The 144,179-nt window shown below is 35.5% G+C and overlaps 1 long non-coding RNA gene across 2 annotated transcripts; it reads right to left on the reverse strand.

Moving 5' to 3' along the window:
• Positions 1-34,564: 34,564 nt before the first annotated feature.
• On the reverse strand, positions 34,565-102,500 carry LOC116998351. Of its 2 annotated transcripts, XR_004418360.1 has the most exons (5): positions 102,408-102,500; positions 48,176-48,240; positions 36,931-36,999; positions 36,549-36,694; positions 34,565-34,770 (listed from the first exon to the last, which is right to left on the reverse strand). It is a non-coding gene; the product is annotated as an uncharacterized LOC116998351 (long non-coding RNA). The 2 variants fall into 2 exon arrangements; XR_004418359.1 differs by lacking the exon at positions 36,931-36,999.
• Between the last annotated feature and the right edge of the window lie 41,679 nt (positions 102,501-144,179).

Genomic DNA, 144,179 nt, shown 5'->3' on the forward strand with positions numbered 1-144,179 from the left:
CTAAGTGTCATAGCAATGAAACAGCAAAAAAAAATCAGTATAAAAAATCATAAAGTGATACCAAAAGAAATCAGCTAATCTGTAAAGTAGAAGGATCTGAATTCAAAACAAAATACATAAAATCTTAGGATTATGATGCATATTTACAGGACAATAAAGTCTCAGTACTTGGTAGTGGACCAAAAATGTACTCAAATACTTAAAAGTATTAGGAAATAAAAGGAGACAAAGAAAAATGGTAAAATCGCTGTGTAAATCTGTGCTTTTCCCAAACATTGAATACAATGTGCAGAACTGATCTTATCCCCAAAATGTAATCAATAGAACTGAGAAAGATACAGAGAAAGAAAAAAGTGTTTAAAAGCATAAAAGATCCTGCATATAATAGTTGAGAAAACATTCTCTGCAGCCTGGATGGGACATCACATAAAGAAAATGCCTAAAAAATTGTCATGGAGAGTATGAATAGGAAATTGATGTCACTGTCACCTCTATAATAAAAATAAGAGATTATTGCATGGAGATTATTACTATTTTACACAGTGAAAGTCAAGCTCAAACTAAATCAAATCATTTAGTTATTAATAGAAAAAATAACAAATCTTTTGAATTTCTGACCATCAGTTATTGTGCATGTAAAAATATCTGTGACCATGAAAAGAAAGAGACATACAAAGAAGTTAAAGAAGTCATAATAAGTTTAGGAAATCCACAAAGCACAATATAATTGATGAAAGGAGAGTGACAGGGGGAGCAATAATTTGATTTATTCTTCCCTTGATATAGCTTACTGCTTAAGACAAAATCCTTGGCCTGAGCCCATATGGTTTTCTTATGGAAATCCTGCAGACCCACACCTACCTACCAAGTTTATGCACTTACCACAGACCTGTTTTAGTCACTTTGGTCCATCATCTACAGATGTAATTCTTCCCATTGGACATTCCACATAAACTTGTTTTATTAGTATAGGGAATGGAAGCTGTGTACAACAAAGAACACTCAAGGCCGAAGTCTGAGTCTGAGTAAAGTTTTCATTTTAATTGTTTCTCAGTGTAGAATCCTACTCCCCAGTTGCATCAGCAGGCAATAAATACAGCCAGCATTAAATACAATGTAATAAAAATTAACTGGAAAATCTCAGGATCTCTAGCTGTCAACTTCATGCTGGACCTCTGAATTCTGGACTATAGATCTCCCACACATTTAAGACTTTTTATCTAATTTAACTACTGTTACTCTATGCAGTTTTTCAGCAGTTTCCTAGCACTGAATTTTCTTAGGATTAAAAATCTATGTGATTATCCTGCTTTCAGGGATTCGCCGTCTGCATTTACATCTTGTCACCAGCCATCTACAACATTTCATCAAACTCACAGTTTCTCATCTTCCCTTCACTGCTGGTTTGCGAGACAGCCATCTCTCAGTCCTTTTGGTTTCTTTCCACAGGCTTGTTCTTCTATCCTGAGTGAATGGTAGGAAAGACAATTTTGCTGTGTTTACAAGACTTTCCACTACACCTCATAATTTTTTAACTGGTGGTCAAAAGCACATGCCATCAAAATATGCACGGTATATTCTCTGATATGCACTGGTCAACTGAAAGGATTTTTTTTTTTAATGTAAGCATATAAAGGAGAATATTTTCTATTTAAAATGAATAAATAAATGGATTTTGATAAATTTGTCCATGTATACCCATGGGAAATATGGCTGTATGAATATTATTGAAGGATAAACTACTCTGCATACTTGTGACTATTTGCCCTGCAGGTTCTTCAGACTGACATCCTCATCAATGATGATGATTGATATTGCAGACAAAAAGAGTGGATGTTTTCAATATGCCTTGTATCTTTCTCCTAAATAAAAGATTTTTGAGAGCTTCAGCTTTCTAGAAATTTGAAACTTGTCCCAGAAACTTGTCACAGAAACTTGTCTGGAATACTACATGTACAGGTGGATTTCTGCAAGCTATTTTCCTTAAAAAGTACATGGATGGGAATTGAATGGAGTACTGAGCATCCATCTCAAAATTATCCATAGCAAGTTTTAAATTACAGTGTACTTAAACCTGAGTCTTTTCTATGACACTGTTTGTATACTTGCACAAAAGAAGTTGTTAATTTCGAAGTGAATAGGCAAGTGCTTTTTTGGACTGACAATGTTGCTCATCATGTTGCTCATCATGAGCTGTAACGCCCTTCTGAAGCTGTTCATCAGCAAATTTGCAGTAAAATATATGTACCTATGCTCATTCCTTTCAGAGTCCTCAGAACTGAGAAAAGAATTGGGACTCATTCCACAACAGAGAAAAATTACCTGATTTTACACATTTTCCACGTTTATTCATTTCACATGGCATATTAAAATTATCTTTTTTGAATAATTATTCAGTAGAAGGGGACAATTTTCATATTGAAAATCACACACAATCTTATGCAATTTATTTTTAACAGAGCAAACTAAGACGAAACCTGAAACTCTACAAGGAGTTCTATGTGAATGAAAGATCAATCTGCTTCTAAGAGGAGAAAGATAATTGCTATGTGTTTTTCTACTATTTTTTTTTTAATTTCCCCTTCAGTTCTATATAACATGAGGAGATTCTTAAAGCCTTCTGAGAGAGTTTTCTTTCCAGACCCAGGGACTTTATACAGAGAAGGAAATCTGTATTTTCTTTTCCTGTGGATTATGAGATGTCAACAGTCCTGGTCAAAACTCTTTATTCCCTCTTGAATTCTAATTGCATTAGAATTACCAAATGTTTTTAATGTTTAATTATTATGGCATATGTTAAAAAACCAATACATTAGAAATTATTTCTGTTAACAAATTTTTGTGAGGAAAAATTATTGAAATTCTGAAAAACACACCTGAGATTTATTCCATTTGGTGTGGAAAATTCTATGCAGACATAAACATTCCAGTGTCACATACAGTCAGTGCTAATGATGAAAAGAAATCTTCTGGAAGAATGTTGTGATCTAATATAAGAGAAATACTGTAGGAGAAAATTACTTGCTGAGGTTATGTCTAGCAGCAATAAAACTGAATGTTTAAACACAAGAATATTTTTTAAATGGCTGATATTAGGAACGGATGCCAGACTAAACAAATAACCTAGGCAAACTAGAAAAACAATTACCTTTTAATAAAATGAAGTGAGATTTTTTTTTCTTCGATTTTACACTAGTTTTAAAGACAGAACTAATTAGAAATATGGCTTCATAGCTTATGTTTCTTAGGGCAAATCCCACCCTCTACAAATATAAAATACTGACGAGTAGGATGGAGGTGGGTGAAAGCATAAATTAACTAAGAAGGTAGCAATAACTATTTTCCCAGAGTCCAGATTAGGTGTTTTATTCTGTGTTCATGATGTTGATTACCTCTTCTTTTCCTTTCATTTGTAGACAAATAATAGCTAACAATTTGAAACAGTCTTCTAGCATAACAATATGAAGTCCTTTCCACAGCTTCATTTTTATGGTTTTGTCAGGATTTTTAACCAAAATAGTTTTAAAATAATATTTAAGAAGATTCCCCACAGTTAAATGCATCAACAAACTTGTGTACCTCTTTAAATTTAAGCCAAATGTCTCAACAGATGCTGCTCTTCCAGTCTCAATAGGGAGCAGATTCCACAATCAGGGAGTATAATTACAGAGAGCTCTAGCTCCTGCTGTCTCAAAGTTACACTTAGGGCACGCTGAATTGCCTGCCAGTTTCAGCCTTCAATGGCTGGCTGAGGCCTTTGGTAATGAAAGATCAGTCAAGAGTACATTATGATACTTCACAAAATACTAACAGCTTTGTAGAATTTATAATATGGAGAGACATATGCCAGCTTTGTGCACTGTTGAACAGTTAAAACCAAATCCAACAAGAGTAGAAAATAAATATAATATGAGTTTGTAACAGGAAAAGTGTGTATTTGTCATCACACCAGTAAGGTAGTACATATGCTATAAAGCATAAATTGGCAAGCAATGGAAAGCAAGATTTTAATTCAACAGTTTTTGTCAGACCCTGATAATAACTACGGAGAATCCTCAGTTACAAATGGGATGCTAAGGAATACTTTTCTTCCATGAGTGATATGATATTAAAAACAAACTAAAAAAGAAAATACAAAATCCTGTAGTAAGAGTTTCTTCTTATGTATTAGCTTTCTTCAGAAAAATGTAATTTTTTAACTGAATGAGAAATTAAAGTAGGTGAGGAAGAATGAGTCTAAAAGGAATCAAAGAAATGAATAACCCTTTCCAGTTAAAGAACAGCTGATGTGCTTGTCTTTTCCTGCCCACAGACATTCTGCAACAATTCAGAAGAATCATTCATATGTTGAAGTAATACAAAATGAAGGAAGCAGCGCAATTTTGAATTAGAATCACTAGAAATTAGAAATTTTGAACTTTTTTTTTTTTTGTGTACGAACCTTCTGTTTATAACCTCAAATGTTTAATTCTTTTTCCAAAACAAAATTTACAACTATAAATGTAGAGAACACCTAATTTGTCTGGTAACTTGTGGAATTAAGAGAATACATACTTACTTCACAAACACCAGATGACAGGAAACCAAATTATAGCTATGAGGGTCATTAACAATAAAAACATTTTCAAATTTCAGTACACTTCAGCTAAAACTGACCAATTATTTTTATCTTTTGTATTCACCTTCTTAGCTAAATTATAAAATTTTATCTCATTTTCTTCAGAGACAGACCAAATCATTGAATAACATCTAAAACGTTTCCTCCAGACATTATTTACAGTATGAATTAAATTTTTTACTAATATGGGAATAATTTGAATAAGGATAATTCATATGGGATTAATAATTATATTTCATTTGGATCCACTTTTTCCATTCTTCAACTAATTCACTTTATCTCTTTTCACTTCTTTCCCTGTAAAGAAGGTTTTGTGATTTAAAACACATTAGACAATGTCTTGGGTCCCAAAGAGCTCTCAGCCCTGGTAAACAAACTTATATAATAAACTCTTAAAGAAGCCTCCACAGGTGTTGCAAGTGGATGCAGCAGCTAGAAAGGTGGGAAAAGACAAAAAAGAAATAATGTAAGAAACAAGCACTAAGCCCAGAAGCTACAAACAATAACATTTCAGGATCCATTTGGCTCTATTTATAGCCAATTAATATTATATCTCCAGATGTGTACCATGTTTATGAATACCACCAGACTTATTGCACTCTATAAATAAGAGAAAAATTGTTCAGAGCACTCTGCTGACCTTACCCCACCGATAGAAGAGACACCTGCCTGCAGGTTTGCATAATCTCCCAAAGGCAGGGTTTAGAGCACAGAGAAGCTGCACACAGTATATATAACTAAAAAAAAAAAAATAACACATTGATTCTCTCAGAGAAAATTGGATGGTAGCATTGAACAGAGCCAGTAAAAGGCAGAGGTATGTTTGCTAAGTACATAATCACCTTTTGCTTTAAAGCTTTCCTCAGGATTTACCACTCATCTTCAAATTCTTCTCTGACATAAAAATTTCTTCTCGCTCATTTTCACTGTTGGAGTAGGTGAAACAATTGTTTTCCAAGATGTATTGGCCAGGGCTATGTAGTTAGATCCTTGCAGTGCATATAAAGTTCCCATACAAGGATCCTGAAGCAACAAAATGCAGAACAATTCCACTGTGAAGATTTGTCCTGTCCTTGCAAATCCCTCTGAATTTTCAGAAATAAATAAATGATTTACCAAAATTTTAGATTCTTCTCAAAATTCTCCCTGGTGTAAAATGCATAGAAAATTGGGGCTGGCTGTTCACTTGAGGGCACAAAGCTGTCACAGTAGTAAATTTTCTGGGGCCATTCCCTAGGTGCATTCACAGATGGTGACTATCACAGACACCTGCTGCAAAGTAGGCTGTTGCAACAAATAAACATCACTGCAAGAGAAAAAAAGCATGGTATAATTGCTAGTTTTACTATCCTTGCATTACTACATTAAACAAAAAAACAAGTCTTCCAGGTTATTCAGTTTCATGGGCTGTGCAGCCAGTCACAAGAAGAAAAATTATTCTTCCAATTATTCAAGTGTTACATTTTAGCTATGTAAGTTGCATACTTGTGAATAAAGTAAAATACATTTTAAATTCACTGATTTTGCAGTTTTAAAAATTCCCAGAACTATAACATTATCCTGCATTTTTCAAAGCCCTGAATATTTAGGAATTAATCTCCTGGGTATTTGATTTTGTTCTTTGTTTTTGTTTTGTTTGTTTTGTTATATGCATTGGGTTTTCTCTGAATTTTTTAATCAATTAATCCAGAGTGGAAAACAGGAATCTAGGTGGATTGTAACATCTTCCAACCAATGCCATGTTACACATTGTCAGTTCTTTTTATCAATACTATGTGTAAGTACACAAGCAATCAAATGATTTTTTTATCTTTTCCTATAATCAGTAATGTAAATAACCTCTTATGTCTTTAATGCTTTTAAGAACGGCAATTCCTGTTTTAGTGTATGAAGGTTCTGAACTCATTTGCATGTGTGTGCGTATTAGTGTATATCATTCCATACAGAACCTCAGTAAATACAAAATTCTAAGTGGTTTTCTGTCTACCCTTACACAATAGCAATTCAAATTTTTTCAGCTCTTCTAGATGGAAAAAAGATTGTACCAGCCAGCTTCAGCTGGTTAAATGCAGTATAAACATGTATATGCCAGATCAGTTGAGCAGAAATGATGCCATTTATCCCTTCCTCATAAAGTCTTTCTCTTGAGGAATGTAAAAGCAAATTTGAAGTAGGAATTTGAATTTATGTCTGAGAAAACTGCTTTAGGTGACTCTGCTTGGAGCAGTGGGGTTGGAATAGGTGGTCTCTGGAGGTCTCTTCAAACCTCAGCTATCCTGTGTATCTGTGATACAGTGTGTTCAGAGCAGAGGTCTGATTGCTTGGATAGTCCTGGGACTCCAGGTGAGACCTCATCAATGCCGAGGAACGGGCAAGGATCACCTCTCTTGGTCTGCTAGCAACACTCTTGCTCACACAACTAGGATGTTGTTGGCCTTTTTTGCTGTGAAGGTGTATTGATGACTCATGTTAAGATAGTTTACCAGTACACCAAGACCTTTTCCTGCAAAACTGATTCCCAGGTCGTTGTCCCCCATTGTTCAGAGGATCCTGAGGTTATTCTTTCTGAGAGGCAGGACTTTGCCTTTCCCTTTGTTGAGCTTCAAGAGGTTTCTGTCTGCCTCTTTCTCTAGTCTGTCAAGGTCTCTCTGAATAGGAGTGCAACCATCTGGCATATCACACTTTGTGACTCTATATAAACACTCATTATATTGAAAAATCTTTATGGCTCATGAAAACAGAATATAGAGAATAATTCCAGAAACAGACTGTTAATTACACTAGAATCTAAATTTATCTCATTTACATAGTCATGTATGAAAAGGGCTTGAACTGAAGTCAATGGTATATTCACATATTCACATCTGCATAATCAAAGATTTAGTTACACCAGACAAAGAAAAAAATTGAGATTTTAAATACACTCCATAATGTCTGATTTTCTAATGAACCCTGCATGATCATTCATTCACGGACCCACTTTCAAGGGATGGCTGCACTGCATTAACTTCCTTTCACTGGCAAGGAAGTGTTCATGTAAAACATGTATTTAATAGACATATTGTGTAAACAAACCCAGCTAACTAATCCATGCAAGCCAAAGATGTTCAGTCTGTAAGTTGCTATCAGTATTCTAGACAATCTAAACAGAGATATTTGAGTTGAACTACATGAGCACTACAGGCTCTGCCAAAGAGGGAGTAAGGTTCAGCTTCACTTGTGAGCTCTTCAGGATGGACACATGTTTCCCAGCACATGGAAGTCTCTCTTCCATAGCAACCACACAGTTCTGTTTCTCATCTACACAAGTAAATAAAGCTAAAGATCCATTCCTACTGAGATGAGGATTCTTCTTTCTCTGTCTCTGAAATTACTGTACACATACTCTTTGCTTATAAAATCAGAATCTTCCAACTAACCATTATTATTTCCTCCTCATACACAATTGCAAACTATACTATTAACCTTAACCTAGGTGTCTTTTAGTTTCCTTTTTTGAGGAAATATATTAAACAAAGTGCCTTTTACTTGTGTGGTATTTTAAATGATTTGTTGTTTACTGCCCGCTGTCTTTTGCCCTTCTCAGAGTCAGTAAAAGCAGATTAAAAATTCTCATGAGCATTTGTTTATAATAGCTAGTTTTACCTTGTCTCCTTGCAAAAGAAGCTCTTAGAAATCAGAGGTGAAACTCATCACTGAAAAATCATCCTTGATGTGAGTTTTACACCTGTTTTTCTATGTTTTCCAATTAGATTTAGGACTATCTTCACTGAGCTTAGCTTTTGTCAGTTAACTTTGCGCTTCCAAACATAAAATTGTCACACCATTCTTCTTCACCAGCTCACTCCCTCACCTCCTAAAACTGTTTCATGTGAGCATTCACCTTTTTGGTGTCCATATGCATCCATGAGAAACTTATGCTGTTTTTACTACTGGCAGATATTTTCTACCTAAACCTACTTGCAATTCACATAACCCTTCAAATCTCTAAACCAGTCAGGAGTAAGAAAAATGAGACGTACTGTGACAGACAAATATATTGAAAGCAAGGCACTTTAACTTAGCTATTTGAAGTTCTAAACCATGACTGAGAAAGATGGTATGAGAACAGCAGAGCTCAAAAATTTTGTGCACATCAAGATGTGCAAAACCTCATGAAGGCTTTGAAGCATCCAGTCTGACAGACGAGATCCTGCTGGGTGTGGCGTTGTAGCCTAAAGGCATCAGAAGTCAAGGTCTTTGTGCAAACCGCAGACCAACCAGAGATATTTTCATGAACTCGAACCAGCACTGACCTGTGGAAGAGGACTGTGAGCCAAACAAAGAACTCTGACATTAAGTATGCAAAAATATTTGTCCTGTGAAAGTAACAAGGAGTGACAAAAATATAGCAGCTTTTGTAAGGAAAAGATAAGGTTTTAATTTATTTCCCTTTTACATGGGAACAGCAGGAAACATTTTAAAAAAATTTTTTTTTTGTTTCCAGTAATCTGCTTTCGCATTGTGAATGTACCAGCCATGGCTACCTTGGAACTTAGAGGTCCTTCTAGGTCAGCTATTCTAAAATATTTTTGTTGATTTGAGCTGGCCAAACTAATGGCCAGAATGATCCAGTTTCTTCACCTAAAGTGTGTGAAATTATGCTATTTCACCACTGGAGACACTCTGCCTTAGTCTACCAAATTGCAGCTAATTATTTTTCCTAACTGTAGATTTTAAAATGAAACCAGAAAATATTTTTTCCATTGCCTATGAAAAGAAATCTGGCATATTACCTTGATAGGAAAAAAAATTCCCAATAAGATGGAATATATACTTTAAAAGGAAGAATATTTCATTTAGCTACAGAAATGTAGATCTAACCTCTGGGTCTGTAGCCTTCCTGGCTTTTACACTGCTTGTGTAGCCTTTTGGTCATTATTGCTTCTGTGTTACCTAATATGTTGCTGAATGAAATTTACATATTACGGTAAGAAATGCTATTTTTTATTTTTTACTGAATTCCACTTTCTCTAATAATTAAAAAAGTTTCCTATTTCTTCCCTTTAAAACATCGCTCAAAGGTACAGTTCTTGGTGAACTACTGTGGCCAAAATAAAAGGCCGAAACTTCATGTGTTTCACATAGAAATTTCATTAGGAGTTTTAACAAAACCTCCTGAAAGACGGTCCACACACAAAATTTGGGTTTTGCTATAATCTAAAAGATGCAGTGTGACTCCAGAAGTTGTCTAAATTGATGAGCTATTTTTAAATACCTTTGTAGTATGCACAGAAAACATATTTCTAACACAACCATAATGGATTTTACCTCTTCAAGAAGCAAGACTTGATGCTGGTTTCCTGAAAAATCATTTCTGTGTAGCAGGACAATAATACTGAGGAAATTATCCATCTTCAGGGATGTCTACCATGAAGATGGATAATTTTCATTTTTCAGAAAATTCCCAAATACCAAATGAATATTTTATAGTGATGTTTAGCATTGAGCACCCAACCCAACCTTATAAATGACTCTTCTGCATAATTATCACATTAGTTACTCTGTAAGATTGAGTCTGATGAATTATTCAAACACAGTTCTGCAGAGAAGCTGGTTGAGGGTCCTCTATTAAGGGCACATCGAAACTATCCTGTTAAACTTTGAAGTAGTAGGGAGGGAGAGAAGTGCAGTTGAAAGAGGACAGAGACACTGAATTTATTGCTGTATGAAGAGCATTTAGAAGTGCAAGGGAAGATACATGCAGGAAAGGGAAAGGTATGTTAAAAAAACAAAAAAAATATTTCTTTAAGTCCTCAATTAAAAAATCTTTATGAGGACACAGAGCAACTTTCTTTGTAGTCTCCAGTGGAGTCCAATAAAGGCGGTTTGAAAAGAGCAGTTGGATGAAGAAGTATTATGTAGCCAAATGGGTGAATTATGTTATTAATTTATTTTGCGCATTTCTGTCTCTCTCTTCACAGTCTGTTTCTGAGGTTACTTTACCTTTTGAGAAATTGAGATGTTTTGGAATAAATTTTAGCTTGTGAGTTGCTTGCAATCTTTTGTTTGATACTTCTGCCTGTGTTTAGTTTCCATTATCATTTTAAGAAATTGTCTGAGACCTTAAATTATGTTGTTTGTTTGCTTCATGAACATTAGTAACTGGTAAAGTGTTACATAAGGGCACCATAATTTTCATTTATTTAGGGAGAGTGGCACATGCCTATTTCATAAGGAAATGTAAGGACATTCTAAAATACTTCTTGTTTTAACAGTTTCACTTTGCCTTCCTTTCAGAACTGTTTTGACAGACATTTTGCTACTAGAAAATCAGTGTTATTGAAGCAGGTTTAGGAAAAACACAATATTCACTTCGAGTGAATACTCATTACCAATATACAACTCAAATTTATTAGTTGCATTTATATGATGGCCCTACTTGGTTTCTTTTAAAGTCCTTCTCTTCTAGTTTACCCTTAAAGCTATTTTAAAAGCAAGGCATCACCTCAAATTCTTTAAGCATGCCCATAGGCACCCGCATGGGACCAGACAAGGACAGGAGTACAGTCAGCAGCCATTTCAAGACAAAGGCGAGAGGATATCTTGCAGCTCTCAGCCCTAACAAGTACAAATGATACTGAAGCCAAACAATAGGAAAGAACCTAGCTCAGATAAGAACACATCTTGGTTACAATGAAGCTCTCAAACTAGAAGTTTTCTTATAAAAGTAATATTATATATTGGTGACAAATAGCTATGATTTTACTTGGAGTTGTTTCCAGAATTTAGGAAAAAATCCAGTCTACTCCTTCAAAATACAAAAAAAAACCATTTTGGATTTTGGTGACAGTGTGTTCTCATTGCATCTGTTGCCACATATCAGGTTTCTGATTCTGGTTTCATTAAAAATACACATCCTGTGTATGTCTCTGAAACATTGTGAATGACACTGGCGAGGCCATACCTATAGTGCTGTGTCCAGTTCTGACCTCCCCAGTGCAGGAGATACATTAATGTCCTGGAGACACTCCAGTGGAAGACCAAGAAGGTGACTGAGGGACCGGATCATCTCCCCTGTGAGGAAAGGTTGAGGGAGATGGGACTGTTTAACCTGGAGACAAGAAGGCTCAAGGGGCCTTGTTGATGCACATACCTGGAGGCAGTGTGTAAACAAGACTGAGACAGGCTCTTTTTGGTGGTGTCCAGTGACAGGACAAGAGGAAAAGGGCTGAAAACTGAGAGGAGATTCTGCCTAAACATGATAAGAATATTTCACTAAGGGGTTGACTGAGCACTGGCACAGGTTGTCCACAGAGGATCCTTGAAACACACTGAGTTGCTCCCAGAAATTTCTTTGAGTTACTTAGGAAATTTGTTTCAAAAAGTTGTCTTTGTCCCTTTCTCCAACAAACAAACAAACAAACAAACAAACAAACAAAAAAACAAACCAAACAAACCAAACAAAAACCAAACAAAAAAACAACAAACAACAAACAAAAAAAAACCAAAAAAGGAAAAAAAAAACCCAAACCAAACCCAAAAAATCTCCCATTTTTCCACAGGTGACTGTTGTGTAATATGGCAGAGATTTCCTACTCTGGGCCCAGACTTCTGCTCAGTAGTGTTTATGAAACACACCCATCTGGTTTGTGTGGTCGTGACTCCCTCTAGTGATGCCTGTACAGTCTACCATATTTCTCATACCAAATGGACTCTTGAATTAAGAGTTCCAAAATGACTGTTTAGTCATGCTGCATTCATGTATAGGATTTATCAGCCTTAATTCACTGTGAGTCAGATTTGATGACATTTATATATGCTAGAAAATTTGAAAATAAACTGTGGAAAAAAAATGCAGAAATAAGGAAATAACATCAAAATAACATCTGTAAATTTCAGTGCTTTTAATGTAAAAGTTAATTGAAAATTACTGTTGTGGTGGAAGTAAAATTTAAATACCAGAAGATACAGCATATGCCTTAGAGATCTCAATTTAACTGAGCACTAATGTTATGCTCAATCACTTAAAATTTCTGTAAATATTTGTTCTGCTCATAAATGTCCTGTGTTTTTTACAGACAAGGGTTTCCTGTGAATCTGATTTTCTGCTGCCTAGTGGAGTGTGACTGCAACTGCTTTGTTTATTGTCAAGGTTGTGGAGTGTTATAGTCAATAGTAACCTACAAACCAATTTCTACGCCTGGGGAAGGAAAAGTAAGAAATTAATTCATTTATCCTTTACTTCTAATAACAGATGTGGGACCCTTGATTCCAATCACAGGATCTTATTCAGAATTAACATATAAATAATTAAACCACAGATGTGCCAATGGAATAATACAACATTGAAAGAGTTGTTGTTGAAATGGAATACAGTTGCATTTATCCTTTTGCCAAATGATTATGTAGGAGACTAAGGTCACTTTGTCAATCTAACTTCAATTTCAGACTTGTAGGAAACAGTAAAAATGCTTTCTGTAACCTCAGTTTTAAAACTTTATTAATTTTTACCAAATTCAAGTAGGAGTTTAAAGCAACCAAATAGTCTTCAGTGAATTACAATAAAACACCCCTGAGTTCAGGACAAAAGAAAATGTCCCCTGAGAGAAATGTTCCAAATACAGGCAGGAGATAAGTGATTAAGATTAGAATATTAAGTAGTCTTATTGTTCCCGTGTTGCATATCACCTTATATCCACCTTGAGGATGGTATGCCATGCACTAAATTTGCTTAATGAATGATCAATATTCTTTCATTTCTAAAGCAGAATGAGTCACAGGACTTTTTACAGGCGACAGACATTGCATGTTCTTTAGAGGCTAAGCTTATGAAATGAGATCACTAGGAAATAATGTATTCAGCACCCAAAAATAGTGTAAAATGCCTTAGAGAAATAAATCTGTAAGTCCTCATACAATAGGAAAACTCATCCTTTAGAAAATGCTTAGCAGTTTTCTTTGGAAAGATGCAAACATGTTTCTAAAAATAGAACTCGGTGGGTTAAAGTTTACCAGAAGCAATTTGCCTGGTATACTAAACCTGAATAAACTGAATCTGTAGTTCTCAAATTGATCCAAACATACAGAACTGAAATGAAAATAGGTAGAATTTTATTGTGCTGGATAAAATATGTGATGCTTTATGCTCTACCTATCAGTGTTTGTTTCCTCCTGTCCTTTACACAAAGTAGGAAATGTATTGCATTTTTCAAGCCAAAAAAATCTGTGTTTATGAATTCGTGTCATGAGAAGTCACCTAAGAAAGGAGGACAGAACAGGATAATTTTTTTACTACTTATTCTGGTTTTGATTTCTCATGTTTACTGTAGCTCTTAATTTCAATTTTTGAGATAAAATGGGTAATGTTCAAACAGGTGGTAGGTTCAATGCAAATGATCAAGTTTGTAATTCTTCAGATGTATTTCTTCATAAATGAGTGAGTGAAGATGCTTTAGTATTTAAATATGTAAATTCATCGAGTAAAGATGAGAAGAAACACTTGTACTACAGCTTTGTCTGAGAAAGTAACAAAACAGTCATTCAAAGTTTTGAAATAATCACAAGTTCTCCTGTCATCATCTTTTCATTAAAACCATGCCCTAAATCCCCTCTCTTTTCATTAATTTTTAATTTTTATTTTAAATGTTGATTTAAAGTAGATGATAATGTTGTTGTCATTTGATTTATATTTATTTGCCCAAATTTTTTAGATTAATCATGATATGTTTTTGGGTAGTAGAAATACCTGTGACATTAGCATAAGTCAACAAAAAAAAGTCACTTTTCAAAAATTTATATATGTATATGTGAAATAATTTTTCCATTAAAACAGAACTTCATCCAATGATGTCATGAACGCTTCCAGGCATGGGTTCTTTGGGCAACCTATTGCAGTACCTCACCACACTCACAGTAAAGAATTTCTTCCTAATAACTAATCTAAAGCTGTGCTCTTTTGATTTAAAGTCAACCTCTTGTACTACTAGATGCCAATGTACATAATACCTCTCCATCTTTCTTGTAGGCCCACTTTAGTTCATGGAAAGACATTTTAAAGTCTTCCTGGAACCATCTCTTCTCCAGGCTGAGCAGACCTGACTCTCAGCCTTTCTTCATAGGAAAGGTGTTCCAGATCTTCTTGTGCTGGGGCCACAGAGTTGGATGCAGCACTCAAGGTGGCGTGCCACGACAGGGGACTGGAGGGGAAGAATAACCTCTAGTGTCCTGCTGGCCACCCTACGTTTGGTACAGCCTAGGATAGGGTTGGCTTTCTGGGCTGCACACTGTTGCATTGTGATGAGCTTCACATCAACCAACACTCCCCCAAGTCCTTCTCCCCAGGGTTCTTCCCATCTGTTCTGTGCATAGCCTGTATCCATTTTTTGGATTACCCTGACCTGGTTGCAGGACCTTGCACTTGACCTTGTTGAACTTTAAGAGGGTTTCATGGGCCCATCTCTCAAACTTGTCAAGATCTCTCAGGACAGCATCCCTTCACTCCAGCATGTCAACCCCAGCAAACCGCTTGGTGTCATTCTGCACTCAGTCCCTGCCTTTGCTTTCTGTGATTTGACTTGTGTGCCTGGAGCACTTGTCATTGAAGACTGAGGCAAAAAATTTTTTTTTTTTAACCTCAGCCTTCTCCATATCCCAATTACCCAGATTTCTCATTTCCTTCCACAGTTAGTCCACGTTTTTCTTAGTCTTCATTTTATAAGCCATGTACTTACAGAAGATTTTCTTATAGTCCTTGACATCCCTGGTCAGGTTTAATTCTATCAGCTTTACCAACCTGATCTCTGGCTGCTCAGGCAATCTCTTTGTGCTCTTCCCAGACTACCTGTCCCTACTTCCACCCTCTCTAGGCTTCCTTCTTCTGCTTGTGTTTTCCAGGAGCTCCAGCCTCAACCATGCAGACCTCACAGCATTTTTGCTAAATTCCCCTTTGCTCAGAGACATCATTTGTGAGCCTTGAAGAGGTAATCCTTGAATATCAACTGATTTTCTTGGACTCCTCTGTTCTCCCAGGTTTTTCCTGTGAACTAAGCAGATCCCAGAAGAGGACAAAGCCTGCTCTCCTGAACTCCAGGATTCATTTGCTGTGCACCCTCCTTACTGCCCTAAAGGTCTTGAAATTAAGCATTTCATGGTCACTGCAGCCAAAGCTGTCTTTATGTTTCACATTCCCCACCCAGTCCTTTCTTGGGAACAAGGCCTGGCATCCACCTCTCCTTGTTTTCTCCTCTATCACTTGAAGGAGGGAGTTATCACCAACACAGTCCAGGAACCTCCTGAATGGTTTATTCTGTGCTCTGTTGTCCCTCCAGGAGATAATAGTATATAATAATTTCTATAAGTGAGTTAATGCTTTAGGCTGTTCTATGCTCTTGATTAGATCAGTGGCATCACCTTTCTTTTTTTATTAGTATATCATATTTCTACCACTCTCAAGGTTGTCCTAAATCTATCCTCAGAGCACTTCATTTCCACATATTATCTCGTGACCGGTCATTTTTTAGTGACAGAGGGTTAAACACTTTGTTGTCACTGTAATCTACTGTAGAAAATTTTCAGCAATATCCGAAGTGCTCATTCCTTCAAATCATTCCTAAGCAACAAGTTTTAACTTCTGAAATTGTATGGTTGATATTTTCTAAATTTTTCCATTGTAAGAAAGATATTTTTTGTTGCTTCTGTTGGCCAAGTTGGTCATGTGTCCATAAAAGACCATGTTGCTTCTTCAGTCTGTTGTGTACTTTCTGCCTTAGCAGTGGCTGCCTTCTTAATGTCTAGTAGGAATTGTGATTGTTTCCATTACATGGTCAAGGGCATCCTGTAATTCACTGGTAACTTTCATTCAATACAGTGTGCAACTTTTCTGTGTAAACTATTCATTCCCTAGCAAGTGCAATGATGCCAGAACTCAGTAGCAAAAAAGCATTTTAAATACTGTTTCTAGTGTCTCATTTTGGAGTCAATGGGATTCTGCAGAACAATGCAGAACATTCTGCAATATATTGTTCTGAGCTTATACTTGCCATTTTTGATATTTTGCTTTAAAGGAAGCTATCAGAATCACTATTAAACTGAATTTTCTTAGAGGTGCACTGTGTGGAAAGTTTTGAACTTTTTCTAAGAGGCTTACTAGTCTCATTATTTTTCGATGAAAGAAAATCTCCTACAATATGGAACTGAAGAAAAGATATTTTTATTTCACTTAGAAACATCTCAGAGCAGAGACAATACAGTGATAATCTGATTCAGTTTAAGTATAAGTTTTGTTTTGGGCAGTGGTGCATGTCAGCTGCATAGGTACGTACTACTTATGCTGAGGAGGATTATTTGGTTTCTGGTAATGATGTTACAAAACATACACACAGGTGCCCTCTTTATGGAGGTCTATTTCACTGTCTCTGCCATCAGCTGGATTATTGAACAATTCACTGAAAAAATATTGATTATTCTCACAGAGGCTGTGTCAGCCTTACCACAGTTTGGTCTTGCTATGTCTTATGGCTAGCAGCCACAAGTGCTTTATTATGCCAAATACTGGGGAGGATCTGCAAACATGATATCCTCTCCACCATCAAGAAGCTGTGTGATGGTTAACATCAGATCAATATTCAGCTTTTGTATCCAAATGCAATAGGGTGTTTCATGGTGATAGGTGTTTAAAATTGTCGCTAAAATTTATATAGAAAACAGAAAAAATGAGAGCCTGATCATTTCTTCCACGAGGAAAAAGCATCTGATTACATTTCATATACTGTTCTGCACTTAGGTTGTAGTGTAAGATTGACCTTGCAGTTTTTAATGAATGCTTCTGAGGGCATGGTAACTGCTTTTCTCTTGTGAAGCTGCAGATATCAGTGAAGGAGAGTAGTGGGAAGAACAAGAAGCAAGACAAGATACAGTGTTCAAATCAAGAGCTATTTAAGGTGAACAAGATACAATCAGCTCAAGAGAGTTTTAGCTGAGCAAAACCTCTGTATTTCTGCTTTGCTAACAGAGGAAAAATAACAGATCCATATGGGTTTTTAATGTATTTTATGGAGGGCATATAAAGCAGCTGATTGACATCTGTGAACAGCTGAGGCCAGGGAGGGAGATGGTTTGGTGAAGACAGTTTTCGACTGTTTGATTTATAGATTTCATTGCAATTTTTTAAAAAAGGCTTCATTTTAATTTTATTTCTTTACAATTTCTATTATCAAAGGCTTCTGTGGGTAAGTTTATGATATCAGTACCTTCTTCAGTTACACAATAGATACCTTTTACTTACATACACAATTTCTGTTTTATTTCTTTCTCTAGTTCATTCATTAGTTTTCTGTAATTCCACTGATCCTATCAAAGTAATTCAGTTCTCTGATCAAGTGATTGAGTTCCATTCCCCTTCCTGTATCATTGTTTTTGCTGTACATTGTCACTGCAAGTGCACATTCTTTCTCATTCTGTTTTGGTGCAACTCCACAAAGGTATTGATTTTATTTTATATTTCCTGTTATTCAATTCCTGCTAACTGACTGAATTACAAATGTTTGTTTTATTTTGTTTTGTTTTGTTTTGTTTTGTTTTGTTTTTAACAGATCTCATCTGTTAGCAAGAATGATTATTGTCAACCTGCTGATTACTTATGTTGCTTGCTAAATATTCATTAACTACTTTTCAAAGAAAGTGATGAGTTTTTCAAACCCCATCTATACAGAAATGTGGGAATTACAACTCTGCTTTTTGTATTAAATTGGATCACTTTCTGGTTTAAATAAGATTCATTTGAAGATTGTCCAAGCTTCCAAAACTGTTGTAAATGGCCTCTCTACACCACTGCAGAGATGCAAAACTGTAAGGCCAGAAGAGCTCCAGGTCACATATCTTCCTCTCTGTGGTCCAGTCCTAGAATACAATGATAACAATGTCCTTGTTAAAGCAGATCAAATGTATTTGTATTCTGAATCTTGATGCTGATAATTTCTCCTACTTTTACACCAAGGGTTTGCTACTAGAAGTAATTGTTTTTTGTTCACACATACAAACTGAGAGATGGAGAGCAATGTTAGACTCTCAAAGTCACCCAACTGTCTTAAAATTCACTGATTAATTACAAGATAACATAATTGGCTACATTTGCAACTTTAAATACTAATCTTTTAATCTTTAATTCTGTCATCTTAGTTGCTGGCAGCAGTGATACATGGAGTTCATTGAGGAGGTCGGGACAATATACTTTTTCTGTTGATAATTAATTGAATTTTACATAAACAATGTAAAACTCTATTTGCTTGTGTGATATTTTCTCAACATTCTTTTCACTGCAAAGACTGTCTGAAAGATGGAATCAGTTCAGTAATCTGGAAAATGAGTCCCTAGGAGAAAGAATGCAGAAAGGAAGCTGCATAATAATTTGAAGTTTTCTGTGATGTATCAAGCATGAGATTAGTAGGGAACAAATCAGGTAACATCCAATATTATTTTAGAAGATCTGATGTCTGCTCTTCAGTTGACTTTCCAGAAGGGAGCAAGACTGATTTGTGTCAGTGCCATATTTTCACAATCCAAAGTGATTGAATACATTAAGGCTTCTGAAGTGCTACTAGATATCTATTTTTTGACACTAAATAACTCTACGATCAATTCTATGTTTTTCAAGAAGAAATTTTATTTCCTTGATTTGCCAACCTCTTGTGATAAAAAGAAGCAGCATTGCTTTACACATTATGATGAAAATTCTAAATGGAAACACATACTTAGTGATAATTTTAAAATATTTAACCCTTTTTATACTCTTGACTTTCATTTAGAACTGTACAAAGAATGTTGCTGGGAAGTTTTACTTGAGATTTTTGATTTCCCAAAATCAGGACAGTCAAGACAAGGAATTAGAGGGATTCCATTCCTCTTATTTCTGAAGCTTCGAATTCAACAAGTCCAGATCTTGTTCAGGATTTTTTTCTTAGTGAATAATTGACAATATTCTACATTTTTTCCTTTATGTTAATTGTAATGGTTTTGCTCAAAGATCTCTTCTGAATCAGTGGTATTTTCTGCAACACATACAAAAAGACAGAAAAAATAAGTAAAGAAACAAAAAAAACCCTGACAGACTTTGACATTTGTATAAAAATGTTTATTAATATATTCTGATAATCACCTTTTCAAGAGAGAAACATACATTGTACTACACAAATTTAATTTCTAGTTCCAGCAAAATGGAATAAGGACTGAGTTTCATATTCTTATATGCTTCCTGTATACCTATATCTTTTTCATACAGAATAAAAGGATGCAAAAGTTTTTTTCACAACTTTTTGGGTAGTCACTGAGAATTGCAAAAATATTTATACTTCATCTTCCTTTAATGGGTGAGTTCTATCTATCTCTATGTATCTGTTTGGCTATTTTTCAACTTGGTTTGTAAAGCAACATATTCTGCTCTGAGATGACTATATTAAAATGTGTCCCACTAGAGCAATATATGTTGCTGACACAGCTGGTTATTTGGTAACCCAGGGAGCTGAAAGATGATGTTTGCTTGAAATTAATGTTTGTCTGGTTTTATAGCACTACTCCATAAAATGTGTAATTCAGCACACGAAATTTTGGGAGAAATGTGTTTGGTTGCAAAAAAATAAAGGGAACAAATAATTTCAGAGTGAAGCTCTTTCTTAGGTAGACATTTTACTATCTCTGTTTTGCCCTTCTTTGACTTTTCTTCCATCCTACACAAGTAAAAGTAATCTTGGCTCTTCCAATATATACTTGGGGAACAGCAGAAAAAAGTCAAGTCTCACACAACCTGTCACACGTCCCTGAGACAAAAATGGGACAAAATTGCGTTGCTTTAAAAAATTGAAAGTTCCCTCAGTAACAAGTGATAAAACAATAGCAAATGTCCTCAAGTTGTGCTGGGACAGAGTTAGAGTGTGTATTAGAAAAAATGTCTTCACTGAAAGGGCTGTCAAGTTTTGGAACAGGGTACCCAGGGATGTGGTTCATCCCTCCCTGTAAGCATTCAAAAGACATATAGATAGGGCACTTAGGGACATAATTTAGTGGTGAATTTGGCAGTGTTAGGTTAGTGGTTGCACTTGATGATCTTAAAGATCATTTCCAACTTCTACACTTCTATGATACTGTGATCCTGGTGCTAAAGGTTGCTGAAATCTGCAGTATCCATAACCAAACTATGTAGTCTAAGTATATCTTAAATCAAAGCTATTCTGTGCTGATATTTCCTTCTCTTCAGTTCATGAGCCTATCGACCAAAATGTCCAGAAACTGATTTTTGAGATGGTATTCATTTCAGTGCGCAATGATGAATCAAATGCTGATATTTTCAAGGTTCTGCAAAGGTTTACTCATGTAAGTGACACTTCTAGTATTGAAGAGGCAAATTACATGAAGGTATTTCTGAAGTATTAAATTCAAGGAAAATTCTCTTCTCCTGTGTGCTTTGTTCTTTCAGAAACTATGAGTTTCTGAGAAATTCTAAATATCTTTAAAATTCTGCAACAGTTTCTGAGCAGACTTGGTAGATTCCCTCCCCCAATGTGTGACACTACAAAGCATAATTGGATTAGTCTACATCAAGTGGCTATCAATGGTAAAAACAATACATTAAAAAAATCACCTAAAAATAATGTTTTTCAACCAGCTGTTAAATCAAGTAATTTATTTGTTTTATTGCACATTTGCATAATAGGGCAAACCAGAAACTCTCTGTAACAGATGTGCTAGTGGCAGGGAGATTTGATTACTGGCATCTATTATTAATCACTGCACAAATCTTAAATGATTTGTTTCAACAGTTTGATCAATTTACATCCAAGTACTTGCATTTATGCACAAAATGTGGAGATAAAACATCTGTTCACACCTTTACTAGCAGCCCTGATTTTTTAATAAGGTTGAAGTTTGTGTTGAGGAAGACACAAGAGACTGACAACTTTTGAGAAGATTTCACTGTTTCCGAGAATAACTCATAACTGAAAAGCATTTCATGTTGGCAATAATATCTACATGGTGCCTTCTTTTGACTTGAAAAACTAGGAAAACAATTTTCCAGCATTATCAAAACTTTCACAAATTCAATTAAAGACAATTTTATTATGTTTTGGGATCTATGTACAAATTGTTGAGACTCATGTAAATCTTCAACATTAACTATTTTAAATTTTGTGACAAGTTTCTTCTAGCTTAGAAATTTACTTGTAAGTTAGAAAAACAAATACCTTATTTTATTTATTTTTCATTATTTTAATAGTTCCAAAGGAGCTATGCAGCGCAGCTGAAGAACAGACTACAAATGGATCTTTGTACTTCAATACATTTTAGACAAGATGTGTAATCTTTCTGTCTAAGGATCAGAACTTAAAATTGTTTATATTTGTCTCATTAATGCATCTGAGTTACTGGATTGATTATCATTGATAGCTATTTTCTTGGTGAAAGTGATGTTCTAGATGGTATAAAGCCCTAAGATGACACGAAAGCCACATTACCAACCATATAATATGTCATTTCTACCACCACAGAATACAGTTCATGTTCATGTTCAGACACAAAAGTGGATGAGGCATAGTGCTGTCATATAATTTATGGAAGATAAAATCACAGGGCAGATAGGTTTCTAACTCTGTAGTCCTTTTAAGATCAAAAGAAAGACATGCAGATATTCCCTCATGGTTTTGTGTCCTGCAGGAAATCAGGAATCACACTGGATCTGTTGCTGTCTGTCTGTATAGGTGCTGTGCTGTGTCTCTTTCCACTGAGTTCAGGTGCCTTCTGAAGGCAAATTGCCTCATAACCAGCACAGATGATGTACTGCTGCCTAAGGGTTAAATTATTTTTTACCAGTTGACAACATAAGAAGAATAAGTTTATAAGTATACCAGCAAGGAAAAGTTAAAGTGCTCCAGATGTGATGGCTGCAAATATGAAAATATGTCTTATATGCCATATAGATGATTCTCATACACTGAGGGGTTCTGCCTGAGGTACATGTAATTTTTTCTCCAGAAAATAAACGTATCCAATCAGTGTTTCTAGGTTTTATACATCACATACATCAATCTGTTATAAGATAGAGTTATAAAATGGTTTTTTTTTATTATTGGTATTTTAGTAGATCAGATTTTAATAGATTTCATTATAGGCCTTGAAAAACATAAACAAAAACAGAAAACCAGAAGACAAAGAAACTATGTTTTCTTCATCAAATTGGCAACTATTTTGACCTGATAGCATGATATCATTAATGAATATTTCAACTCCAAGTTAGAAATACTGCATGCTATCATTCCCCGTATACTTTCATACACATTCATCTTGTAAGAAATATTTATTTTTGTTTGCTTTTTAAATTTTATTATTAGAATTATTTTTTTTTCCAATTGATAAAATGTTCCTTTAGAAATTTTTTCAAGGTATGGTCACACCTTCCTGAGGGGCAAAAACTCCAAACAAAAAAATCCCAACACAACAGTAACAGATAAAAAGGCTTATAAATCAGGATTATGAGTGGTTCAGTAATTCTAGTATGAGCTGTAGGACAAAATATCTAAGGGAGTAAGAGGGTAATACAACCCAGACAACAAACTTAACGCTATTACAGATACACAGCCATCTCCAAAGCTATTACTACAGTTGCCTGAGGTGTCTGTCGAGAAGCCAGATGTCACTCCTCCATAACTTAGTGTCTTATGATTGTCATTTAGTCTGAAGAAGGAAACATCGTGTTTAGATACAGCAAATATAAACCCTAACTTCCACTGCATTCCCCGTTTGTTTTATAAAGTCATGAAATGTGAATTTCAAGGCCACCTTAAATGCTCAGGCTATCTAGCTTAATTGTATTCAACAGTTAGCCTTATTTTTTCTGGAATATTTATATTAGTTTTGATTCTCTTGGATCTGTCAACTTGTATCCATTGAAACTCTCTTATATTTTTGTACTACATCCCAAAAGCATGAAACATATACTCTTGAGATCATGCTGCAACACCAAACTGACAGGCTGTGGCAAAGCCTTCATATTATTAAGTTAGTAAGAAAGGGTTTAGGTCATTGATATCTCAGGTTTCCAGGCCTCTTCAAAATTTTACAGGTCTTGGGAACACTGAAAGGAAATAGTGATCTTAACACTCTAGTTTCTAAAACTGAAAGTCAACCTCCAAATAAACCCTAACCTTAATCCAACAGAAGAAACCTACTCCAATTAGAAAAAAGAAGAACAAAGTTGTCTGAATTGTCATCAGCTTTTTCTCAGGGTTGCAAGCTCTGGAATAAGCTACTCTTACAACATTTTCCATTTCCATTTCAAAAGATATTTTGTTTGCCCTACCTTCGAAGTCATGGAGTATCCAGAATAAACTGGTCATTTGAAGTGCTGGAATTCCAATCCATAACTGTAACACCAAACCTAATCCTAACACATAGATAAAATTAAAACCCCATCTACACAAAATAAATGACAAAAGATATTGGCTTATAAGAAAAAGAATGTTCTTGTCAGCTGAAGCCAAGGTCTTACATTCTCTATTGTTTCTACTGATGAGTTTTCTAACCATAAAGCAAGGCTAGGGTTTGAGATTAGGGTTTGGAATGTATATATATCTGCCTAGTTTATTGCTTTATGCTATATACCCCCAAATACAGGAAGAGAACGGGTATTGATTGGCACCAAGAACTTCTGTTACTATTTTTAATGGTGTAATATTTCTTCTAGTTATAGCTAAAGTTGAGACAAGGGCAGGCAGACAGGAGTGTGTGCATATTGCTTAAAGCCAAGGATTTCTTTTCTTCTTCCTCTTTCAGTTGGTTTTTCTGGGGGGAAAAAAAAGGCCCTTTTCAAAAAATACAGTGATTATGAGTTTTAAGTAGAATATAGTTTTCATCATAGAATGGTTTGGTTTGGAAAGGATCTTAAAAAACACCTTGTTCCAATGCCCTGCCATGGCCAAGCACATCAGCTAGACAGGATTCCTTGAAGCCCCATCCAACCTGGCCTTGAGTGCCTGCACAGACAATATCCTTAACTTTACTGGGAAATCTGTTCCACTCTCCCCACACCCTCAGAGTAAAAAATATCTTCTTAATATCTGACCAGAATCTACCCTCCATCAATTTAAAACCATTATCCCTTGTCCTATCACTATACTCCCTGATAAATAGTCCGTCTCCTGTGCTCTTGTAGGCTCCCTTAAAATACTGCAAGGTCACTAAACTTACATTCCTTTTGCTCAAATGCAATTGATCAGTTTTCATTCAGAGAAAAGAAAGAAGAACCCAAATTCTATTGACATACAATGGTTCTTGGATGGCGGAAATATTTGATGGCTTTTAAAATCCCACTCAATATCATAACTATAGAGTAACTCTAATTTACTAATTTTTTGATATCTGAAACTGTTTAATCAAAATATGGCAATAGATTTGCTTTCTTCCTCTGAAAATTGATTAAAAAATTATTGTAACCCTTCAAATTAGTTTTTTTATTTTTTCCTTTTTTTTCTGAAGCAGTTATTCCTCAAGCTGGAAGCATCCATTCTTGTAATGGCACAGAAGTAATTGTTTTAGGTTTGGAAACTGAAATATGTGGCTAGCTGTTAAAGAATATAATTTGGTGAGAACAGAGAGGAATAGGGAGATGAGTTAATCCCAGTTTTCCATTTCAAAATAAGAAATGTATTGCCGTTTTCTTACATAGACCCATGTTTAAAGGAACAGGTGTGTCATTCAAACTTTATAGGTTCACAGTCTGTGGATGGACTGATCTCTGCAAACATTAAGTCCTCTTCAATGTATTCTTCTTGTGTCTCAATTTAGGAATAGTGTACAAGGTAGGGCCTCTTTCTAAGCTAAAAACAGTATCTCTACCTGTGGAGAGTGCTGTCATGCTTGTTGAGCTCAACACCTATTACATTCCCTAGACCTTTTTTTTTTCACTAACCTGGTGTTTGAGACAGGCACAGAGAATCTGACTAGCCCATGAATGCTGAATTATGTAGAAGCTGCACAAGTTGGTGTCTCCCTACAGTCTGGATGCTACAAACCATATGGACTCCCCATGTGTGTTTTGTAGCTCAAGACTGTCCCATAGTCTTAGCCACGAGCAGGGTAGGTGGGGACAAATTAGGACAGACAGATTGTTGAGAAACATCCATAGAGATGAGATCTGCCTGAGGAAAAGCTGAGAAATTCAGACAGTGGGTCCAGGTTAGAACCAGTCCTGGAGACCATAATGAGGGTCAGACATACCACCAGAATTTCTGGGCAAGCCATAGGCACATCCAAGCTCAAACTGGGGAGTTCATTATCTGGGTCAAGATCAGGGTCCAGATCAACAGGGACCATGACTTTGGCATAATTTGAACTGCATTTCAGGCACATTTCAGAGGGAGACCTCTGGCTTTTCCACATCTATTATGTGGAAGGAGTCAGAATAAAAGCAGCATAATTTCCACTATAAGAGAAGTTGTATATGACAATTTTTGTTGAAATGGGTCTGATATGACTTCTTTGGCATTTCTCATTTTGCAATATAAAATTGCAACACTTGAATTTTTAAGAATCTGCAATTATTATAACTGGACTGTAGTTGTTCTTTTTAATAATATTGTATAGTGAAAATAGCATCATAACATATTTTAAATATTTTATTTGTTACCCCATCACATCTTGTGCTTTTCTTTCATATATTTTCCTTGAAAATACTGAAAGTCTAATGTGTAAAGAAGATGGAAGTGCATGTTTTGTGAAAGTGAGAATTGTTATTGAAAAAAAAGAGATTGAGTAGTGTAGAATGCACTGAACCTTAAGGTTTGTTGAAGCTGTTTTTCTTGACAGATAAGTATTTACTGATATGATATAGCTACTGGATGCAAAAGGATCATGAACCTATATTCTATTCTGAATGAACAAAGCAGGGTTTAAACATGCACACAAATCATAATGACTAAATATCGTTGACTAAACTATGCCAGTGAAATATATGCACATATGTAAAAAGGCAATTGTGCTGAAGCCATGCATATGCATGAACAAGATGAATAATTGCATGTGCAGGCTACCACCAGTGCGTGAAATTACCTGTTTTGCAAGTGTAAATTAGTGTTTTGCATGCCCATTTACCTGTTTGCTGTCCTTATATTTGTTGTGTTCAAGTTAACTGACTGTCTGATAATTTGCATCTTAAGGTACAAACAAAAGAATGAAAGGAAAAAAAAAAGCAATATCAATTTTGAGGAGTAAAAATGAAAATACTTTTCGTTCCTATACTAGAGATGTGATATCCATGTTATTAAATATCTGCAAAACATATTTGTAACATATATTAAAATCATAGTGTTAGTGCTAACCTCCAGAACAGCCAATGCTTCAGAACATATGCACGAAGATTGATGCAGTCCATTGCACAGTTAAAATACCTAATTGCAACAAGAACATGACTGTCATTTTAATGCTAAAAGTTAAAATATTTCATTTAGAGTAAAGAGAAAAAAATAATTAAGATACTTGAGATTAAAAAACTTCATGAAACTAAAAAGTCAGATATAAAACCCATTTGTCTTCAAAATGTACAATTGCAAAATATTTTATAATCCCTAAATCTACTTTATATTGACGCCACAATTTACCTATGACATGTAAGTCACTTATAGCAATCATGCAGTTAAATTCCATTTGCCACAGCATTACAGGAGCTGGCATTTCCACACCAGAACAAAATAGTAATTTTTAGTTTTATTCTTGGTGAGATAGCAATGCAGCAATGCTACCACCTGATCTTCAAGGAACTCTACATTACTATTCTTAGGATCACAGCACTACCATTTCAAGTTTTCCTGGTATTCTTTGAAACTACTACTGTGTAACTAATTTCCTTTATGTGCTACTGTTATAGTCCTCAAAAGAAAGTGCAAACTAATGGAAGCTACAAAGACAAATAATAAGTTGGAAATCAATAGTGTTCATATTTTGTTCATCCTATTGAAGTACATGGCAGTATTATTACCTGTGAATCTTCATTCTACACATTTAGGACACTGAATTAATTGAAGTTGAGACAGTCTCTCTTTCACTTCTCTTAAAGTCTCATGAAGCACTCCAGCTGAAAATACTGCCAGATTTATGTCAAGTGGTCTTTTACATCCTCTCTAAAGATTCAGACACAAAATACCTGACACAGGTCTTCTCTCTCCCCACAAAACTGACTTAACTGGCATCATGAACAATGCTTAGTTACCAGTACCAAACAATAAAATAAAGTTTTAATTTGCTCACTTTCTACAAGAATAGACCCTTGAGCAAAGTGTTATGGACTTATCTCTTAAAGAATGTAATACGCTGGAAAAAAATTTCCCTGAGCCTAAAAGTCTTGCCAGTGCTTTGCAAATTTCCCCATCACTTTTTGCAGAATTCTGTATTTTTCCTTAACGTATGTAAAAGCCAGTTTGGAGAAAATTTAGCAGAGACTCTCTGTGAGAATATCAGTGCTGAATACAAAATTACCTTGGGCGCACCTTAACCCTTTTGCATGAAACTCATTTGAGGTAGAAGTATTCAGCCCTGAAACTTTCTGTACGCCAAGGGCTCATACTCCATGTGCGGAAGATGAATTTTAGGTGGATGAAGGTAAGAGGTTTCTTTTTTTAGTAAAGGGAAGCTGGACCCGGGCCGGCTTCCTACAAATCTATTAATGGTGTCTAAAATACTGGTAGTGGTTGGTAAACTGTTGCCTTGGCTCACAACTTCTCCAGTAGTTAATGTGTATCTGACATATAATTAATTGTAAGAATGTCAAAGATAATCCAGGCAAGCTACAGGAAAGGACAGACATAGAAAGCTACATGAAAAGCCCTGGGGATGGCATGTTCATGTTTTGTTTCATTGAGACCAACCTTTAACCTAGCCTGGAACTGATTGAGTCTTCCTTCTATGTCCTTAAATAATCCAAGTATTCCTGCTTGCTTCCTAAAACCATAAGTGGTTCTTATGAAACCCCTTATCTCCTCACTTTATTAGCTTAGAAAAATACACTATAGAATATCTTTACCTTTACAAGCCTCAGGTGGGTATCGCAAAATTTATCCATGGAAAATCCAGAGCATGGATGGTCCAGCTGGCAAAATTCAGACATTCAGTGTTGATGTAAGGGAAAGTATTTCCATTTGAGATAATGAACAAGTCTATCTTCCCTCTCCTTCCTTCAAACTGTCAGTTGCTAATTTTCTGGACCCACACAATACTCTGTCATACTTTCTTACTGCTTTACTCTCTGTTTAATAATAAAGTAAAATTGACCATAGTCAACCTATAAAATAAGAGATACAGTAAATCTCTGCTTCAATAGTGTGACATTAAAGATTTAGTTTGCTTATGGTTTATTTTTATCATGCTTTTGATTTGTTGGCCTAGAAAATAATTAATTGATAACAGTATCTTGTTTACTGAAACACATAGAGTAAAGAAGCCCACACAAATGATGATAGCCTCTTATTACCATTCTATTTAGTTTAATGAAAGGCCTGCATCAAAGGGTTGAACCCCAAAGGATTTTCTAAAGTAAGATTTATGCTTTTCTACTTTAGTCTCCTTTTTTTTCCCTGAAGCAGAAAAGGTTTTAGATGGTTTGGGCTCTGATGTTGTTTCACTTGTATAATGTATATTATACCTTTGAATGACCTCAGCATTGTCAAGGTTTCACAAATCTTGATTTGAGCTAACTCAGCCACGAAAGTATCTGAAACAATAAGTTTTTAAGGTTGTTAACAAACATTAAGTTTAATGAGTACAGTGTGCAAGTAATGATGCACTGAATCAGTATGAAGCCTCAAAAAATGATTTCTGTTGGCACTATAAAAGGAATGCAATTTTTCTTGTTGAAATACCATTTTTCAGTTACTGCATGACTGATGTGGTAATTATCCCCTACACCTGGGATTTAAATCCAATCCTACAAGCCCATTTTCTGTTTGCAAGCTGTCAGACTGATGCATAGTCTTTGTTCTTATCTGGCAATAGTCAGGGAATCAGTAATTCAGAAACAACAAAGCCACTGATGGGTCATCATGTAATCTGCACTGAAAATTGCAATCTGTAATGAGATTGGAAACACAGATGAGGAGACTAAAACTGATTACCTACCATACCTAAAATTTTCTATTTTATTGCACAAATATGATCAAACTAGCTCATAAATTTAGGTATTAGTTGAGAAAGAGTAAAGATTACTTTTAAATTAGGTGAAAAAGAGATGTTATTTAAATGTAAATTATTTGTTTTACAGCAATTTAATTCATCTCCAAGGTGATTCACATCTTGACATTATTTTATCTTCCATTTCAGAATATGGTGCATCTTGTTGATTAGTCAGGACTGGTGTAAGATACTTTGTTCCCTTAAAACAAATGTAAGTTCAATGATGAAAAAAATCAAATAATGGTCAGTCAAATTCTATATTATAGGCTGGGAAGACATGTGCTGCCTCTCAGCAAACTAGCCAAAAATAGACTTCACATAAATTAAAAATATAAGTTTTATTGATGTTCCTAACTTCTTTAATGCCCTGACAGCAATTTACAGATAGATGCTGCACTGTTGTTCTCAACTCAAAACCATAAATCACTGTTTTCTGCACTAATGAGATTATGACTTGTATGATGAACAGAAGTAAATTGCCATAGATCTTTCCAATAGGTTTTTGACCAAGCACTATGCTGAAAAAGGGAAAAAAATTCCAATTATTCAGGACATTGACTGATATATTCTTTTCTTCAAACTTTCTTGAAGAAGTTTAGTTTCTTCCTACTATATTTTCCTTTTTTCTAAATGTAGTATTTGGCTCCAAATGAACTAAATTCTCCGCTAGTGTCCAACATGTAAAATTCTAGAAAGTCTAGAAAAGATAGACCTCTCCAAGAAAAGAGAAACAAATGTACTATTTTTTTAACAGTGTTGGTTAATCCATCCAGAAAAGAGTTTAGAGGCGCAAGAGCCATTTAGAATGCCTATTTACTGACTATATGGCATGCATTGGTCCATAGCAACTATTTAAGTTACCTTCTCATGTAACCATATTCAATTATGGTCTGAAACTAATTTCATTTTTATTTTATTTTATTTTATTTTATTTTATTTTATTTTATTTTATTTTATTTTATTTTATTTATTTTATTTTATTTTATTACTTTGTTTCTTTATTACCCTTTGTCTTTCTTGCATTAAGTTTATAGCCAGAAATTGCCTTTGGAATATATTTGCCAGTAGCCAGAGTTGTTTAATGGAGGTCTGCATGTCTTTGCATGAATGTGATTGTGGATGGTAGCCTATTTCTTGCCCATAGTAACATGCTCCAAACATATCTAGTGAATAAAGTCCTCAGAGCATTTAGCTACAAAGACATTTCACTCACAAGTCTCTAACTACTTTAGAAGCTCCAAAGTTGACCAGTCCAGCTGCAGTGGCTGAATATTCTATCAGGGAATCAGGTTTCAATTCATTGAACAGGTTTCAATTTTCTTCCATTTTTCTTATAAGAAAGTTGTCTTCTCCATCTGTAAAATAAGTCCAAGCAGATGTGGTATATAGAAATCATGTGAGAAATAAATTATTATAATAAATAATCAAAGTGTTGGAAAAATATATCCAGGATATTTGCTTGCATGCTTCCTGCCAAGTGGGAAGTTGGGAGTCAGTTATTTTTACCTGCTTTTATGTCAAGGACTGAAAAGACATACTACCCTTAATCATTCCTGTTCTTCAAATTAATCCAGAAAAACTTACTGTAATAGAAAATATGGTAGCAGGTGGTAGATCCAAATGTTACAATACGTAGCCACCTTTACTCCTTTAATTCTGGACACCTGATATTCACTGCCAGAAGATACATAACTGTGGTCATTCTGGAAGTGCAGAATTAATAAGCTTTAACTTATAAAGTCATTATTCCTGTTATCTTCATGCTATCCAGAGGCTCATTTCAGGAGTGCAGCCCTTGGCTGATGTGTGTAGTATTACCAGAAATGCATTTACACAAATGTTCCAACAATTGCCAATTCATACTAAAAGCAATGTAATAAATTAATCTGAACAGGTAGATTGTATGGGATAGATTAGAGATTTGAGGTAAATATCAGATAGCTTTTATGATGAGATATATTGACCTTATGTTAGTCCATTCAAAATGCCAAAGGAGCAGGTTAAGATTGTAATATGTTCTGCAGATTCTTTGTTTGAGACTGATGAAGTGCCCAGTGGACAGAACTGTCATAATTGCAAAATAAGACAAAAACCGTAAATTTTATTTACAAGCTAAATCAATCAACCAAATAAAATACCATTAGAAAACACAAACACAATTAAAATAAATGTGTAGTTCATGCAGGTAAAACAAAGAATTGAAAAATCACATTAACGTTATCAGCTGTTACTTTATAATTTTAATGTTTGTAATTAATTCATTACTGTTCTTGTTAAGAGTGATAACAGGATCTTCTGAGTGACTGTGTTCTAAATAATATTTTTTTATCTTTAAGCTACAATCCTAAATATTAAGCATTATTCTTTTCAGTAACCATGTGCATTTTTAGCTGAAAATGGCTGAAAAAAGAAGAAAATTTGATTTTAAAAGAGTGAAAAATTTTGAGACAAACTAACAGTGATCTAAAAAATTATGCTATGTAAAGACAAAATATTTTATATTTTATGGACATTGGACACCAACTGACAGCACAATGAAAAATCAGTGACAGTAAAACAAATAAAATAAATTAAAAATATTTCTATTTACTAAATGCTGCAAGCATATAAATGAAATATAGAAATGGATACCAGAGTAGCCTGTACACTTTCGAATGTTTCAGAAAATCAAGGCGATTTTGTTTTATTCCCTTCATATATAACAGAATTTTCTTTCAAGTTTCTGAACTTGAGCCATCAAGTTTTGAAACTGATTTTTGTTATCCACAGACTTCCTTTAGGTGTTCATCTGCATCATTACTTATGAACAGTTACATTGGACATGATACATGTCAATCATTTTCTATGTAGTTATTAGTGGTAGAGATGGCAGTGTTACGTTTATTGTTGGTCTTAATCCTAAAGATCTTTTTTCAACCTAAATGATTCTATAAAACTGATAAGTTTTATAATCATTTGCTTTGCTGTCTGGAAATTCCACAACAAATATTGTCCTGAAATATGAGCCGAGTCCTTTCAGGTTCCTGTATTCACTGACATTGCTCTCAGAACTGCTTTTGTTTTCCTTCACCACAGACAAACATACTGAGCAGACTGAGTAGCTTGTTTTATCTCACAGTATTTTGTTTCATATATCCCATGCCCAGTATTTTCATTACCCATTCAAATAGTTCATATGCTTGCCAAAATTCTCAGCACATCTCTGGTATGGCAAAACAATTCAAATTCTTCTACCCATCTGCTGTTTGCAGATCTTATAATTGCCATTTAAGCCTAAAGAAAAAATACAGTCAGTATGCAATCAGATTTGATGTTTAAGATTGTCTGTCATTAATGTAAAGAATGCCAAAATTAAAGACGCAACAAATATGAGGGGGAAATTGTATTTATCTGCACTTATAATTCAGAAAGATAAGGAATGAGATGAAAAGAAATGCAAATGTTTCCATACAAAGAAAATTAATTGTAGATCAAGAGAGAAAATTATCTGACTTGCAAGGAAGGGAAAAATCTTAGATGATAATGTCAAGAATAGAGAAAAAGGTCTTAAAGTATTATTTCTTTTCAGGTATTATGTCAATTGTCAAAAAAATGTTCAAGTCCTATAGGTTTTAAAGGTTACTAAAGGATGGATGCCCCCACACTCTTCTATTTTGAAAATATGTGGTATCAAACAAAATATGTGTTTGATGCCAAATAAAAAGTAATTTTACTTTTGTACCTCTTCCACTAGATGTCCAGTCTCTCACAGTCGCTAAAATGGCTAATTTGGTAATGGTGTTGAAAATAATAGACAGATTTATGTATAAACTCATGCCAAATTATTTTTTATATTGGGAGGAAAAAAAGATTAAGTTTCAGTGATCACTGATTATAATTCAGCATCCAATAACACATATTTTCCTGTCCAATCAGATTTTATAAGTGGTTCAAGATTTATCCATCAAATCTCCCACATATCAGAATTAGTCTTTCTGCTATGAAATATTATGTCTTGCAATGTTTCAGGTGTTGTGAATAACCACTGGCTAACATCTAATGTTGTTTTTCTCCTGAAGAAATGTGAATAATCCCAAACAAAATTTTATAATTTAATGTCTTGCTGCAGAAACAACAAAAGTTAACAGTGGTCTCAATGTTGTCTAGTAGTTTCAATTGTGTTTTCAATTCTTTATTCCAGAATATCTGTTATTGAAAATATGGCCCAGACCAAAACATCAATAATATTTTTGCTTTGTCTAGAATATTTGACAAGCCTTTGTAAGTTTATGTTTTTTAATATAATCTTGTTACAAAGCAACAACTCTTAATTCTTTACAGACAGATCTGTTTTGATAAAATTTGTCAGAGAATGACTGTGGCTTGAAGGACAAGAGACAGCGACTTGTCAGTATTGCATTGAAAAACTTTGGAGAGGAAGGGAAAAATCAGGGTTCAGAAGGGACCTTCTAATTATTTATTTTACAGACACAAAGAAGCATTTTGCCATCCAAAAACACATTGTAGAAATAGGGAAGGGAGTTGATTACTTTGCCATTCAGTAATGTCATGGTATAATTTTATTTTTCATTATTACAACAGAAAGTTATGCTTTTGGAGTTCATTAGTGAATCTAGCCTTCATTTGGAAGAAAGAAAAAAATTCACGTACATAACAATAGAAATGAGAAGAACCTGTCAGTTTCCTTAAACTAAGAATACCTTTAAATAACTTATTGAGAATTTTTATTAAGAAATACACACTTCTTACAATTTGTCACAGAAATGTTACCTACAATGACAACAAGACATACCCCTCTCCACAGCAAGCTTCATTTCACTATCAAAAAATAACAATGCCTGCAAGGTATGAACAGAACATTCCTTCCATTTTTCAGCTCTGTCACACTCTTTTATGTTTTGTTCATAATGGCAACTGTCTTGCTTGATGTATCATATAGATGTTCTCACCTGCTTGTTGTCATTCAGCTGCTAAATGAAAAGAATGAATATGTATAATTCTTCCAAAATTGCATTATAATGACACAGTCTGGCATATTTTATTATACACCCGCTAGACCCTGATTGTTTTGTGCAGTTGGCTTTCAAGTTACACTACTTGGGTTTTGAAAGCTCTTGCCAACTTACTCAATGCAAATGTTAAAAAGTTAAAATAATGGGAAAAGTTTTTAAGTATAAACTTGATAGAATGGTAACATTTCATTCTTCATCACTCATTAAAACACCATATAAATTTGCTTTAACATATGAGAATTTTTCTAAATACGGTAAATTCACGAATACAAGCCTCACTGAGTATAAGCCGCATCTCTGGGTGTTGGCAAATATTTCGGTTTTTGTCCATAGATAAGCCGCACACGAATATAAGCCGCTCTGTCGTTCGCAGCGAGGACCCGCGTGCAATTAGTAACAGAACCGCGGGAGGGTGGGGTTTACTGGCTGAGCTAAGGCTGTGCAGGCTCGGCCCGCTAGGGGCCACCGACGGGGCCAGGTGGCCCAGCCCGGTGCTGCCGCTCGGGGCCGGCCGCCGCTGCCACTGGGCTCGGTCACCCCGGGTCGGTGCTGCTCCGTGGTGGCAGGCAGGGACGGAGCTTCCCCCGCTCCTACAGCAGTGGCGGAGGGCGGGGACGGAGCTTTCCCACACCCGTGGCGCTGGCGGCAGGCGCGGACAAAGCACCCCGCCTCCTCCCCGGGCCGCGGCAATGGCTGCGCGGGGCTCCCGTCGGCTCCCCGAGACGCGGCAATGGCGGCGCGCACTTCCCCCTTCCTCCCCGGGCCGTGGCAATGGCGGCGCGCACTACCCCCCCCCACCCCGGGCCGCGGCAATGGCGGCGTGCACTTCCCCCCCCCTCCCCGGGCCACGTCAATGGCTGCGTAGGGCTCCCGTCGGCTCCCGGAGCCGCGGCAATGGCGGTGCCCCCGCCACGTCCTCCCCGGGCCGCGGCAACGGCGGTGCCCCCCCCCCCACCCTCCTCCCCTGGGCTGCGGCAGAGGAGGGAAGAGAGCTCTCCCGCCTCTCTCCCCGTCCCCCGTGCTGCCTGCAGGGAGCCAGGGCAACACGGTAACACTGTAACAATTGCGAAATGCCGGTTTTTACTGGCAGGTGCTTGGCTCGGCACTCTGGCTGGCACGTCTGGGGTTGTAAATGTCAGAAAATTATTCACATATTAGCCACCCCCGACTATTAGCCGCACTTCCGGGTTTCCACCAAAATTTTTGTCAAATTGCTGCAGCTTGTATTCGTGAAATTACTGTAGATTTTTTTTTGTGCCTGAGTAAATGGCAGGAATAGTCTCTTTTACATCTGTGGGCAAATAAACAGGTTTTATTTACTCACAGGGATTTCTTCTGCTTTCCAGTAATTATTTGTCTACTTTAGTGACATGAAAATATATTGTGTTAGTAACTCTGTTTTTTGATGTGGTTTTACCCCAGACAGCAACCAAGCACTGTGCAGCTGCTCACTCAGTCGCCCACCAGTGGGATTAGAGAGAAAGGAAATCTTAAATCTAGAAAATTTATGGGTTGAGATAAATACAGTTTAATAAATAAAAATAAAAAAGCTGCCCATGTAAGCAAAGTAAAACATTGTACTTCGTTAAAATTCAAGATCTAATTTTCATAAACACAAGTTTCCTTTTTTTTTGTTTAATCCATGACATACATGTCAACTACCAATTTCATTCCATCTCTCCACCTTCTTTTGAACCCGGTTGATATAATCACCATAAATACAACCATAGCTTCACCTTTTCAGCTTATTGTTGAATCAGCATCATCCCGAAGTGCCACAGGTATGCTCATACTCTGTCTACTTCCCTAGGCTACTCCCCTCCGCTCTTCTGAGGCAAACCATCTTCAACTTCATCACATCACAGCCCTGAGTCATCCATTCCTTGAAAAGAAGGTTATCTATTAGCTGACTTATATCTGAAACAAATTCATATTTAAAATACTACACATGAATGGAACGATGCACCAGCTTTTTCTGTCAGTTGAAACCAACTAGGCATAACCACATATGCCTATCATATCAAATAATGTTTTTCCTGTAATCTTTGGTTGACATTTTTTTACCCACAGGCATGAGCCCTAAGATATGTAGATCAAGCAAGGAGTTAGCTGGCTTACTTGTGTTTACTTTTACTGTCAGGGCAGCAGATTCATTCTGGTAATCTCAGGTTCAAACCACATCCTTGCCTGAAATTTAATTGCACAAAATTAGCCACAAAAAGGCATCTTGTCAAAGTGCCTATCATAAATGCACACATATCTCTCCTCTCTAAAAGTATGCATTGTTTCTAACAAGCAGAAAATTGTTCTGTGGTTGAAACAGTGCACCTTTTTCCAGCCTTATGACTACCTGACAGATTACTGTAGCATAATCATAGCATGCTGATATTTTCTGAACTCTGTTTCCATCAGAAATCCTGTCATATAAGGAGTAATTGAGAGCAAATGTTACACTACTGTTGAGGTTTTTTAGGACTGAACGTCTTTCAGTTCCTTTGTACCCAGAAGAGGCCATTGGCTCACTGATAATTGAAATACCAGTGATCCTCATCTGTTTGCCAGTCTGCAAACTAAACAGAAGCTTAACCTACTTCTGTTATGCCAGTCTGTTGATGTTTTTCCAGCAATGTAAGCCATGATGTGAACTGGCTGTGATTCACCCATTGAAAAGAGGTTGAGCCAAACGTCACTTTTGGCTTCTGGCAGCAAAGTAGGTTTTTAATATGCTTAGCTTCAGAACAGGCTAGAAAAATATAAAAAAAATTCTTAGGTCTCAGCAGCATGTTACCAAAATACAGTGTACCTTTAATAAAAATTTAAATGTGTTTGTCCATCAGTGCATATGATTCAACAAAACCCTCCCCGGGTTAGAACCAACATCCTAAAATTTTGGGATGAGTATATGCTTTCTGTTATCCCTCCAGGATGCGTTATCACCCTTTAAAGGACACAGTTTTCTCTCCTAATGATGCCAGACCATTATCATTATCAGAAAACCAAACAAAAAGACTTCCTCTAGGCAATGATTCTGGAGACAGTTTTCCAGGGCTGAAGGAAAAGGCACTTGTTTTGAAAACTGATGGCAAGCCAATGTTGCATATTCTTACTTCTGAATAACCACAGTTTCTGAAAGCAGCTCTTGACTCAAGTTCAGTTACTTCGCACTGATGATAATATTGTTTTGTCATCCGTGTGGCCATGTTATGAATACATATGTTCCACATACTGTGAATGTTCCAACATATATGTTCAGTTTCTTTTATTGGTAATTATGATCAGTCTGCTTATCTTCTTAGACCATAAAGAATAAATTTTAAAAGATTGTTTGTTCTCATTTTGTTATGTATTAAAAACTACTAAAAAAAAAAAAAAAAAGAAGAAAAGGTAAGGGGGATTTCAAGTGCTCTCCCTAGTGTTACTCTGGGTAACACTAGTGTTTGATTTTAGGCAAGCTACTTCTATGCTTCAGATGTCCATCTGTAAACTTGTAATTGTATCACACTTCAGCTGTGGGAGATGAGCTGCATTACACCATTTAGGGATTAGTCTCTATGGAAAAAATACCAGTATAAAGTCATTTACCCTAAAGGGTGGGCCAAAACACATTTGAATCAATGCCCTACCTTTAGATACAGGTACTGTAAAATAGTTGTCTGCATGTCAACAAACTCTGCTGAGACAGAAAAGCAAGCTTATCCACTCACAGACATCATTCCATGATCCTTTTGAGAGTCATCTCTCCACAGCGCAAACCTTGCTAAATCAGTCCCTCAACAACAAATTTCATCACAGTTACAAAATTAGATATCATTTATTATAGCATTATTAATTCTATTTTAAGCTGTAGTGTGGACAACTCCCCAGATCCACTAGTTGATCGTGTTGATCAGGTATTGACTGAAACAGCTTAGAGTAGATTGGCTCAGCACAGGGTTGAAGAATAATATTAAAACTGGAAATCTGGCATGGGTTAATATATACCTGTGATAAAAGTTGTGATTAATCTGGCCATAATGGAGAAGAAATATTGACTTGCATAACCATCACTTTAGAGGGATTTTTCCAAACATGTTTAGTCACTGCCCTTTTAAAAATTTTGTTAATGGACAGATGGATTGAGTTAGTCTTGAGTATAGACACTGTATTAACATAGAAGTGGGATAAGGGGTTGTGATAAATATACAGTGACAGAGAGGTATGTTGCTCTTGAAGTAGGTAATAAATAAATGTCAATAATTTTGTCCTTAGATCAAATCTACCATTTTATATATATATATATATATATATGTTATGCATTTACAAGTACTACAGGAGATAGACTCCTTTCCATGAAAAACAGGGGAAAACGGAAATATTTTGCAGACTGCCAGTTAACCAGCTTCTCCAAAACACTCTGAAACATAAACACTGTACATTTTGAATTAAATTTCACTACATCCAAATATCTTCTTTATCCAAATATTCAATCCTTTCATAAAACAGGTGGTGTTTTTATTAGCTTTTATTTTCATAATTATAATCATATACACTTTAGAATTTCATAATTAATAAACACTTTTTATTATATATTTATAATTCATTTTAACATAACCTGAAGTCAAATTAATATATATTGAGATTATATATTTTGGAAATCTTTAAAATATTTAGTGGATTTGAATTGAGCAGTTATCTGGGTTGGTAGTTAAATTTTTCCCAAATAGCTTATGTTTTCTAGGAGCTCAACTTATTCTTGAAATATCTTAAATCTCACTATTTATTCACTAGCCAAGAAGTGAATGAAAAATCCATTAAAAATCATGTTACCTATCTTAAAAAAAAAAAAAAAATCCAATCCTTTCAGCAAAATTTGGCATCTGTATTATCCTAAACAGAAAGAAATTAATTTTTACTTACAGTCTACAAATATTATGTTAACTGGAATTAAACTTTCTGAGCTATGCCTGTACTAGTATAAACTACATTTTCAAATAGACCTAGTCAAAATTTCTTTTACCGGGAAGGAAATTAGACAGGTAAGGAACAACAAATGAGCTGAACTTTGTCCTCAAAGAAAATTGGTTTTTCCTTTTCAATTTCATTTCAAAGAGATCTTACAACTGTCGCTTTGAACAAACTTTAACAGCACAATATCCTTTGTGCAAGTTTCCCCCTGTCAGCTTTTCCATTCCAGCAGGAACTTAGAACAAAGTGTACACTGCCCTTTGAGTTGAGAACTTCATCAGTTGAATGAACACTGGTATAGTGCTGTGAAATTGAGGGCATACTCTCTCTGTGAATCTGAACAGTGTACTCTCTCAATAAATATAACTTCTCTATCTTTTACAAGAATAAACTAAACATCCGTCCCTTCTCACATTTTCTCTGCTCTCCAGTGTTTACTGAAAATGAAAAGCCATTTGAAAATCTACTTGTTTAAGACTAGGTGGGTTAGCAAACAGTCTTTCTTTTTCAGAATGAATATGAACTTACTCACTGTCAATGTTTCTGAAATCTGAAATGGTCCAATTTTTAAAATTTTATTTTACTTGCTTGAGAAAATGAAAAATAAAATTTAACCAATTTAATTTTAAAAAATTGTAGAAAATCCAGAATTCTCTTAGAAGTGATTAAAAATAATCAATTAAAGAGTTGAATCACATTCATGTCACAACATTATGTAATCCATAGCTAAGACCAGTGCTGCTGTATATTGTTAGAAACAGCACTCTTTCTCAGAAGTACTTAGGAATTCCCAAGTTTGAGAATACTGTATTTAACATCCATGTGTAGTCTACACACCATGACATATTTCAGTGAGACGTTGTCCTAGTTTGGAGGACGGGTGTCTGCTGAGAAAGGCAGGAGCCTCTCTTTGAAATGGAGAATGTAAACCCCGTCCCTCCAAATTATTATAATTTTGAAATCAAGCAGCTCTCAGGGAAAGATATGGGAATTAGGATTAACAGTTCTTTTCTAGGGGAATCAAAATAGAAATACAGTACTACAAAGAAACAAACTCCAAACTCTGACAAAGTCAGAGTACAACCTGACACCCCATCAGGCAGGGTGTTGGCAGCAGTCCCATTAAATGGTGGCTGCATCCTCCTGCAGTGACAGATGTGATTCAGTTGGAGCAGTGCTCCTGTGGAAGGTGCAGTTTCCCTCCGGAGCTCCAGTGGTGATGTGGAGAAATCCGGTTTTCCTCTGGAGTCCAGTGGAAAAAGGGGCTCCCTTAGTGTCCCAAAACCTCTGTTTTTATCTTGGTAAGAAATGTTGGGCTCTTCTCCCTGGCTGGAGCAACTTCCAATGGGATGCAGTAATTTTATCAGTCACACAGTGGGACTCAATGGGCCATTAGCAGAAAATGACTCGCTGGAGGAAGGATGGGTTGTGAAAAGATAAAGAACAATGCCCTGCCTGGTTTCAATGGACGGCCCATTAGCAGAATATCTGCCATGGAGATAAGGATCACTGCCCCCACCCTCAACAGATGGTGATAGAATAGATACCTTTTATCACATACTGAATTGTAACCCCAGACAGATGTGGAAAACAATTCTCCAATATATCTTCCAACTTTCCTTCTATACACTAATCTCACATAATGGAAGCAGGATATTGCTTGATAAACTTCATTAGTTTATCAGAAGCACAAAAAGAAACACTCTAAATTATCAGACCCCGAGTGGATCTGAATTCATGAGAGCTATCCAAACAAATAAAATACATTATTAAAAATAATATTACATTAAAATAAGTGTAGGAGAGTTTTCTAGTAAGACTTGGATGTTTGGGTGCATCCAGCTCTTTCAAACACAATTTACTAAGCTCATCAGCTCACTAATTTCAGTCTCTGGAAGAGGTAGCCAACAGTGGATGCAGAATCTTCATCCTTGGAACTAATTCAGAAGTAGTTTTTATAACTTAGAACTAAAGAATCTGCAAACTTCATTGTAAGTATATGTACCTGAAACATTGTCCCGTGAAACGTTAGAATATGTATCTGAAAAAATTTGACAGTATTAGAGAGAAGGTGTAGGGTCCAATAGCATTGCCAAATCATATCCTGGGCTGCATTCAAAGCAGGGCCAGGGAGAGGATTCTGCCCCTCTGCTCTGCTCTGTCAGACCACACCTGCAGGGCTGTGTACAGCTCTGGGTGCCAACACAGGAAGGACATGGACCTGCTGGAGTGACTCCAGAGGAGGAACACCGAGGTGATCAGGGGGCTGGAGCACCTCTCCAGTGAGAAAAGGCTGAGAAAAATGGTGTTGTTCAGCCTGGAAGAGAGAAGGCTTCTGGGTGACCTAATTGCAGCCCTCCAGAACCTTAACAAAACTTGCAGAAGAGAGAGAGACCATTGACATGAGCATGTAAAGAGAGGCAGGGGAGAATGGGTTCAAAATGAAAGAAAATACATTTAGATTGGATATTAGAGGAAAATTCTCTCCTGTGAGGGTGGGGAAGCACTCACACCGGTTACCCGGTAAGGTTGTGGATGAACCATCTGTGGAGGTGTTCAAGGCCAAGTTGGACAGGGATTTACTTGAGCAACCTGGTCTAATTGAAGGTGTCCCTGCACACAAACAGGGGCGCTGGAACTAGGTGATTTTCAAGATTCCTTTGAATCAAACCATGTTATTATTCTACAAGTCAAATAACAGTTTTGTTTTTCAAATATATAGTAAATATGGATTTTTCAGGGTGTTTTTTTGTGTGGATGACATAAAAAAGTTTAGAAAACTCACAAAATATTCAACTTTTGCTGCAAAGTTTTTAATTATCTGTTGACTAGTTTAATTTTTTTTTCCAAAATTTTTATGTGGTGCATGAAATTCCTATCAAACCTGGCAGTTTTTGATTGATACCATTCCTTTCTCAGCTGCAAATTTAGAGCAGATAAAAATAAGACAATAGAAGGAGTTGCAGCTTTCACATTTATCTGAACCAAAGCTAAGGTTTACTGATCATATCCCTGGAATAAATAGGATGGAAGGTTGAAATTTATCACAAACACATATCTACAAATAGCTGTTATATATACACAAAAATCCTGAGTGCTTCATTCAAACCAGAGCAGTGAGTACTTCAGAAGGCTTGCTCTCCTTTAAGGGCACATATTATGTATGCTGTAGGATATCTTCATGGTCTGCTGAACCAGTATGTATTCCAGCTATTAAAAGGAATATTTTTATGTATTTATTCGACAAAGGAAAACAGACACCAGGAAGCCATTCCAGAATGTATTCATTCATATATCATTTTATATGGCCTTTAACCAGTAGACTGGAATGGAACGGAATGGAGTTGTTTTGGTTAATCAGGACATTATGCATTAGGGATAATGCATCCTTGATAATGCCTCCTTGATAAAACCCTGTATTCTAAAAGGAATGTACTGCCACTATAGCCTATTTTAAATCGGCTTTTTGCATGCTGTACAAAATGTTGTATGCAGCTAGTTCAAATTTAATTCTAGTTCAATAGGTTATGTTTTTGACAAATGAAATTATTTTAATTTAAAATCATACATAACTTTATTGTCTTAAATTTGCTAATATAAATCAATAACAGTTCAGTTTGAAATCAGTATGATACCTTTTGACAACAGATTTATTCCAGTTGCACCTCTTGTCACAGAAGAAAGGACTATTGCATGCATGTTAATTTTATAAGAGAGATGGTACAGAATAGTGTGATAAAATGAATTTCACTGCACTTAAAATCTGTTTGCATATATTATGTAGCATTAATACCTTCTTTCATGAATACTATATGTACTTGACAAATTAGCAAGTAAGACTAAGGTGAAATCTGCATATTTGTATAAATGGAAAACATTAAATCCATTAATCCATTCCCATGAATGACTGAAAGCAATCAAGTTTTCTTATTTGTTGAATGTGTGTTGCTACTTCTTGCAGGGGATGAATAGTTCAGGGACATTCTCTTGCTTTTATTTTTCAGGTTTTTTTAGGAAAATTGAGTATGCTTGGAAACCCTTTAAACTGTAACATCTTCCTAGTCAAATATTACCCACATCGTATAATTCCCATTACCGTGTTTCTCTTTCAATTCTGTTCCAGATTAATGTTTTGCAACTTAAATAAATATAGTTCTACATATGCATAAATATCCCTTTCAATTTGGTAAAATAGTTTTGTTCATGTGGTAAATCTTACCAAAATATTTTGAAAAAAACCAGCATTCCTCTTTAAAACAGGTTTTTAAGCAAAACAAATCAAAATTAGAAAGAGTGGCAGTCTCAATGACACATTTCTGAATAGCAGCATTCTTTATGAAAGAAGATATAGAGTATCTATTAAGCTTATGTTTATAATTAAATTCCATTTCAAGGTGAACAAAGTGATCAACTAAATAAATGTCACTGTGAACATTTTACTCTCCTGAAGCACTGCAAAGTGAAATGGACCAGCCTTTGATTACATAAATGTCTAAAGCAAAGCACCTATCAACTAAAAAAAAAAATCCATAACATCAAACTGAAGGAGAAATGCTTTGTGCTAGGCTTGTTTGGGATTGGTTGGTTTTTGAGTTATTTTGAGGGAGAGGGTGGCGATGCCATTGTAGTTGTTTAATTTTCCATTTCGCCCATTCTTCTTTTGTTCCAGACTATTCCAGATCCTACTCTGAGAGGGTGTTTTTCTCTTCCACAAGTGAAAAACTAAAGCTTTGAGCACTCAGTTGCCATGGAAACAAAAAAGACAGAAATAGTTTATGTATTTCAAAAGCTGTCAGCCTATATGCTGTGGATTTTGATAACTAAACCTAAACATGAACCATCTTTTAAAAAAAACATTGTGACATTTATTATCATGCATGACTGTTGCTAGCGAAAATAAGGTACCATTTTGTTTAGCTTTTTGCCCATCAGTTTTATAAACATTTGAGATTTCAGAATTAATTTTTGTTCTTAATCAGTATTTAGCAAACAAGAATGAAAACAAACATACAGTGAGCTGGTAAACATTGCCATTTTCTCCATGGCTAAAATACAGCAAACTGCAGCACAGTGATTTGAGGAAAGACACATATTGAAAAAGACGTCTTTTACTATTTACAAGTATATGTTCAACTTCCTTAAGAGAATTTTAAGAATGAAGAAATGCCGTTTTTTTAGCAAGATACAACAACAAAATAATTTCTATGTGCCTTTCTAAGCCTTAGAGTTGCATCTACACAAAATCTGGATACTTTCTGAAAAACCCTTCTCTGAGGATTCACTTTTGCCACACATTAAAAGTTTCCATTCTATTGCTGTTCTTCAGGAAATTCTGATGTTCCCAAAATTAAGATTTCATAACAAAGTCTTCTGTATTAGAATGTAATGATCCAATTAAAGCAATCAAGACCATTACACTATACTATCTCAATAGTGCACCATGATGAAAGCAGCACAAAACTCATTTTCCCAAAATGTAGCACAGATAGGCTCAGTTTGGAAAATATCTAAAAAATATATAATTCAGAAAGCATTTTCCTTTTTTCTACAGGGATGAGAGAAGAATAAAATTGTATCAGAATTTTTTTAATTTGATGATTTTGCACACAAACTTTTTCTTTTCTATCCACAATTTCTGATACATCAAGCAAGTTTGTGATACGAAAAATAATGATAGAGGGTATTTAACAGTGATAATTACTCTTCAAAATCAAATATTCTGGACTCACTGCTGGCATGTCCCCTTTCATTGCATCATAAGTACAATAAAAAGGGTGTTTCACAATACAAGCAGGGATGTCAGAAGTGCTTCTAAAACAATTTCATTCAATGTGCCATTTAGAAGGAAAACGGAGACAGAGATGTTTAAACAGAACAATTTTTAATTTCCCTAGGAATGAGATATCTAAATATTCATTTATATAACTGATTTCTCAAATTTAAGTGTTTTCAGTCCTGAAAACTCATTCTATAAATATATACCTATTAAAAAAATGTACCTATAAAAAAAATGTTTATCCTGAACTATACAGAATTCCAATTTATATTAATCATATATTAATTTAATGACTGTAATGCAAAAAAAGGGAGTATTCCACAATAATCTAAATTTATTATGTAAACTTTATTGACATGTTAATAATTTTTGAAGATATTTCATTTTGAGGTGTATAAGAGCACAAATTTCATACAAAACTCAGAATGGAACATCTTGTTTGTGAACATGTTAGAACACCAACCTGGTGTTTATTATAATGAACACCATGGTGGTTACTGCATCTTTTTTCAAATAGTATTAGGGCATAATATAAAAATTTTCTGTTTGAGGAAAATTATTGAAACACCATCACACACTAGTTCACTTGGTTCCCTTGTAATTAATCTACTATGCCATCAGTCAGGGCTGAAGCCTTGGTTACACTGAAGTAGGTTAGATAAATCAAATTTTATCACCTAAGATGAGACCAGAACTGTACCCACAAGTTCAGCCATTGGCTCTGTCACATGATCTTAGGCAAATTAAAATTACTTCCCATTAAATAATAACTCCAGTTCCCCACCTCTTTGCCCAGAGTCAAATGGACATTTCCAAGGTCATATTGTTAATAATTTTTTGATTACTGGGTATCTTATATGTAATCACCACTAGAGATTACGAGGAACTAGGAGGGTCTCAGAGGAAATTGCCTTTTTTACATGTAGTATATTCTGCAGGTTTCAGTAGAAACAAGACCCAGACTTCAGTTTACTTAAAAATATATGCCACCAAAAAATAAAAAATAAAAAAAAAAAAATTCAAAAACTGGTTCTTAGATTTTTGGGTCCCAACTACAATGAAGAAAAAAGTCTTCAGAACATACCCATATTCAGGTTTAAAAGGTACACAAGTTGTACATAAAGGGAAAAATAGGGAAAAATCCTATTAATATAGATTAATTGCTCCCTCAATAACACTGAGTTTTCTTCATGTATTTCAGACCTCAGGCAAGATAGTGTTACAAAAGATCAGTGAGAAAAAAAGTATCCTGAAGACAGTAAGGGGTGAGGCAGATGAGTTCTTAAAAGGACTGATAGAGCTAATAGCTAGATTAATTTAACAAAACCAAGTGAACAAAGACATAGAAAGTGGGCTGTCTTTCAAAATCAGATTTATCAGAAAGAATACCCTTATCATTCTGTACCAGTCCTACCAATAATCATGAGAGAGTGAAAACAAAAACTAATCAGGGCACTATCGTGTGCTACTCACAAGCTCATAACTGGCAGTAAAATTGAAAGGACTATGTCTGCTGTGGTGAATTATTTCTACACTGAAGCCCAGAACAGACACATCTCCTCATTTATAACATCTGCCTCAGAAAAAACCTGAGCCAAAATAAGCTAGTTAGAAAGTTACATTTCCTTCTTTTACTCCAAGAAATTTGGCTTTAAAGAGCCTGCAGGGATTCTATATTTTGAGAACTTTTTCTAAAGCAGATAAAATATGTGGACTAGAACATAAAATGAAATTTGTGCATCTGTTCTAATTCTACAAAAAATGTAATAGTGAGATATTATAGCATGGATATGCATACATGCATACATCTACATACATAGGTGCTAACTTGAAATTAGGCCTTTGATTTTATGGAAATTGATTTTTTTATTAAACACTATAAATATTATGTAGAAATTTATAAAATTTTAAAAAAACCCCACAAATTATAATCCAACTGTAATCAAATGAAAAAGGCTCAGGTAGGCTTGGAATTGGAACTATCAGATGTGTAGCAGAAGCTCCTTTGTCACCCCTCAGACAAAGATTTTGCTGTTTTTGCAAAACTAACCAATCACAAGTAATTATATAGTTGCAAAGAATTTTTTTAAAGTTGTTATATCTGTAATAGTAAGAGGTATCTGGCCTAGACTGCAAGGTGAGGTTGTTGTACAAATCTTTCCTCTTATTCTGCTAAAAATGTTGAAAGTGTACTACTACACCTGCAGATGGCATTGATAATGATGTTTATGTCGCAGCCGTGATTAGGCCTTTTGGCTGAATTTGGCAATCTGGAGAGACAAATAATCTGCTTTGACTTTTATGGAGGTGTGTTACGAACTGTTTCCAGGGCAAATGAACTGCTTCTGCAGCAGCAGCTGCTGCTTTGTCCCCTGCACAGGCACCTGATGAGATTAGTGAGAGATCACTCTCACAGACATAGCACAGTGATGAGACCTTGGTCTAAACTGCCTCTACCTCTTCTTTCATCTTAAATAACATTTTCTACTAAATAATTTCAATTCTAATTGAAACAATAAACAAACTTCCTCAGAACTTCAACTCTAGGCTTCTACTGTGATTACTAAAACTCAGCACCACCACCTGCTGTCCTGTACAGCTGTGCCATGCAGCAGCTGAACACTCTTCTGCAGGTAAACATACCTTTACCTTGATAAAGGCCAGGACATCCAGCTGGTGGAAGAGCAGTGAGCTAAATGGCTGACAACCTGTAGGCGATATCAAAAAGCACAAACATTAATACAGAAGGCTTTATCTTCTTGTATAGGACAATTAAAAGGATTTATGTAACAGTAAATAATATTATAGAATAACACAAACACTTAGGTTGAAAAGACCTCTAAGACCAATGAATCCAACCTTCGACTGGTTACCACCATGGCACTAAGTGGTATGTCCAGTTGTTGAACACCTCCAGGGATGGTGGCTCCACCACCTCCACAGAATCAGAGCATAATTTAGGATTTAGAGCCCTTCTGTTATCAAAGAACAATCCACTTGCTATTTTAGGTACTCTGTTCTATCTGACACAACAATGTAGTCTTACATTTTGTGAATTATATAAGTAGCAAAAAATAATATGGGAAAATATAAAGACATTTACTGATGTTAGTAATAGTTCTGTTTCCCCTGTCTGCAATATGACTGTAGGATCAGTGCTGTCGTACACTGACTTGGTGCATAGGGGAATAACTTCATATTTCTGAAAAAAAAATACGCTGAGCTCTTACTCTTTGACAGCAGTACATTAAGTACCTTCCTTGTAAGATAATTCTTCTGCATCTTCCTCTGGAGATATAAATGTTGTCATTCCTGGGATCATATCTGCCATAATGTTGTTTATTTACAGAAGTAGTGACTCTCATAAGGTCCAGAGAAAACTCAAATGGGACCTCAGTCATGTATCCACATTCTCTGAAATGGGATTTATAAAAATTGAGCATAGGGAGAGTTTCGTTTAGCACAAGGGGTCATGAGCTTTCTACTCTGTCAAACCAGCTACCAATGACACAAGGGAAAGTACATGGAAGTCAATAGAGTCAGTGAACTTAATGTCATTTTAAAGGAAACATAAGACATCTTGCACAGGAATAGATGACCACAAGACATTTTCTTTCTTGTATATAATCTATACGCTTTCAGTTTTGCCCTTGCTTTTTTCCTTTTGCTTGAACATTTCTTCTCACTCCATGGTGATTACATAACCAACATATTTTTTTTTATAAAAAGCAGCCATAACTTCTATGGGGCAAACAGACAAAATTATTTCAGTCTACCTTGGTATAAAACAGCTCTAAGATACTTTACTTGATCATTCAATTTTTATTGTTTATAAACACCTTTCTTAAATGTCAGGAACCATGTTTCTACATGACCTTCCAGATGATGCTTCACTACATTGAATATTATCTTGAATGCTAGTAACCAATAAGCACATGTCATTCAAATTTCATTTTCTTTTTATTCAAAATAAATCCATTTGAATTTGACCTACTGCCTCAAGGTTATGATTTTTTAATATTCTTCAAGCAAGTATTTTTAGAGACAAATTAATATAGACTTTTGGTGCAGATTTGCTTGAAGTTCATTAATTTCAAGAATTAGTATAATTACTTTTACTTATTAATTTCTGAAATTCAACTTATTTGTCCTGAATATATTCTTTCCTTGAGTGGGTAACTACACTAGCACTTTAATAAATGAAAATGAAGTGTGAACAAATATTTTCCTTTTAATCATCTGGTTGCACAAAAGAATATGCATATACTATGACAACATTGTAAGTGTTTGGGAAAGTTATTTTTTTAAAAAATCTGCAAAATTTTAAGGCTGACTTCTATTTCTTCTATTTCTTCTGGTTCCTGCTGTTAATTCAAGTCAGTAGGTTCTTGGCTAGAGCCAATATCTTGCCAGGGTGATGATGCAAACTAAACTCAAGGATTCTGTACTGATTGTCCAGCTAGGATGAAAAGACTTTTCAAATAATCCCAAAGGGAGTTCTCAGTAAAAGGAAAATAAATTTTGCTTTCATCTTCTTCTTTTATTTACCTGCTACTTATATTTTACATGCAACCCAGATTGGTTTTTTTCTGTGCAGTCTATATAACAAAATTGAATACTAAAGCAGTATTTCAGATGACTGTAGGAAAACTTGAATAATCATGTAGTGCCAATGTCTTTACATAAGTGCAATCATCAGTCCTAACTGTAGTTCCTCCAGGTATAATTTCTGGTTTACTGGCACACAGTGCAAGATATTTGACAAACTCAGGCTTTTAGATGTGTGTAATGGTTTCAGTTACTCAGAGCCAAGACAAAGGTGAACTTGCGTGAACTCAAGTTTCAAGTACATATGCCTATAATATTGTCAAAAATAACCTTGTTTAGGATCTTCTGCACTCCCAAGTAGCAGTAAACACTTTCTATTTAATCTGGAAAATGTATCCATAAACCCAAAATTAACCCAGTGTGAGCAATGCTCCATCATCAGCTAGGATCAGAAAAACTGGTGCAACCTAATTAGAAGGACATCTAGGTATTAGGAGTTCTCTCCTTAGGGAAGGGTGTAGTTTTGTACCTTCTGAGCAGAAAATTAATTTAGACAGTTTTAATACAATTAACTGGATACATCAAAAAATCTTTCACCTGAACTCTTGACAATGTTTCATATTTAATATGTTTGAGCTTCACAAATTAATTGCCAGTGTGAGTAGATGCATTTAGAGAGTCCACCTGAAGAGAAAGTCTTGTTGGTATTGGTGGACAAAAAGCTGCACATGAGCTGGCAGTCTGCACTTGCAGCCCTGAAAATCAACCATATCCTGGGCTGCATTCAAAGCAGCATGGCCAGCCGGGCCAGGGAGGGGATTCTGCCCCTCTGACACTCCACTGGACAACTGCATCCAGCCCTGGAGTCCCCAATAAAAGGACATGGACCTGCTAGAGTTAGTCCAGAGAAGGACCACAGAGATGATCAGAGCTGGACCCCCTCTCCTGTGGAGTCAGGCTTAGAGAGCTGGGGCTGTTAAGCTGCTACTTTTCCTTTTGGTCATTCTAAGAATTTTTTACAAAATTTCTCTCTGGAGTGAGGGCATTCACTTACCTTGCAGTACAATGACTGTAAGAACTAAATAAACATTTTGTATCACACCAATTATTTCCACAAAACCTGTACACATTTTGCAATGTAGATAAAAGGGTAGCATCTTGTACAGAATTTGGATAAAATGTTTTGGGTAAAAAACTGATTTTCATATTTTAAGGATCAGTCTTATGCTCTTCATGAAAAACAACATTTTTATTTTCAAAAAGCTGCAGAAATGCTTTCAAAACAGTAAGATTTAATCTCATTAACTCAGACCTCTGAAGATGTATGGATTCTGTTTTTAACATGTAAAAATGTAGTTTGACCACTATTTTTTCTAGAAACGCCTTCACAGCTGTAGAATTCAGTGCCTCTGATGGAATAAATGAGATTCTAAAGCAACTAAAAAGGATTAAAAGAGAATATTTGAGAGAAAAAAATTAGTCTAATATTCATGAGGGTTTTTTCCTGTTTTGGTTCCAAGTAAAATGAGGATTGTAGATATTCACTAAATTCTCTTTAAATTAGGGTTTAATTAATCCAGAACGACAGTTGAGTCTACTTTCTTAATGTCCCATTGTAAATCATCTGCACAGCTTCAGTTAACTTGAATTTAGACGCATTTATGCACTGCAAAAATGAAAACATTAATCCAGAATTATCATTATGGAATAAATGTAATTCTATTACATTTCATTCTAAAAGTCTCCATGTGCAAGACTTTAAAAATTGAGGGATAATTTTAAAATCAATCTTCTAAGTATGAAAAAACCCATATTTTACCTTCACAGTAAAAAATGCTATCAGTTATGCAGAATTTTATTAATTATTAATATGCTGATTTTTGTTACTTCTGATGTATTAAGAGGTATATTAATCTTGCAGGATTTGTCCATATTTTGCATGCTTAATTGTCTAAAAGAATAATAATAATTGCAGTCATGTTTGTGGTTTTGGCCAGCCAATGGCATGCAACTGATCCTTATATTCTTTGAACTTTTTGAAATTCAACAGCTGGATTGCCTAGAAGAAAAGGTTTTTTTAACTTTTATTATTTGAAAATTGCTCAGAATATATTATTCATATTGTGAAGTTCACGAACTGAATTATATCACAGTGTTTGTATAACTTGAGGATATGAACCATTTCAGAAAATATTCAAACAATCACTAATTTTTATGAAGTTTGTGAAGTTCTGATACTCTGAATAAATTCTCTATACCATCAGTGTTCTCTCAAACAATAATTACTCTGGTTCAGGATAATAAATTCTACAGTATTTAAGAATTTATTCTATTATTTACTGAATTTTGCTATCTTGTAGTAAAGACCTAACATTTTAATGACACTCTAAAAACCTTGAGCATTCTGCTGCTTTTAGTACTTTAACAAGAGAGAGTGCATTGTGGTTCTTTTGCTTTTGTTTTTCCTTTAAATATTATATATCTCTAGCACAAGGCCATCCAAAACATGGTATCAGCTGCAGCTTTAACTTCTTTTTTCCACACCTTCCCTTAAAAACTGTTCTTTCAATATGTACAATAGCAGCTCCTTGAACAGTTATTATACAGTAATTATTATACACTTATTAAATATTAAATCCCACGATACCTGTCAGAAAGACTTTGAAAAGTCCTGGTTGGTAAAGACCTATAGAAAATCTTTCTGTTTTTCATAGAAAAGGGAAACTAAATGTTTATAAATAGATGCAGAGCCTTGGTTTGGTGGAACTGTACATATGGAACATATGTCAAACTGTCTTCCAGTACAAAAATCTTCGGCAGACAACTGCTTCCTGTGGAGACGTGTGAGGTAATGAATTTATGATTAAAGGAAATTTTCTTAATTAATTAAAGGAAATTTTCTTTATGAATTAAAGGAGGTTTTCTTTATGTATAAATACCTGCAGAACCAACTGGACAACACATCAAATTCAGGCCAGCAGTACTGTTTTTAAAGGACTTATATTTAACAATTGTTTATGATACTAATGGATGATTTTGATAAACATCATGGTCTCAAGGTATGAACAAAATTTACTTGTCTAAAGGCTGAAAATCAAAGCAGATCCACAATTTCAGTTATTATTGTTAATGGGGTCCATCTTTATCAATCAGTCATATTACTGTGGTTGGAAAGAAATTAAAGAAAAATTAATAACAAACCAAGGGGTTTCATGCAGGTATTGTACAAATAAATTTCTACCCTTTATTGAAAAAGAGAAGTAAAGTAGACAACAATGTATGAATTTAGAGTCTACTCTATCCTTCTTGAGTATATTTCTGTAGGAAAAGTATTTCCGCATTATGTTGGTGTAGAAAATGCATGACCCGCAGAGAGAAATTTTCTGTCAAAGAGTTCTCTTCTTTTGAACCTAAAATGTAACAGTAAACAGGCACCAGTTTGTATTAGAAGGACAGAACAAAATTTCATTACAAAACAAACTGCTCCAGTTGCTGGAGATTAATGGGGTGCTTTTCCCCTGGCTTGCTGTGCCTTGTAAAATATATGTCTCTGCATGCTTATTAAGGAGAGATGAGGGACTACATGCACACAGAGAGTGCATTGCACTGCTTAAAATTGCTCATCACTGCCTTGCTGAGGAGAGTTATGACATTATGGTATGTTAGGAGCAAAGCTGAAATCCATGGCGATTTAAGTCACTGTCAAGGTTTTAAAGTGTGATTCAGCAAAAGCAGTTAAATAGCTTGCCAAAAACGTAAGGTAGAACATCTTGTACTGTTTATTTTTTTTTTTTCCATGCTCAGGAGAGTCCTGGAAAAGGAAGCTGCTTTAGATCATTGTGTATAAAAAATAACAACTTTAAGTGAGTGAAAAATAAGTACTTTTTATTATAACGTGCTCAAAATGATCCCTAGTGAGATAAGGCATTATTTATCCTAATGAAATTTTAAACAATATTATATTTCGCTTTTAAAACTGTGTTAAGATATTATTTATCACATGCATCCACATTTGCTGATTTTGCTGCTCCTTTTTTTTATCAGACTCCATTTTCTATTGATAGTAGGAATTAGGTATATTTCCATCTTATTAAACTTTCTAAGAAAGCCTATGCACAAAGTCAGATGCACACTTTTCTGGTTTTACCCTTTTCTTCAGTGTACATCCATGCAAGAGAGATAAGGACATGTCTGTGAGAAGACTTATGCTTACCAGATCGCGTGATCAGCTTTCTCTCAACCCTACTCTTGTCTAATAGACAAGCCATAGCTCAGCCTCAAAGTATTTGTAGTAAATTTAGAATAACAGACCCCAGCTGGTAGCACAGAGCAAAGCAGAATGCAAAGCAGCAGCAGAGCATATTGGTGGATTAGTTTGCTCATTTTCAGCACTGCTTGTCTCCTATTCATCTAGAGTGTATGAAAACGAATTTGGAAGTGTTTAGGGGACCCCAAAATACACAAAAGCTCTTTCATACTGGTTGTTGAACAATCAGCTAAATCCTGTGGCTGACTGTATTTGTAGATGACCGTTGTGTAGTAAACATGAAGTAAAAAGAAGGTACTGTGAAAAAGCAAACAAACAAAACCCAAACAAAGAACACCACCACCCCCCAAACCCCAAAAGAAAACACATTTATATTTTTGTGTTTAAACACCTTCTTTCAGCTATTTCATAGTGATTTGACATATAAGAAAGATTTTCAAAGAAATTTAAAGCAAAGTAAACAAGGCATTTGTAGAAGAATAATAGTTGCTCAGAATTAGAAAATAAAATACACATTCAGCATTAATAACTTACAGGTTTTCAAATATTCTTAATTTTTTTTAAGAATTAATTTTTATTTCCATATTGAAAGCTTAGTATCACTCAGTCATGATCTTACTTTATAGATGGTGGCCTATATATACTTCTCAGTATTCCTCATTGATAAAGACTGTTATGACAAACATTTCTTGAAAATAGAAATATGAATTCACTCTTATTAAATGCTATGTACTATTCTATTAACATTTCCCAATTCAAACCTTAAAGTATGTATAAATGAGAGTTAATTCTCAACAAGTTCTTTAAATGGTAGCTAAAAATATTGCAATATTTTATAAGTGTTTATATCAGAGTAGGAAGAGAATAGGTGACAGGACAAGTGTCACTAAGTACTGGAAGCAAGAACAAGATGAGAACATAGGACACAAAAGTCACAGCATTCTCTGATCACATTAGTTGATTACCTTCTATGGAGAGTGTGCTTTGAAAAGCATCTTCTACTGCTTCCAAAAACCCTTAGCAGCACTCTGCTTACAATCAAAATATTTTTTTCTAGCATCCCTTTTGGCAATATTCCCCAGAACCAGAATGTCACGGATCAAATATTTATCACAGATATTGAAAGAGAATACAAAACTCCTACTCTTCTTGACAGAACCAAAACAAGGACCATATACATATTTGACGCTAAAGACAAAGAGGATTTGGGAGGAGCAGCTAGATTTTTCCACAGTATTTTCAGGAAATTTTGAATAATCCATGCATTTTACCTCTCTTGATCCTGCTCAATGTGACAGTTCAGAAGGATTGATATCCTCAGTGGACAGTGAAAGTTGAACTGCCTTCATCTTCTGCATGAATATGTCAATTTGTGTTGAAATGACACCATTCAACTTGGCCTGGTGTCCAAACATGTCCCAGTAGCTTCAGCTTTCAGCTGCATTTAATAAAGGGATATTTTCACAGGATCAAACAGGAGAAAATGTCCAGAATGCAGTGCCCAAAGACTCAAGCTTTATGTATTTTTCCATGTTGCAGGTCATATGCCCCACAGAATAAAAACAAAAATGAGACCCAAATGAAACCAAAATGAAAGTTTCCCTTGCACACTTTGGTAGTTCCTATTTTCTGAAGTTGAAATATCTCAAAGCTGAATTAGTAGTATTGTATCAGTTTAAACATAGGGTTATAACTTTAGGATTGACAGCTGTTTAAAAATTTCTGATAGAGAATCCTGTCTTTGGCAAATACACTAAATGTCCACAGAGCACCGGCTTTTGGCTTCTTCTGCCCATCTGTTGCGTTCACACTGTGCCAAGTCATAAATGAAGGTGTCCCCCTCGGACATAGAAGTTAGGCTGTGGTTAGGATAGACAGGCAATAAACATAGCGCTAAAAATTACCTTTTTTTGCAAGATTTTCCCTTCTACCACAGCTTAGTATACATATGCTTTTTAAAATTGATTATGCGATGATTGTACCACACCTATTAACAAATTCCCTTTTTCAGTGAAAACATTTGGTTTGCGTTACTGAGGATTGAGTTAATTGTGAGAACTGAAACAACAGCTGGTTACTTATGAAACTTTTTATGGATACCAATAAAATAAAACCACAATTGAAACATATGTTGTTATTCATCCAAGAATTGCTTTTTCTCCTGGCATTCCTCTTCCACAATAGATAGATGTTAAGCATTTATATCACCCTGTAAAGGATTAGAAAAAGTCTCACACAACTAAAGTTCTTAACTATCCATGAATATTTATGTGTTAAAAGGAGAAAAATGAATAGAACCATTGTTCTTATTTGATTTAATCAAAAGCTTTTATAAATACTTGAAAATTATTTGCAGGCAACAGAAAAATGGTAAAATATATGGGAATTTCAATGGAAAATCCTGTAACCAAAGAAAAAGTAATACATTTGCAAAAAAAAGGTTATCTGTTGGACAGTGATGAATGGATGAATGAATAAGCACTTTAAATATTTTAAGTATGTATGAAATTTTTTCTTTAAAATATGAAAAATTGTGCTATATTTTTATGAAACTACTTGTGAGTAGTGTCATGGTTTCTGATTGACATATCTTAATGTTTTATAAAACTCTAATCCTCAAATATGTAATAAAGGAGGTAATGGCTCCAAAGAACATGAAAGCTAAGGTACGGTTTCAAACAAAAAAATTAAATAAATTATCATTGTCCTTAAACAAGGACCTGATATAGCTAAAGTCAAATCTAACTTAAAAACAATAGATAAATTACACAGAATAATCAGGGGTGACTTACAGGGATTATTTTAGTCTTCTGCATAGAAAATATTTAAGTGGTTAGCCTTTGTTTCAGTAGTACTCCTGATCATGTTTGTACGTAGCCTCAATAATCAAATGTTTCCAGCACCCTACTTTTTGGTACATTTTTGTTCTGTTGTAAGGTTTTTGTACTGAGAAGTGAAGCAATGAAAACTGTTTAAGTTTTGATCTATGTTTTGACTCAAAATAAATCCTCAATTTAATGGAACAACTTCTCACAAATTTTCATTTTTCTATTTGTTGGATTGCAGTATTTCTCAGAAACACAAAAATGAGAACAAGATATACCTCTTAACTGAGCAAGCGACGATACACCAAAGCTGTGTTTTTTCCATTGCATAGTGGAAATGCATTTGAAACAATGATTATCTCATCATGTATCAAGCACTTTTAAATTAAAATAGGTCTAAGAGTAATTCAGGAGAAATTTAAAAAATATTTTCCTTTCAAAATTGGGAAAAGGGGTGACAAAGGTTTTTTTTTTTATTTTCCTGCTATCTAGAGGTTACTCTGCAGACTATTGCAACAAAGAAAATGATAGATTGCTGGAATAGTGCTGAACCAGAAAAGAAGTCTCTTGTATGAAGAAACAGCAAACAAGACACTTAGAGCATGCCAAATTTGTTCCATTGCGGGTTTTTTTGGTGTTAATTTTTCAGGAAAACAGAGCTCTACATTCAAACTCTTTGGGTGTTATTAGTTGCTGGTGTAACTGCTCCAAAACTGGCTGGCCTTCCCCTCCTCAAAGCCAAAATCCTGAAACCAAAATCCAACTGCATTAATGTTTCCCAAAATCTCATACAGGAGGATGTTGTTATGATCCCTTTATAAAGGGATGCCTCTGTTTGGATTAAGGTGCAAACGACCACAGGGCAAAGTAATTTATGTGGGTTTTATTTAACAGTAGGTATTGAGAGATAGCAAGAAATAGGAGGGGGCAGGTTGGGGCCAGAGAGACAGAGGGCCAAGACAAGCTAAGTAGAAGGATGTAGAGGTTTTGGTTTGCTAATCTGAGTCACGGCACCAATTATTGAGCACTGGTCAAATGCCAGTGCACCCATTAAAATTATTTACTCATTTTTTACTGTGAGATAAGGATTAGGAGAAGGGCAAAAGCAGGCTCAAAACTTTAACAGATATAAAGAAAGCTTTATTGGCAGAACTAAAAGAAGAATAATAAGAATCAGAATAAACTTCTCTTTTCCTCAACTCCTGTTTCCTTTCCCACTTACCACATAAAGAGACAAAACCTGGTATTTTTAGTCAGTTTACCATCTTTAAAATAGTCTTCCTTCCATTCACGAAGGGAGACAAGTGCCTCCTGCCATGCCATGGAGACTTTTCTAGAAGAAACAGTTCCCTCATGGATTTAATTTTCATGAGTAGCAACCACCTGGAAATCTGAAATCCTGAAGTTTCTCCCACGGTGTGATAGTCTTCCCACAACTACCACCATGGGTCATCTCAGCTTATTGGGGTGCAATTTTAAGGATGAACTATCCTAGTATAAAAACAAAGGTTATTTTCATTTATCATTGGGATCATCTTCACCTCTGGGAACAGAGGTCTTCTATCTTTAGGGAAAGGTTTTTCATCTCTCATTTCTTTCTGTTCAATCTTCTCATCATGGCTGGGGTTAGAATGCTGCATTCCCTCGATACAATCTGTGAATAACAGGGAAAAGTGTCTGATGTATCAATTATATCTTTACTATAGCCTTACAAGAGAATTTTAGCCCAAGTTTTAAGGCATTTCCTCATTCTCCTCTTATTTGGGATTTGACTCTTTCTTCACTGGTTTCAGTGTCTCCATCTTCTTTTCTTTACATGTCTTCACCCTCTCCTGTTGAGTCTTTCAGTAAAGCCTTTCATTAAAGAATGATTGACTATAATAAGAAATTTGAAGCATATTCCATAAAATGATGATTAGTCATCTTTTAGATGTCATTCTTCTAGAGTGGTTATCTTATTAGATGGATCAAGAATGCTGGGTAGATTTACATGAAGTAATTTATGCACAGAAACAGATACGGTCCAGTAAGTAATAAGTTAAACTTGTGTTAATTATGCAAACAAAAAAAAAAAAAAAAAAAGAAAACTACAGCAGATAAATCCAAACAGATGTTTCCACAACTGCTTGGAAAGTTATGTGTTCACTTCCTGGCTTTGTGTTTAAAACAAACTTTTTAAAAACCTGGAACAAAACAGAAATAAAATACCAAAATATAATAAGAGCAATAACTTTTTGCATACAAATAACTTTTCCTTCTGTCATATATAGTTCTTCTCTCTCATTTTCAGGAGCACTGGAAAATACATGAGCAATTTGGAGCCAATTTTTTATAGTTGTTACTAACTGGAAATAGTCCAGTGCAGAGCAGCTTCACTAACTGCAGTGGAGTTTTAGCTATTTAATAAGAGCAGCCAACTTACTCCTTTACAGGAGTGTTTGGGTTAATGGCCCTAGCCCAGGACAGTTTCCTACAGTAGTGCTGAACAGAGCTCTGACTTCTGCTAGCTTTGTGTTTGTTTGTGTGTGTTTGGGGTTTTGTTTGGTTGGTTGTTAGGGGGTTTTAAATTTCATTTCAATATAGGAAAGCTCCAATCAATCCAACAATTTTCTGCATATACTCCAACAGCATGTTTATCTACCAGTCTTTCCTCACAGCTAATCTATCCAGTGATACAATTAAGAATAGGCAAGGGGACAAAAAGTGATTACTTCCATATTTCTATTTGTTGAATGAATTTAGAAACCATATTATTTTTTACTTTAAAATTTGATACTACTAAGTAAAACTGTAATAAAATCCAAATATCTTTTTAAAAATACATTAACAAAATTAGTAAGACACTAAGTAAAATATGCAGAAAATTAATAATAATTAAAAAATAAGAAATAAATAATTTAATAAATAGAAAATTAATCTGGAGTAAACAGTTTGCATGTAATAAGAGACAAAATTATTTTAAAATTTTCTTTCTCTTTCTATATTTCTTCTTTTTCATAAGCAATAAATATCTCAAGACCAATGAGAAAGAAGAAGTCTAGATAGCTATTTGGGTGTCCACTGTAAAAAAAAAAAAATGAAAAGTTATTTTCTCAATGAAGAGCTTAAAATACATTCTTTCACAGAAATAGAAAATTAATTAATCAATATCAGTCATTATAAGCTTTTTCCAATATATTAAAATGTTTCTACCTTGCACTTACACTTTTCTTATTTTTATAAAACAGAACATAAGATGTTTTTTTGATTTAATCTTGTCAGAAGTACCCCTGGTAATACCCTGGTTTGCAGTTGAAATAATATATGCTCATTAAAGTGTAAATCAAGGGTCCAATCAGAATATGATGGCAATCAAATTGCAATATTCAATGGAGAGGTTTCCAGGCTGACTTCATTAGTAAACATAATGAATTTCAGGTTCTTACCGGTCTTCTATTTGTTTGTACAACTGAAAAGGCTCAATTATGAAGCCTTGAGACAGTCTAAAAATAACATCAGCCTAATGAAAAGTTTCAATTAGATTTGTGGAAACCTTTCTAATTTTTATTTTTTATAATCCCACTTTTCTCTTTAACTTACAGATGAGCTCTTGGGGAAATATTAGCAAATGGGATGCATTAAGTTGTATTTCTTATTATACATGCAACTAGAAAGTACATTCTAAAAGTTTGCATAGTATTTCAAAACATATTGTGGCTAAAATGTGCAGTGGTTAATGAATTTTATATCTTGTGTTACCTCCTATATTTTACTCAGTTACTTAATATACCAGCTACAACTTTCTGCTTTCATAAAAAATAAATAATCATGTATTTTCTATTTCATATCAAAGACTAAAATATATTAAAAAATTAAAATTCTGAAAAATATATATGGCTTTTAAAACTATGTTCCTATGATTAAAACTTTTTAAAAAGTCTGATATCATATCTGATTTTATCATGCACACAATGAAAATGGTCATATTTGTGGGGTTTATTACTTCAAATATATCCTCTTTCAGCCAAATTGGGGTTCAAGCAATCTGTGAATTCACTCAAAGACTCACAGTAGTAACATGGCAGGCAGGATATCAAAGAAAACAGAAATCTTTAGGACTGAGTAGGCAATAGAAACAGCTAAGAATTTCTTGTCTCCAAGGGTTTATTGAACACCATAGTGCCCTGAGTATTCACCAAGCCTTTTTCAGGACTTCAAAACTTCAGTGTGCCAGCTTCAGTGGCTGTTATTTATAAACATATAGTTTGGAGTATGGTACAACAGAATTCATCTTTGGAACTTGTAGGTGTAGAAGAAGAGATTACAGGCGACCTAATTCTGGTAAGTCACCCTCGTACTAATTACCAAAGAGGAACAGCCTTGCCCTTAAACAGATTGCAGCTCTGACTAACAAAGATAAGTGTGATAAAAGGGGTGGGTTGGTTGGTCAGGAGGATCTTGGAGGCAGAGGACCTGGTGGAGGAGGAGGATGATCTGGAGGAGGTAGAGGAGCCTTGAGGAAGAAGGAATGATCCAGAGAGACACAAAGAATGGAACAAAGAGGAGAGTTGCTGCAGTGAAAGATCTGGTGTGAGATCAGTCTGGGTCTGATGGGTCAGAGCCTGCTGTTGCAGCCTGCAGTCACAGCTGAGCTGGGTGAAAGCCTGAGGTCAGAGCCTGCAAACCAATACTTGCAGTCACAGTCCAGCAGGAAATAGCCAGCAGTCAGAGACTGCAGCTGGACCCTGCAGTAGGAGCTTGCTGTAGTCAGTCAGGATGGCTAAGCTGCAAAGAAGAATAAACCAGGATCCTTTTTATGTTGCTGAATGACAATCTTGGTCTTGGCTCATTTCTACCCCTAACAAGAGGTCTGCTGCAACAGGAGCTAAAAATTGTAGAGATGTGGTTGCTGTCCAGCTCACGGCACCAGCGGGCACGCAAGCTGTTGACAGTGGCTTCCTAAAGTTATCAAGATAGGAGGACAACTCATTCTCTCCTTTACTCTGAAGAATTTGCCCAATCCTAGTCCCAGAGTAACTTCTTGCAAATTGGATTTTGGCAGGTTGTACAAATGAATGAAAAATTCTTTAGACAAAGTATGCTTTAGTTAAAATCCATAATATATTCACTAATCTTGTATTTAAAATCTAAAAGCCGTAATCAAAATTAATCTAAAACTACCTTTGTAAGTAAAACTAGGACAATTCCCCAGGGATCTGCAACTCATAGGAACCTGTCTTATGTGAGGCCACAATTTATACATCTGGAAAGCATGTGGCCCATTTAAATTTTAATTTTTCTTTTTTGTCAATACAGAATTGGATTTTTTTTTCACATACTAATATTATACTTTTATTACAATGCTATCTCACTGAAAATTCTGATTTCTCTCAGATGAAGCAGGTGTTTTGGATTAAACAGAAGTTTTAGCAGTGTTATGTGTGGTACAACAAACATACTGTCATAGCTATGATCTCTGGAGATTAATAACCATTTCAAAGTGAGAGGAACCACCCTTGTTTTTCTCTCCTTTGACTGCAGAGTGAACCTGGTTTGACTAGCTTATACTTAGCAAATATTCAGGTATAGAGGTCTGTGCTGGTTAACACCATCTTCACTGTATAACATTTCACTCTCTGCAGTTTCATGAAAGAGCAATGGTTCTACATTTGGTGCCATGTAATCCAGACATGGTTTTTACCATGACAGGTAAAACAGGTAATTTTATTCCTTTGCAGTTTGAAAAGAACCTCTTATAAAGTAAACAGTCCAATGACACTGCCGGGATTGGGAAAAACTGTTTCAGCAGCTAGGCTGCCATAAGAGTACAGGCAAGTACGGTGTAAGGCAAGGGCAGACTGCAAGGGTGAGTCTGCAGAACCCATGTGTGTCAGCCTCACTTTCTTTTGGCAATTTAGGCAGACACTGTAAATTAGATTATCATCTGTAAATTACACTTATCATTCCTCTTCGTTTGATATTTTCCCTTACTATTATTCTGTCATGTCCAGGTTAGAAACAAGATTCAACTTTATCTCTTTAGAGGATGCTTCTCTGTTTCATTCCAGCAAACTGAGGACAGATAGTCTGTTCTTTTATGAGTAACTTGGATGCAACATGGACTGCTCTCACAGTATATGTTGTCCCTTGTAAATTGAGTTACTTGCTAATATCTGATTAAAAGAAAAAAAAATCTTATTATTGAGAGAATTTTTAGCAAACGTAAAGCAGTCTTTTGATAGTTGTCCTTAATGTTTCTTTACATCTGTGGAAATGGATACTGAGGAAGAAAATTTTGCAGGATTCCAGTATTAAGTTAACATATAATGAGAGGATATACTATGTATATGATGTGTAATATATGATGCTATTCACTGAAATAATACATTATTCATGAAACACTGGTAAGTGCACGCTAGAATAAATTAATGTTGAACTTATTTTCACTCTGATTTGTTTTAATTAAGCCTGAGAGCTACTTGTTTCTCAGTTTTAAGTAGTTTCTTTCTTTCATTTCAAAATTATTACAGAAAACCACTAAATTTTAATCACATAAAGGCTTTCCTTGTGGGATTTAAAAGAAAAATCTTTGTGGTTTTAATTCTACATATTTCACAAAGTGTAGGAAAGCCTGTGTAATGGACTTATCAAAGTTGCCATTATTCCTCACACTGAGATTTGGGGTCTGTGTCTCTGTTGTTCATCATTCATTAATGATATAAATAGGCTTGTCTTTTGACTGTAGAAATCTTTATAATTTATGATGAACGTGGCCTTGTGTGATAAAGACCCATCAAAGTCATAATTATTTTATATTTGTATTCATTGAACTGTTCCATCTGTTAAAAATGTTTCAACTCTTTTTCTATCCATCTATAGTCTTATTATACATCTTTTCTTTCTTGGCAGGCTTAATTTCCACTTTAGTCCTTATGAAATCTCCCAAAAAGAATAAAAAACATTTTTTTCAAATACTCAGACATTTTAAATCAAAAAACATATTGTATTTTCTTCAGTTTTGAAGTAATATTTTAATGAATGCTATTCAGTATATAATACATTCATCAAATTTCTTAATCTTCTGCACTAACAACCTGTGCCAGCTCTCTTTCTATTGCCTGATGGTACTGCCTCATCATACAAAATGGGCTGAAACAAACCACCGTGCTCTACATTTTATTTCTGCATGTACTGTCCACCATGCAATGGTGGTTCTTTTTACTCTGGTACTTTTTACTCTAACTCATGGGGTTGAAAGAAAATTTTGTTAAGACTCATTATCTGTCCTAATTCAACTCTCTCATCTACTTTTTGAGTAGGGATGACAGTACATTCACCAAGGAAAAAAAGAGGACCAACCAAACAAAAAATAATTATAAAAACCTTATTAGGTTAATGAAAGTCAAGCCTAATAATATTTGTTCTTTATCCATACTATTTTATGCGGGCAACTTTCCTGAAATATAACATGAGATTTCTATACTTCTTCTAGAATCTGCCAGCATACAGAAATCAACTAATTTTGGTGAATTCCTTAAATGTAAAGCAGGGACATTAAGTATAGAATCACTTTCATATGCCAAAGGGGAAGTTAACGAAATAATTTGTCTTATTTGTCTTGCAAGTAATCTGACTCTTGCCTTTTAATTCCATGTAAGAAGAATATAGATTTTTTGTTTCTTTTATCATTATTTATTAGAATAATGGAAAGAAAGAAAGAGAGGAAGACACAAAGAATATCTGTGGAGGGAGATAATGACACTTGAACAGGGAAACCAAGATCTGTGCAGGTAGATGAAACTTGGCAGAATTCTGTTTTTTATATTTTTTAAGTGAAATCATGACACTGAAATATTGCAAACAATTTTTACTTGTGCTGTGGTCCAGGAAGGTCTCCTCCTGTTACATGCAGTGATTGACAGTTGGGTAGACAGGCAGCAAAACATATGGATTTCTCTGCTCACACACATCACTCTTCAACAAATAGCATACACAGACTTTGGAAATTATACAACTTTTGCAGCCTGACCTCAAGGCAAGTAACATGTCCCTTTTGTGTTTTTATAAAATTGATTGATGAACTTGATCAAATTCCAGTTATGAGTCACCTGGCATGCAAGCTCCTACAATTCCTGCATTTTCTAGTAGATTTCAATAATGAACCATTTCTCTAATGAAATGTCATTTGGGGATTATCAGAAATATTTTTCTTAAACTGATGGGATTGAAATCTTCAAGTTCATTATCGACTTTCTGGCCCAATACCTGAAATCTATAAATTCTGAAACTGGTGTTTTTAATAAATCATCACAAAGCCTCTCAGATGATTTGCCATATAGTCATTGCCCTTAGGTAAACAAATTTCTTTGCTAGTTGCTAATCATTAATTAATAAAATTTTTCTACCTTTTGATTTATAATTTTCATCCCCTACTTCTTGTATCTTAAAGGAGTACTTGTAGTTACATTCTCCATATCTTAAAATGGTCAGGGTTTTTGAAATACCAATAAAACAATCTAGATTCCTAAGATGCAAGTTTTCAAAGTTTTACTTTAAGAAAACAAAATGTCTTCCTTACATATTCCTCTTGGTAGCTTGGTTTAACGCTGAGTATACAAAGGCTAGCTCAATCCTTTTGTGTTAAAAAGTTTGATGGTTTGCAAGAAACTGAATGTACAGTTTCTACACCTTAATGTATCTTATGTTTAACAGATCATTCCAAACACGTGTCAATAATGTTTCTTGAGTCATCCCTCTTTACCCTTCAAAGTAGCAAGGAGATACTGAAACCTGTCCTCTACTCCTATTTGTATTAAAATAATACTATATGAAACTATAAATACTTTTAAGATCTCATTTTCATTCATGTCTAGTTGATTTCAACTCTCAACTAGCATGCTATCACTTACTGAGATGAGGCACATCTTCAGGAGATGCAATTGCTAATGTCATGAGAAATTGTGCCATTGCTTTTGTATCTCCACAAAAGTGATTTAGGTACATAGTCTTTGGTTTAAAGGAAGTGTTCCTAGAAATCATACCCTAATATCCATGTTCAAATAGAAACATTGAAATTTCCCAGCTCCCTTCTTAGAGAATGATCTACTCCTAGAGATTTATCTATTGACTAATTACTTATAAAAATACAGACCACTTTTAAGTAACTGAATTGCCAGGGTTGCCAGAAAATCATTTTAACCTTTAACTAGGAATCAAGTGCCTATTGGTTAATTTTGAAGGTACTATAACCCTGAGAGTTGAATGAAGACATCATGTTGAATACAATTGCAGCTTTTCTAGTAGAAAAGCAATTTCCAGAAAACATTTTTGACAAAGTCGTTTAATGCAAATTAATTGCAAACCCTAAGGTCCAGAAACTCAGATTAACTATTAATTTGGATATGAAAATTAAATACAGTATGAGAATTTTAAATGTATGGAGAGTTAGTGAGTGTGAAAAAGCACAGTGAGGACTGTACATATGCTTTGAGTTTAGGAAGGTGTTCATGTGTATCACTATTGAGAAAGCAAAGGAGAACCAAAAAGTTCAAACATTAGTGCTACTTCACTGTCCAGTTCTAAAGACACAAAATAAAAGGAAAATTTGGAAAGTATGAAAGAAATTTTGTGGAATTTGATAAAAAACCATATTGACACTTTTTTTTTCTCTTCAGTGAATGTGTGTAAAAGTCCTTCCTGGTCTTCCTAACTAATTTGAATCTTTCAACAATATCAATTCCATACTCTTGATGGAAGGTGTAACCAGGCTCCCTGAGCCCACTGACTGTGCTGAAATCTTCATAAAGCTGAGCTCTAGAAGAGCTGAGAGGAGCAGGAAACCTAAAAGTAGTTAATAAAATCACACTATGACCCTCCTTTTTTGTAATTCAATTTAATTTGTATGGCTATATACATAGGCATCTTGGGCCCTTGATCATTCATGAGCTTGAAGTTTATCAGTAATGAATTTCTCCATGAATGCATGGAAGAAGAGTTAAATATTGCAGCTTTATTTCTAAAAGCACAAGATACTAATTGAAATAATTCAAATAAGAACTCATTTCCAGGAGCCTGAGTAATAAATTATAGCAATTATAAATTACTAATTCATGAGTACACATTTCATCTGTCCAGTATTGCTGGAATCTGATGAGCTGGTTTGGCTGATGTTCAAATTGCTGGTTATAACATAGTAGAGATTTTGAGGGCAAAAGAGATTTTGTGCAGAGGAAAGGACTCACTATTGCAAAGCAGTTTCTATGGCCAACAGGCCTAAAGAGATACCCAGACTAACTCAAATATTTCCCCTGGCTGTCTACATCAGGCAACCTTAATTAGTGCTTTCTATGTCACTGACTTCAAGTGTCTCTGACATTAGATCAAGGGAATCCAGTATAAAGTGAGGTTGTATTGGCTTCTTGTGTCCATGAAGGCATCGCTTTAAAGGGTCATATCAACTGGAAGAAAAATGAAATATGAATGACAAACTGTAAGTTTTTACTATTGCATCAGAAAAACACTGTGTTCCCACACAAATAAAATACTGTTCATTTGTGTCCACTTTTCTCAACCACTGAAATTTAAAATTATAAATGGTATTCTTAATGAAGTATTATAAGGGTTTGTATAGTAAAAAAATATTTTTGTATGTCAGCTGGAATCATCTTGATTGATAGATTTCATTTCTTTATCTCATGGTCACATTACCATTATCAGAGAAAGAGATTCCACAGGAAATTTAATCTCCTCTACTATTTCAGACAATGAACTTTCTCTACAAAGACCTCTATAATTTTTAATCTCTAACTACGTGACTCAACACTTCATCCTGCAAAGCCTAGTTTTTCTATATATCTGTCGTTATTTTCTTGTTTATGATACTTCACTAATATTTTTTTAATAAAATTATTCCCATCTCTCAATCATAAGAAACTTACATAATGACAACACTATGATTTCATGCCAGGGTCATATTTTATAATATTAAATAAAAGCAATTAGTTGACTTGATATACTCAATTTATCATTTCCCTCCAGTCTTTTCCCTTTTCTATTGTAAAGTTTGTCATTTCATAGTATTAATTATTATTAAAAAATGTATTATGTATATTTTACATTTCTATGAATGACTTCCTTTTTTTTATTTTGGTTGAATCTTTTTCAGTTTGCCTTAGTTTGGAACACCAAGTAATATCTATTAGATAATAGAGGGCTCATCAGGATGTCTGACAAACCTATAAAATAATTAAGAGTCTGGAAGTTGAGACTAGATAATTCAGATTGCAAATAAATCATATCAATAACTTGAACATGATAAAAAAATCTCAAAAGGATAAGGTATGTCTTACAACAAAAAAATTTACCTCTACATTAGGAGTATATATGTGTGTGTGTTTGTGTTTGCATGTTTGCTTTCCCTCAAACATAAATTAACTTGTGGGATGTATGAGACAAAAAGATCAGGAATTTCCCATCAGACTTTATAATCTACAATTTCATAAAAACCCCAAAACTGTTATATTAGTTACTTTGGCTTTATGAAAACTAATCATTGTAATCAAAAGAAGACTCTATTAAACATGAAAGACAAAGAATAAGAAGGATAAAAGAAGAAGTAGAATACAGTACTAAATTAAAAAACAACATTGATGTATAAGGGATTATGTAACTCCAAAGATTTAAAATCAAGAAATTTGTACCTTTTTACACTCATGCACTCATGCACTTTGTGAAAAAAGTCAATGGGTATATAATTTTGAGTTGGCACAGCTAGAGGATGCTAAATCATCAAAACCAATAGTAGATCTAATACCTACTATCTAGTATCTAATGACATATGGAAGTAAAAAGGAACAACAGTTGTAAAAATAAGTACAATTAAAAATTAAAATATTTGCCAGAGTAAAGCAATTAATTTTTCTTTCTCTTGCTTACTTTAAAGAGAAAAATTCTTCTTGAGAAATATGCTAAAGATATAAAAATGATGATATCTTTTGGCCTTTTTTGTTTAAGAATTATAGTCAGAAGAAGCTAAAAGTGATTTGTGAATCTTCTGTATGCCTTACACCACCATGGAATAAATATAAATATTTAAATAGTCTATTATTAACTGACTGGTAAACATGTAAGTAACAACAATTGTAAATGAGACATAGTAAGAAAAGCTCACAGTTCTTCAGACTGGGCTAAGTAATTAACACCAAGAAACTGATAAAACATAAACAAATGCAACAGAGTTATTGTAGTCCACTTCATTCCCAGAGATAGTGAAGAAAGACATTAAAGCAGGTAATTTATTTCTGTGCTTAACCTTTCTACTGAAGAGGAAAAAATATGTAAGAAATAGAATATTTTAATTGACTGAAAGTATTCTAAGGAAAAAAGCACAATTGAGATATAATATTAATTAAAATGTTTTGACTAAATGGAGAATTCCCAGAACACAGGAACCCTAGATAGAGTACATCTCCAATTTTACAGCAAGTGCATACTGGTAAGAGTGACTCTTCATCCCACTCCTTTCAGAAGTATTTTTAGAAGAAATGAGATGTACAGTCTATATATGTTACAAAGGAAGACATTTTACATGCTAAAATTCACAGTGGGATTGACGTATAGCACTCAAGGACTGAATATTCCTTTGATACCTTTTTGCTAGAGCTACAGCAATAGCTTTCAAGACCTTGCCCAAATAAACAATTTGTCAGGAGAGCAATTAGCTGAAATAGAATAGCCAACCTATTTTTACCTGATTCATTCCCAGCACTTGCTGCTTGTTATGTTTAATGAGAACTCATTTACCGATTTAGTCACTTACCAAAAGCCCCTGAGGTACAGTCAACAGAACATGCAGTCCTTCACTAATGTCTCTACTTAAAATCCCTAACAATCAGTTCAATATCTCATCCTTGTGTCTTCATCTTTAGATAAACTAATAATATAATTATTTAAGATCCAACTATTAATCATACCTGGAAATGAGATTCAGGGATCTCAGTCTCTAAGATATTTGAATATGTACCATGACTGAGAAATGTAACAATCCATTGTTTTAGAAAGAATGAGCTGAGATATTTGGGAAATGCTATGTTATAAACAAATAAAAGCATCCTAATTTTTCATTCTGAGAGTACCACAGACATGAGATTCCTGAGTGTCAGGTTCAGGAAAAACATGCTTTTTCCATTTTATTTTCCCAAACTCGACTACATGTTATGACAGAACCAGCAAAACTTTCTGTACTGAAGAAAGTTTCTAATTCTAAACATGGAGTATATTATAGTTAAATTAGATCTCCATTGTGTAGACATTTATTGCAGGTGCATTCTATTCAACAAGGAAGCTAGAATTTGAATTACAGTAATTTCATGACCATAAGGCACACCGGACTATAAGGCGCACCTCCGGGAGTCGGCAAAATTTGCAACTTTGTAGATCATATAAGGGGCACCGGACTATAAGGTGCACATTTTTTTGCAGCGAAGATCTGTGCCACCCGCAACAAACTAACGAATTAGCAACAGAATTGTGCGACCGGAGGGTTTACTGGCAGGTACTCAATTTGCAAACATATTTCACAGATTGGCGTAGCCTTTAAATGCAGCCCCAAGCGCCCTCCCTGTGCCGTGGGCCTCGGCAGTCCCGCCCGCCCCAGCGCCAGTTGGCGAGACGTGGCTCGGAGCTACCCGCGGTCTGGGGTGGATCAGGGCTGCCGTGGTGCGGCTGCAACTCGCACTTCCAGGTTGGCTCAGGCTGGCCACCAACTCCCTCCCTCCCGGAGTGGCGGTGCAGCGGCGGTGTCCGCCGCCCCCTTCATTTCCGGCACGGCAGAAGAGGCTGCCGCTCCCCTCATTCCTGGTGCGGCAGCAGGGGCTGCCAGTCCCCTTGCTCCCAGTGCAGCAGTGGGGTTTGCCATTCCCCTCCCTCCCAGCGTAGCAGCAGGGGCTGCTGCTCCCCTCGCTCCTGGCGCAGTGGCCTGGGCCGCCTGCCTCCTTCCCCCCATGCCGCTCCTGCCAGGCCGGGGCTGCTCACTCCTGCCCACCTCGCGGCTCGGTGCTCCCGCGGCACTACCCCCCCATTGCGGTTCGCACTTCCAGGTTGGAAAATTTCGCAACTTTGTCCATCATATAAGGCACACCGAACTATAAGGTGCACTTCCGGCTTCGGGGGAAAATTTTAGTCAAAACGGTGTGCCTTATAGTCATGAAATTACTGTAATCTTTTTAAACAGTTATGAGAAGAACAGTAGGAATTAGCTGCTTGTTAAAAGCAATCTCAAGTTAATTGATTAACCAAGAACTAATTAAAATCATGACTTAAAATTTGAGAACATCGTGAATTGTTCAAGACAATCATAACAAGTAAATATACACATACAAGTATTTCCATTTGCATTTTACCTGCAAGAATTGAATAGTTCATCAAAGCAACATAAGAATACTTCTATATAAAAAACAGGTTATAACAATATGGAATCCATTGCTAGAAAATCTTCTTACATTAAAAAAAAAAGGAACAGTAAAAAATTATTGAATTTTTACTGTAACTGATTATGTTTTCCCCCAGTTTTAATTGTTTCACAAACCAAAATGCTTCAAAGCTTTCTTTACTGTAAATACTGCGTAATGTATCAGAAATTTCCCTTTATGTTTCACAAACAGTAAAGGAAAAATGTCTGAGTGTATCTAACTTTCCTTAAAAAAGATACTGGTCTTGTAAATCATATCATTTACTTGTTTTATCCAAGAAACTCAGAAATCAGGAAGATGAATGTATTTCCAACATTTTCAATATTCCCAGTAATGTATTAACTTTCTCTACTTCAAGACCTTCCTCACCAGAATTTCTCTTCACGAAGAAATGGCCCACCATTTGATGAAAAGGTCCTCTGCACTAAATCACTGTTGTCCTTCTCATGAAATCTCTGAACCTCCAGCCTTAATATCCTTGTTTTTCTTTTGACTCATCAATGTCTTGAAATATTTAAAAGCTTATAGGAGAAAAGTTTGACACAAGGTGAATATCAACGTGAATGCGAATATAAGTATCTCAAAACCAGCAGTATTTTTGTGTACTCTTGTGTAAGATATATAAAACACAACAAGAAAATGGACTTTAGTGTTTTCACCCTGACATTGATTATCATGCCCAAGAGATTTTTTTACATATGGATAGACAATAGCCAGGCAAATTTATTATTTTTTTAATGCTGTCGGTAATCTCTGTATTTCTTTGCAATTTCTGAGCACAGCACAGGTAATTTAATTAAGTTGTCTATACTCTTGCTGTGGTTTTATTTATTTGTGAATCACAATTTTTTCAGAAGAAAAACTTTTCTAAACTCAAACTCTTGAATGTGATGTGCTTTTGAGATTGCATTATCCTATGCATGTTTTGAAATCCCATTCTATCTGTTTGTACAATTCCAGAAGGTGGTTTCAAATTCCTACCATCATCAGCAAGAATTTTTAGGAACAGTTTGCCTACCATAATGTAAATAGAAGATCAGTGCTGAGATTACAGACAGATATTGGCAAATTATAAAAAAAAATCCGTAAGAAAATATATATTTTTTAAAGTACAACATTTTTGCTATTAAAATTAAAGGACTGGTCCTTCATCTCTAATGTAGGTTATTTCCCTGAAAATTCCAAATTCTTGATAAATTTTGACTAGTTGTTTAGTTGTTCACTTTGTAGTGAATTATGCAAATATATAAAACAGTATGCAATACTTTTGCTACTTAGAAATATTTTGCAGTTTGCCACCTCATATCAGTATCAATAAGCTAATTTCTTCTTTTTTGCAATAATACAGTGAATTCCTTGGTCTCTGTCATATATGTTTGTGTCATTTGTAAAGGGCTGTTGATACACCATTTTGTTTGTTTTGATTTGATTTGGAGGGGAGAAGGGTTGTCCATTTATTAAATTTTTGGACTAAAATCCAGTTTGATACCCTAACAGGATCCTTGCTGAATGATGAACTGTTCATATCTTTTTCTTGGTTTCTAAGCCATGAAGGATTCCCCATAAATGTAAGTTGAACCCAACAGGGCTTATAATAAATCAGTGGAAATAGATGGATACATGAAGCTCTTTGCAAAGCTAAAACGATTGTATGGATTGTAAATTAAATGTTTATTGCAACTGCTAGCTGCCAAGATTCTGTATTACTCACTCATATACATGAACTGTAGTTGCATAAACCCACTGAATTAACTCTCAAGGACTTTCTGAAAAATTCAAGGTTACATGAAGTAGCCTACAAAGTAACTGCTTGTCCTGACTTGATAACAGACACTAACAGAGCAAAAATGACAGTTTGATTCAGAGACAAATACAAGTCAGTCTTGAATGCCTGGCTTCCATTTTTCTGGGATGAGATAGCCATCTTTATAAAGCTTCAGTGGTGAACATCCTGTCAGTTTAAAAGGTCAGACATTGCAAGTTATCAGCAAAAATGATGATGTACAGACCATTGGAAGAAAGAACGATTTTATTATCTTCACTCACCTGTTATATATTTACTCTGCTCTCCATCCTCAACAAATAGGAAGCTTATGGAAAAGAATAAAAGATGTGCTGAATGGTGAACTGATTTCAGGTGTCAGGCAGTATATTAGATATGAAAAAGGAAATGCTGAAAGCCATGGTGAGTGCGATGATTAATTCTGGATGATCTTACCTTAAAATATTTTTACCTTTAGCAAACAAATATTATTTATTTAAATACATTTTTAAGTTTAATATTTTAGTAAGGCCACTACAGTATCTTATGCTATATGGTAAAATGCAGAAAATCAACCTGCTTTCTCTGTTTCTGAAAAGTATGCTTAGATTCAGGCTCCAAACACACAGAATAAATATCAATCAAGGACTACCTTCTTTAGTCATTAAAAAAAAAAAAAAAAAGAAAAAGAAAAGAAAAAAGAAAAAAAGAAAAAAAAGTTCATTATATGACTTTGTCTATGATTTGTCTTTGGTGGTTGACTCCATTTAACAGCCAAGTATTTACACAGTCCCTTGCTTACTCCTTGTCACCCACAACGAGGGGATGACAATAAAGAACTATCCTTGAAGTTCAACATTGAAGACTGTAGTATACAGATGTATATGTGCAGTTTAGAGTAAAATCACTTCTGAGATTACTAAACCACAATATCTGTATCAATAGTCTAGCCATTGCAAAGCAAGCTGTTATATTGTAGTTTTTAATTCGAATGTGAAGAATGTTTTTCGGGTTATGACACTGCTATTGCATACAAAAAATCTGTTCTCTTTAAATGACCTTTGTGCCAACTTTCTATTATTTAAATGAGATGTTTGGATTTCCTCTCTGACTTTTACTCTCTGTGAAGATAAACACATGTTTATGGTAAAGCAGCCATGTGACCACTCAAAGAAGCAGTGGTAAGTGCTAGCTGGGTGATTTTTAAAGATTTGAAAGCAATCTTCCAGCAAGAATGAAGTGAGAAAAGTTTTTGAGATGTCATTTTGACAAAATGAATATATTGAATTTCCACTCTTCGGAGAAAGAATTTATATATATATATATATGGTACTTCTTTCCAATATTTTCTTCTAAATTGTAATGTAGACTTTATAGCAACCCTGAAGGTAGTTGAAAACTTACCACCTTAATCTGACAAAAAGGCACTGTAAAGGATGCTTTATCCTTTAGGAGATGAATATTGTGTGAGCTATAAAGAGCTGGTGTTAGAGAGGAGGTGATTATCGTTTGGTCTGATGTGATTTTTGGAAGAGAGTGATTTTATTGGACATAAGGGTAGCAAGTAGGTGACTGTAATGCCTTTGAACCTTAGCTTTATATATGGGATGGCTCTGAGCTCAGTAAAAGGAGGCTGACATTTTACATGCAGTTTATTTGTACATACTAAGGTCATGTTCAACTTATACATTGTACTGACTGTCTTTTTCATATATCCCAACAGACCACTTCTGAAATGAAAATTGTGATCACCTAGATGCCTAAATCACTGAAGAAACAAACTGTGTCATGAAACTAATCAGGTTTCTGGATGCTATAGTGATGGGAAAAATCTAAGATTAAAACAACCAGCAGGCAAAATTGCATTAGCCCTACTTAATATTAAGTAATTAATACATTATCATTTATCTTTACATGAAATGAAATATTTCCACATTTTTAATCACTCAGCATTTTGTTGACTCTTCAAATAGACAAAACTATCTTCTAGATATGCACCTGTTATGTTTTCTAATTTGATTACTGTATATTTTTATACTTTGAAGTATTCCAAATTAAATTGAAACCCAGCATTCCTATCTACTGTAATGTTATGTTTTCAAGATATAGAAGTAGCTTTGCCAATCCTACTGTAAAAATAGCTACTATAAATACTCAAGATTTACCCATCTTCCTCTTATAGTTAAAAGCTACAAGCATGTGTGAAATGCCAAAAGATCTTAAGGAAATTCTGTATTCCTTAGCTCTAGTTGCATTTTTCTGTCTTTCTGCACGTATAGCACACAAATTGATTTCACACAATAGAATGAAGTAAAAAAAAATTTAATCAGCTCAATGTTATGCATAGATTACTTGACAATGTGTTATAGTATCTTTCAAACTCATGTCCTCTCTTTTATTTTATTGGTTTTGCATTTTTCCACAGTTTTACTTTTTCCTGAAAAACACAACCTCAACATATACAATAATTTTGAATATTATATCAACCATGTTAATCCATATTCAAGAAAAATATGAGAAGATCCCTGAAAGAAAGGCTGAGGACTTGGATAAAACTTATTACAATTGACTATGAAGAGTCACGATGAATTTTATTTTCTGTTATACTTTTGTTTGTATTCATGCATTTTATGAAATAAAATGTTTACTTTTCACAAGATGAACTACATAATGTAATTTTTTTTTCAGTAGGTGTTACTGCAAGATGTCAGGAAGAAAAATGCAAGTCCTTGAACATATGATTTGTTTCAACTGTATTGTTAAGAATCACTAGTATACAAGCCTGCAGCTCAGTCAGCCAGTTCCTAAACTAGAAAAGGGTTTTTTTTTTGTCACTTGAAAAATGTATCAGAATATCTTAAGTCAGCTAAGTTGTCAAATAAATTTGCCTTATTGCAGAATAAATATTTTAAGAGGAAATAGATATGCAAACAGGTAACAAGAAGATCTTTTCAGAAAAAACTTCCTGGATGAAAACAGGCTAAGCATTGTCATATAAACTGTGTAGTCAGCAAGTGTATTTCTGAGTGTTGTGTTTAATTTGATAGCAATAGTTAATGAGCTATCACAGTATGAAGACTTTATCTGAATTATGAACAAAACATCTTACTTAAATAAGCTTACTTCTCAATAAGCAGTACTGAAACTTTTCAACTGCTGCAAAATACAGTATTTTGCCATAAACTCCATGTTCTTTTCCTGTTTATGAATACCCATATAGAATTTTCTTTAATTGTCCTTACTTAGAGCTCTAATTTTGTAATCTTATCAATAGCCTTCTATGTCAATCTTGTCTCAGCTTTGAATTACAATACAGCAGGTTTACTGGAAAAATATTCTGAGCCAAATAAATTGCAAATCTAAGTCCTTTTGTTGCTTATGAACTTAATAAAAGAAAGACATAGAGTTGTTGATGTGTCCAGAGAAGGGACACAAAACAGGTAATGGGGCTAAAGTGTCTCTCCTGTGAAAATCCCTGAGAGAGTTGGGGTTGTTCAATCTGGAGAAGTCTCTGGAGAGAACTTATAGGAGCCCTTCAGTACTCAGGGGGGTTGTAAAATAAAGATGGGGACAGAATTTTTAATAATGATAGAACAAAGGGCACTGGTTTTAAACTAAAAGGATGTTGACTCAGACTAAGGAATATTTTTTTTTATAATGAGGGTGCTGAAACACTGGCACAAGTGGCCCAGAGAGGTGGCATATCCCCCATCCCTGGAAACAGATTGTACAAGGCTCTGAGCTGTCTGATTTAGATGAAGATGACCCTATTCATTGCAGGTTGGGTGGACTGGATGAGCTTTAAATGCTTCTATGATCCTGGATTCTAAATCAAATTATTGGAGAAAGGGGTTTGTTTGATAGAACATATCCAGAAAACCAATATCTAGGTTATCCAAACAATAATGTTATTAACCAGCAGTTTGGATGATCAAAAGTCTTGTCCATACCTAGCTCCCAAGAAATCTCAGGATGTCTATCATATTTTTGTTCTTATTTGAATTTTTTTATTAAGACACATCCAAATTTATTAGCTTGTATCTTTTAATTCTAACTCCAATTGCAAATCAGAAGGAGTGCATTGATCTGTACTAACCCACTGATGTCTCCCATTGTTGGCTGATTAGCTGTTTCATTTTGTAGAAATCAAGATGCTAATTCAGTAAAGACACTGATTTTATCTCCTATTTCTCATGCAAACAATAAACCCACCATTATTACTGTGGTATTTACCATATGTGAGTTTCTTCTGTACACGAGTTTTAGAGAGTAAGGCACAATTATTATGTTAGGAAAATAAGTCCAGGCCTACAAATTCATACAGTCTGAAACTGAATGGGCTTATTAGACCATTGATCTTTGGGCTTATAGCTTCCAATATTTAGCAAGAAACATGCTATATAAGAATATATCCAGCATTATTTTAAATTTATTTAGTACAATATCTCATTTCATCCTAAGCTGATACAAAGTCCATGCTCAATAAATCCTCTAAATTAAAAATGTGTACTATACGTAGGCTTGCCTTTTCTCCTCTATATTTTTCAGATACAAAATGCTTTATTAATATTTTGTACTGTGATTTCCAGAATTATATTCACTTTGTATCTTGCCAAAATCAAAATATTTGAATTTTTGAATCAATTGGTTTCATTTTAATGTTGAGATGATTTTCTTTTAGAAACACTGCCCATGGCAAGGAAGTTGGAACCAGATGATCATTAAGGTCCTTCCAATTCCCTTCCTAAATGCAGTTATCTTAGTCTATTTGAGTGTTATCAAACACAAAAATAGGTTGCCCGGAGAGGTTGCATAGTCTAAGTCTCTGAAGATATTTAAAATATTACTGTGTGTGATTCTGGGCTGTCCCTGCTTGATCAGTGGGTGGAATCTGATGATTTGGAGAGATCCTTTCCAGTCTCCACTATATTGTGATTCTGCGATTCTGGTGAATAGCTTTTTCTGAAGACAAGATAATTTATATTTCTGTCATGCATTATCTTTATCTAAAGAGTGGGATTTTTCTTTTTAATATAATACATCTAGTTTAAAAAAGAAATTAACCTTCTTTTAAATTAAAAAAATTCTACAATAGTACTCTGTAACCAAATTGACGCCTTGGATGAGTTGTCATAAAACTGATTGTAATAAACTGTCAGAAGGAGGAAATCTGTACTCATCTCGTCAGCCTATAATAAAAACTGGTGGTGTGATCCAGAGATGTAAAAATCTGTTTGTTTTACCCCAGCAGCTGCCTCATTTTTAACCCTGTGATTGATATAAAAACACACAAAGTTGTTAATTATGCTAATAAATATATTAAAGCCATAAGAAATTGAACAACAGAATAAAAGGAATTCAACCATGATGAAGATAAGATCTGGCCTAAAACTGACTGGTAGGTCAAAATATTTCTACAACATGCCATGAGGAAGATATTCAGGGAGCCTTTGTGTCTGTGGTCTAATTGCAACCCAAAACTGAGATATATGAGTTGTTATGAAAGTAATAGAGTAATAATATTAAAGACTCATAGAATTATTTGATTTGGAAGTGACCTTAAAACTCATCTCATGCAACCCCTCTACAATGAGCAGGGTCATCTTCAACTGGACCAGATTTCTCAGAGTCATGTCCAACCTGACTTTGAATGTTTGCAAGGATGGGACATCTACCACTTCTCTGGGTAACCTTTTCCAGTATTTCACCACCCCCACTCTAAAATATTTTATCTAGTCTTTTATATAAATCTTATATCTAGTCTGAATTTCAGTTTAAAAACAATACCCCTTATCCCATCACTACAGGCCTTACTAATATATACAATATATAACTCTTATAATATATATACAAAATATATAACTCTTTCTTAGGCCAGTAGTTCCAAGGGTCCGCCTTTATAAACTTTTTAAAAATGGGACAAACTTTTCCCTTTTTCCAGTCACCTGGAGCTTCACCCATTGCCATGACTTTTCAAGATGTCATGGTGTAAAGCCCCACTCACTTGACGAGCTTCCTAAACAGGCTTACATTTTTTTATACTCTAAGACAGGCTCACAGGAGAGATGTTCTCTGGAAGTTAAACAACAAATCTTATAATAACAATCATTGCTTGAGTCCCAGCCTGATCCCAGCTCCTGGGGCCCTCTCAGCCAGGTGGAGCTTCATGGGTGCCAGTGACTGACACACTCTGGGCTGGTGGGGTGTGGAGCAGTGCATGTCCCACTTTTCACAGAACATACTCTGCCACCTACCCATACACCACCCCACCCCCTCCACCCCCCCTACACATGCATTTTTGGTTTTCTGAGATAGTAATAATTTTCACCAGTCTCTGACACATGGAGAGGTTTTTTCCCACTACATCAAACCAATTTACTTGGAACTCTGGGATGGATCTCACCACATGCTATAAAAATCTCTAATGAAGGCATTAATTTTATAAAAGGGAAAAAAAAATAGATGAAACACCCTAATCCTGGCAACCCCATGTTCTCTTCAGACATTTCAAAGCTATAATATTTTAAGGTAAAATTAAGTAATATGCTGAAGTGTTTACAAATAGCGATATTTATAGCCTCCATTCCAATTTCCTTAGACATGCACTAGGTTGGATAAAGTCTGGCAATTCAGTAGCCATTAGGAGTTACTTGGCACAGCTGTTCACATGTGCATTAACTGAAGAAGATGTATATTATAACACATTATTTATATTACCAAAGAAAGGTCAGACATAGATCACAGTAAATCCATGTGCTAGTAGAAAAATTAATAACATTTAGATTTTAAAAAGAAAATATTTTATACACCCATAGAATTTCCTAAGATTAGTACCCTGTTATAGAGTTACTTTGTAAGGAGATTATTGTATGATCCAGTACAGATTATGGGAGGTGTAACAAAATTTTGAACACATTGAAAATATTTTTCAGCCATCTCTCTTTACAACTAAATTGCCTTCATAAGAGTAGAGATGCTATAGCAGGTAATGTAAAGAAACTATAGTCCATCAGCAACTGGTTTTATACTAGTTTCTAAAACTTAATTATATTTTAATTAAGGTAATCCCCTAGATATTCCATAAATAACACAGTCTGGTCTCTTGTATGAAGAATCAGCTCCTTCATAATGATAGAACAATATTCTATCTTTATTAACATATGGTTGTAGGGAAAATGAAAAATACTTTTACTGTTTTAGTTTCTTATTTATGAAAATAAATAAGTAAACACTGTTAAAAATCATCCTTTTTCTTTGGTTTGTTATATGATGATGTTTGCTGTCAGCCTAAAGATAGATTCTCAATGTTCCTTGCAGGAGTAAAGCAAAGTCCTATCCATATTTCTCTTCCTTTACCTGCTATATAAAACCTGGTGAATCTGATGGCTTTCAACAACCTATTAATTTTCCCATGTCTTAGTATTTCTATCACACTTTGTACACCAAGGTTTGAGTACAAAAACGACAGTACCACAATAAAAATCAGAATGATGAATAGTTTTAAGCCAAACCCTTATTGTCCTGTCTCAAGTACATTCAGTATCTCGAAACCATCACATTCAAAAAGTTTTGAGACCAAAAAAATCAATGTAGCACAACAACCAAAATGAAGTCAGAAAGGGACGTTTACCATCATGTCTTTTACCTGGTTTATTTTATCTCCTGTTGCCCCAAATCTTGGAAACTCTGAACAGTCCAATAACTATGCTTTAAAGTGTCTTTTAATCATCCATTTCTTTCTCTATTGGCTTCATATCCCTCTTTGGCCCAAAGTTAGAGCCTCAAGCTGCAGTGTATAAAAGAGAACCAGTTTCAGATACATAAATAATTTAAATCCAAGAAAATGTTGCTGTGATTTTTAACTACAGGTTTGTTTGTGTTAAATAGTTTATTACCTTAAATATTATTTAAAGTATTGTGCTCTCTTTAAATTTAAAAAATTGTGTTCTCTTTACATATTTAATATACTAACGTGAAGGCTACTACACTACCAATGAAAAATGTGTATGTAACGTAAAACTGTATTGTTACAATGGAGTGGTGAGCTACAGGAATGCATGCTTCCTAAAAATAATTTCTGTGCATTAATTGTATTTGTAAACTCATCCATAAGAACAAATTGCAAAACAGTAACTTTTTTTTTTTTAATTTTCCTTATTGTAGCTAATTATTCTTATATTGAGAAGAAATAAAGGAAAAAGATGGAACATCCTATTAAGTTTTTATTTTGGTTTACTGGAGTTCATTTTTTTAGGCATCCCACACATCACTGTGAGAAATATCAGACTAATTCCTCTGTTGGTCAAACCCTCAGGCACTGTTTGAGTGCTGTACATAAACAGTTTTTCGGTGACTCTTCTGCAGAGTTACAGAGGCTCTTATACCTCTCTCACAGTCTACCTTCCCTGTTGTCCAGAGAACCTATTGGAGTTCTCTCTGACTTTTTGGATAAAGCATTTTGGATACCCTTAACATGGAATGAATTTTGCATAATGAGGAAGAAATCTCTTTTTCCACCTTATACTCTTAAAGAAAAATCCATTTTTAATTCATGGCATATTTTAAGAAAAACATACAAAGCTGATTAAGATTAAAACAAAACAAATCCTTCTATTGCTTACACAATTTATAACCCTCAGTCTAAGTCCTATGCTGCTACTCAGATGAATGTAGCCTTGAAATGAACCCCTCAGTCTGCAGCAGCTCTTGGGTCTCTGTACAACTGGGATTAGTCAGAGCAGAATTTCCAAGGTGTAGCTTAAACACAAAAGAATTACAACCTTAGAACATGAAAAGGAGAAAAAGAAACCATAAGACATGCTGAGTGAGAATTTCAGCTCACAGGTCAACTAGGTCACACTAAGACCTAATTTACATGAAAGTTTTCCTTCCCCTATCAGTACCGATTTAGTACACTCTGTACATTACTAAGTTCTAGATTTCTGTACACAGAGACCAAACTGTAATCTCTTGTAAGGAAAAAAAACCAGCAAGTATCAAATGTCTGTCATATAACTGAACCTTCAGTTGATTAGCATGCCAAAATATTCTACAGTTGGAGTTACAGGACCTGTCCAGTGAGAAATTTCTCTCTTTAGTACTTAGCTATATATTCCACACGGGAATATCATCTGTTATGCAGATCCAAATTTGCTTAGGAATATATTTCACAATTAATACCATTTCAGAGTGCAAAAGATGAGAGCAATGATTGGAGTAGCTTCGTAAAAAATATAGAATAAATTGTTCTTTCTGAAAGGATCCTTAACTCTGTCAGATCTAGCAAAATGCTCAAATAAGCATACAGTCTCCATGTCAGCAGTGCCATAGTGTTTCATTCTTTTAATTTTTCTACCTGCACCTGAATTAGAAACGTGAGAAATACAGTCATAAGCATAAAGGTTTTCTATACTTGCTATTGTGATAGACCATGTCCTGCTGTAATCACCTAAACAATGTTTCACAGATACAATTCTGGGTTTTTTCATTATTAAGAATCCTGAAAAAAAAACCCATGAATTTTCATTTTTTCTACTGTAGACATATTTTGCTTTTTTGCAATGTTTTAAACAGTTGTATGATTTACCTGGTGGAATGTATTAAGTATTTATGATATTCTTTACACTTAATTTGATCTCACAGTTGGTTAATTGCAACCTATTAAATAATATTAGGTTTTTGAAAAACATTTCTCTTGACAATCTCATAAGTTTATTTAGAGATTTGACAAGAGTTTCGAAGATTGAAGAGGCATACCAACACCAAGAGGAGACTGTGTGCTCTTTGCTCTGGAGAATAAACCACCTGTAATTACAGAGGATCTAGAGATTACAAGATTGTGCTGCAAACCAGAGGCAAAGATGTGAACTGCAGAAATTAGATGGGAAATGATCCTGAGGAGAGAAAAAAACCCTCCAAGTCCATTATTCTTTCTTCAAACCACAACAAATGACACTTTAGGATTCCCCAAGGCAGCAGATGAAGCACAACTGAACACCTCAGCAAAATGATGGCTCAGATGCTTTTCGGTTGCATTTACTTGATCCTTCAGGGAAGACAGTAAAGCGAACAAGATAATGAAATCAACAGATAAATCCCAGGCAGGTGTTATTTAAATTATACACATATCTGTTGAGACACAGAACTAATGGATGTGCTCTCTGAGAGCAGTTGGCATTGTATCTCCTTGGGTTTGGGGCTGCTGCAGATGATAAGAGGAACTGTAGAGAAAAAGAACTGAGGAGAAGACTGAGAAAGAGACTGATATGTATCCTATGCAATTTTAATATGTAGAGGGAGGTAAAACAAAGCTACAACCAAAGCCAATCCCATACCAATATGTTGGAAGGACGGATGTTAAGAACAGAAATGGCACACACATTGACCAAAAAAGTAATCAGGAAGTTCTAACTGTGACTGTTGTTATTATAAGACTTATTATGTTCTAAAACAAATGTCATAAATATTTGTGCCCTAAAATGTCAGCTTTACTGATGAAATGAGTATTTATACCATAGGATGTAAAACCAAATACTCTGCATGGAAATATGGAAATAAGAGAAATTTCCTGTTTATATTGTTTATTTGTAAATTTGGGGCAAAAAAAAAAACCCCCAAAAAGTGTAGCAGAATAGTATTATTTTACCTATACATTAGATTCTCAGAAAATAAAGGATAATATACATAGAATGTCTGCTTGATTAAATTTTTCTTTTAAACATATATTATGACCATATTGAAATTGAATCCTGTGGAAATAAAAATAAGTTGTCAGGGAAACAGTACAAGAAATTATTTTCAAAATATGTTGGACAGAGGAAACTATGGAAGTGGTGGAAAAGATTTATTAGAGCCATTAAAGTAAATACTGTATAATGTATAGCACACATCTACAAAGCCTAGTTATACCATTCAGGTCTGTAGTTTTACAAAACTGCTTAGAATTAGGTTTTTTTTATAAATTAGGCTTGTCCCAAGAATACATAATCACATGTTTCCAAGAGAGTTAAAAGTTAAATATTTCTTTTTACGTAATTCTGCCAATAATAAATGAAATAAAAGTATGAAATGAAAATCTAGCTACCTAAAATAGTAGTGGAAGAGGATGGATCAGATCATCCCAAGGCAATTTTTTTTTGTATTACTTAACTACTAAAATTGTATAAGAGGAAGTGAAGACAATAAAAATTGTATTTCAGTGTTCTGAAGGATGGTTAGTCACACAGGAATCCAGATTGCATAAGCACTGACCCTGGAATACTGCATGTACTTAGGCAACAAGTCAAAGATGATGATAATTGAGGACTAGCAGTTCAGTAGATTGTTCCTTACCATTCTGTGCCCATAGACACAGCCAAGGTACTGATTAGGCTTCACGACAGACTGTCACCCTTCTTGAATCATTGTAACATAATTATGCTCCTTCAGCTATCATTTCCCTGTATTTGGCATGGACAAAACCAATTTAAATGCATTTCCTGTAAATGGGCAATTTTCATAGGTACTGGATGCAGTCTTGGATATTTAAAGTTCAATATCTTTGTCATCAGATAGCTTTTGCATAGATTTACAATTTTGTGCTTGTTGGGGAGCTTAACTGAGTATTTTAACATTCAGGCAACTCTTCCCTAGTATTACAGCCAGAGAGAAAGAGAGAAAGTGACTACATGTCATATGTATTCCTCCTTATTATTTTTAATTCTTTTTTCTAAGATCTTTAAATTTTTTTGTATTTTCTTGATTTTCCTGTTCAGTAGAGGGAGAAATACGTCTTTGTGTTTGTGTATATATGTGTAAAAATCAATCTTCCCACATTTTGGATTATTGTTAAAATAAAGGAATTCAAAGCATTTTTAATAGCTGAGCAACTATAAAAAAATTTAACACACTCTAAAGTGACAAAAGAAACAATATACCTGGCAAATACTCAAGAGAGAAACAACAGTATGTATCACTTACTTTGATTTTATACACCACCCACAGTTACCTTTCTCTTGTGACAAGAACATGAAACAAAACAAATGAAGGCTTACACTGCAATCTAGTACTATAAATATATTTTGGTAGAGTAGTATTATAATATACTAGTTCAATAACTAACTGAGAAAAAGTATGATAATGATAAAAGTTTTAATTTAGATGTGATGCTATGTTTGTGTACTAGATTTAGACAAGTCTATATATAAACAGAAAATATTACTCTATCAGTGCAAGAATCTGGAATGTTCTGAGCTTTTGAATAAATAATAGTGATCATGCTACTTGTGTGGGATCTTTTAAAAAACACATACTAAGCTGTGTTTTCTTCTCCATGAATAATTATAGGTCATGCTGCTTTCACACAAAAACCTTAGCTCTGTTGCATCAAAATAATTGAGAAAAACAGTGTAATGGCTGCATAAAGGTAAATTTGGCATTTATTCCAGGATAAACCAGTTGTAGAAATCCTAGTGTGCAGATTTCAAGTAATAACTCTGCATTTTCAGAATTTAGAGTTATAATCTTCTATTATCTATCAATATAGATTACATTAATAGATATTTTGTAAAAATGTCAAGTGGTCTGACATATTTTTTTCAGTTTGTAATTTCATCTGTACCCTGTATATATTTATTATACTTCCACAATTTATATTTAGTTTCATAGCAATCAACTGCTTTGTAATGTTCATTTATACTCATCCAATGTAATTAAAGTATTTGCTGTGTTTTATAAGATATTCAGTGCTCCATATACCCACACTTTCTCTCTCCCCACTGAAAACTATTTTGTTTCTCTACCTAAATCTTTAAAAAAATATTTAAATTGTAGAAACAATTGTCTCTAAGGAAGATTAGTATAGATACAAAAGAAAGCTCACATTTCTCTCTAGTCCTATGTCACCAGTTAAGAATTTGAAATAAAGACCTTTAAAATAACGGCCTTTCTCTAAAGGAGTCAGACTCTAATTCTCTTCCAAAGAGTCACTGGCTTAACTCATGCTAACACAAAACTACAGATTTAAACTCTGTTCTTAACATTACTCCCTTATTAGATTTCAGGTCTTTTAGGGAGGGAAACTCTGCACAATAGTGTCATGTCAATTCACCTTGGTGGTATGATTCTGTTAAACTGTGCAACATTGAGTTCTGCTATTTTGTTACTTTTTTGGTTAAATTTAACCCTGTCTGATGACCATCTTTGCTTCCTTTAGGTGTCATAAGTCTATAAAGTGTAAAAAATTTTAATACACAATTTTAAATCTGTGAAAGCTCCAGGTTTTTTTCTTTAAAACAGAAAATCATTTGCTATAAATAGCACCCACACATAGATTTGACTGATTTCCCCCAATGTATGTGCAAACCTGAATAAAGACATTAAGTTATATGTCCTCCTGAACAACTAAACTGAAGTACTTTAAGGGGATGTTTAAAAATATATAAATATAACCATCTTCTTCAATATATTATGATTGATAAACAGGGATACAAAGTGAAGTTTATTAATTCAGAAACTGTCTTACTGAAGGTTGTGGATATTAAATTTCAAAATGCTCATTTTTTCTCTTAATGGAATTTTTTAAAGCACATAAATAATACCTAAAAATCCCACATTTAACCAAGTTTTATTCCCAGAGCATTCCCTGTTTAGCCTATTTGAAAAGATGAATTTCCATTAAAAGTGAAAGGGGACAAGATAAAGGAAGTAATAATGGACTAATATATTTAATATCTGAGTGACCAGGGGTTTGGTTTGTTTTATGAGAGTTTGCCTGTTTTGAAGTAAAAAAATTAACAGTTCAGCAGAATAGAACAGTCTTTGTTTTCTTTATCCTGCTACTTCTACATAATATTCAAAGCTAATGAATCTATTTGACTAATACTAAACGACAGGAAAATCAACAGTAAAACTGAAAGGGAAAAGGAAATGACTTTTCACATTGGAATAAACATAATTTGAGATATTAAGGGACAAAAAAACCTGTTGAGTACAAAATAAACATTTAATCCTCAGAGTTGCATACAGACATACCTTTCAAAGATATCAAATTAAAAAATGCATCTAACTGAAGTCATCTCTCACCATTAATGAACAGAAACAGGTATTTTAAAAGCAACTTAGTGAAGGATTGATTTTAGATTTCCGAGGCAAACTGTGTTCTACAATATTTAATGTCACTCATCATGTTTTCCTTGATAGAAATTGTAAAACCAAAAAGGATGAAACCAGTTTTAGCATTGGTATGCTTAACACTAGTTGACTCAGGTATTTTATATTCACCCTCAGAGGCATTCTCAAGGCCAAATTCCCTTATCACCCCCTCTGGCTCAGAGTCTGAGACTGTAATTGGACATCATGGGAGTGCTCATCTGGAGAGAATGTCAAGTCTAGTCAACATCCTCTGATGTAGTTTCAGGCAGTCTAGACCCAGATGTACATTAAGACACTTTCCAGAGAACACACTCCATTATGCCCTCAAGCTGGGCTGTGCAGTCAGTGTACCTGTGACTCTCGACACAGAGGAGCTCTGCAGATGTTTGCTGCTGCCTTTTTGTTTCACCACTACAGTGGCGAAGTAGAAAATGTTCATGAGAACCAAAAGAACTAGTTTGATTTTTCACATGAGCCTCTGCTCTTGGAGTTCCTGTTCCAATACTGCCCAAAAGACAAAATGATAGATGAATTGTCTTTCAAGCAGCAGATGTAAAACTTCCAGTAAGCAGGCAAATCATGGCATGCCTGCATACAAACAGCAAAAGTCCACACAACCCTTGCCACCTGACACCTGCTCAACTGAATTTAATGTAATGATTTGTTCTTTCCTTCCTTGTCTTCATTCCAGCTGTTCATTTTTGAATGTAACAGTGAAGTAACTGTGTTGCTCACAATCAATAGGAAATCCGGCCCTCATGCGGAAATAAAAACAATTTAAAAATGGGATTTCCTCTTTAGCCTTTACTCACATTAAATAAACAACCTAATACACATGCCTCCCACGTTTCTACATTGGTCCCAGTTTGCCCAGAATTTTTTTATTCATTCAACTTACTATTGAAACTACCTACTGAGTAGACAGCTGGAAAAACATTTCCTATAACTTATGCAGATGCTTAACTCCTCATCCTGGTTCTAGCAACCTTGTCTGTGAGGACATGTTAAATGTGTGCAATTCAACAGAGTCATTCATATAAAAATGGTTTTGCAACTTCTTGGAAGACAGATTCACTCCCAGCATTTCTTTTCCTCAGTTCTATTAATACTCCAGGTCTATTATAGGATAAACTTGTTTACCAATCCCTCTTCCAAATGTGCCTCAATCTTCAGGTAAAATGCACTTTACAGCAAAGTTGCACCTTAAGCACAGAGGATTGTAAAGATTGTTTATAAGGATGGCTACTGGCACTCCAGTAATGAAGTAATCCTAAGGAACAGTCTACCAGAACAATGAAGGAATTCCCTGAGTTCACTTCAAAGAGTCATTCATCAGTAATGGGAAACCATTGCAGACCAGGGAAAATGCAGGATTCAAACAAAATAATTTTGAGGAGAATTCATAGCCATCAGCAAATACATTTCTTTATTCCCACTAGGTTAAGAAAATTATTTAGTAATTCTTAGTAGAGAGAAACTGAATAGAGGGTTGTTCAAACCAGTGCAATGCTCCAAATGAATATCCAGTCTGTACAGTAAGAATTCCACTTACTGTGAAGTGATACTGTGACCTTTCCATTTTTAAGGATATTTCTTTATGGTACTTCCAAATGAGTCATGAAAATGACAGTGAAAGCAACATATTTTATTATTTCTGTTTTGGTGTGTTTAAAAAAGCAACTTCAAGGATCTTGAAGTCAGTGCTAATATTTGCACTGGTTCAAACACAAGGAAAAAAATCAAAAAATGGTAAAAAAATTTCAGTAATGCAAGGAATATTATATAGCTATACCATTCACATGACATGGACAGGATCAAAGACACTGTTATAATACAGATAGCCTGTTGGTAAAGTAATAGCAGCAGAAGGAAAACAGAGATGATAGCAGTCCAGACTGGATAACTAAGGAAGAAAAGTAGAAAATTCGGCTATATCAAGCTTTGAGAAGAGAAATCTGTGAAAGACAGCATATGACATGAAAAGGTTTAGACATCAATGCGTAGAAGATAGAATTCTTAAACAGCCGTGAAAGAATTACGTATTTATATTAATGATAGCACATGAGAGGTTTTTAACTATTTTTTCTGGATTTGTTTAGTTTTGTTTACACAGAATAAACAACCTACTATTAAAAACTTTTGTTTTGTTTATATTTTAGATAGGATATTTCCTCAGATGTGCAAAGAATGTTTATGCTACTGTGGTTACAATGATATCTCTGAATCCAAGCATTCTTCAAAATTATCAATAATTAAGTAGAACTAGTCCCTGGGTTTTCTCAAATGCATCTGCAGTATTTTCCTGTTGATAAAACTCTCTTTACCTTATGCACAATACATTCATTCCCACACAGATTACACCTGAAAAAAAATCATAACTCTGGTACTGACCTTAGTCTTATTAACATGTTAAAAAAGTCTCATCCTAAAATCTTAACCCCCTGTGATTTTTTGGGGTTCATTATCCACAGGGATATACTTAAAAAACTCAAACCAACCAACCAAAAAATATCACTGTAGCAAGGGAACTCTCCCTGGTCCATATGGCCCTGGGGGAGTGTGAAAGAAAATGAACAGTGGAGACAAAAAGAGTAGGTGATCTGGGGACCAATGAGTACTTGAAAGGCATTAGATACCTATAAGCATGTACCCACTGAAGTGATATCACACACATTTTGTCCTTCCTTCCCTTCCAAATAAACAAGCCTTTATGAATACCCTTGGTGTCCAGCTTTCTGCAGAATATTGAGAAGGGTAACATTTCTGCATAATGCATCGCTGTTTGTTCTGAAATAGATTTAGACACTTGAAATTAACATGTGAAATAATCTAACAGAGCAGTGGAAATGTCAAAGTGCCATGAAGTTTTATTGCTAGAAACTCATGAGCTGCTTCATTAGTTCAGATCAAGATTCAAACAGAGTTATGATTATTTTTGGTTTAGAGTCATATAGTTAATCTTATATAAAAAGGTAAATTGCCTGAGAAAGTATTTCTTCTTCCATGCATAATTAAGTCAATACTCACTCATGTCAAAACAAAATCAGACATCATTTTTGGTACACAAGTTATTGATGAAGGAGTGACTCATAAAGACTAAAAGACAACTGGTAAGGGAAGGGTTAACACTCTTCCTTTCCACTCCTAGTGGCACTAAAGAATGAACAAAGATATTAAAATTGTTTTCATGATGAAATTCTTTGTAGCTTCTTCAAGTTTAGTAAGAGTTAAATACTGAATTTTGGGTTGTCTCTGTCCATGAAGGACAAGATTGTTAACCAATTTTTATTTCTTGTACATATGCAGGACAACAATGTTAGCGTGTTTTAAATTTAAAAAATGGATGTCTAAAAACATGTCTTTGTCATTTAGTTACCCAATACTTTTATCAACACACAAATATGCCCATGTGCTAGATAGTCTGCCTGTAGTCACCGGTCACAAATGTTTCTGCCATTGGCTAAAATGCTTTCTTTTAAGTGTTGAAAAGTCACAATGTGAACACAATAAACTTAGCAAAAATGTTAACACCGATAACTGCAAATGCTGCCTACTACTACCCATAAATACAAGTAATAGACAAGCTTCCCTGTCCTTGTTACTTTCAAAAACAATCACACAGTGTCCCAATAAACAGACTTCCCTACATACATTGGGCTGTACTGCTGAAGTTATAAGATCCTACCATTTTATTAAAATGTATGAGGATTACTGCTACTGTTTTTTGCAGCCTCACTTGCACTGTCCTTGTTCTAGTTGAAAATGCTATTCTGTCCCTTTGGCATTTTGAATGCATGCACCCTTTAGAAAGAGAGGAGGTTTGTGTGGCTGGTCCTTTAGTGGGCAGATGATGAGAAGACGACTACTGGCAATATGAAAGACCTGCTGTAATTGTCTCAGTCTGAAGAGCCATCAACACCACTGCAGAAGGTTCCAGAGCTGATGCAGAGGAATCTGAATCTGCTTGCAGAGTATGGGATTGCAGGGGAGACAACGACAAGGAGAGGAGATAGATGTGATTTCATGTACTTTTGGGTATACAAGCATCCGCCACAGGGAAGACTTTACAAAGGAGAGCTGGCCACACAAGTTTTTTCACGCTTTGCCAGAACAGATCATAACAGTATATTTAGCATAATTATCATTGATTTTTACAAAGTTGTGCATCCTGTTCTTACTTACCACATGATACAGACAGATATGGCGTAAGAATATCTGTCTGTATTTTCAGGAATACAAGCTTTTTTGTTTACAGCTAGTGACTGCAGCAAATGCAGGACATCAAATGAGTCCATGCTTCCTGATGTGAGTACAAAGGGTAACTAATAGCTGTGCTCAACATACCTGTTTCATTGTTATATGGGAAGTCTGCCAGAAAAAACACATAAAATGTTCAAACAGCCCAATGTGTGTGAAATACCTTTGCATTCTCAGCAGACTTGCCTGCAAAGCAAAGAACTGTGCTGAAATATGACTAATGTGTTTTTGAGGGGAAATTATGGCCTATAGACTTACTTTCTCATACAATGCTGTTTCGATCGGTTAGATTCTCCTTGTGTTGTCATAGCAACAGGCAGAATCCTCACCACCCTGATCAAAATTCCCTGACATTCATCTTAAGAAGACCTCTAAGCAAGCAAGCACTTGCTCTCCTTACTGCAATTCCTGACTTTTTCATCTAAAGGTATTCCTGTCAGAAAATAGTGGTTTGCTACTCTGGAACAACAACAAGGGATGTTGAAGAAGTTTTTCCCATTCTGGAAGGGATCTGACTTTGTGTGGGTGCTAACCACCTACACCCAAAACTCTGTGGGGGTGAGAGATGCAAACTTCATTCCAGGTGTTTTAGCAGCTTGATGATTCTTCCAAAATATACTTGCTTGAGATTTGGGGATTTTTTAAAATTTTTGGTGTTCACCTTTCTGATTTATTGATGAGAGGTCATTTTTCTTTTCCTGATTATACACCTGAAATCCTGATTATTAAATCCTCCAGTTCCTACTGAGTTTTGCCTAAAATATATTGAATATTGACTGTGAGAATGATAAATATACTGAAACAAACAGCAGAAACCAACAGTCAAAGTTTCTTACATGGGTCTTATGCAAGTCATGAAATTGTACTTGAAAAAGAGAGAGGAGGCACTGAGGGATGATACTCAGAGAGTATTTCATAACAGTAAGACTGGGATAACACAATGTATTGTGGTGTGCATGTGGATACTTTCTGCTAGATCAACTCTGATTACAGACTTTCAAGAAACAGTAAATGAAGACAGGCATAACCATACTTGAGTATAGACATTCTTTGGGGTTTTTCATCGTCTGTTGGAATGACATATATGCAAATCAAAACCTATATCTGAATAAGATTTGGGTTTGTTCAATCTGGAGAAGTCTCCAGAAAGGTCTTACTGCAGGTTGTCATTAACTACAGGGGCTAAAAGAAAGCTGAAGAGGGACTTTTTACAAGGGCATTTAGTGATAGGACAAGGGACAATAGTCTTAAACTGCCAGAGAGTAGCTTTAGATACAATATTGGGAAGAAATTATTTCCTATAAGTGGGGAGGCATTAGAACAGATTGCTCAGGAAAGCTGTGAACTTCTCATCCCTGAAATGGTTTAAGACCAGGCTGGATGGGGCTTTGAGCAACCTGTTCTAGTGGAAAGTGCCTCTGCCCACAGTGGGAGGGAGTTAAAACTAGGTTACAGTAATTTCACAATTATAAGCCGCACTGAGTATAAGCCGCGCTTCTGGGTTTCAGCAACTTTTTGGTTTTTTGTCCATACATAAGCCGCACCTGATTATAAGCCGCATGTTACAATACAGAGTGTGATAAAAGATATCTGTTCTATCACCATCTGTTGAGGGTGGGGACAGTGATCCTTATCTCAATGGCAGATAATCTGCTAATGGGCCATCCATTGAAACCAGGCAGGCCATTGTTCTTTATCTTTTCATAACCCATCCTTCCTCCAGGGAGTCATTTTCTGCTAATGGCCCATTGAGTCCCACTGTGTGACTGATAAAATTACTGCATCCCATTGGAAGTTGCTCCAGCCAGGGAGAAGAGCCCAACATTTCTTACCAAGATAAAAACAGAGGTTTTGGGACACTAAGGGAGCCCCTTTCTCCACTGGACTCCAGAGGAAAACCGGATTTCTCCTCATCACCACAGGACCTCTGGAGGGAAACTGCACCTTCTACAGGAGCACTGCTCCAACTGAATCACATCTGTCACTGCAGGAGGATGCAGCCACCATTTAATGGGACTGCTACCAACACCCTGCCTGACGGGGTGTCAGGTTGTACTCTGACTTTGTCAGGGTTTGGAGTTTGTCTCTTTGTAGTACTGTATTTCTATTTTAATTCCCCTAGAAAAGAACTGTTATTCCTAATTTCCATATTTTTACCTGAGAGCCACTTGATTTCAAAATTATAATAATTTGGAGAGAGGGGGTTTACATTCATCATTTCAAAGAGAAGTTCCTGCCTTTCTCAGCAGACACCTGTCCTCCAAACTAAAACAGCAACTTTTCGTTCTTTGTCCATATATAAGCCGCACCTGATTATAAGCCGCACTTCCAGGTTTGGACCAAAATTTTAGTCAAAATGGTGCGGCTTATAATCGTGAAATTACTGTATCTTTAAGGTTCCTTCCAACTCAAACCATTCTATGATTCTGTGATCCTATTATACTTATGATGAAAGTTATATCATTATAAAGGAGTGAAATTAAGAACTGATATAATATACCTCAAATACCCAAACAGAGTTCATTGAGAAACTGGCATTTCCTCATCTTCTCATCTGCCTTTAGCAGTACATAAAGGCACACCAATCAGTAGACATCCAAAATATCCAACAACTTACTCCCAGAGTAAAAGCCTATGTGAATCAGGACCTGATCAGCTGCACCATTTCTGATCAGAAACAGAATTAGGACCATTAATCATATAAAAAAATATATGATATACAACTATATCATATACTACTGATTTATTAACTGATATTTTATTACTAATACTGTATTCTTTCCTGCAGTAGCAAACAGATACCCCTTAGGCAAAAGTGTAAGTTTTATACAAGTCTTGGTGTTTTATATAGTGCAACAATTCTACAGTCAGCTAAAATTACAGAAGAAGGGACTTTTTTTAATGTGTGTCTATATGAATTAAACAGTGAATAAGTGACAAGTAAGGTGGTCAACTAGTAAATTGCTTTTTCCTAAGCAAAAATTATTTGCCAGAATGTAAATTTATATGGTAACTACAATCCAATTCCCAATTAATGGATTTGTAGAAATCTAGATCCCTAGACTTTACATATTAATTTTTATTTCTTTAAAATTATGAAAAAAAATTAATTTTACTTCTAAAATATGTGATAATGTATAGAGGCAATTAATCATATTATATACCAACAAGTAGGAAAAATGCACTGTATAATGTCTGAAGACCACATACACTGATGTCTGGAACCATACATGTTTGGACAGCCCATGAATAAGATTCAATATATATCCAAATATGGTTGACATTATTTGTCTCAAATTACTTTAGTTATACCTCTGAACTTAATTCCAAGTCTTTATGTTGCTTTCTTAATTTAAATTACAGTAATTTCACGAATACAAGCCGCACCAATTTGACTAAGATTTTGCTCCTAAACCGGAAATGCGGCTAATAATCAGGAGCGGCTAATACAACCTCAGAAGTGCCTGCCAGAGTGCTGAGCCGAGCAGCTGCAAAGTCGGCATTTTGCGATTGTTACAAATCGTTACTTTGTTGCACCGCGGGTGGAGCCTGGCTCCGTGTAGGCAGAACGGGGGGCGGGGAGAGAGGCGGGAGAGCTCTCTTTCCTCCTCTGCCACAGCCCAGGGGAGAGACGGGGGGGGGGGGCCCGGCGCCGCCATTGCTGCAGCTCGGGGAGGAGAGGGGGGACCCGGGCCGGCCCTACCGCGGCCGGGGGAGGGGGGGGGGGGGACCCGGGCCGCCCCTACCGCGGCCCGGGGAGGAGAGGGGGGACCCGGGCCGCCCCTACCGCGGCCCGGGGAGGAGAGGGGGGACCCGGGCCGCCCCTACCGCGGCCCGGGGAGGAGAGGGGGGACCCGGGCCGCCCCTACCGCGGCCCGGGGAGGAGAGGGGGGACCCGGGCCGCCCCTACCGCGGCCCGGGGAGGAGGGGGAAGCCGGCGCCGCCATTGCTGCGGCCCGGGGAGGGGGAGGGGAAGCCGGCGCCGCCATTGCTGCGGCCCGGGGAGGGGGGGGGAAGCCGGCGCCGCCATTGCTGCGGCCCAGGGAGGGGGGGGGGAAGCGCGCGCCGCCATTGCTGTGGCCCGGGGAGCCGACGGGGTGCTTTGTCCCCGCCCGCCGCCGCCGCGGCAGGAGCGGGGAAACTCCGTCCCTGCCCGCCGCCGGCGCCACGGGCGCGGGAAAGCTCCGTCCCCGCCCGCCGCCGCTGCTGTAGGAGCAGGGGAAGCTCCGTCCCTGCCTGCCACCGCAGGGCAGCGCCGACCCGGGGTGACCGAGCCCAGGGGCAGCGGCGGCCGGCCCCGAGCTGCAGCACCGTGCTGGACCACCTGGCCCCGTCAGCGGCCCCTAGCGGGCCGAGCCTGCACAGCCTTAGCTCAGCCAGTAAACCCCGCCCTCCCGCCGTTCTGTTAATAATTGCACGCGGGTCCTCGCTGCGAACGACAGAGCGGCTTATATTCGGGTGCGGCTTATCTATGGACAAAAACCAAAATATTTGCCAACACCCAGAGATGCGGCTTATAGTCAGTGCGGCTTGTATTCGTGAATTTACTGTACATGATTTTAACTGTATTTTAACAGTCCTGTACTGTGGTAGAATCAAATTATACAGAAAGTCATGTTTGGGTGGAGTACTATTAATCCTTCTTTCACAAGTAGTAATATTGAAGCATTATATCTAATTTTGTTATTCTAAAAGTTATTCTTTAAGTAGAGACATTCTATAACTGTGATTGCATGTTCACCTAAGGAGTACAGTAAGGAAATTTGACAATATTAGAAGAAAATTACTATACAGACAAGCATAAATGCTACATCCTTTACTGACTTGTCAGTCACTTGCTCTATACATAAAACACCTATCAAAGGTTTTCTTCATTTATATAGGTCTGGCCTGGATACTTCCAGAAACATTACAACATGTGCCATTTATAAGGTCTGGGGGAATTCCAGCCTCTGGAAATTTATCTGAGACCACACCTGGCATTCCAGATGTATAAGGAAAATGGTTTATTCCCCTTGGTCCACTCTTCCACAGCATCTTGTGTAGGTCCTCACCTCAAATAGCAATACTTCATCCTGCCCACATAAAGAAGAGGGTGGTGAAATAATCGGTACAGAAGAGGAATAACACATCAACATTTTGAATGCTAAGTCAATGGATTTCTACTTGCAGTATATCTCTGCAGGAACATAAGAATCATAATGGATGTTATTATCCATGTAAATATTCGAGGAGCACAACATTTCTTTTTCCCGGTAGTGACCCAGTTTTTCTCATTTCTATGAGCAGAAAAGGTATTCTTTCTACTCTTTTCAGTTATTAAATAAGAAAAACATTAAGGCAGGAATTTTAAGTGATGTGAAATGATCTAGACACTTAAATGCACCTGAAAATTACATAAAATCTCTTTGAAACCTGTTTGTCGAATATAGAGTGTTCTTCAAATATAGCATCTAACTGTTGCTTCTTAACCAAAAGCCCTTCCTAGATTTTTTTCCTGTTTTAGCCCATTCAGAAAGGATGCAGATCTTACGTCAAGGAAGAAAGAAGTTTGAATAACCAAAATGAATTCTTTTGCTAGCAACATGAGTTGAATACTATCTGCATATCACTTGAGGTTTTGGGAATTATGTGCCTCAATCCACTGACTCAAAACAGAGTGATGTAAAAGATGTAGAAAATTTCAAAGTCTTTTTAAAACCTTCCTTCTACAGTTTCATCAAGACATAATAAAGAGTGGGCAGATTTAAAAACATAAATAAATAAATAAATAAATAAATAAATAGAACTAAAAAACACCAGCAATAAGAAACAAACAAACAAACAAAAATTAAAAAAAACCCACACACAAACAAAACAACAAAAAACCAAAACTCCCAGATGATGTACTTTATTGTAGTTCAAAAAGAGAAGCAAGATGCATACTTATTTTTTTGTGAATAAAATTCTGTTTTGAGTGAAAGAAAAAAGGCATTTAAGACAGCAATACTATTCTTATAATTAATTTGCTTTCCTTATTATTGAAAACAATATTCTTTTACCTAGAAAAACTACAAAATAAGGTTTCTGAAATATGTCTGTTTCCCACCTTTAAAGTGCTTTGATTAATTACAGTATGACCTGCACAATAGTGAAGAGATAAAACTTTACCAATAAATTATGACACTTCAAAGAAATAAAAGAGGTTATTTGATATAGAATTCTATGAGCTTCACCATACACAGGGGGGGCCACAAGGCATTTGAATTCAGTTCAAACCATTATAGATACATAGAATACTTGAATATGTCTCAGTCTTGTTGAGCACTTTTGAATTCATTAGCTGAAACCAAACTGCTATCCACCTCTAATAGAGATGTATTTGCATGAGTGATGTGAGAACTTCAAAAGGTTCAGAGTTCAGATTAATTTTGGTTCCTCAGTGAGAAATATCCATGCAGGTGGCATTGCTGCCTTTTGAACTTGCAGTCTAATTTTCCTCTGGTTTCCTTCTTGCTCTCTCAGAAATTCTCTCAACACCTGTTCCAATCTTTCTTTTTTCCCTTCATTTTTATTCATGTAGTGGTGTAGGAAAATACTTTCTTTCATTGTTATCGAATAGCTACTGCACTTTATTTGTCCTTCATGGTTTTGAGGTTGATGTTCTGAAACAACAACTTTCTCCTGAAGTCTAGAATATTTGGAAGTGAAACAATGAGGAAAACTCTTATGAACCAAGTCTGGAAATTGCTCCCAAGACTGAACAGTGCTTTTGAAATTAAAATGCACTGAAGCCCATGCCTTGCAATATGACATTCTGAGCATACCTGGAGGACATATATCCAAATACTCCTTCCATCACATCAAGGATTTCCCAGTCCCAAAATAATATAAATACTTAACAGAACCTACCCAGCAAAACAGAGACAGATACATCGGGTGGCCTCTCTGATCCCCAGGTGAAATCAGGCTGCAGAGGTGAGTTGCTCCAACATGAATTTTGAATTTTAAAAAATACATTAAAAAATAAGGTAAAGTGAGAGTCCTGCATTTTGGTCACTAAAACCTCATGAAACACTACAGTCTTGGGATAGAGTGTCTGCAGTGCTGTCTGGCAGAAAAGGACTTTGGTCGGCACCTGGCTGAACATGATCCTGATTTACCAAAATATGAGTATTGGTCTAATACCGATACTCAACTGTGACGGACAAAATACTCCCTAACAATTTAAAGTTAGAAAGGGTATGTTTATTCAGCGCTGGGCAGCAGCGTGGGGTAACCCCCTAGCCCACTGCAAAATTACAGGTGGTCACAGAGTCTGTTTATTGACAAAAGGTTCAAACAAATCCATATTCATAATACCAGCCCCTCCCATCCCCTGCTTCCCACGGTAATTAGCTTGAATGGCTATTAAGCATGCGTGGTTGGCTTCTTGAATTAAGTCTGGGGTCGTTTTTGTGGGGAGGGGTCTTACGAGGAGGAAGTAAGGTGAGTCTTCCTTGCTCTGACCTTTTCGATTAATGACAATACAAATGGCTTTTGGGGCAACTCCAGTTTTGCAAAGAATGACTTTCTGGTTGCAATTGTTCATGTTCTTCGGACCCAACTACTAATTTCATCTTTTCCCATTGCAAGCACAGCTAAGCAAACATAAATTGAGAGGCAATCAATTATTTAAGTTTCAGGTAACTATCTCAAGCTCAGTTTCTTCTAACTAAAATCCTAATTTCTTTAAGATTAGTGTTTCAATCCAATGTTGGCCAAGGCAGCCAGTGACATCTTGGCCTGTGCGGACCAGGGCAGCGATTGTCCCACTGTACTCAGCACTGGTGAGACCACTCCTTGAATCCTGTGTCCAGTTCTTGGCCCTTCATGATCAGAAGGACAATGGGGTGCTGGAGCACACCCAGAGAATGGCAATGGAGCTGGGGAAGGGTCTGGAGCACAGGACTGGTAAGGAGCAGCTGAGGCACCTGGGACTTTTCAGGAACTGCAGGAAAGGAGGCTCCGAGGGGACCTTATCACTCTCCGCAAGCACCTGAGAGGAGATGATGGGAGGTGGGTTTGGCCTCTTCTCCCACATACCAAGTGAAAGAATGAAAAGTGTCAAGGAAGGTTTAGATTGAATACTATGAAAAATTTTTCACCTGAAAAAAGAAGCACATCAATTCTTTAAGCCTGCTTCTAGAATTTCCTACATTCCTTGTCTGGACTACATGCAAAACAGTGACGGAATGGAAGTTCACTTATTACCAGAGGTAAAATAGTCACAAAGAAAAATTTTTGTGGACTTTTGAAGTCAGCAACAATGAATCACTAACAATTTCCTTTAAATATTTTCATTTCCTTCTGTTAAAAAAGTAGGGAAAGTGTTAGCCAGATTAGGGATAACAACTGGAATAAAAGCATATTCAAAATGTATATAAAATGGAAGTTGCATTCAGATAGAACATAAAGACAACACAGAAAGAAGACTGGGAAGAAAAACAAGTATAAGTGCCCTGGGAAGCTACTTCCAAGATGTGCACCCTAATAAACAGCCTGATTTTTATCCTGAAGGAATTAGGACCAAACAACTGTATTTTAGATACATCTAGACTTTCTATTACTTAAGAACAAATTAACTGAAACCAGAAAACAGATTTCAGATGTCAAGTCATCAGCAAGGCAACCAAGCTTCTGCTTACTGGATAGACTGACACTTCTATTTTAAAAATGGCTTTTGTTCACATTACTCTCACAAAATCTCTAAAGAGCGCATTATATAACTTGTTTGCAGTCTTAATAGCCCCTTTTCAACACATGTGCCTCTGGTGCCATCCGCAGGAGTTCAAAAATCTGTTTCAGCCACCCACACATGTTTTAGATCTCAGTGCTGTATTACTATATTACTGCATCTCAGTAAAAAAAAAGTGATTTGTGTTTTACTAACAGAAAAACAACAAAGGGAATTATTTACATGGGGCCCATCTGTGGAAGAGATGGTGGAGGTATTCTTGAGAACTAGTTGCCAAGCAGTCCTTGTGCTTTAAGGAAAAAATGGACTGAACTCTTGACAAGAAATTTGTCAAGGAAAACAACAGCATTTTTAATTAACATCAAAATAGGGGATCACTTTGGTAAAGCTAGTAAAAAAGTATTTTCAGTAGGTCAGGTACAGGGGCAGCTTTTATATATGTCTCTGCAAGGAGAAGTATGACATAGCCCTTTTTCTCAGCAGTCATTGCCAAATATGTAATTAGAATAAATGTGGTATTAGAAATAACTACTCCGTTTCTTGGAATACACACAAAATTATCTGAACAGTTGTTTTCAGGCACGAACAACAGGAAGCAGCAGTATGGTTAACCACTACCCTCTGTAAATACAACCTGTGGTGTGTACTAAACAAAGGAATAAAGAAAATGTTTTGTCCAAATAATTTAATAGACAAAACTCTGGCATGTATTTTTGTTCAGATTTCACTTTTTTCCATGTGTGGAATCCTTATAGTCCTTAGTGAAGCACTGACCATCATGAAGGAAGGAATTTTCTCAGCTTCAGAACACTGAGCATTGCAAATTATAGGAGCTTACATGTAAAAACAAAAGCAAAAGCTGATATGACTGATAAAGCAATCACAAGTAAGATTACATTTTGTCGAGGAAGCAAACTACTAAAGACTCAATATGGATTATAACACAAAATAAGACAAAATATTTGGTATTTTCCATTATTTCTTCGATGATATATGAGGTAGAAAAATATTTGTGAAATGTACATAAAATGCATGTGTGCACACACAGTTGAGGGTATAAAATTCCTTCTGTTAATGATGTTGAAAAGAAAAATAAAAGTAAATCACTGTCAAACATTAGACAAAATTCAAATTATATAAACCAAATTAATCCTTCTGCTTTTGGCAGGTTCCAGTTTTGGCAGTCTCATGGTAACTATATAAAATAGATACACATTTCTTTCAGCTGGATTCAAGATTTATTGAAAAAATTACTAAAATTAAAGTAAGTATTTCTTGTGGTATTCACAGTCACAATTTTCCTGGCTTACAAAAGAAAAGATTACACCCAATGGATATAATAATGTAAAATAATATATTTCTCTATATTTCATTGAGATAAAAGTTTTGAAAAACGTTTTTACCTCAAATCACATTTTTACTGATCCAATTATAGCCCATAATACATTTTGGTGTACCTTATCTAGGTTTCAAATTGCACCCACACCATTTGTGTCTCTGTGTCAACACAAGGGTCACAAACACCTTACAGTAATAGACTCCTACATGCCAAAACAACCCAGTGTCACAGACATTCTATCAAAATATCCTTGGTGGCCAGTCTAAGCCCATTTCAATCAAATAAATTGGTAGATCCTAGATTCTGATTGCCTTAGTATCCAATCAACAAAAGAAAAATGCCTTCTTAAATGTTCAAGACAAATTATTCCTGCTGTCATTTCAATTTTTGTCTATCAGGGAGGTCTCATAGCCCATTGCCCTTTGAGTTCAGCAATAAAGCCAACATAAGCCAACATGATGGCCAGCAGAATGGCTGGCTATAGGAAAAGCTAGATTTAACCTATGTAATTATAGAAAATACCATAGAATTACCCCATAATAATTTTTATAAAATCATCAGTAAAATAAAAAGAGTATACGTACAGAGTAGGATTGTCCCTCTTCTTGGACAGCTCCTGGTTTTCACACTGATGTACCACATACCAAGCAAAGTAAGAAGGATGTTTCTTCAAGATAAGATTCATAGAGCTCACCACATTTCAAAGTACTTTTTTTTCTTTTTTTTTCTTTTTTCTTTTTTTTTTTTTTTATGATGGAAGCTTATAATAAAAAATACTAAATTTTATATTGTAACTATTCCTACTCCAGCATTAAGTGACATTCTGTCCATTTTGGTAATCCTCTCCTTAATTTTAACTTTGTAGAAGTGGTATGGCAGGTAAATACAGCTGTTTTGGATAGAAAGAGAGCATTCACAGTAATGCCATTTAAAACCATTTTAAATGATTTTTTTTTTTGGTGCTATCACTGCATTATCCACAACTATGATTCAGCAAATCTGAAAGGAATATTTCTTTATTTTCTTCCATTGCTCTGTCCTTGCTACCCTGTATACTCTGTTCACAAATCAGAGAGTTTGCAAAAACCTTCTGCAAACAAAAAACCAATTTCACTTATGTTCATGCCTTGAGAGGTATCAGAGAAAGATGAGCAGTTACTCATGCCCTGTTTTCTCCTCAGATACTAATATACCTGGTCCCAAAATGATGAAGTTACCTTTTACAAGCATTTTCTACTAAGTGCTGAGGATTTATCTGGGAGCCCTAACATGAAAGATGCTGTGAATCATGGTTATTTGTTGGTGCACTGATTGCTGCTATCAGCTATGTGTGCTTCTGACCAGGGGAGCATCATAAAAGCTGTAGAAAGTTAGTCATAAAAGCGAAAAACTGCACTATTATCTGTAATAGAAAAAAAAAAAAAAAACTCTGTTAAAAACATTTGTAATACAAAAGCAAAAATTGTGAACAATCTATTCAGTAAAAAATTTTGCTTGTGTAGCCTAAACTGTGCGTGTCAGTGATTTTGTGTTTATTACATATGCAAACCTGTGTTACTGAGAAGTAATTAGTATTACAATACATGTGTAATCTATTGTGTGTTCCCACATCATCTTTGCAAGGTCAGGGAGAGAAATTATTCTCCCTTAGAGGTAGCAGCAGATGTACATAGAGATTAATCAGAAAAAGAGAGAGGGAGAAGTGTTGAAAATTCACTTAGAAATATCAGGAATGCTAAGGATTTCTTTAAAACAGGTTATACCTTCCCAAACCAGGAGCTGAAAAAGAACCCAACCTGTGGGATATGTGGTAAACCCCCTATGGCTTACATAATATGTTTATGTCATATGAGAAAGCATTGTTAAAGTAATAATTCTCTTTTTCATGGGAAGAAAATGATGATTTTAGCATTGAAATCAATACCTCTTTTCTAAGTTCTTCACTTTAAATCTTTAACTTATCTACAAATGAGAATGGAATCTTACAGACAAGATTCACCTTCAGAAGTCTCCCTCGCTGTGTGGATTTGCTGATACAGCTATACAGGTTAGCATTTTCTAATCTAGACAAAGCATTCAGCTTCAGTGTGCTCTGCCTGTTGATGCACTGCATCTGGGAGAGAAGGGGAAGATTACTTAGTTTCTCTAAATGTAGGAAGGAATAGCTAAACACAGAAAAATCTACAGAGAAAAATTCAGTTTTATTATTTGAATATGTTTACAGATTAATACCTGAATGCTTTCATGACTGCAGCTTTAAGGAAAGTATATTAATCTTATTATGCTGTAGGTATTTTATGTCTTTCACATACGGGAGTGCATGTGAAAAAACAGTCCAAGGAATTCTCCGCAATGCAGTTTTACATAAGGGCCTGTAGGAGCAGGCAGAATGTTATTAGACCATAAAAGCACATCAGGCTGATTTATGGTTTCTGATCAAGGTTTCTGTGAAAATTACTCTGCATCAACAGCTCAAGGTGACTGCTACCATTAATGTGTGGAAAATAAATGAGGTGGAGAGACTGATATCAGAGGAAGTAAAAGGAAGCGCTGAGCCAGTTTATATAGCACAGGCTTCCCATTTTGTTTTACAGTGCATAGAAGGCTGTCATCAAAATGATTGCTTTGGGGCAGAAAAAGCAATTCTTGATAATTAGATCTTATGGCAGGCTTTCTTACATCCGGTATATAAGAACCATCAGGTATAATACCTTCCCACTGTACGTCACCCTCTCCTCTGTGCTGTAAACATTCTTAGGATGTAGAAAATGAATAACCCATCTTTTTTTTTTTTTTTTTCTGAAGTTATTTTCCAGAAGAAATAAAATTCTAAACACGGTTTCACAGGAGTCTCAGTGACTGGGACTATATTACACATGGTCTGATAGCAATTTGCATTTTGACCAGCATTACAGTAAATACTCGACATCTTTTCCACAGTTCAGTGTCCTTGTATTGTATGTTGCTTCATTTACCGGTGCTGGTTTTTTCATTCCAATCTTGCTTTTATTGAAAACATAAAGCTATACTGCCTGTTAAAATACAAATGCTATACTGCCTATTTAAATACCAATGCATAATGAATATTTTAAAATTTAATTAATTTATTAAAATTTAATTCATTTTATATTAATATGGTTCAAAAGTACAGCTATTCTTTACATAGTTTATTTTTATTAAAGATACACACATTCATATAATGCCAATTTAAATTTTAGTTTTGTTTTCATTGTTGTTTTAAAGAGTCTGAATTTTATTATTGTTATTATTTTATCTTCTGCATAATATTTAAGATATTTAAATAAAATAACAGTGAAACTAAATCCATCCAGCCTACAGATTTTTGTGACAATACTAAAGCATGAACCATGTAAAAGTATATTTTATATTTCTATAGAATTTTTAAAACCATTTTCTGCTATTTTATTACTAGAGTCTAATATGTTGCAGGCAGATGTGCAGGATCATTTCAACCATTTGCAGAAATATCAGAGCTACTCACACAGTTGGCTGTAAAAGCCGATCTGGTGGTCATACAGGGCATATTTTCAAAGCAACCTGTGGAACAAAGACATCCATACCTTATGGAAGGGCAGGGTCAGGATTTTGATTTTTAGAATACTAACTGCACTTTGTTTTCAAAATGGGCTCTTGGTTCCTAACCCAAATTTCTTTCAAGACACTGTGAAAATAAAATATGGTACAATTTTTAGTGCATAATATTAGTTTATCTATGACTGGTCAATATCATAGTATGGGAGTTTTGTTTTTGTTGCTTTGGATGAGTTTTTTGCTTAGTAGTGTTATATGGTTTTGTTATGTGAGATTTGCTGGTCAGTGTTAAGGATGCTTTTTTTGAAAATAAGAGATATCTGAATTTTCTGTTCTGCAATGGGTGTTGTTAATGTTAACACATTACAAAATGTTAATATAAATTTGTGATGCTCATACTGACGTCTTGGTAACCTCCAAAGCTCTCCTTGGAAAACATGATAAGGTAGAAAGAAGAAGGGATAGCTGTTTGCAGTAGTGTGTGAGCAATAACCAGTTCTAGAGTATTTCCCATGCTACAATTTAAGTTGCATTTTTCCTTTGAAAGTGTGATTTGTGCAGAGCAGCATGGTGCCTAGATCCTGTTGGTGAGTGGGAACCGCTGTATACCAGTTACTTTCCTCTTCTAAACCCTCATGCCAGGGAGAGGATACACAATTTTTTTTTCTGCTAGAAAAAGTTAGAAATGTGTCCTGAGAATCATATATCTGTCACCTTTACTTGTTTCTCTGACCCACTTCTCTGTTACTTCTGGGCTACTGTTGCGATCCTGTAGCTCCTATGTATTGCTGTTGACAAGCCTATGTTTTACTCATAGATTTTATGTACTGCAAATTACTGAGTGCTGAAATGTCAGTTTGGTTAATCTCTTTTCCTCTTCTTCTCAAATTTTTTTAAAAAGAATTACGTATGTGAAAAAAGGTAATGAGTATGTGTACAGTAATTTCACGATTATAAGCTGCACTGAGTATAAGCCGCACTTCCGGGTGTCAGCAACTTTTCATTCTTTGTCCATACATAAGCCGCACCTGATTATAAACCCCAGGTTACAATACAGAGTGTGATAAAAGGTATCTATTCTATCACCATCTGTTGAGGAGGGGGGCAGTGATCCTTATCTCAATGGCAGATATTCTGCTAATGGGCCATCCATTGAAACCAGGCAGGGCATTGTTCTTTATCTTTTCACAACCCATCCTTCCTCCAGCCAGTCATTTTCTGCTAATGCCCATTGAGTCCCACTGTGGGACTGATAAAATTACTGCATCCCATTGGAAGTTGCTCCAGCCAGGGGGAAAAGCCCAACATTTCTTACCAAGATAAAAACAGAGGTTTTGGGACACTAAGGGAGCCCCTTTCTCCACTGGACTCCAGAGGAAAACCGGATTTCTCCACATCACCACGGGACCTCCGGAGTGAAACTGCACCTTGTACAGGAGCACTGCTTCAACTGAATCACATCTGTCACTACAGGAGGATGCAGTCATCATTTAATGGGACTGTTACCAACACCCTGCCTGACGGGGTGTCAGGTTGTACTCTGACTTTGTCAGGGTTTGGAGTTTGTTTCTCTGTAGTACTGTATTTCTATTTTAATTTCCCTAGAAAAGAACTGTTATTCCTAATTCCCGTATTTTTGCCTGAGAGCCACTTGATTTCAAAATTATAATAATTTGGAGGGAGGGGGGTTTACATTCTCCATTTCAAAGAGAAGCTTCTGCCTTTCTCAGCAGACACCTGTCCTCCAAACTAAAACAGCAACTTTTTGTTCCTTGTCCATATATAAGCCGCACCTGATTATAAGCCGCACTTTGGGTTCGGACCAAAATTGTAGTGAAAATGGTGCAGCTTATAATCGTGAAATTGCTGTAGTCTGTTTCAAAGCGCCGTCAATTACTTTGAATTTTGCTGCTTTTTAAAAATGGACAAATCTGCCTTAGTAATATTTCTCCTTTGTCCTCTTAAAAGCTCCATGTAAAGTTGGCTGTGATGGAAAAAAAGTGTAATAATTTTATTTTAAAAAAAAAAGTGTACCTTTACTGAGTTCTGTATGCTGGTGTTAAACACAAATTATCATGAGACATTGGTTAATTTCCTTCTTATGGTTTAATATGGAAAAATTTTAATTACAGATTATGCATATTAAATATTTCTTATTGCTTCTAATATGCAGCCTCTTCCTTTCACAACTTTTTCAGAAAAAGGATAATTTTGAATAGTAGGAAGGAGATAAAAAAACACACATAAGAAAAAGAATCTCAGAAAACCAATGAAATCTGTACTATCGTTTTTATCCTCTTTGAAAGTAGTAAGAAATGCTTAATTTCTCAACATGTTTGCATCCTAATATTAGGAAAAATAAAAATTGTTCTCTCTGTGTTTTTTAGATGAAGTTTGAGAGTTTAAAAACCCTGTGAAGCTTGATTATCTGTCTCAAACTTTTCTTGGTATACACATACATGTAATATCTACATGGATGTATGCATAAATCAGTGTTGCAGTCACTAACTCTCAATGGAAATCTTTAGCCACTAATATTTTTTGTCTTTCAGTACCAAATGTGTGTACGACAAGGATTTAGACAAGTGAGTCATCTAAGTAAGGGGCTCTGCAAACCTTTGCTACAGGGTAGGGGAATTGGTTTCAAGGGCTCGTTCACTGTACGAGGTTGGAAGGGTAACTTTTGCTACACCTCATTTGTGTTAATTAATCTTGACTACATTCTTGGCAGTTCTCTTTGATAAAGGCTTAATTGAACTTGGCACACTTCTCCTATGGAAAACTTTTGAGGGTAAAGAGAAATCTAAGGAACATTCTGAGGTACCCATGTTTGAGCTTCACCTCTATATCTAGCTGAGTCAGTGGCTTAAGGAAACAGCTGAATTACATGTATGGATAGCTTTGCAAGTAGGGGGAGATCAAAAGGCAAATAATAAAATAAAAATAATTTATCATATTGCTTAAGGGAGAGTGACCTTTCAGAAATATCATAGTCCTAACAGATGAGGCAGGCTTTGGCAGTCTTTAGGGAAGAAGAAATCAATTACAGTATAGTACTGCTGGATCAAAGTATGAGTGAATGTACTGATTTTGCTGAGAGGTCTTGTCAACCTGGAATTTCACATTCTAGAAGCACACATGGGCCCTGGTAGAGCTAATGGGTTTTGGGAAATGGTGGCTTAAGTCATGATTGATCTCCAGTTAAGTCTGTGCCTGTGAAAGCCTGCTCAAGTTTCTTGAATATATTTAGCTCATTTCAGTGCTTGTCAGTACAGCATAGCAGACTGGATATTTAAAATGTTGCACAAAAGAAAAAAACTTTAATTTATAATAGTGTTTGTCAATAGCAGTAAATGGACTGATGACAATTTTGGGCTAAGAGGCATCTCTCAGAAGAAGCAACCTAATGATGGGAGTCAAAGACAAAGAGATCCTGGTGGCAAAACTTATGGCTCTGGTGGTAGCCACCAACATACAAACTGCTCCAACCAAATCTTGACAGATAATTGCTTTCCTGAAAACAACTGTTTTTACTCTGGAGCAAACCAGGAGGTTTTTAGCCTTTTATGACACAAAAAAATTAGTCCGAAGTGAACAAAGGGTCAGTTTCGGCTTATTCTAGCATTTTACAATTGAAATGTGGCTGAGGAAAGCCACTGTGTATTGTTTCAGTAGCCACTGTGAATTGTTTGCTACTGCCATGCTTGAGAAAAAAGAAGCTTTACCCCCACCCATCTTTTCCCCAAACATGTTACAAAAGAGGCTAACAGTGAAATGCCCTGTCTTTGACCAAATTGCAGATGTATTGCACAGATAAAATTTATTAAAACCTATGGGTTTGGGGTAATATACTGCACTGAAATGAACACTTCCATGATTTTGAGATTGATTGCCAACTAAAGACCGGAACCCAGAAAAAACAACAAAAAAAAATGTAATAACATCTTGGTCTTACATAACACTCTTCAGGGAAGAAAAGAAAAGCTTTTAATATGGGTCAACAAAATTGTTTTTCCACAGAAAAAGGAAGAAAATTGGAAGGACCACATTAGTGCTGTAGCAGTTGTAATAGGAAAGATAATACCTCCTTAGGTTATTTTCTTAGCTTTAGCACAAAAGTTCAGAGACATAAATGGATGCTAAAGAAAAATGGATTTGGAAAAGACATACAAGGATTTTTTGCATTCAGTGTAATCCTTTCTACTAAACGCCTTCCTGGAAGGTTGTTTGGAAGGAGTATTAGTCAAGAAGGTGATACTGTACTACCTGTCAGAAGTATATTAAGGTTAAGGAATATTTTCTCATCTTTTGATATTATGGGGATCCAGTTGAATGTAAGAAATATTCTGGAAACTGGATTCTTGCTTACACTTGCTCTGTAGTTGCCCTAATTGTGCACTACCAGAAATAAGTGCCAGTTAGAGATTCCTATCTGCCAAATAGTATTCCACCTTCATTTAAATTATCTCAAGGGAGAAATTATACTTTGGTATTTATGAAAAGTGTAGGATTTAGAGTAAACTTTAATCTACATCAATATTTGTAATGTTGTTAATATTTTTAAAAAACAAAGGAACACTAAAAAATACATTAATGTCTAAAATATTTTACTGTATAATAAAAGATGAAGCAGAATAAACTAATCTGTTGAACACCTAAACATGACATTTATTTGCCTTTTTGTTTATCTTTTTATCTTCATGTAATCTTGTCATAAGATCTGTAAAACATGTGATCTTCAGGCACTTAAATATCTCCTTTATCCTTGGCCTCTGTGGAAATTGGTGACTGATAGTCCAGTTTGCTGAAAAAGAAAATAGGTGGCGTGAAGTAAATGTCAGCTCAATAGCCCTTTTATCTGCTTCTTATCTTTCTGCAAATTGTTGAGCATCATATGTGTGACACACCTATCTGACTCTGAGGCTGAGGTGGTAATCCTAAACCCTTTGCCACTCTTTTCACCTATATATGGACTCTGTACCAAGTTTTTAAGAAGCAAAAAAAGTATACATCTCAATGACAATGTTTCTTCATTAACATAACCCTGCCTGGAAATGTGAATTCCCAATGACAAATTATGAAGGAAAATAGGTGGTTTTACTGAAGAGGTGGAAGGCAACTATTCTGATTCAAGGCATTTCAATAACCATTTCTAATTATAGGAGTAAAAAAAGATGATGATGAAGTGCAATAATACTTAAAATATGGAGAATCTTCAAAGTAATTACTCAACTTTCAAAATTAAATTAATACTGGGAAATCCCAGCTTTTAATCTAGTGTAATTTCTTTGTTGTTTTTGATTCAGTTTTTGCATCTTAATTCCTTCTATAGATCTGCATCTTGGCTATCTAGATATAAATTTTTGCGTAAGTTTCATTCTTCTAAGAAAGTAAATTTACGGCTGGCTGCTTTCAACTTTACATGGATTTCTTTTTTCATCTTTACACATCTATCTTCACAGAGTTAACAAAAGTATTGCAGTGGCAGATATTTCATCAATTTTTGAGTGGAAAACGCTATGCTTAGATGCATGTGATGTGTGATCCTTTAACTTCTGAAAGCAGATATTCAATTTGTATGTCTATCAAGATTGTGCATGTGTGTGCTTTCAATTTCCTGAAGATATTGAAGTGATACTGTGTATAAATGGTTACTTTGTATTATCCTTACTGCAGGGTATTGAAAAATGGTTTATGTGTTCTTGTAAGTTTATGTGTAAAATTGGCTTCTCTTCAAAACTCTATTCACTTAAAACAGGAAAACCACTTTATCTGGTATATATTTTGCTGTTTCTCATAGTAATAAACTTATTCTTTGTGTTGTTTTTTTTCACTTCCTCTAGTAGACTGGAAAATACACTGGATGTTGTTGCTTCAGTGTAGCAGTTTTTGATACATGCTTTTTCAAAGTATGAGTTTACTTTCCTAAGGTCAGGCACTGGATTAGACCATGATATGGAGTATGATTCTGATTTTTCCATTGCCCTCTGAGGAATTTCTCATCTGGTAAACCTTCAAAAACTTGGCACATCAGGCACTGATGTCAAAGAGGTGAAGAATGGAAAAGTATGTCAGTACAGCACAAGAATACAAAATGTTGGTGCATTCATGTATCAAATATCATTAAAGGTGGTTTTCCCCATTCAAGTGAAATAAAAAAGGTATTTTATGAGGTTTTTTTCTGTCTCTATGGCACTTATCAGTAATGAAACTTATTTCAGAACAAAAATTAATTGTGAGAAACCTCTTTGTGCTGGCATTTCACAGAGCTTTTTTGAAAATAATTCTATCAGTAGACATTTCCGTAGGACTCAGTTGCTGTATTGATTCCTGTTATGCATAAGTTATCGAGGCCTCTAACATTCTCTTCAGACAAAACAATTTTGACTTGCAACATGAACTCAATCCACAATTTTTATTTCATTAAATCCAGAAATGCAATCTGTTTTGCTATGGTCAGAAGCTATGATCATGATGACCTCAAAGTCTTGGAGAATTTCACAATTTTTTTTCTGTACTGATAATTCTACCTGAAAGAATTCCTTTCCTCGCTTATTCTTTTTACTAATAAACTTCTCAAAGTCTAATGTGAAGTAGGTGGATCTAGATTGGAATTAAACTCCATTGAAACAAAAGGATATATGGCCCTTAAATACAAAGTACTGGACGTTTAAACTAGATTTGATGGTAAAAAAGAAATGCAATGCTTTCCTGTAGTTTTAATTTGGGTAATAGACTACTACAAATAATGCATCCTGGAGTAATTGGTTTTAGTAGCTTGAAGAGTTTAACACCTCATTCTGTGGCAATAAAGATCATAGAAATCTTCCCATGAATGTTAGAAGTGTCAGTATAAGGAATACATTTTTATAAACTTTGTATCTATAGCTTCTAACTTCCTACCAGTTTATGCCTACTTGTTAATCCAGTTACTCTGCCCGCTAATAATCTCCTACTTTTCTCCACCCTCTACATAGAATACATCATTAATTTGTAGGCATCATCTATACTACCTTGTTTTTATTGGCCAAGCAAAGGATACATTTTTTGCAAGCAGTTTGACATTCTAGCATATTAGTTGTACTTTTAATATAAAACTTCTAAAACCATCTCAACCAGCATTATAATTACCCCCTCTCCAGGCTAATGTTTCTACCAGTGTTTATCATTACCGCACATTTCAGGGTTCCATTTTAACCCACCATCCTTCCTATTTTGATTCTTCATTAAACATAATTAAAAATTAAGGCTTTGATTTCCACAAATGGACTGTATCATGTTTCATTTGCATTGAAAGCGAATTTCAAAAGTTGATTTCAAGTAAAATGCATGTTGTTTGTAAACCCATGCAATGTTTTCTACGGTTTTCTAACTTTCTGTGTCTAGTGATTATTCCTTAAAATAGATTCTTGATTTTGTATGTTGCTGAGATAAGGTAATTTGTCTGAATCAGTCTCCCTTGTCTTCCCAGTAAAGATATTACTTTTGTTACTGTTCAGACATAGGCCACCTTCCTGGATTTGCAAATGCATCAAAAATACAGTAATTTCACGACTAAAAGGTGCACCCTTTTGACTAAAATTTTTCCCCGAACCCAGAAGTGTGCCTTCTAGTCCGGTGCGCCTTATTTGATGTACAAAGTTGTGACATTTGCCACCCTGGAAGTGTGAGTTGCAAGCTGGGGACGGTGCCGCGGGAGCGCCAAGTCACGAGGAGGGACGGGAACAGGCAGCCACGGCCGGCAGGAGCTGCGTGGGGAGAGAGGGAGCTGCCCCGGCCCCGGCGCGGGGGGAAACGAGGAGCCGCCGGCCATGGGGGGAGCGAAGAGCCGCCCCTGTGGCCATGGGAAAGGGGTGAGAAGGGGTGGTGCTGCCCATGCGGCCGCCGAAAAGGGGTAAGAAGCGGCAGCGTGCCGCTGACCACAGGGGAAGGGGCGAGAAGTGGCCAGGGCGGCCATGCCACTGAGTCAAGCGAGGACGGGCACCAGGGCAGCCGAGTCGCTGAGCGAGGATGGGCGCTGGGGCAGTCGAGCCACTGAGCCAAGCGAGGATGGCGCCAGTGCGGCCGTGCTGCCGAGCAAAGGCGGGTACCGGTGCAGCTGAGCCGCTGAGCAAGGATGGGGGCCAGGGTGGCCAAGCCATGGAGTCGAGCGATGGACTGGTGGCAGGGCGACTCCGCGGAGCCGCGAGGGGGAACAGCACCGCGGCAGCAGAGAGCCACAAGGGGGAGGTAGCCCCATGGCTGCACCGAGCCTCGCCTGCTGGCACCAGGGGAGGGCGGGAGTGCCAGGGCCCACTGCATGGGGAGTGCGCCTGAGGTTGCCTTTGAAAGCCTACGCCGATCTGTGAAAAGTGTTTCCAAATTTCGCCCTTGCCAGTAAACTCCATGATCGCGGGTTTCCGTTACTAATTCCTTACTTTGTTGCGTGCGGCACGGATCTTCGCGGCAAAAAAAGAGTGCTCCTTATAGTTCGGTGTGCCTTATGGTCGTGAAATTACTGTATTTAAAATACACGTTTTCTGTTCTCCAAATCCACTTTCCAACTTCTCTTAATAATTTTGACTATGAAATAAATGCATCACATTGATTGAAGAGAAAGTGTATTTTATGAGTATTATTGCTGGTTTCATGAGAGTTGGAAATTATTTGACATTTCATGATCATTCATGAGATTTTTGGAAAGGAGAAGATAGCTTATACTATCAATGGGATACTGATGAAATCAAAATTGTCTGTAAAGTTATACAATGATGATAGAGGTGATCATTGTTCAGGTTATTATTTTAAGCTACTTCTTTCTGGAATTTATGGTTTTTACTACTGCATGTACCTCTTTAGTTGTAGCACCATATCTCTTCACTTGGAAACCTGAACTTACAAGTGTTTTGAAGAGGTGTCTGTGGAACAGAGCTGTTGGCTGGGACTCTACCTGCTTCTCAACATGTGAGCAGACTGAGTTTGATTCTCCTCCCTCAATTTTTTCTTTGAGCTTAAGAATACAACTCTCTAACTAGCCATGATTATCATTCCTGAATCTGAAGGGAGTACTGGGGAACCATTTCCTCAAATAGTTATGCAATCCACGTTTTACAGTCAGTACAGAACTATGTGCACTCATATATTTTTCAACATACACAGAAATATATAGAATGTTCCTGACACGTCCTGTGTTCTTTGTTTTTTTTTAAGTATGTTTTTGGGCTCCATAATGCATGAATTTGAGTCTATATAATATTAGATATATACATATATGTAGGTGGCAGTTGCATTACTTTCGGATGCTCCTCCACAAGTAAGAGTCTGTGCTCCATGGAGCTCATAGAATTCCCAGTTGCATATGGAATTAAAAGCTATGTGAGTGGGTTGGAGGATGATAAATTGCTTCTGCTTGTCAAAAGGGAGATATTTTAATGAAGTTCATCATATGAAAATGCAAGTTATCCACCATAAAAACTGTTAGAAATTGAAGGCAACCAAGAAAAACTACAAGACTAATGTAAAATTGGAGTAAATGCGTGTCTCAAAGGCAGTAATTATTTTATTTATCTAGACCAGAATCCTGATGTCTTTTTCAACAATTTTGGAAGGTTTTTAATGTGGAACTAGTGTTGCAGGTCTAGGTAATATCTATCACCTTTTAACCACTACTTTTTAAATAATTTTATGTAGATTGAGTCAGAACCATGCTTCTCCTTATTTCACTATGCACATCTGAGAAAAATAAGAGGATCTGGTACTATATTCTCAGTGGCTGGTCCCTTTAGACAGTAGAAGGCTATGGTAAGTTTTGACCTTAAACTTGACTTTGCCAGAATAAACAAAACAAATCTGGAGGTAAATTTTTGTTGAAAAGTATGCTGCATCTTCATTTTCTAACGAGTACTTGAATTTGGGGAACATGTAACTGCCTTCATAACTTATAAACAAGGTAGACTAATGCATGTAGGAGTAGACTATTTCCCTCTACCTTCTTTTGGTGATCTCCTCACAATCACATTGTTATTGGTGTTTTAGGGTACAGAGACTTAGACATGTAAAAATTCTTCCCTTCTTATTTAGCTTTAGAAGTCAGATATCCATCAAGACAACATCAAAATCTGGGATATCTGAAATAAATTAAAATACTAACTTTCCTGTCCTGATTGTATGAAAGAAGTAGTTTTGAGTTAATATTTGGTTAATGATTAACATTTATTCCTGTTAAGCTCCCTCATAATTTTTTCAAATCCACGGGGACCAGGAAAAACAAGAATATTTAAGCATATGCTTATGTGCATCAGGATTTTGCAGTCTTTCCAATCACAATAGTCAAATATCCAACAAAATTTAATTATTTTTCTAAACCTGCATATTTTTTTGGATAATTGAACTTTTGAGGTGTGTGTGGAGTCACATTTTCTTACTTTTTCTATTATGACAGCTATGCATAAATATACTTTTTAGTTTGCTTTGTTTTAAGGCAAGAAGATTTTTGTACTAGGAGCTGAAGACCTCAATTTAGACAACTTTGACCCAAGAAAGTTACCTATGAATTTAGAGAAAAAACTGGTATGGACCAACTCCTCAAATATGTGAACTATGATTTCAAGACTTAAAGTGAGGGATTGTTTCAATGAGTAAGGAACATAACACTACAAATGACCAATGACTCAATTTCAAAGTGCAGATTGTTGGTTCACATTACAAAGTATTTGGCATATTTATTTAAAGAGAGATGTTCATATCCAGTGATTTTTCTCCACTAGCGTCTGCAAACTTTCACATAATTTCTTGTGAAACTGACTGAAGTAAAACTTTTCTCCTGATATTGAATTATTACTAGCTGGAACTCTGAGCAGTAAGTGTAATTCCAGTCAGATTTAACAGACATGATTTTTACATGCTTCACAAATGTGTGCAATTAAAGAATACTTTTTCCCCCTCAATCATTTCCTCATAGTTTTTTGAAAACTTTGATGTGAATGCTCTCTTATTTATTTGACTGTAAAAATGTGACTGAGTTTCATGCAAGTTGTATCTAATGTATTATAGAACTTGAGGTAGTGCATTTCATTTTCACACCCACTCATTTAAAGGGCGGGGGGGGAAACTAGGAGCAAATAAATTTTAAAAGGACACCACCAGCAGTGGAAGCATTTTTGCACAAGAAAAGATTCTGTGTGGGAAGGTATTAGATAGTCATTATAAGGTTTTTATTTCAATAATTATTCTTCAGCCTTTGAAATGTCATTATAGGTCAAAGAGGCGGTTTTTGTTCCAAGTAGAGCAGAATTTAATAAGGAAGGACAAAATAGATATGTCAGATGGATAATAAATTGAAATTGTGTCAAATTATGTGTTGTTACAAGAATCAGTTATGTGATAAGCTTTTGCATACTCCAGTTTTCAAGTTCACTAACTCTTGTGCAGCATTTTCACTTGCTTTTCTTTGTTGGAAACACCATGCTGATCTGTCCTATCTAGACCATACTCATTTACAGCAAGAGAGATCAGTGATGCATTTCAGGGGATATAGAAAAGGATAAGTTTTCATTTCAGGGTATATAGAAAAGGATAAGTTTACTGTAACCATATTTTGGGTATTTAGCTAGTTTCCCTAGATCTCCATACTTCTCTAAGGACAGATATAGCCTGGTAACCTGCAATTCATCAAAATTTTGACCATGCACTTCTTCGCATTTTAAGACACAAATGAGTACAGGATGATGGCTGACTTCAGTCCATGTTGTGTATGATATATGCACTGTTGTATATAAATTTTAATACATGAGGCCTTGTTAAAATTTTCACTCTAAAGTTAGAGTTTTAGACATGACTCACTTTTTCCAGGTAGGACTATTTAGTGACCTTCAGCAACTGCATGGGTCTTTTTAGCTCAGATCTTTTGCGAGCTCCTAGTTTCAGGATTTTGCACATCATTAAGGATGTCACCAAGTTAAAACAGAATTCACAGATTGAATGTTTGAAGGTTCAGGAAGAACTTAGGCATAGTTTAGATTTTTGATTCATTCTATAAACCTCACTCAAAATGAGAATCCATCATGCACACAATTCAGCATGTAGTAAAGGTGCTCCCATGTGCATGACATTTGTATTCTAGTTTATTCTCTATTCACTCTCTATCCCATTTCAGCTCATTTCATCATGCCAATATCTAAATACTGTCACAGCTGTCTTGAAAACCCATAATTACCGTCAAGGTTGGCAGTTGCTGTTCTTAGAAGAGGCAGCTTACAGATTTTTCTTGGCAATAAACATCATAAACAGAAGACAAAGGACAATCTCCTGGCACGACTGCAAAGTTGTTTACTACAGGGTTGGCTAGCAGAACAGGTTTTGTTGCACTTTGTTAATTTACTAGTATGCTTCAACAGCTAACCCAAATGAAGAGATCCTGTATGCCCTGAAGTCCCTGACCATTTGGGTCAATACTTTTTCATTTGCAGAGGTGTGGTTGCTGATTAAAAGACTTGAGCGTGCATGTATATAGGGGAGGGAGGTGTGCACTGAGTCATCGTTGGTGAACCTGTTTATGACAAGCCTCTACTGGGTTCAATTAGCAGAGTTTTCTCAAAAATGTCTGTTAAAAATGTCACATGTAATCTATGTTGCCCCTAAGCCCAGGCTACCAACTACAGGGATATAATGTACACTGTACCCCAACAACTTTCTTCTCCATTTTGCAATTTCAATTGCAAGAAATTCTTCCTCACCAGAAGGAATCTGTCCCTGACCCCTGAATGCAATATTTTCTACATCACCAAATACCATCATTCTTCCTTTTTTTTTTTTTTTTTTTCCCCTGTATATATGTTTTTATACAACCTTACCATGAAAAATGCTGAACTGGATTCTTTTGAGTTGCTTCGTTAAAAGACCTTTTAGAAATTACTACTTATAGTCTAGAATAACATATAAATTGCTGCACTATAGTATAGCAACTGTGCCAATTTTTGTTTGAGTTTGTATCTGCAGAATGTGTTTGCATTACAGCACTTGTGTTGTTCCACTCTAGCTAGCATCCATCCTAAAAACCCAACAACAAACAATTCTCTACTGTTCCTTATTTCAGTGGTTTTAATAACAATCTGACTTTCAAAAACAGTCACAAATTCACCAGCTGTCTCACAATGTATTTTCTAAATCACACTGAAGCAATGTTGTTCTTAGAGTTACATATGTGTAAAAAATTTCAAATTAATATATTTTCCTACTATACTACCTAGTAGCATTTACTATAGAAAGAACATTTCCTATAAAAAATATAATTTGCTTAGCAGTTCTGGTATGACCCAAATAACCCCGTTCATTTCACAGAAACAGTTTTAGAGGCTATATTGCATTATTCATTAATGTTGTGGATAACAACTTCATCCTCAGGACTGTTGAGCCAGCACTTTCATGAGCAGTAAATTCCCTGAGGGAGGGAATGAAAAAAATTGTCCCTACCCTGAGGTTTGAAAAATAGTCTTCACTACAGGAAGAGTTGGCTGAGTGGTTGCATCTAATGAGAGGAAATTCTCTGAGATGATAATCATCCCCTGGAACAATTTTGGAAACCTGAAGCTTCTCTACAAGATTGCTATAAAAAAAAAAATATTGTTAATCCTCCATGTTGATTCCATGAAATGCTTATGTTCAGTCCTTGGGACATCCTGAAAAGGGTAACTCATGCTGAGAAAGGGTATTTACTTTGTCTTTTTAGACCTGATGTTCTGAAGGAAGCACAAGAAATGGTCTCCTTACTACAGATGATACTGTATATGTGAACAAGAACAAAATATTTGAGATGAGTATTAAGAGAGAGACAGTGAATAGTTCATCTCTTTCCCATACCAAGAGATAGAATTAAATCACTGCTAACTCCTCCACTAAGCTGACCTCTTCATACTGACACCAGTTTTGCTGTTTGATTATTTTACAAGGGGCAACATTGGGATTTCAAGTTAACACTGATCAGGCCCAGTTATTAGTCTTTAAGAATATGAACTGTTCCTTCCTCCCATTCTTGCAAAGAATGTGCTTTTGTGAGGTAGTAATACTGTTCACTTCCTTGTTACTCTCTTTTTTTACTGTATATGGGTTATCTGGCCATAACACCCTCAGAAGTAACCTCTGTTCATATTCTTATTAGAAATTCATGGGTATTTTGTGACGAATTCAGGTTATAAAAGTATTACTGTGAAATTTTCACTTAATCCAAAAAGTTCATCATGTCAAGGATAGGGATTAATATTTCTCATATGTTACTATACACTACAAATAATGAGTTTGATTCTGATGTCTTTTTCAGCAACATAAATGAAATCCTTTCCCTTGTAATCAAAGAAAAAATCAGGATATGATATAGAATCAGGAATTACATAGTTTTGTTTTGAAGAGCAATGAAACATGCAGACAGATTGACAGTAATCTGTGTCGCTCTAATTTTTTGGAGGCATGAATTATTCAGGGAGTATCACAGCTTGTATTAAAAATAATTGAAAGGTAAGCAGTATTGGAACTATGTCCAGCACACCTCAATAGTTCTAAATGTTTATAAATAGAGAATATGAGGCCTTTCTGATCCTTATTTCACAATTTCAGATTAGGATGGGCCCCAGGATATCATCAGGTTCAACATCCTCCTCAAAGCATGAAACATTTTAACTGGTGTTAAAGACTGAATTTTAGAAAATACTAAATAATACGTCACTGGAGAAAGGAAGAGTTCAAGTGGGCCCTTCTGCTGCTGTGTGCTGCTACCTGCAGGTTCCAAGCCCAGTTGCGTGAGATGTGCTGTCAAGGCAGGTGCTGATCCAACATGGGCGTTGTCATCAGTAAGTAACAATTACCAGCAAAGATATTAACTTTTTTATTTCCATTTTTCAACTTAAGAAGGACAAACAAAATCAAGGGACAGCGACTGACATTTTGAAAGACTGATAGGATATTGAATGGAATGTATCTTAAATACCTATGCCAACTTATGCAGTTCAGGTTAATTTTTATACAAAAACAGGTCACAACATCTGTGGAAAATCCCTGAATGTACAAGGTTGACTGACGTTTAGTGAAATTGTCAGGGAAAAGGAAGAAAGTAAAGTAGTAGTAGCTCTCTAATAGCAGCAAAAATGAAACCATTTGGAAAAAATCAGAATTTTATTTAGTGATGAAGAGAATTTCTGTGAAGAACACTTGAAATAGGATTGGTACTAAATGTCGTATTTGGAGATTATTTATTAATGTATTTCATAGGTTGAAAATACTTTTATTCTTTATATATACAAATTTAAATACAGGAAAAACAGTGATCATTTTGGTTCTTTATCTTTCAAATATCATAGAATTAGTGTCTTGAAGTTTAGGCCTCTTCAAACTTTACTTTGTGGGGGTTTTTTAGGAATGTAAGGAATTAGGAATTTAAGAATGTCAGAATTAAAAGAATTTTATTTAAATTCCTAAGAATTTGATATAAACAAGAGATCAATGGACTGTAAACAACCTGTAAAACAAACAGGGGAAAAAACATGTCAGTAATGTAAAAGTAAACAGGTAGTCAATTATTTAAATGAGATCTATTCCTCTGTTTTGGAGTAAAAATTCAAAATAAAATCTATCAGGTTTCTATCGAATGGAAAGAATCTCTTGAATGAATTGGTTCTTTATTTTTGGTGATTTCATGCTTACTTGTGAAGTTCTCCTGAGCTTTGCCTCTAGAATGAAGTAGTCTAGAACTCCAGAAAGATACAACCTTATTGTACTTGTGGAACAAGTTTTTAATTTCCGAATAAAAAAAGTTTCCTCGAATCCACAAACATTGTACATCCCCATAGTTCTTAATGCAATGGTTTGCAAATCAAGACAGAACCTAGAACTCGTAGGTTTCTGATATACAGTTTTATGATTCTTCCTCTCATTCAGATCTGCTCCATTCTGCTTCAGTACCAGAAAGTGTCTGGTGACAGCTCAGTAAAACATTTTGAATTGGACGGTGATTCTTCCTATTTTAATCCTAAATTTTCATTTCAAAAAACCATGTCAATATTTTCTAATACAATCATTCCCTACATGACCCTTAGAAGAAATTTTCCCACTCTTTCAGATTATTGAAGAGCATTTGGTGGGTATTTATCTCTTTTTGTGATTCAGCCCAGGTATTTAGCTTCTGGGAATTTTGTTTGGTCCATTTTCAATGTTTTGCAATACCAATTGTCTGTATTAGAATTTACTCAATACAAGATTCATGTAGTGTTCCTCAATTCCTGCTTTTCAGTAACGGTGTCTTAGAGCTAGATTAAGCAGTATCTGCCTGAGTTAGCTGTTGCTTCACTTATTACTTTTATGATTTGCATAAAAAGGAAGACAAAACAAGGCTGCAATAAAATCAGATGTTCATTGTTGTTCACTGAATATTTAAAACAAAAGAGAGCAACTAATACGATTAATTTCAAGTGTGAGCGGTGCAGTCCTTGTGTTTATTGTAACAATCTAAGAAATAATTACTGAGTCTTAAACTAGCAAGGACTGAATTATTACCAATAAAATGCAAAGAATATACAAAGGATACAATAGATCTCATTTGCCACTTTTCTTTTTCTTTCCAGTGGTAATAAGCACTTTAAGTCTGCTCTACGTGGCTAAATTAATACATAACTAGCCAAACAGTCTAATATGTTTACTTACAGAAATATAGTCATTTACAAGATAACTTCTTGCAATAGGGTCTACTAATAAACTCTTAAAGGAAGACTAAGTTTTACACAATGGTGATGGAAATCTGGTGCTTCTTCAAACAACTAAGGATTAACTAAGAAGCCCGCTTCTGCAGAGCTGTGATGTTCTTATACAAGCTCTGTACTAAAAAGTGCAACGGAATTTAACCTATAAAAAGGAAACAGACTAACCACTCCATTTGTGAAGTATGCATCTATCATAAGTGTATTGACTTTTGTTGCGAGCTAGCAAATCTATCTACCACAGTTGCTCATTCTCCTGTAGTGGGAGGTGAGGAGAGAATTAGGAAGGTAAAAGTAAGAACTAGTGTGCAGAGATAAAGACAGTCTAATAGGTGAAGCAAAAGCTGCATGTGGAAATAAAATAAAGGAAGGAATTCATTCACTACTTTTCAGCTGCAGGCACAGGGTCTCCATGCAATCTTCTGTTCTCCAGGCTGAACCTTCTCAGCCTGTCTTTGGAAGCGAGGTGGTCCAGTACTCTTATCACCTTCATGGTCCTTCTCTGGACTTGCTCCATTAGTTCCTTGTCCTTCTTACATTGAGGAGCCCAGAGTGGGATGTAGCACTCCTGGTGGGATCTCACAAGAACTGACTAGAGTGAGATAATCACCTCCCCCAGCCTCCTGGACATGCTGCTTTTTATGCAGCCCAGGATGCCACTAGCAAAATACTTTTTGTGGTGGTAAAAATATTGCATGCTATAGTTGCAGAACCTTGTCTTGACTCATGGTGCCCCACATAAAATAAAGGTAGGAAATCTAATTGATTTAAAAAAATACATTAGATAATTATTTTTAAACTGTTAATAGTTTAAAGCATTAGATTGGTCCAAACTGTACAGCATTCATTCTGTCTTGGTTTTATTGTAATTGTTGCTAGGATCAGGAACAAGGGGGTGCTGTAGGTTCCTTGTGCATTGAGATTCCTCAAAAACCTAGCTCAGAGTACTTAGTACGGTAATCATGATTATATCACTATTAGGACCATAATTTGTATTCCAGAAATTAAATCTGAATTGTGATATCCTGTGTAAAAATTTCCTTCACCATAGCACGATCTCACTAATCCAAATTTACATGTAGCAATAAAAGAGTAAAATGCTGAAAAAATAATTTATTAATTCATACTTTCACAGGAGGCTGTGCTTTCCCTGGCAAGACATGCTGAAGTTTAACACCTGAGAGTTATTATGTGGACTATTATGCTGGCAGCCTTGACTGCAATGACCATGAAATGGTGGAGTTTAGGGCCTTAGGGCAGTGAGGTGGGTGTACAGCAAGCTCTCTATCCTACACCTCAAGAGAGCAGAGTTTGACCTCTTCAGGGACCTGCTTGATAGAGTAGCATGGAATGAAGCCCTGGAGGGAATACTGGAGACCAGGAGAGGAGATTTTGTCCTCTTCTGGGATCTGCTTGATTCATAGGAAAAGCCAGGTATGACAGGGTATGCAAGAAAGCTGGTTGTAGCAGGGAAGGTATTTTGTGTTTTTTGTTTAATCTTTGAATTTGGAAATAATGTCATGCATGCCTATTCACTGCTCTTGGATTGAAGTTTGTATATGCTTGAAAGAGATTGAAATGCCTATAGCAAACACAGTAGATTCTAACCACATTTCTTAAGAGATCAGGACTAGTACTTACTAGTCCTAATTTAAATAGTCTAACATAAAACAGATCCTACTTATTTAATACATGGGAAGATAAAAAATGTCTCCCTATTAGAGTTCCAGTGCTGGCAGAGTTTGGAAATCATTATTAGTTGTCCCTCCCAAACAAGATTTTGGATCTTTGGGAAGTAAAAAAAAATACATACTCCTCATATCATATTGAATGTGTGAAAACATTACTTTTGTTATGTTGTTGACATACAAAACATTTCTTCAAAACCAGCTCTGCTCATCCTGTCCCGCTTCATACAGTAGTGTGAATATTCACTTTGGGAGACATAAAACTCACAATATGCTCTAGAAACTCTGAGATACATTTGAAAATTCACACTTACACAACCACACTTCAGATCTAAATTGGTTTTGCTGATATTTAATTCACAAACTCACAAATATAACAAGGGTTTGGATACACTTAATATTTATTGTAAAGCAAGAGACTTCCTTTGCATGGGACGTTTTATATCTAAGGCAAGGAAGTGCCATCCTCGTACAAAACACACAAACTAGCTGCAGGTATAACAGTAGTGAATGTTTAAGTGTCCTATAGCCAATACTAGGTATATTTTTTTTTCTTTTGGTATTGCTTTCTGTGAAGTGGAATCTTTGAAACTAGTATTAAAATTCCATGTGTTGAATACTTTAAGAGCAAGAGCTGACTTGGTAGACTTAAGGTTATTTTCCTTATGCCTTGTTAGTATGTGAAAAAGGGATGGGAAGGATAAAAGTTTATGATAGTTTTGTACATAATCGTGTCAGGATAATTCTTATATCTGAGGTACAAGCACAAGAGTTACAGGGGATGCCACAAATATAGCACTGCAGATATACTCTGGTTTTACAGGCAAACTATGGCCTACAGAAATATTTTCAATTCATCCTCAAACTCTATTGAACAATTTTTTTACTTTGGCTACATGACAGGGTGAAGATTTGGCCCTCCAAGCACAAGCAACTGCAATTATAGTGCCTCAAGTAACTTTCACCCAGCTCATATACTATTCTTCCAATTTAAACTAATCTGTTTTAATACATGAGCCCCAACCACAATCAAAACCCCCCTCCTACACATGTAATGAAGTCCAACAGCAGGTGTTGCAGTAGGAAGTAATCAGCACATTGCTTCAAGCAGTGATCTGCTTCAGCCTTTTCTGTTCTCAGTTATAGATCATATTTTCAGATTACTTTTACTGGAGAATTTTAATTGGTGGTCCTGTAGTCCTTTGAAGAGGATTTTATTGTTCAAATATGGAAAATCTGTCCTCACCTCGTCAGGTGGTGTAAAAGGATTGCCCTTAACCTTGCAACCCGCTAAGTAATGGAACAGAAGATAAAAAAAATGGAGCTTGGAAGAGATTGCTGCTCTTAATATGAAGGGTCAATTAGCTATATCATCCACCTGCAGATAGTTCTGCTCTTTCACACAATCAGCAAATTACTTTTTCCAGAACATTGTATCAACAGTTGGGAATAACCACCTCCAATTTTGGGCTTACTATGAACTTCTATAGTTATTGCAAAGGATTAATTTGACTCTTTTTTGGATAAGAGAAAGAAATTATTTTTGCAAATTCCATAGATGTTTCCCACATTTCATTTACGTAGCCACTTTATTTTTTGTTTTCTTAGTAATAAAAAACAATACACTGTTTTTCATCTTTAAGATATCTGAATGCCAAATGTATTTGTTTGCTTGAGGAGGACTATTTCAACAGCAATAAGACTTAGTGGCCTTGGGTAGATGGGCTTTATTCAGCATTCAGCAGAGGAACTTGAACTGCTTGCATCTGTCTCATTATATAGGCTATATGCAGTAAGCCACAGTGTCTAACAGCTGCTGGTGTTAGGATTAAGGGAAAAATATTTAATTTGATGCAGAGGCACGTATGTCATGATTTCTGCTGTAGCTTCTACCTGATCCCAAGGGTGCACGCTACATATATGGCATAACACTCAAATCATTTAATTATGTCAACAAAATATGGTGATGTTTGTTTAAAACAAAAATTAGTTTTGCAATAAAATTGATTAGTTGATGGTTACTTCGCTGTCACTATGTTGATAGATAGAAAGACAAAATGATTTTGTTTAGTCTTGGGGGAGGGTGAAGAATTCTGGAGAGATCGAGGCAAATACACAGAACATGAACTTGAATTAGTCTTTCTGTTTAGTGAATCAATAAAACAACAGGAAAGTCTGAAGAGTAACCCAGACCATCTATCACAATGGGTTTGTGCTCCTATTCTCACTGCCTTGTAAACAAGTGCCTCTAGCATTCTAGTGCCCAGAAGAATCCAAGACAAAAGGACACAAATAGTTTTCAATTTGCAGATGTACTGCTAATAACAAAAATAAGGGAAGATGAGAATTGAGCAAGCTGCTTCCCAGAATCTCCAAACTAGATCATACTAAAATTCCCAGGTGACAACTCATGTAATATGAAGATAATTCTCTGCTATCTGCAAATGCAGTAAGGAAGAGCGTATTTCATGCAAAATGCTAATATTAAAACATAAGGGAGAAGGTATATCTTAGATTTGAAAATGCTGGCAAATAAAATCAGGTAAGAAAATACAATAACATCAATAATGGAAGCTTGATTTTCTCAATCAGAAATCAAAGAAGGAATAACAGATACAGCACTGTGAGAAAACCTGAAACTGATAATAATTCTAAATGAGTGGATTTGTAATATTTTCAAATCCATAAGTGATGAGTTGCAATTAGTTAGATAAGATGGGTCATGAAAAAGTAATTAATCTGCTGAAACAGCTTGAATTACTATTGCTTTTTACTTTTTGGTGTAAATTGTGCACTAGTTCTCTTTCAAGCAATACAATAGCAGTAAAAAAACTGTAACTAGAGTGAAAAAAAAGGGGGGGAAGAGTAAGAGCTATGCTGATAAGAAAGAAAATGCTACTCAGAATCATAAATTGCTTCTACTGCTTCCTTGAAGAGGCAAACATCTATGTGACCCTAGATTCCTCCTTGTTACCGATTAGGTAATGTGCACTTTACACACAATCAGTTCTTTGGTCTTGAGGGTGAGCTGTATTTTTCATGACAATACCCTGAAAAGAAATCCTAGATGATGGTATTGCATGTGACAATGAAGAGTGAACATGTGTGACAATGCAGTGGTTAGGGAGCAAAGGAACACCCAAGAAACAAATGATGCATTACCTGTATGTGGAAAAGTCACCAGCTGCTTCCTTCCTACTTTTAATCCAGTGAGGCTGACAAGACCAAAAATAATTGCCAAATTAAGATGTTTAGTAGTCTACATGTACTGAATTATGTGTCTAATTCCAATTCCTTGTGGACAGATTATCCTTACCATATCTTTCACCCTTGCTGGTGGATTACCACTGTTCTGCTGAACTATTAGAGATTCAGTATGCAACTGATACATTTTATGGAAAACTGCAAAGATAATGTACAAAGACACTTTGGTTTAGAGCATATGAAAATGAAGAGATCTGTTTTCTTTTTGTGCTAATCTTGTATACACTTTGCATGTATTTTTTTTTCATTTCTGCTTCCATCTTCCTCTCTCATTTATGAAATCAAATCAGTCACTTTCTGTTCTGTGTAAGCTGCCAAGAGATCTCTAAGTAGAAAATATAGAGTATGAGCTCAGCATTGTATTATTATATCCCATAGGTCATCAACAGGCACACAGAAAAACTTTTCTTCAGGTGCTACTTTTCCAGTCCTTTGTTTAAGCTCCATTTTTTATGTTTTTTGGTTGCTTTTGGGTTTTTTTTAATGCAGTTGCTACAGAAACTAGAATAAAAGTAGGGAGGGAATAAAGTAAACATAAATGTTAAATGGGAGAGGAAAAGACAGAAAGCCTCTTGCTACTGAAGCACAGATTATAAATTAGTGCTGCTATGCTGCAGAACAGAACAATTTAGTGGAAGATATTTTTTGCCAGAAATAAAAGCCTAGCCAAGCGATATTTTGAAGCATGCCATTACCCTCAGGCTGGAATCTGGCAAAAGAGTCAAGTTGTTTTGCATGTTACCTTTGAAATTGTGTGTTTTTAAATCTTAGCTTGTGCTTTATTGAGATGCAATTCCAAGCACACATAAAGGCAAACTGCTAAAACAGCTATAAATGGTTATTTTATTTACTGTTTGATCACCTCCCCTGTAAGCACTGATTTCTTTCTAACTATTATAACTGTAGTTTCTTGGATTCAAAGTGGTTCCCCAAGGACAACAAAGGAAACCAATAAATTCTAAAGCAATAGTGTGAAATGAAATATAAGTTTGGCCTTTTATATCTATGTAGCAGCCAGCTATACAAAATTTATGCTTTAAACTGTCAATTAAATGAGCAGCATGAACTTTTTCTTAGTGACTAAATAACATCCTAATACTGTCCAATGTTTGGTGACAGAGCTCTAATAGGCCACAGTGGTGCAATAAGGATGACTAACAACTGATTGTGGGTTATTTGATTACCATGTAAGCAATGTGGAATAAGCACTACATGTGACTAAAACTACCACAAGGGCAATTGGTAAAACCCATGCAAGAAATTAATTTTAGAAATATTTATTAACACTTCAGAAGAAAAAGTAGGATTAGGTTAGTTTTCACATGTTATTTATTGTCTGCTTGTGCTTCTCTCCACCCTATTCCATTTCTTTTGTTTCTACCATGCATCAAATTTCTTGTGTAGGTTATCAGGTGATAACACATTCTCTTTGAGTACTTATCTTAACACTGCATATTAATTCAAGCTTGTATCCTTGTGACTAGCATTATCCTAACATGAAATTATTAATGGTTTTTGCCTGAAAGAGATTCATCCTGATAAGGATTTCAAAAAAAGATGTTATTTTTAGTTTTAATTAAATGGCCTGTTATTCAAAGACAGTTGAATTGGTGTTGCCTATAAACATCAAGTGTTAGTGGAATCTCTGAAGTCTTAGAAGTTAGCAAAAAAAACAATTTAAATATCAGATCCCTGAGATGAGAAGATTCAAGATAAGCATATGTGAGAGTTGGGGATACATATAATTATAGAAAATTAGGATATTGATGTTTATAAAAATGAACAAAGTCTACGGTATTTAATTGCCCGAAACATTAATGTAACATGAAATCATAAGACATTGTACATGTCCTACCTTAATTATAGTTATATATTCTGGTTTTCACCAGAGCATTGTACCAGGCTGAGGCAAAAGATTTCTGCAACATGTAACTCCGTAACAAAGGAACACAGCACAATGCAGATGAAAAGAGACATAGATTGCACTCATGAGTGAGATGAAAAAATACCAAAGTGATCACATCAGTGCAGTTAAATAAGTAGGATTTTTGAATATAGTTCCATCAAGAAATACAATGATTCTGCATGTAGGAACACTGATAATAGAGAGGTTAGTTTTGTAAGAAAGAGCAGGAAAGGCTCTTAACGATTGCTGCATGGACTGATTTGCTAGTAGAGCTTGTTTCTCTAAATAAGTGGAAACAGTGATATAATTTTCAATATGCTTACCCTAAACTAAGAATTTTTAAGTGAATTGATCAGATTTTTTGACATAATTTCATGATTAAGGAGCAGGTTCAGCAAATGCACAGTTACAGACTAAGTTTTTTAAGGTGTCAATAATATTGCCTTTTGAGCATTCTATTACTTGAATCAGTGCTATGCCTTAGAAAGTGAAAACTGTGCTTCCTTGTCAACATTACCTTCACTAAATAATGACTTTTTTCACACCTATCATCTATAATTTCTTTTTTAGAACTGCTGATATGTAATTTCAAAGGTATTTTTAAATGAAATCACACATTAAAAAGCTTACCATTCTTTTTATATGTGGAAGCTCATTATGACACATCTAGCACATACCTAAGTTATTTATGAAAAAATTGGCTCAGCAGAGTCCCCTCAAAATACATATTGCTGGAAGAACTCCAATTTACCTTCCAAAAAAACCCTGAACATCATGAAAATCATTATGAAAATTAGAAATAATGGACATCATATCTTATGCAAAACAGTCTTCATTTTTGAAGTTTTCTAAATATTTGAGCTCTTTTGAATCTTAACATCTTCAGTGAATGACCACAGAAAATTATAGTAGGCATTGCACCAACAGGATTTTTGCATTCCTGTATTCTTAAAGACATGAGTGGTTTTTGATTTTAAAGTCTTCCATGAGTTTTAGAGAAATATAAAAGTAAAGCATTTCTGAAGGTTTTCTGCCCTTCTCCTCTTCTTGTGGACACATGTCAAAGTATGGGTTTTTTTAAAATAGGTAGAAATTACAGTTTGACTGAGAAGTACTGAGTTCTGCTTTGGTTAGCATTTATGGAAATAATTTCTGTATGTGATAGCTTTTCCTCTTCAGGAAATCTCGACCTGGCTAATCAAAAACTGATTGTATGCCACAGCACTGAAAAATGACTGGTGAAGCACTTTTGCACAGCCCTTGTCCATTTTGCAGAGTGAGCCACAGAGTAACTCAGACTTTCACAGTCTAGTGCCATCATCCTTTGACTAAAATAGGCTTTTTCCCCCTACCATGATGTACTCGGTATCTGCTTTTTTTTTTTATCCAGTCTGCAAGCTGAGGAGATATTAGATATTGTTAAAAATAAGTGGCTCTAAAGCCTGAGGAAAAGGGAAAGGAATAGGGCTAACATTTCTCTGCATCAGTGATTATACTAAAGATTTCCTTTTGCTTTTCCAGCTTACAAAGTTAGATTTTACTGCCTGAATCAAAGCCTCACCTAATGCTTAAAAAGAAGAGAGTGTTAAGTAATTTGCAACAGCAAAAATATATTCCTAATGAACCTTGAAATAAGCCTTACTAAGACTGTTTCTATACCTGAAAAGAAGCTCCAATGGTTAACACATCACTGCCTATTGTATATGAAACATAAACCAAAGAAATCCCTGACTAATATATCCTGCAAGATTAATAGATTAAATGGATTATCAAAATGAGATTGTAAAGCTAATCTTAAATTTTTATATCTCACTGAAGTTTTTGTGTTGTGGGCTTTTAAGATACCATGCAGCATATTGTATGTATGTCATTCTTTATCATGGGGAAAGCCTTAGGGGTATTAGGATTAGCTCAATTTACTAATTTTATCCACCTTCAAAAATAGGCAGTTATGAGTCCATATAATTAATAAATACATTTAATTTCAAATAACAAAAAAATTTTGAGCAAAACAACCTGGTTCTGGAAATATTTCTAGTTGTATTAGTGCAGCAAAACACTAGCTAAAATGGAACTAGATAAGTTAAAGGAAGGGATTAGATGATGTGGTTCCCTATGATAGCAGGGTCCTGGACTTGATAACCCACGATTGATTCTCATCCTGTCTCCTGTAGAAAAAGAAAGATACTGGTCTGGTGGATTAGTGAAGCAACCTTACCTTAGCAAAAGAGTAAGAACTAGATTGTATCACAAAGTCACTGCAGGTATGACAGAATGCCTGATTGAAAAGAGGTACGTAAGCCAGAGTACAGAGGAAGATCTCTCATCTTTTACAGCATTCCCCATGTCCCCACATGTTTTGCAGATCCCTTCCTTTCCTACCTAAAATGAAGGAAGAAACATCTAGCCAGATTTTTTTTATTAGTGAAATCTTAATTTGGAGATAAACACTAACCCCAGTGTTCATAAAGATACTTATGCCTATCCACAAGTGACTAAAAAAATTTAAGTGTTAGACTGATTTATTTTGTTTCTTTTCCACTGAACTGCTTAAATACTGCAAAGGAAGAACATCTGTTTACACAGCTGGGTGGGAAAATAGAGAAGTCATGTGTAACACTGTCTCAGCAGTCCTGAGAACCATTTCTGGTTTCCAATGGACTATTGCACAATGGAGTTGATGACTGGATTTCCATGACTGGACTTTCATGATAAAGACTGGATACTGAAAATAATACTGTGCTTTGCTATGGATGGCATATTTTGATAAAAGTACCAGCTGCCTTTTTGTCTAACCTCAGAAGAAAGGTTTTGTTTTAGTAGGCCTATTTAGTTTTAATTGGCCAGTAGAATCTCTGTAGCTTTTTTACTGATCTTAGGCGGAGATGAAGTTACCAAGATTGATAGTTTGTATGAAGGATTTTTAATCAGTTTGAGAACTCTTTTATCATACCTTAAATTATTTTCTAGCCCCTCTAATTTCCTTTCCTCTTTTCATTTGAGCAAACATTCCCTTTCATAAAAGTAATGTGATGATACTTTCTCAGTGTGTTGGGATTGTTAGGGGTAGGGTGTTTGGACCATTTTGTTTTCTTCTTTAATTGTACGACAAATTTACTTGGGCTGTAAAAAAACCCAAACTTTAGAGTCTTAAATCTGTAGGTAAAATTCATCCTTTTTCAGCTGTTATTTTTATATTCTTCTCTTTGTGTATTTGCCTCTCATGAGTTTGAACATTCACATGCTAGATGTACTTGCAGTAAGCCCTACTCCAGCAGCATTTTTTATATCCTTCATACTCCTGTCCCCAGAGGTAGGACACAAGCAATTGTGTCACTTTGAACCAAGTGTGCTTTTGTATACCTTAGCTTTTTCCCAGTTTCTCCCTTCTTATTCTAAATGTTAGTCTACTACACTTTTCATTACCTGGCTCCATGATGATTGTTTCAGGATATGCAGCCTGTGCAATTTCCTTTTTCAGAGAAATTCCCCAGTACCTAACATATACCCCTTCTATATACACCATTGCTTCATTCACACATTTAGGTTTCAAATATCTACCTATTCCTAAGGTCTTGAGTAAAGACCTGACAGGATTCAAAGAATGTTGTTTTTTAGGTGTTAGTTCTCCTGCCTGAGAGTCAGAATTTATCTTCCAAAAGCTAAGAATCACCAGAACTCTTCATTTTTCCATGCTTAGTAATTCCTTTATCCCAAATTTATTCTGCAAGTAAAGACAGCAGTTGTCTGCATCAACAATTTACAGGTTAGAGCAATAAATTCTGTGATGTTGAATACTGTGTAGGAACCATGAATCACAGAAGAGGTAACCAATAATGAACCACACAGTGAGTCACAGATAACTCAGATATTCAGTTCATGTTAAAATAGACCATTAATTGTTATTTGCTTTGGACTAAGAGCTATTGAGGTAGAGATATGCCTTATTATTCTACATCATATGGGCCTTATTATCTAGAATGCTAAACTGACTGATCATAAAGGTCACTTCTGACTTAAAGAGCTACAGTTCTAGGAATTACTGTAGGTGATGACAACATGTAGTAATTGCTATTCTAGATCATGCAGAACCAATAAATCTCAAGTTAGGAGGTCTCACACTGCATTAAAAGTGTAAATAATCAACCAGAGAATAAAATTTGGATTTAAATGAGTGAAAATTAATTGAAAGCAACTATAAATCTGCCATCTTTTTAACTCACTCTTCCTTACTCCCACTTTCTCTCTTTGCACAAGAACATGTCCCAGAGGGAAAGTAGCAAAATCACATAAAGGGACTGCATTTGTTTGGAGGAAATAACTTACTTCTTAGGAAAGACTTAAACTTTATAGGTGCTGAGGAAAAAAATTTGATGCTACAAAGTCTGAAAAACAAGTTCATAGAATGAGTTAAGGAGGGTGAAGTTGTCTGTTTATACACTCAGTGGAAATTAGGTCAATTGTGGAGACAGTTAAAGGAGAAGCAGCAAAATGAGATCAAACTGCGCAGGTGTACATTGCAGAAATGTTTAATATATTTTTAATTGTTCAATCGGTATTGACAATATTGACATTTACCATCTGGTTAAGGTCAGTGGTCTTCAAATACTTGTAAATAGTAAGAAAACAAATTTTTTATAAACTCAACAGTTTTAGAACCTAAGTGAACACTTATTAACTTCAGCAATTTTAGAACATGCTATTTCTTTATTATTTCTTTTTCGCTCATCATGCATTGCTGCTGTTTTCTTCTAGGTTTGAAAAGAAAGCAATGGAAAACACTAATAATATGTCTTCCCAACTTCAAATAAAGTCAATTTATATTATAAAAATGCTAAACCAGTCAGTATTGAGTATTAGTATATTATTATTGGAGATAGTACGTCCACCCACACAGAATTCTAGGTAGTCAATACTTTTCATTTCCTTGGGTGCAACAAATATGATTTTATACTCAATATGCATGACCCACATATTGGTAAAACTGCTTTCTGAAGCCAAACATGGGATTTAAATGGCTTGTGCTATCACAAACTACAAGGCAAAACAAGAGATTAAAAACACATTTTGCCTCAAAAACGTGCTTTGACTCACTCTGTCTTCTTTGTTGCCCTTCCCCATAGATGTAGTTTCCCTGATAGCTTCCTACTGCATTTTGGCCTTTCATTATTAGCAGAGTACTTCATTTTCCATAAAGCTACAGGCTACTATGAGTTCCTTCAGGTATTATTTAGACACAGAGGAATGAATCTCTAGCATAACACGTCTGTCACATTGGTGTTTAGTTGTATGTCTGGGCTCTGTAGCTTCAGTAGCTATATAATGAGGTAGAGAATTCCCCTCTCCCTCATGAGTGAGACATGAACAAGTTCTCATGAGCACAAAGTAAGAAGCAGCTACACCTAGCTGGTAAGCTAGGGCTTTCTGAAACAAAATTGCTTCAATTTGTGTGGTAATTATTCAATATTTATAAGTGTTTGCTGTGACAGATGGGAAAATGTGTCTGTGTCAACCTGGTTTTGACACATTTTGCTTTGTGAATGTGTTTCTGTAATTGCCTTCAGACATTATGTATTCTATTTTGATGCTGTTTATGTGTATAGTTAGGTCAGAGAACAGAGTTCGTTTAGGGTGTGGTGTCTATGTCCTTATTTTCAACAAAATGCAAATTTATCACCTCATAATCACCATTCAAGAGTCACTAAGGAATTCTTCCTAAAAGAGAGGTGTATCTGTTTGGGTTTTTTTTGGTTTTTTTCAGAAATTCTCTTTTGCATAACTCTCAACCCTTTTGATCAGACAAGATTATGGTCTCATGGATTTTCTCCTGTCCACCAATATAACTTCTTCATCTGTCTTGTATTAAGACCTCTGTAAATGAGAGATTGAGTTCTCCACAGGCTGCAGTTGGATCTCTGCTTCCCCGTGGACCTCCATGGGCTGCAGCTGATAGACTCAGCCTTGACCAGAAGTAATTCATCTTGGAACCAGCTGGCATTGGCTCTGTCAGACACAGGGAAAGCTTCTGGTAGTTTCTCAGAAAAACCACATCTGTTCACTCACCACCAGCTCTGGTTACCCAAACCTTGCCACACAAACCCAAAGAAGAATATGTTTCTATTTTGCAAATTATGTGTGGTCAAAGTATGTCTTTGTGGGCACTGAGGTTGTGTTGAGATAGTAAAATTTCCACTTCCTTCCCTGTTAAACTGTCTTGGGCAACAGTACATCTGAGAAACAGCCACAAACAGGCTGAGAGCCCACAAGAACCTCATGAAGTCCAACAAGCCCAAATGCAAGGTCCTCCACCAGGGCTGGGGCAATCCCAGACATGCAGAGAATCTGGGACAAGAGCCCCTGGAGAGTAGCTCTATGGAGAAGGAGTTGCAGGTTCTCATGGACCAAAACCAGACAAGAGTCCACAGTGTGCACTCATAGCCCAATAGGCCAGATGCATCCTGGGCTGCACCAAAAGAAGCAAGGGCAGCAGACTGAGGAAGGTGATTCTCCTCTTCCCCCTGTCCTTGAGAGACACCACCAAGGGTGCTGTGTCCAGGTCTGGAGTCCTCAGTACAAGAAATGTGGACTTGTTGAACCAGTTCCAAAGGGCCAATAAGGGGATCTGATGGCTGGAGCACTTCTTGTACAAAGACAGCCAGAGAGAATTGGGGTATTTGAGCAAGAGATGAGAGACCTCACTGCAGCCTTCCAGTACTTAGAGCTTAGGAAAAAGAGAAGTGGCTTCAACAACACAAGAGGATATGACAAGGAAAGGAAAGGTTTTGAACTGATAGGTTTAAATTAGATATTAGGAAGAAATTCTTTACTGTGAGGGTGGTGAGGCACTGGAACAGATTACTCAGAAAGACTTGATCTCCTGTTCTTGGAAGTGTTCAAGGAGCCCTGAGGAGCAAGATCTACTGGGTTGAATCATGGCTATGACAGAGTGTTAAAACTTTAAGGTCACTTCCAACACAAGCCTTTGTATTATCTTATGATAATATTGTTTAAAACCCATATTGCCCTCAAATGTTTTGATTGCTGACCTGTAAAAGTTTTCTTGTAGCAACACAACACTAAATTTTTGTTCTTCACTACTTGGTAAAACCCTCTCACTTTTGACAGGTCCACTCAGCACCTTAATACTTATAGAAATCATTGTTGTTGGCTGACACATACAACACAGTTTTCCGGACTTTAAGTACATAATTCCATATCTGTCAGCATAAACCTTCTTGATATTTTTTATTAACTATGGACATCTCTGGATGACATAAACAAAAATATTGATTACAATGACCCTTATGTCTTTCATGATAACATCCAGATTATTTTTGATGTTATGATCGCTCCAGATTATTTTTGATGTTTCTTAAAATGTCAGAAAGAAAAATTTCAACTTTATGTTTGGTTTTCTGGGTTTCTAGTTCCAAAATATTTTCATGATCTTTAAAACTTTCATTATCTGAAGTCTGGTTTTTTTGTGTGCTCCACTTGCCTGACCTACCTCAAGTCCTTCAATAAATCTTGTGCTCTTGCTTGAGCACCAAACTCCCATCTAAGGGTGCCCAATTGGGGTACTCTCAGCTGCAGCTTTCAGTGGTGTGCTGGCAATAAACCTTTTCCTGCAGAAACAGGTAACTGATATACAGCTGCTCAGAGCTATGCATCAGCAGCCTACCATCAACTTTTCAGTTTTACACAGTATCATCTTCTTTTTTTTTTTTTTTTAATCTGTCATGATATAATTTCTTCCTCACTATTTAGGTAGTTCTCAGGTTTTTTTCCCCATCTTTCTCACCCCCTTTTTTTTCTGTATTAGAAAGTTTGACATAAACTGAAGAAAACTTTCTACGTTGGAAACCTTGAATAAACATGTGAAAAAAATATTTCACAAAGAGGTACATATAGTTCCAGCTTCTTCTATCAAAGTATACGTAAGTGTTTTGACTTCTTTAATAAGTTATTAGGAAGTACTTCACTGATACAGATGAATCAGTATCCAGTGTGGAGCTCAATTTACCTAATTTTCTCTTTCAAGAGCTGACCATACAATTTAATTTATCTATTGAGACTTTTCTATAGCAAATGGAGAGAGCCCAGTACCTCCAGAGGATAATTCATCTCAATAAATGTAGATGTCATGGGCATACAGAACAATTATTTCACTGGTGGTGTTACCTGTGCATTTAATCACTAATCAACTTTAAATTTTTCCCAAGAGTTGTGCTGTTTTGATCTGAAAGAACAATGTCCAAATAATGTGGACCAATGCCATAATGTCACTTTCATATTTATTATTTCTTTGCTGACTCTAGATCTTGATATTATACAAAGCTTATCCTAAAGGCATGTTCTATATCATGAAAATTTGGAGTTTCAGATTTTCAATTAAAAGATCCAGCCTATTGTTTGTAGGGTATGAGTCTCCTGAGCTTTGAATTCCTTTTATGACAGATTAGATGAAATTTTATTTTCAGAACTCCATAGGTGAACTGTTTTTTCCAGGATCAGAGAAGTCCCATGAAAAAAACAACCTTTATTCACATAAACACTTTATTTTCAATGTCCTAAAAACGTTACTAAAAAGACAATTAATGTGAAAGATGAATGCTCTATACTGTAAGAAGTGAGAGCCTTTTTGAATATCAACCTCATTAAATTCTCATTATTTACAGATGAAATGGTTTGAATTATCCTTGTAAAATTTTTTCCTGATTTTCTGTTTCTTCCATTATTCTTATCAGCAGCATTTTTGCCAGTTTAAGTGCTTAAATTTATATTGAGTATTTAATTATTTTGACAGCTGATAATATGTTAAACAGGAAGTAAGTTGAATTATTTGAATAATTTCCTGAATTGCATCAGAAAAAGAATTAAACAAAACACTTTAAAAGACACTAAGTCAGTAGAATTCCAAAAAGATAAATATATTGGTTTTCAATCCAGTCACAACAGAATTACAGTCTGATCCTAAGCCACTGAAATCAATAGGAGCATTTCCACTGAGCTGGCCTTGGATCAAGCTCCTGATGCAGAAAGCAAAAAATCGAAGCTCCTTTATCTGTATTCATTGCAGATGCAAAAAAATAAAGAAGCTTCATGCTGTACTCAAGTGAAGACAAAGAATCTTGATCTTAAATAAACTGCTGTGACTCCTGCTCACACAGAACCTTGTTCAACCCAATAATGACCTGTTAGATATAAAAAGTTTGAAAATGGAGTCTTAAAATATTTTATTCCTAAGAGTTCAGGAACAAAATTTCTCAACATACTTTTAAACCATCTTCCATTAACAACAAAATAACTAGTCATTCAATTTAGACTCTACTTTATTCTTTTCAATATATTTGTGTACTGCTAAACATCAAGGAAGCCACCAAGTTACCAAAATACAGTAAGATTTTATTGTGCACATGGAAAATACAAAAAAACTGAGGTATTAGAAAATAAACATTTTTTTCTAAAACTACATAAAGAAGGCAATCCATGATTGCAATATGGAAACAAAGAAACTACAGAGGCCTGAGAGCCAGGGACAATTTAGGGCAGCCCAATGGTGAAATGTGAATGTCACTGGTGAAATGTTTGGATACCGAAGATGGCATTTGTGCATCTTAGAGAAGTAGGATTCTCCTTCACACTACATTTAACTATATTAATGTTTCCAGAGATTCCTAGGGTTAATCGTTGAGTCTCTTCACATTTTTAACAACAAATGTTGTCTCTCTTCCTTAGCATTATGTACCTCATGATATATAAAGCCCAAATTCTTCACTAAGACCGAATTTTTAAATATTTAGTTTTTGGTGAGTAGTATGTCACTTTGGATAGGTTTAATTCTAAAACTTCCTCTGGATTTTTTAAAAATTATTCTTGTTCCAATGATAAACCATTTAAACCCCACTCTATTGTGTACCCTGACACAAAAATCACAAGAGGATACTGGGTTGGAGAGTATAAATTGCTTGAGTTTTCTATTTCTTTTTTTTAATTCAAGAACACATTTCATATTCCAAGCCCATAAAAAATTAAATACACAGTCATAAATAGCATTTCCTCACACAATTCAGAGACCCTACACAGTGTTCACAAATTGGACTGCAGCCTGGTGGGAGTAAAGTCCCTAGTTTTCCTCTTTAGTCTGTGAGAGAGGAGAAATGCCTTTTGCAACAATTTAAGGCCTGCCTAAGCCAATGAGCCTAGGCCTATTCTGCATCAAAAATTCCCCAAATAAATTTCTGCTTGATGAATATGAATTAATTCATGGCAAATCCCACTCTTTCTTCCTCCTTTCTCAGTTTAGCAAAAGGCGTGAGGGTGTCCTACAGATTGCAGGGAGAATTTCCAAGGCAGTAAGTGTACAGAATTGTACCACAAAAGTTCCATTGCTCTAAAGACTGATGGTTCATTTTACAGCTTGTGTCTATTTTTAAGTCTCTTAGAATAAGACATCTGTGACCATAAATTTTTGTCTTCCAGAAACTTGAGTGATGAACAGTCATTCAAATGCACGTAAAAAAATGTTTGTATGCAGGTGGGAAATTATCCAGATTTAAAAATTTTGTTAAGATTCTTGTTTTTTCATATGCTTCTTTATAACAAAAAATAAATAAGTATGATTAAAATGCAAAAATAAAACCTTTACTCCTTTTCATTCCACCACAGGCTTATGATGAGCAGGTATTTGTACTATTTTTCATTTCTCTAAAAAATTTTTATAATTTAAAATGCATTTTATCTATAATACTGAGAACATATTTATGTAATGTCATGCTAGCCTTCTTGTTTGAGACAGCAATTTTTAATGTGCAAATCTGTACCAAATAATGGGGTCACAAATCTTTTTTTTTTTCTTTTTTTCCTTTTATTGTTGTTTTCCAAGTAAGCCCAAGGTTTTGATATTTAGTCCAAGAGTCACACTGATACTCAGAGACAATTCCAAGTCCTTTCTTAATTTTCTATGTTTCAGGAATCCTTAGAGTCAATTACAGCTTTATGTTCTTCTGTTTATAACTACTCTTTGTGCATTTAATGCATATTTGTTTCAGTGGTTGTCTATTGTCAAATAAAAATATACAGTTATGCAGTTCTATGGACTCTAATGCCTCAAATAAAAATAAAAATATAGATGTAGTGTGTAGTGTCCCAGGCAAACTAAAAAAAAACAGTAAAGAACTTTTTAAGTTCTAAAATCTAAAACTGCATACATGACTTATAGAAAACATTTTGAATATGCACTGCTTGTCTTGTACTCATATGACATTTTCTATTAGAGATGGCACTTTCATTATTTTTTATTTTAGCTGAGTAGGGATCTTCAGTTCAAATACCCTGTCTCTGATTATATAATGGATGGTCTTACTTTAAATGAAAATTTGCTCCTGTCATACAGAAATCTACTATTATTACATTCTATTGAAATAATGTATTAATATCAAGAATATTAAATGAAAACACAGTGAGTATGGGAAACCTCTTTTTTAATGCTAGTTTAAGAGGGTTTTTTCAGGTATTTTGAAGTGTCAATAGCTATTCTGGAAAATAATTGGCTGATCAAAGCTTCCAAAGTAAAAAGATAAGAGACTATTTTATATCTGTGTAGAGGTTTCACAAAGGCTTCCTTCAGTCTTATTTTTTTTTGGTTGTTGACTTCTTAGAAAGGAAAATTAGATGTTCCAAATTGTTAACAAACCACACACTCCCCAGACACTAAATCTACCTAAAACTCAGCACAGATTTAAAATACAGTAATTTTGCAATCAATTTTCTGTGTATTATATTAGACAAACCGTACTGTACAAATTCATTGGTTTCATATTACAGGTCTCATACCGGAACAAAATTCTGCATAAGTCCTCCTACTCAATCTCCTCTTCAGTTGTATTGTTAGGCAAAGCAACCCCAGTTCCCTCTACTGCTCCTCACAGGCCAGGTGCTCCATACCCCAATTATCTTGGTGGTCCTCTGGAATGTATTGGCATTTTCCCTGTAAATTGTACTCAGGTTTTCTTATAAATTGAGACCCAAACTGCCCACAGTACCTAAGTGTGGGCTAAGAAGTGTCATGTATAAGGGGATGATAACTTTGCCCAAAATATTTGCTGTCCTGCAGTGAATACAGCCCCAGATACTGATGACCTTCTCTACTGCCAGGAAAATATGTTGGTTAATGTTTAGGTCACTTTCTTCCTGAGGGCCCCAAGGTCTTTGCCAGAGCTGTGCCCCAGCTGGACACTCTGCCCCTGCATAGTCTCAAGAGAGTCTCACTTCCCAGGTGCAGGACTCTGCCTTTGCCTATGCTAAATTTCATAAAGTTACCCTGTAAGTCCATTCCTCCACCCTTGTGAGGTGCCCTGCCCTGGTCCACTTCCCACCAATACCCCTTTCAAATTTTGTGTCACTTGCAAAATTAATGGGTGCAATTTGATGATACTCCAAGTGTTGATATATGTGAATTTAATCCAAAAAAAATGTTTAATTCCTCTTTTAATAGCTATGTCTATTGTAGATAGACAAAATAAAAAATTTTAAAATTGCTTTTTAAAATATATATAAGCAAATCATATTGTGGATGCATTAACCCATCCTGAACCCATCCACAAGCTGTTCTTTTGTTCGTGATGCTTTTTTAATACTGTTGTGAGATTACAAAAGCTACAAATATACATAATTTGATTTTCTGACATTTCTACATGAAGTGGAGACACTAGTTGTAAAACTAAAATCTTGTAGAAATGTTTTCTTTTGATAAAATACAGGCAAGGAAAAAGAAAACCTGTTAATACTTTTATTTAAGGATTATATTTTTCAGCAGAATCCAATGACTCCAGAAAAGCGGCTCATACAGGAATGTAGTTCAAAATGAATGGTCATGGGAGACTGTGAAGAACTATGTTTTTTTCTTTTTTTAAATATTAGCAAAAGAGCAGACTTGAAAAATGAGAAAACTGAATATAAAAATTTTCAGATCAGTGTTTAGACTTAATTTCTATGCAGTCCCAACAGAAATGTGAAAGAAAAATGAGCTCACTTAAATATAATTTCAATTAATGTAAATTAGAAATTACTCTACAGAAATCTAGTTATGACAATGTTCAGAAAATAAATGTTCATGAGTCTAATTTCTCACAGACATAAATTATTGCATCTCAATGGTTATGCTCCAAATTCAGTGTAAAATAGAACTCTACCTAAAAATTTTCAGCAGTAATAACAAACAGAAAAACTCCTCAAAATTATAAAATTTAAAAAAAATTTCGTATGTATCAAATCTATTGTGTTGATTTGAAGAGAAAAAGAGAAGTGTAACAAATTATCTCAAAACAAGATCATAACAAGTGACAAATTGGAAGATCTTGATATCAAGTTACATAACAGAGGAGGACAAAAATCTAATGATGCAGCCACTGCTATGCAGAAAATATTTATTGTCTCTGAATATACCTACATGAAAACCTATTATCTACCAGTTCCCTGCAGAATTAAGAAACTGAGAAAAGTAAAAAAAAACTACTAAATGATAAGTGATTTGTCCTTGAGCAGTGAATCTGAAAATTGCAGGATTACTGTGGTAAGTTTAAAAAATAACCTGATGAAACTTCTCAATTTTTTTTTTAAAGAAAATAAATATATTTGAGGGTTTTCCTGAATGCAACCTCTGGTAAGATAGTCAATTTATTAAATTAATTTTCTGGTTTTAGCAGGAGTGAGAGGAGGGAGAAACTGGTGACATTAGTTTATATTTTTAAAAGGAAATTTTCTATGCTCTGCAATAGTCAGGAAACAAAAAGCATTCATTATATGCCATATTTTTCATTCTATTAACTTGGGCTCATTTTTTTCATGAATGAAAAATAACAAGAATTAGTGTAGATCATCATCTCTTCTGAATTAGGAAACACACCAGATTGAGGAATCTGGTATCCTTATAAAAAGACATCTGACTGAGACACCAAATAAAATCAAACAGAAATTTTAAATTTAGTTACCCTCATTCTTCCCCAAATCTTAAAACACACTTCATTTTAAAGGTTTATATTATCCTAGTCATTCTTCCAGTGTCTCCCATTATCTCACTGAGAAGCTAAACTCTTTTTTCTTCCTTTTTCCTAATAAACTTTATCCAATGTCACAGTAAAATTCCAGTTGGGTAGAGGCCAAGAGCCCAGTTTGGATGTCTTAAAAGTATCTTTGTGTGTGTGTGTTTCTGTAATCCTTGTATTATAGCTCAATTTAAATTATCAGAGAAGTATGTGTGATTAATTAAACATATTTGTTTTTCTGGCGTATATTCAGCTTTATCCTAAATCAGGATCTGCTGACATTTCATATATAGTGCCATATCCATCAACCTGCAGAGAGTTATAAGCTTGAATACTTTGAATTATTATTTTTTTACTTTGGCTGCTAATTGAAGTCCTTTTCTGTTGAGAAATCTATTTCTTACATACATCATCAGGGAAAAGGAAACTTTCCTAGAGCCTCACTAGTGACAAAAGTTTTTGGGATGCAAATAATCAGATTTCAAAGCTATGTAGAGAGGTTGAATATCTTATGAAAGGTTGCAAAGGACTCATGCTATGAGTGTTAAAATTTAACAATAAATCCTAGAGACAATGCCAAACCTGAGCTTCAGGTGAACAGGATGATATGGACTAATATTAATAACAATAGCATCACATTACTCAGGTCATTTGGGCTACAGCAAGTTCTTTGTCTCTCTCTAAATTTTGGCTTTCCATGTTAGCAATTTTATAGGTGAAATGTACAGTGCTAGATAATTCTCCAAAGTAAGAGGTGAAAGTTGTGCTGCTATTCATGCAGACAGTTTAATTTCAAATTTAACGCAATGCTAAATTAAGGAAAGACTCAAAAGAGAGAGGCAAAGCATTGTTTTACCCTAAGCTGGGATAATGGTTCTTTAATTTTGCGTGGTTCATTCTTAATCTTTTACATTTAGCTACTTTGTAGTTTTTCAACAGATAACCCTTCGTGAAAAAGGAATATGTTCAATTTAAAAAGCAGACAGGATACTGAATTTTGTTACCATTGGTGGAAAAGGAGTATAAAAGGAAATGTCAGCTAATTCAACCTGAAACAAGTTGACTATAGTATCAGCCTGCAGAAAATTATAGCAGTATTGTGGTCAGTACAAATAAATATATTGTTCCCTAAGCTCCTCTTCTGCACATCACTGATTTACAACATCAAACATTTATTGATGTC

Source organism: Catharus ustulatus, chromosome 6 (assembly GCF_009819885.2).
Source record: "Catharus ustulatus isolate bCatUst1 chromosome 6, bCatUst1.pri.v2, whole genome shotgun sequence".
NCBI lineage: Eukaryota > Metazoa > Chordata > Aves > Passeriformes > Turdidae > Catharus > Catharus ustulatus.